This window comes from Achroia grisella, unplaced genomic scaffold (genome assembly GCF_030625045.1).
Source record: "Achroia grisella isolate CSIRO2021 unplaced genomic scaffold, CSIRO_AGI_Agris_v1 utg295, whole genome shotgun sequence".
In the NCBI taxonomy this organism is placed as follows: domain Eukaryota; kingdom Metazoa; phylum Arthropoda; class Insecta; order Lepidoptera; family Pyralidae; genus Achroia; species Achroia grisella.
The window spans coordinates 946,606-1,090,784 of record NW_026712783.1 but is presented as its reverse complement, the minus strand read 5'-3'; the positions used below and the strand labels follow the sequence as shown (position 1 = coordinate 1,090,784).

At 34.4% G+C, this 144,179-nt stretch overlaps 4 protein-coding genes and 1 non-coding gene across 5 annotated transcripts; 4 read left to right on the top strand and 1 right to left on the bottom strand.

Moving 5' to 3' along the window:
* The first annotated feature begins 10,344 nt into the window (after positions 1–10,344).
* Positions 10,345–56,852, top strand: LOC131843305 (protein enabled-like). The gene is made up of 12 exons (XM_059191927.1): positions 10,345–10,482; positions 32,164–32,754; positions 46,706–46,871; positions 49,230–49,385; positions 50,420–50,538; positions 51,618–51,744; positions 52,358–52,470; positions 53,057–53,207; positions 53,775–53,828; positions 54,166–54,345; positions 55,755–55,931; positions 56,343–56,852. The coding sequence occupies exons 2-12, from the start codon at positions 32,201–32,203 to the stop codon at positions 56,703–56,705; spliced, it is 2,160 nt and encodes a 719-aa protein (XP_059047910.1). The 5' UTR covers positions 10,345–10,482; positions 32,164–32,200; the 3' UTR covers positions 56,706–56,852.
* Positions 56,853–58,826: 1,974 nt separating this feature from the next.
* LOC131843338 (protein enabled-like) lies at positions 58,827–61,608 on the top strand (the record flags this gene model as incomplete). Its single annotated transcript, XM_059191966.1, has 4 exons — positions 58,827–59,100; positions 59,621–59,712; positions 60,094–60,217; positions 60,691–61,608. Coding segments are annotated over 4 exons (519 nt in total), but the record flags the coding sequence as incomplete, so codon positions are not given.
* A 10,301-nt stretch (positions 61,609–71,909) lies between these two features.
* LOC131843304 (uncharacterized) lies at positions 71,910–139,717 on the bottom strand. Its single transcript, XM_059191926.1, has 20 exons — positions 139,545–139,717; positions 122,145–123,057; positions 94,821–94,913; positions 91,770–91,873; positions 90,889–91,038; positions 90,371–90,497; positions 88,887–89,001; positions 87,831–87,948; positions 87,602–87,691; positions 86,901–87,024; positions 86,025–86,154; positions 85,125–85,228; positions 84,662–84,682; positions 82,939–83,127; positions 82,112–82,206; positions 81,444–81,547; positions 80,813–80,900; positions 79,687–79,887; positions 79,238–79,390; positions 71,910–72,062 (listed from the first exon to the last, which is right to left on the bottom strand). Exons 2-20 carry the CDS (start codon positions 122,769–122,771, stop codon positions 72,014–72,016), a joined length of 2,682 nt encoding a protein of 893 aa, XP_059047909.1. The 5' UTR covers positions 122,772–123,057; positions 139,545–139,717; the 3' UTR covers positions 71,910–72,013.
* On the top strand, positions 93,168–93,239 carry Trnac-gca (transfer RNA cysteine (anticodon GCA)). The gene has a single exon. It is a non-coding gene; the product is annotated as a tRNA-Cys (tRNA).
* Positions 139,718–141,219: 1,502 nt separating the features above from the next.
* LOC131843343 (DNA polymerase epsilon subunit 3) lies at positions 141,220–141,769 on the top strand. The gene has a single exon (XM_059191971.1). It carries the CDS (start codon positions 141,344–141,346, stop codon positions 141,698–141,700), a length of 357 nt encoding a protein of 118 aa, XP_059047954.1. The 5' UTR covers positions 141,220–141,343; the 3' UTR covers positions 141,701–141,769.
* Positions 141,770–144,179: the final 2,410 nt, after the last annotated feature.

The window sequence follows — 144,179 nt, the reverse complement described above, 5'->3', positions numbered from 1 at the left end:
TCGACATGCCGCCGCAGAGTTAACTGTGCCACAAGTCATAAGTTATAGCGATTTAATTAATCAGTATTATTAAGCCGTAATGGCAATTATAAAATTCGCCAATTAAGTAAGTTTTAATCCCCAGAATAGATACGAAAACAATTTTTTATTTAAGTTACTTCAATATCCGTAATTAATAAAAATTAATTCGACAATTAAAACCGACACACTTGGTAGATTGTGCGTCGCAAAACGCGCAATTAAAAAAGTATTCGATATATAAAATCGATGTAGTTGTAACTAATTCTGTATGTTGCAAACTTACGAACAGGCCGTGTCATTTGTTTAAGAATTAGTGGTTTTAAATAGTAATGATAACGAAAATCATCCTTATATTATTAACTAGTTACTACCCGCGCCTCCGTCTGTACTTCTATCCTCCTATCCTTGATACAAACTAAATTCATATTAAATTTCATAAGGAATCATTCTGTAGTTTAGAAGTGAAAAGGTAACTAGTAAACAGACATATAGAAATGAGAGGAAGAGGATTAATAGTAATTTGGACTAAATACCCCATAGCTAGCAATATCATGATAAATTCCTGAATTTGTTACGATGGTCTACCTGACCTGACTTCTTGCTCATACTTTTATCCTCCACTGGTGCCCCGCCAGCGTAAACCGTTAGCGCAGGCGGGTGCACTATTCCATTATCATCATCATTGCCTTGCCTTTATCCCATTATTTGGGGTCGGCGCAGTATGTCATTTTCTTCAATTGAAGAGATCATGGAAGAAAATGACATACAGCTATGACGGCAGATAGCTGCCGTCATATCTGGGTATACTCTCCTTTTAACATATCATCTTTCACACAATCCATCCATCTTTTTTAGGGCGTCCTCTCCCTTTCCATCCATCCACGTTCATATTATACACTTTCCTTAAGACACGATCCTCGTTCCTCCGCATAACACGCCCATTATTATTAATTAAAAAATAACATACACACTTTCACATTTAAAATGTTAGTATGGATTTAATGTGTAATGTAAATCGCCTCCGCTTATGCATTTGTGCCATAAATATACAGTTAGGGCCCCTGACCATATGACTTAATAGACTCATCCGCCCGGACGTTTTATTCATTAACCAACCGAATTTAGTTGTAAACCGGCATATAGCGTATTCAAAATTATTAGTGATGTACTAAAAATGATTGGGTTATGTTTACATTTGAGAGTGGATATTATGTATGATTTATAGACGTGAATGTAATAATGATGTGTCGTTTAGGCTTTAGTTGAAGACGAGGTGTTTTTTATGTGTAGGTATGGGCTACTTGAATGGTAAAGAAACTGACGGAAAGTTAAAAGTAAGCCCACTTGATGGAAAGTTGTTCTTGTTATAAAGTGACTGGAACAGGTGTGGGTTCTCATTCCTGAGGACTAAGGTTGTATGCTTGTGTGATAATAATCAGTGCCATATCTTCTAGAAATAGAATAATAATATCTCAGAACAATAGACACAGCGCCATCAAATCCCAAGTTAAGCACAGCTGGTGTTATGGGTACTAGACAACTGATACGAATACTTAACTGCATTCTTTTATTTTATAATATTTGTATATTTCAAGTAAAATAAATTAAAACATATACCTATACCAAATTAGTATGGACCTTGAGAGAATATTAAGAAACGTACACACATATTCAAGTTCTATATCACTATACATATGTGACAGCCTCGGTGGTCTAGGGGTTTACGTCGTTTTGCTTTGGTCGCGGGTTCGATTCATCGCATGATACAAATATTTATATTAATGAGTATGTTTGTAACGGTCTGGGTGTTTTCTATGTATATTATGCATGCAAGTATTTACAAAAAATAATGTATCTGTATCAGTTGCAGTACCCGTAACGCAAGCTCTGCTTAACTTAGAACTAGATGGAGCTGTGTCAATTGTCCTAAGATATTATTATTATTATTGCCTGTACGTCTTCCATTTGATATTTGGGAAAACGCCTAAAATTTTTCATTAGCAAAAACGCATTAATTAGTTTTACAATTGTTCATAATTACAGGCGTAGTATTTTTTGTATATGATAATGAAATGGTGCATCCGCCTGCCCTAAAGGATTACGCTGGCGACAGTGGAGGATGATAAGATGAGCACGAGGTCAGGTCAGTTAGCACATCGTGACAAATTGGAATGAATGAAGGAATGAAACACCTGGAATTTATCACGATGGTTTCCAGTAGGATTGCAGTTGTGATAAATATTTATTCTAATAAGATTGTTCTGTTCTACGAAAAAACTGACTAGGCTGATTTCAATGTTATTTGTTATATAGATTACATCCTAGATTAATTGAATCTGTATACTGAAATTTGACGTCATAAGTGGCTAAAATGTTCTACATGAATAAATGATTATGGATTTTATTAATATAGATAACAGGAGAGTATCGTCAGATATGACAACCGATAGGAATCAGTGGAAGAGCATAACCGACCCTAAATAATGAGATAAAGACAACACAATTAATGATTTCTTCTGACCTCAGTGGTCTATCGGTTTAGTACACCATTTTACTTCCGAAGGTTGCGGTTTCGATCCTCGCACGACATATTTGTATTCACGAGTATGATTGTTTGTATCAGTCTGGGTGTTTTCTATGTTAAAGTGTATGCATTAAAAAAACTATTTGTATAAGTTGTCTAGTACCCATAACACAAGCTCTGCTTAGCTTGGGACTAGATGGCGCTGTGTGAATTGTCCTGAAATATTTTTATTATTGTTTCGTAATATTTTGGCAAATTTCTGTAAAGGGTGAGAATCAAACCAGCTGGCCGCTTATAAACTTACTCTACCATGATGACAGTTGCCCCGTCATCTGATACCCATGTTCGTTCACCATATGACGGGTTAGGTTCATGCGGAAAATACAGAGCCCATAATAATGTGCTTATAACTTGTTAAGCACCATTTTGCAATCATGAGAATTTTGAGTATGATTGTTTGTATAGCTCTGGGTGTTTCCTATGTATATTATATATGTATTTACGAAACAAATTATGTAAATGCAAGTCCTCTAGTACTCATAACTGAACCTCTGCTTAATCTGGGAGTAGATGACGCTATGTGAATTGTCCTGAGATATATATTACTAGCTACTCGCCCCGGCTTCTCACGGGTGTACATGTATTATTATACATATAAACCTTCCTCTTGAATCACTCTATCTATTAAAAAAACCGCTTCAAAAACAGTTGCGTAGTTTTAAAGATTTAAGCATAGGTACATAGGGACGGCTAGACAGCGACAGCGACTTTGTTTTATACTGTGTAATGATGATTATAATTATGTTCTAAGTACTATTGAAGATCAATGAAAATAAATAAATAATATATAACCCTGGATAATTCACACCATCTAGTCCCACGGTAAGCAGAGCTTGTGTTATGGGTACTAGACAACTGATATAAATACTTAGATTTTTTTATATACATACATAATATACATAGAAAACACCCAGACCGATATAAACAATCATATTCAGGAATACAAATGATTGCACCGCGTAGGAATCGGACCTGCGACTATCGTAAGTAAACCGCTAGACCACCGAGGCCGCCTACTGATTCGTCCAATTCAGAATTTGTTTAGTTGATTATCTTTTACTACCTACCCACCCCGTCTTCGCACAGGTGTACATGTATTATAAATATAAACCTTCCTGTAGAATCACTCTATTAAAAAAAACACCTTCGAAATCCGTTGCGTAGTTTTAAAGATTTAAGCATAAATAGGGACAGACAGCGACAGCGACTTTGTTTTATACTATGAAGCTATGTAATGACTCAACTGCGATTTATTTGTTATTTTTTAACATAGTAAAAGAAAGGCCATTTTCAACCACGATACAATCTATTTGCAAATATTTTTAACATTTTATATACTTAAGAACCGTTCAGTCGTTTAATCACATTGGTATCCCGATGCTATATTATACTAATAATAACCCTGGACAACTAAGACGGCGCCATCTAGTCCAGCTGTAAGCAGAGCTTGTGTTATGGGTAATAGACAACTGATATAAATATTTTTTTTTGTAAATACATACATAATATTTTTTTGTTTTTGTTTTAATAAAAGATAGCCTATGTGTTTAAGTCAACAATAAATATAACTACTATTTATACATGGCAACAACACGGTAGCGTGTCTTGTATATATATATATATATGTAGCATCTTGTTGGACGAGATGATTCATGATTGATGATACATCACTGATTGAGTCAATCGAGTCATCGGTACGTTTACATTTCCTCCCTATCAAATCGTTTTGCACAGTAATGATGGTGTCCTCAGTGGTATAGCGGTTTTGCACAGCCTTACTTCCGATGTTCGCGGGTTCGATTTCTCGCAGAGTACTAACATTTGTATTTATGAGTACGATTGTTTGTATCGGTCTAGGTGTTTTCTATGTATATTATGTATTTACAAAAAATATATATTTAAATATTTACATCAGTTGTCTAGTAGCTGTAACACAAGGTCTGCTTACCGTGGGGCTGGGTGACGTTGAATTATCCAGAAGACCCATAACACAAGCCCTGATAAGCTTAGTACTAGATGCCGCTACGTGAATTGTCCACGAGTATTATAATTATTTATATAAGTTATCTAGTACCCATAACACAAGCTCTGCTTACCTTGGGACTAGATGACGTGTGAATTCAAGGGTATTATTATATTTTAATAATGTAGAATATTTTAAACTATCCGTCGCTTCTTTGGACACATCCTCATTTTATCTCCTCGCATTGGAGTATCTCAGACTATTATATATAAAAATCGCAAATAAAACTGATAACAGAAGCTCTGCTTACCATGGAACTCTATGACCTGTGAATTCAGGGGTATTATTATTTTTTAATAATATAGTATAGTTTAAAAAATTCGTCACTTCTTTGGAGAGACCCTCATTTTATTTTCTCGCATTCGAGTATCCCAGACTATTAAGTATGTATAAAAATCGCAATTAAAACTGATAACAGAAGCTCTGCTTACTATTGTACTCTATTACGTGTGAATTCAGGGGTATTATTATTTTTTAATAATATAGTATAGTTTAAATAATTGTCACTTCTTTGGACAGACCCTCATTTTATCTTCTCGCATTCGAGTATCCCAGACTATTAAGTATGTATAAAAATTGTATTGTAATTGTATTGTATTAGTTTTTAAATATTATATTATATGTATGTTAGTCTATAAGGTATTTATAATATGGGCCTAGTTGCCTGAAATAAATAAAATAAATAAAAAAATCGCAATTAAAACTGATAACAGAAGCTCTGCTTACTATTGTACTCTATGACGTGTGAATTCAGGGGTATTATTATTTTTTAATAATATCGCTTCTTTGGACAGACCCTCCATTTATCTTCTCGAGCTCGAGTATCTAAGATTATAAAAAATCGCAATTAATGGTGCAGTAGCCCTTAGCGTGGCGGAAATTAATCTGCACGGAGAACTGGAGCGGCCGGGACGACCCAGTTACGCCGCACTTAGTACTTCCAAAGCCGTGAATTTTAATAAATCGTCTGGAATGCACCGATATTTCAAGCGACTTCAAAATTAAATATCAGTATATCCATTCTGTATGAGTATTAATTACGGTTTTGTAAGTAAATAAATATAAATCTACACAAAAATAATATATTAAGCGATTGTTTCTAAATCAAACACAGTAAAAATAGTTTTTAACTAAATACTCGTATTTTATCATAGGAAAGTGTAGTGGTTATCACCTCACCACTGTAGCTTATATGATGTGATGAGGTGTCGCTACATAATACATTGTTTATCTATACATCTATACATATAAATAAAATTGGTGTCTGTTTGTAATATTGAAATAACCGTTTTTTACTATATGCATATTAATATATTTACATTATTGTAGTTAAAAACGGTTATTTAACGATACCTACACCAAAAAACATTTTTTACAATTTTTGTCTGTTTGTTCCGGCTAATCTCTGAAATGGCTGGACCGATTTTGACAGAACTTTTATAAATTAGAAATATTACAAATGTAGCCAAACAAAATGTAACAAAAGTATTACGGTCTTCTTTCAAAAAAATATTTCAAAATGATTTAGTCTGTTTGTCCTTACTCATTTTGAAATGCATGCATAATATACATAGGAACCAGACCAGATAATAAAACATATTCATGAATACAAATATTGCGAGGAACCGAACCCGCTACCGCGGGAGGTAATGCGACCAGATAAACCGCTAGACCACCGTGGACGCCGATAGTGAAAGTCATGATTGGTCCAGCTAAATAGCAGACGTAGACGATTTTCAACTTTTTTTAAAATATTATTGAATTTTGAAATGTGTTCTTTAAACTTTTTTTTAATAATGAACGCATATTGTTTCAGGTAAATGACCCATGCTTCACGGCTATATTATATTCACAGACATGGCAGTGGTAACCTGCTGGTAAGTGGCAAAACAACGTATGTATACTGTGAGCCGTAGCTCAGACTAATTTCTTAAGGAGCTTTAACTTTATTACCTAAAATTGTTACAGATTTTAATATGATCATATTTAGTACTAGCTGTTCTCGCGGTTCATCATCATCATCATCATCATCAACGCAGCCCGGAAGACGTCCACTGCTGGACATAGGCCTCCCCCAAAGATCTCCACGACGATCGGTCCTGCGCTGCTCGCATCCAATGCCTTCCAGCGATCTTGACCAGATCGTCGGTCCACCTTGCTGGAGGCCTTCCCACGCTGCGTCTTCCGGTCCGTGGTCGCCACTCGAGGACTTTACTGCCCCAACGGCCATCTGTCCTACGAGCTATGTGCCCTGCCCATTGCCACTTCAAAGTCGCAATTCTTCGGGCTTAAATTTCAATATATGTTATAATATAGCTTATGTGTTATTCTGTTACATAAGCTATATTACTGTAAAGTTTCATCAATATCCGTTCCGTAGTTTTTGCGTGAAAGAGTAACAAACATCCACAAACTTTCGCGTTTTCGTGGTGTACCCATAACACAAGCTTTGCTTAACTTAATACTAGATGTCGCTGTGTGAATTATCCTGGGCTATTATTATAAAAAAATAGCAAAATTAGCAAATTTATGAGCACTCAGATGAAGCCAGGCTTAGATACTAGTTGTAGGACAAAATCGCATACATGATAGCATATCGAGTTGACCCAAATACAAGTATATAGTACGTACTAAGCAATATGAACTGTATCCTTATAGCAATAGGAGTTATAATCGAATGTATTAGTTAATTAACTGCATAGACCGTACTAGACAATTTGAACCATATGTATATAGTTTTAAGTGTTAGAATTGAATGTATAAGTTGATTGACTAACGTCATCGGAGGAACAGTAATTGGTCAAACTATATCGTTGTTATTGTATTCAATGTTAATTAGTATATTGTTTGGTATGTATCGACAGGTGGTTTAGTGGTAAGGGTGGTTGAAATTCACATACTTGTATATTTTTCGGACTACTCTAATGCTGTTGGCCGTAGCTGGCCTTTACCGGATACCCGCAGAAGGACTTATAGAGTGGCTGAAGGCCAATTCCCGCCTGACGGATACGACTTTAGTCTGAGAGCACCGCTTGGGGTTCGAACGTCGGCTCTGGTCGTAATTTCGATCCCCGTTTGAATTGGACGGGGGATCGATCGGAGAGGTCACATATTTGTAGTAGGTTCAATCTACAATTTTGAGATCTGCAATCGGATTTTTGCGTTAAAATGAAATGAAATGATTTAGCACAGTCGGGTAGACCATTCCATTTTCATATTTTAAAAAAACCAAAAGCCCAAATTAAGATATAACGACGGCCTGAGCCGAGCCTCAAACCCCTAGCGGTGCTCTCACACTAAAGTTGTATCCAGGAAGGAATTGGCCGCTTCATATGACTTAGCACAAGCGGGTATTAAAAAAATCATTGCCTTGCCTTAATACCATTATTTGTGGTCGGCGCAGTATGTCCTCTTTTTCCGCTATCCCTATCGGCCGACATATCTGAGCATATTCCCCTTTTATTCATATCATGTTTCACACAATCCATCCATTTTTTTTTTGGTCGTCCTCTCCCTTTCGTTCCATCCACTTTCATATTATATATATTTTTAAGACTAAAAATAATATAATACATATATATATGTATCGTTGTCTCTATTCTTATCTTTACCTTCGCTAACTGGTGCAATTGAGACCTTTTTATGTTTAACATGATATTAAATCTCGTTTTCTTTATGGCGACATCCTTTTAACCTATGTATTATTTCTGTTAAGTGTAGTCCTAAGTTTTTTTTTATTTTTTTTATAATATATATTTTATTCTTTTCACACTAGTTATTCATATTACTTATTGTTCTGAGGTCGGAGAGTAATGAAAATTGCACTGACACAAGTAGCTTACATACCTAAGTATATTCAATATCAGCGTATAAATCTCGTACATCGGATGACTTCCTCCGACGCAGATTCATCTCAATAAACTTCGTGTCAATGTATGACAAACATACCAATGATTAGTAACTGCAGACGGGTATGAATACATTTTGTTTAATGCCTACACTGTAGTAATTATGTATGTACTATGTATGTACATTTGAAGCATGGCAGCTAGGGCGATATAGACTGCTCTTTATTACATAAGATTATGTTTTATATATTAAACATATTCGCACTATATGCGTAACTTGTAGATTTTATCATCTTTTTTAATTTCTCTCTCTGTTATATGACATTCTCGTTATTGTATGAATTTTAAAACGTTGTAACTTGTTAAGACTTACCTTTGATAATTAAATTTATTATAATACCCATACTCATAATTATTATTAATTAAACTGAGGTATATAAAAACAGCTGATATTGATTTTGTCATGAAATAATTTAATTGTCTTGTACGTGACAGCTATGAAAATTCATTTTCGCAGTTATCGTACTGCAAAATCAGTGGAACGTACATAGCCAGTTTAGCGAAACAAATTATATTAGTTAACGTCAACTGTCTAACTAGCATTGTACGTGTCAATTGCTATGAATACTTAATACTATTTAGCGTGTTACCAACTTCAAAACTTTGCTGTGGTCGTCTGCTGCCACCGTAAATAAATCATAGCTTTTGTTGCTAAAGTGTTTTAACAAACTTTGGGCACAGGGAGTATTATAGGTACGTTGTACAAAGTCATCTGCGTACCTTACTAACTTTAGTTTTAGGTTTACTCTCAGGGTACATCTGTATCACCTTTCTCAGCTGCCAGGCAGCTTACTTTTTAAGCTGGGTATTTTATAAATCTGTTTATAAGCCCTTTCCTTAAATAAAATTAAAAGGTACCTAAATATGATAGTTTATTTCGTAGTTGTTTTAGTCGGCGGCCACATGTGTATAGGTACTGTATATACAATGAGTAGCAGGGGAAATTATGTACGGGTAAATAGTATGTTATATGTAAAAAAACAATGTATTGCCTTCAAATTAGTTACTGATATTGTTTCCTTGTTTGTAATTCTGAACATTCTTTCTGTAACGCGGTCGGAGACCGATCGCCTCTCGAATGTGCAGCCGGAAAGTGAATGGCGTTGCATATTCGGCGTACGACCAATTCTTTTACTTTACCTTTGCAGTCTTTGGCCACGCCTTCTCTTCACTTGTAGTTCTTCACATTAATGAATATTTGAATGACGATATAAACATTCTTTCACAAATAGTTTCGTGTAACGTTTCATATAGCGAGAATAAGACGTCTAAATAACGCTATCTATCCACATGAGTGGTATCTATTCCACAGGAGTGGGTATGTAGAAGAGATATCACGGGCGCCATATGAGAACGGAATGCTGTTTATGTATATAGGCGACTGTCGTCATTTTACATCAGGAGGATCATCCATTTTTAGCATTCGTTTTATATTAGCATTGAAAACCCATACTATTTGACACAATATTACTTTTACTTTAAAACTAATTTTAGTTATGAAAATTGTTTAAACTTAAGATTTTATTACAAGTTTACAACTAACTGTTTGTCAGCTCTCATTCTCGTGTCGCTCAGAGACAAAAGTATGTAGTTGTTCATATTTAACCTTTAATGTTTTTTCATCTGGCGATATATAATCTATACGCATAACATAAACAGTTTCGATGCGACACAAACAAATCACTACCTATCTCGTTCTTTTGTTAGACATCCGTCCCTTGCTCGCACTATGTTTACAATTTCCTACGCTGACTCCAGTTGCATTCTCGTGCTGCGCGTGCGCACTCGTACATCTGTCATGGATCGTTGCGATCTATAGATCATTTCTCTCGTGTTATGTGTTTGTGATATAATAGCGTTGACAAAGAACTATTGAGAGCGTATGAACGTACAACAATGCGTTCTTTATGTGTTATATACGTGAATTTTTTATTGTTTTTATAACGGTTTGTTGATGGGTTCTTTGCTTTATTGTATAATTAACTATTTGTTATTGTAAATTAACGTTTTAATTACTCAAAACAATAATTTATGAAAAGCAACCAGCCAAACTATAGAATTCATGGTTTAGAATAATACCCCCTTATTGGGGAGAAGAGATTATTAGTAATAGGAACATGTAATCCAATAGCTAGCAACCTTAACAGGTTAATAATTTATTTCTTTAATGTAAAAAATGAAGCAAGCCTAGGCCTGCTTTGACTATATTAATAATTAACTGTGCCAGTGACTTCGTCCACGTGGAATTTAACTTTATTTTTCTAAAACAAAGAATTTTTCTAAAATAATAGTAGCCTAAGTTACTCCTTATTATATCAGCTACCTGCCAAAAAAAGTTCCCTAACAATCGGTCCATACATTTCAGAGATTAGCCGGAACAAATAGACAGACAGACAAAATTTGTAAAAAATGTTATTTTGGTGCATGTACTGTATTTATATTCATATGCATGTAGTAAAAAACGGTTATGTCGCTGTCCGTCCGTCCCTATGTATGCTTAAATCTTTAAAACTACGCAACGGATTTTGAATCCTTTTTTTAATAGATAGAGTAATTCAATAGGAAGCTTTATATATATAATACATGTACGCCCGTGCGAAGCCGGGGCGAGTAGCTCGTTTAAAATATTACAGATGCTTGTATGTTCACAACTGGCAGTCCCTCATCTAATTTATTAAATTCAATTCATACCTTATTACTTGCACCCTTGAGATGTCGACTTACTTGATGACAGTGTTCATACAATCTAAAGTTAATTACCTATAGGTACGTAGCACCTATCAAAAATGTTTTCTCTTATGTAAAACTAGCTGTGCCCGTGACTTTGCGTGATATTATGACCTTGATTAGATAATTAAAAAATATTAACTAATATAATAAACTAGCTACCCACCACGCCTTCACACGGGTGTACATGTATTATACATATAAACCTTCCTCTTGAATCACTCTATCTATTAAAAATCGCCTCAAAATCCGTTGCGTAGTTTTAAAGATTTAACCATACATAGGGACAGACAGTCATGGCGACTTTGTTTTAGACTATGTAATGATGATGCGAAAGTTTTTGGGTATGGATGGATGTTTGTTACTCTTTCACGCAAAAAATACTTAACTAATTTTCATGATACTTTAGAATAATATAGCTTATACATCAGAATAACACATAGGTTGTAATTTAAATGGATGTATTATGTAAATTGGGTGAAATGTAACTATAAATGTACACTAAACAACTAAATATAACAACTATATATATTATTATTTGTATATATTTATTTGCATTTCATATATATTATATAATATTAATTAGTAACCTTGTAATTGTTTTTTGACATAACTGCCCCACAACGCATTCTGTATACCTAAAGGTTAGCTGCTGGAGAATGCCATACGGCATTAAGCTCGCCTTTGTACAAGTTATATTGTGCATTAAAGAAAAATAAATATAAAATTAAAAAATAAATAAATCTCAAGTAACCTAAGTTGCGCGAAGTTGCGCGGGTCAGCTAGTATTTAATAATCTAACCCAATAAAAACCAAATAAAAAAAAATCTGATTAATTTTTTTATAAAAATGACGGATTTCCATACAAAATTCTATACAACTCAAGACTAAAAATAAGGTTCTAGCTTTTAACTTTGAAAATCATGTTACAACTATACAATCTTTCATCTCCCTCAACCCCTTACAATCTAGCTAAAAAATAAATTTCAAGTTTAAAATATTTAAAATTTTAGTAACCTTCGGATAAATAGTAGTCAACTTAAAAAAAAGGTATCATACTCAATAGATTAGTTTAGGAGACACTTCCGCAGACAGCTACACAGACGTATACAGACAGACACGTTTATTAGTTAGTTACGTTGTTTATAGAAAACATCTGTAAATATTTGTATCAGTTGTGTAGTACCCATAACAGAAGCTCAGATTAGCTTGAATCTAGATGACGCTATGTGAATTGTCTAGAGTTATTAACTGCACCGAGGAATCGAACCAGTGAACATAGGAAGTAAGGCGGTGTGCTCAACCACTGGACCACGGGGGTCGTCAATATTAGATCGGTCAATATAAAATAAACAATTTACAAATGGAATAGGTATTCAGTGACATTATTATTATCTCGAATGACCACAAAAACAATACAAATACTCTTATCATACGGTATACATGTTAAATTTAAACAATAATTAATAATATGGACTGATTTATTTACATCCAAAAGCATAAATATTTTATACGATTAAATATTTCAAATTCCTAAACTTGAATCGAGAACGTTGTGGCGTAGTGGTTAGCTACCTCGACTTGGACCGACATGTAGTGAGTTCGATTCTAGCTGACACAAAAATTATGTGAATTGATGACAGGAACAGTGTTAACAAACCAATTTAATCGAAAAGTTGGTGGTGGGCATATGAAGGCTTCAAACGCGATTTCAGATAGCGAGGCAGAATAGAAAATCCTTTATTCAAATAAACTTAAATTTAAGCTCTTTTTAATAGTCATGTTTATTTTTTAATGTACCGTTCAATTGGTAGTCAGTAGGTTCAAGCTGTCTCATCAGAAAAAAACGAGTGTGTTGCTCTTTTAAATCATTGTTGTAACTTTACATTTTTTCGTGTAAAAAGTCGTCTTCATTTTACCCCAAAAAAAAGGGTAAAGTTTTTAAATATTGAAAGATCAACTGAATCAGAGATTGCTCCGAACAAACATACAAACACACGATTTCTTAACACGACCCCATAACGGCAGTTAATATCATACATACACACGACACCGTCCTCGCCAGCGAAGACGACGACCCTAACCACACCATACCGCTCAATCAACCGGGTACCTCAACACCGGTGCCCTCAGTGTCCCCTTCGATCGATCCCCGTCCAATTCATACGAGGATGCCCTCAGTCTAAAGTCGTAACCGTCAGGCAGGACCGTTAACCGTCAACCGTCAACGGTTGGCCTTCAACCGTTCTATAAGTCCTTCCTTTGGCTTGGAGTGCCATCTGCACGCCCCCTATCGTCTGGTGAAGCTGTAAAAGCCAGCTGCAGCTAACAGCATTATATTAGTATAGTTTATTAGGTTTGTTATCCCTAAAATTAACTAAAACGTACAAATTGTGTTAGTACAAGTTTTAGATATATTAACCAGCATACGGTTGACACGGTGGCCCAGCAATGAGTTGATGTATCTTGACGCTAATACGCGTGGGTACCGGCCAGACAATGCCCCGTAATTAATACTTCCCATCCCACGGTTCATACACCCATTTCTTTCATCTTGTTAGAATTGCATTTGTATGTATTGAGGACTTATTACCTGTCATTTGTATCTGCCTGTACCGAAACGAGTAAAGGTAAATTGATTTGAATAGTGATGTAATATGAGAAAATGTTTGTTTATTATTATCAAGTCTAAGCGGAATAAAAAATTAATTTTATTTATTTAATCCGATTAGTCTAGATTTTAACTTACAATGAACACAGATGAAACTGCACAATTAACACAGCGCCATCTAGTCCCACGATAAACAGAGCTTGTGTTATGGGTACTAGACAACTGATATAAATACTTTTTTTTTGTAAGTAAATACATATATAATGTACATAGTACATGTGAATACAAATGTTTGTGCCATGCGAGGAATCGAACGCATGACCATCGGAAGTAACTGATCACTGCTGATGGAAACTTCATGGGTTATTATTATTAATCATAAAATTTTAGGAAAGGCTGCGCGTTCAGACATCCTATATAAGTAGCACCCGTTCACTAGTATGATAAATGTGCTCAGTATGCCAGCCTGTTACGGCACCATATTTTAATGATCATAGCTGAATCATGCCATCCGATCACGTCATAACTACTGTTTGCTATGTTGTGGTTACATAGTATATTAATTAGTCAGACGTTCCATAATACATAATATATATATATGTATAATAACCCTGAACAATTCACACAGTGCCACCCAGTCCCAAGATATAAGCAGAGCTTGTATTATGGGTATATATGAAACAGTAGTGTAGTAACTTTCAACCAAAAAGTCGTGAGATCAAATCTGGCCAACATAAATTTCCTGCTCAATTTGTCACCATGGGCTAACTGAACTGAACTCATTCTCCACTGGTACCAGGGCAGCGTATACCTACCATAAGTGCAGCTAGGAGTACCATTCCATTATCATCAAGTTAAAAAAATATATAATCCTGACTGACTCTCTGGTGAAGCAAACACCGACAACAAAATCAAAAATTAATCTTAGAGACGACAGGCTCCCTGGATTTAAATATATCCGAATATATAAGTGAAATAGGTACATGTCAAGTGTTGTGTTTCGAAATGACGTGGTCAATAACAGCGCCTCTGATTACACCATTTGGGATGACAGTCGTGATATATGTTGTGTATAGACCAGTGTTTCCCAAACTTTAAAATGCCTTAGCCATTCTAAATTCAAATTCAAAAATCATTTATTCATGTAGGACATTTTAGCCGCTTATGAACGTCAAGTTTTTTACATTATAATTTTTTTTCCTACCGTCCAGTTCGGTATATAGATCCAATTGAGAAGAAATTGAGAAGAACTACCCCATATAACATTAAATATTTAATTGTTCACTTGAGTAACTTAATTAATAGGGTTTTCTGCTGTTTCAAAACGCAGCTGAAATCAATATGGTAATAATAATGTCAGAGAAACATAAAGGAAAAAAATAAAATAATAGGTTTTAGGAGGAAATAACTACGAAATCGTTTTTAAATCATGTAATGGAAAATTGAACTTCACATTTCATATATTTTTAATAAAGACCATTTTCCAATGCCCATCTGTGTAGCGTGGGCCCCACGTTGGGAAACACTAGTATATACAATAGTTATACAATTAACTGACTCTCATTTGTGGTTAACAAACCACTAACATATCTGGTTGGTGCTGTCAAACTAGATAAACTAGATAAATGGTTATATTATTAATAATAGTAGGCAAATACATTATATGAAACATAATGACTATACACCCTATTTTTCGTATAACATAGTAGTGACAATGATGGTGAACGGTTACCTATACACGTTTGAAACGTTATTTAACAATAATAAAATATTTAATTAATAATTAATTAATAAATAACCCAAAAAAAACAAAGAAGCTTCTAGCTTTAGAAATGAAATACATCCATACAATACAACCTTTCATCTCTCCTTTTTTCGCATTGAAAAGTAGCCTATGTCCTTTCAGCGTCTAGACCATATTACACATATGGTCTAGACGCTAAATTAAATCGGTTTTTACCTATAGACGTTTGAAATATTATAATAAATTATATTTAACCCAAAAAGACCAAAGAAACAGATTTGGAATGTCATGTTTATTTATATTTAATCAGCAGCCTAAAAAATAAGTTTCAAGCTTCTAGCTTTAAAAATGAAATACTTCCAAACAACCTTTCATCTTCCCTTTTTTCTATTAAAAAGTAGCCTATATCCTTTCAGCGTTTAGACCATATGTGTACTAAATTAAACCGGTTTTTACCTATAGACGTTTGAAATATTATTTAACAATAATAAAATATTTAATTAATAAATAACCCAAAAAGACCAAAGAAACAGATTTGGAATGTCATGTTTATTTATATTTAATCAGCAGCCTAAAAAATAAGTTTCAAACTTCTAGCTTTAAAAATGAAATACTTCCAAACAACCTTTCAAATTCCCTTTTTTCACATTGAAAAGTAGGCTATGTCCTTTTTTAAGGTCTGGACCATATGTGTGCTAAATTTAATTCAAATCTGTTTAGTAGTTTCGGTGTGAATGCGCGACATAGCGAGTTAATTTCGCACTTATTTTATTAATATTAACTTTTTTCATAATAAAATATAGCTATATATTAATTTAAATTCATTTACGCACACTTATGTTCTACCATAAGGAATGCATGTAAAAATATATTAATTCTCTGACTACCCCTGGAATCAGGGTGAGGTTAACAACGTTCGAGAATATGAAATTACTAGTAGCTCGAGTAACAACAAATCATAGCGCGTTCTAATTTTAAGGCAGCGCCATCTAGGCGCACGGTTTGGTACTACCCAACACGTTGTCATCACATCACATTATATGTTTAGGATTTTTTCTACATTTCTCTAAAGATATTAATGGACATATTCAGATTATCAAGCAGTATATATAATTTATTATCTTTAATGATATTTTCAATCATCACGATTAAAATCTTACAATTTTATTAACGTTTCTAAGGAATAGTATTCATTTTAAATGCGAATGTTATTTTTTACTAGCTGTTACTGCGACTTCTTTCGCGTGGTATTTAACTTAATAGCTTAAGTTACTCTTTATTACATTGGCTACCTGCCAAAAAAAAAGTCCCGTCAAAATCGGTCCACCCATTTCAGAGATTAGCCGGAATAAACATACAGACAAAAATAATAAAAAATGATATTTTGGTGTATGTATCGTATTTATATTTATAAATTTAATTGCGCTGAAATAAATTTATTGAATTTAACATATAGTACTATACTATAATATTATATGAACTAGTTGTCCAATGGTAAAAATACGACCAGAATTAAATTAAGTTGTAAGTTTTAACAATATTAAGATTCTACCTGATATTTATTTATTTATTGACATCAAACTAAGTGAGCCTTACAGCTTCCCAATATTACTTAAATAACTTAGGAAAAAATGTACAAAATATGAAATATTAATAATTCCAAAAAGAATATATATATTAAAAACAATAAGAATCGACAACTTTACGTGTTATTGAGGAAATCCATTACCATTCTGCTAAAAATCAACAAGGCACATGTAAATATGTCCAGCTCAGGAAATCGATTAACGACACCGTTGAGTAGACTCAGTGCAAGAGTAATGGGAGCCTGCCGGGCCAGCTCTGTTTTTCTCCAAGGAACATCAAATCAGTGCCTTCGACGTTCTTGTACATAATTATTGGGCGCTCGTATGGATGATGATGGAGATATTGATGCTTATACCGTTTGGTTGCATTTTTCCCCTCTTAACACTTTAACTGCATACTCCATCAATGCAGTCTTACGTCTTACTTCAAGTATATCATAGCCCACCATATATGTGCTTCATTCATTCATTCATAATTTAAGAGCTACGCTCTTGTCGGTGGAGCTCTTGCCACTTTCCGCGATCTTCCATCATGCTCTTTAATTCTTGATACGACACGACTCCCATTTTGTCCTCAATTTGTTTGATGTAGCTATTCCTTGGTCTTCCCCTCCCCCTCTTTCCTTCTATTTTCCCCTCAATAATAATTTTCATGAAATCATCGTGCCGTATCAAGTGCCCTAACATTTTTCCTCGTCTATTTTCTATGGTGTTCAATATGTGTGCTATGGAGACAAAATTTCCTATTATTAACAATCCCTCCCACTGTATATTTACCGCTGCATTCTAATAATTGTATCAACAAAATGATTTTAGCACATCCAACAAATGATGACCATTTCCATATTAGAGAAGATTAACATTTATACTGTGTTACCCAACCAAGTTACACCGGGTCTTAACCTCCACCTACAATGTTTGAATATGTGGGTAGCCTCTTATACAAAATGCAATATTTAAACATGGAACGTTGCCCTAAGGTCTATACGCATTGCAACAGCGGAGAATATAACGGACGATTTTGAAAATGGAACTCTCATTCTTTAATTTCGGCTAGTTATAACGTACTGAACGGTGATTGATCGCAATCTTCTAGTTTCAAATTTATCACTAACCAGCTGTGCCCGTGGTGAAATTTATAGCCTATATGTTATTCTGATGCATAAGCTATATTCCTGTAAAGTTTCATCAAAATTCGTTCAGTAGTTTTTGCGTGAAAGAGTAATACTCACAAATTTTCGCGTTTATAATCTTATTAAGATTAAGATAAGATTATACGGAACTAGCTGTGCCTGCAGTCTCACCCGTTTGATATCAATAGCCTATGTGTTACGCTGATAATTATTCTTTATTGTTTCGGATATCTATTCAAATAACTTAGAAATTATGTTAGTAAATTAGAATATATATCCGTATCTCTCAATTCATATATATATACTAGCTGTACCGGCAAACGTTGTTTTGCCTTAAAATAAAAAAAATAAAAATTTAGGGGTGGACTACCCATAACATTTAGGTGGATGAAAAATAGATGTTGGCTGATTCTCAGACCTACTCAATATGCTCACAAAATTTCATAAGAATCGGTCAAGCCGTTTCTGAGGAGTAGGGGAACGAAAACTGTGACACGAGAATTTTATATATAAGATATATATATATTCACGACCAGATGCACTGAATCATGATGTCCAGTGCCTCTGGAGGGGTCAATCCGACTATTATAAAATACGATATTTGCTATATTAGGATGATGTTATGTGTGTTTCGGATTCACCCGTTCTCCACCCGTTGTAATTTGAACAGACCTTTAGCGTGTTGGCGGAGAAATTGGTCAGATCCTCTCTATAAATTTGATGTGAGATCTAAAATATTTATAGACAAAATATAATTTTTATGACTACTTCTTGACGGTCTCGGTGGTCTTATGGTTTAGCACCTAGCCTTACCTCGATGGTCGCGGGTTCTATTCATAAGTATGATTGTTTGTATTGGTCTGGGTGTTTTCTATGTAGAATAGGTATGTATTTACAATAAAAAAATCTAATTATCTTTGTATGTTTTTTTAAATACACCGCACCATCGCTGTGTGTATTGTAAGAAGAAATTTACAATGACATTAAATAATTATTTTTTATTTTTTCGTTTTGTCACTAGAAAAATTTTTAACATTGTCGATTTCGATCCTATATTTTTTATTTTTGCTGGTTAGTAGAAGATTGCTAGTAGCCTAATTAATTATCTTTGTATGCTTTTTTTAAAAAAAAAACACTGTCGAAGCCGATCCTAAATGTTGCGGCTGGATTCCCTTACCTTGGTTTCAATTCTTCGGGGTCACTAGAAAAAATAAAACACTAAAGCCGAATTTATATGTTGCGGCTGGACCCCCTTACCTCAGCTTCAATTCTTCCGAGTCTACGGAAGAAAACACCGTCGAAGCTAGTCCTATATGTCCTGGTCGACTTGAAATCTTTGAGCTTTTTTTAAATTTGTAAAAGAATGACAAAGGTCGCCACTGTCCTTGGCAGAGTGAGCTTGGTACTCGGCATCCGTGGGTATTATTGAACCCGGAACGTGTACACCGTAGCTAATCAGCTATGGACACCAATGACGATGGAAACAAGTTTGTGGTCCAATTCAACAGATGTTAGACAATATCTCTATTTCTACTCCTAATTGGTGGTTTGTATTCACACACTTAAACTTAAACATGTAAAGAAATAATAAAATTATTTAAAAGAGCAACACGCAAGTTTCTTGCTCGTTCTTCTTGTGATGAGTAAGCTTTCCGAATGAGCGGTAGATTAAAAAAATGTAATGACTATTCAAAAGTGCTTCATTCAAGAAAATCATTTATTCAAATAAACATACATTTATTTGAATAAATGATTTTCTATTCTTCTATTCTATTCTACTGACTACAATCAGTAGAAAGATTGTTCAGTTATTGTCTAACATCTAGTTCAGTTATTGTTTAACATTGGATGATATCCGATTCATCAGATGTTAGACAATAACTGAACTCTCTTTCTACTGACTACACTCAGTAGACAGATAGTTCTAATGACGTAAATAATATGTATAGACGACTATTCTATACATATTAAGGGGGTCGACAAATTTTGACATTTAGTACCAGGTAAAAGAAATATATTCATTTTTATCCATTTGTAGTTTTTTTTTCTATTACGTTCTTATATTTCGATATTTGTAAAAACTGTATCTATTTAAACAAATATTTTTATATTTCTTGTAATATTTTCATTGTTTATTTACCTATATCGCCATTGCTATACATTTTTTTCATTCATACATTAATTAATATAAATGAATATGTATTAAGAAAGCTTTGTTTGTTTAGAAATATGTATATTTATAATTTCCCTTACCGTTAAGTTCATATTAAAATATTGTTCATTTAAAATAGCAGTTACATTACTGAAAACTGATATATTAACACTAGTTTTTAGGCACGGTTAACCGAATACCACAAAAGTTTAATAGATCGCAGTAGTTAACTCACGTAACTTCGTTTAAATGTGTCCAAAGTTTTGTAACTTAACTATTTGGGTTAGTTGATCTGTTAAGATGTTAAACAATTAACTAAAATATTCCCATAATGTTAATTACACCTAAGTACACTGACTTGTCGTTACTGCTTATTAGTTTAACTGCAATAATTGTTGAGACGTTATCTCTATGCTCTGCTGCGTTTAAACACACAAGTTAAGGTATTTTTACTTAGGATAAAATGAGGGTAATGTTTGTCCGTATATCCGGATCTATGATGCAATATGTATAAATACATAGATACATAGACAAACAAACTAATAATACCAAAAGTAGACTAAAAAATAGAACTAAACTAAATACGTGAAGAAAACATTGTAAACCTTTTTACGAAAATTGCGCGGATGAAATTTCGCACACTTATAGTTTATATAGAGAAGCGAATGCAAATATAAAAAAAAAAGCATATACTTTACCGCCTTGCTTCCGATAGTTGCGGGTTCAATTCCTCATACGGAACAAACATTTGTATTCGTGAGTATGGTTGTTTGTATGGGTCTGGATGTTTTCTATGTATATTATGTATGTATTTTAATGAAACTAAAATGTATCTATGTATGCATATCCGTTGTTTAGTACCCGTAACACAAGTTCTGCTTAGCTTGGCCTAACATACCTAACATGGCCCTATGTGTATTGTCCTGAGATTATAATATATCTCAGGACAATTTATACAGCGCCATCCATTACTTATTATTATCCATTATTACTTACCATCAGGTGAGTCTCAAGCTTGTTTGTCCCCTATGTTATAAAAAAACGACTATCTCTAAACACTAGAACAGCAAATAAAGAATTATTTATTTGTACCACATACCAAGTTCCGCACCGCTGCATCAAACAGAAGTCTTCGGTTAGCTCGGTTACGCTACAGATGTTGCAAGAACTAAACAAGAACAAACACCCACATCTTAAGCCAATGTCACAAGATTCACTTTCGAAAATCAACCGCTAAATAAACCCTGGTATTTGTTATCTATTGTTAATCCAGCAAGGTGCTAGTCCGAACTCTTTTGAAATACACTCGATGGGATGTTTTCGTTCAATTATAGGACACTGACATTGTGAGCTGATCGAAGCCTAGTTTTTATTAATACTCTTATTGGACCAAATGCAGAAAGTAATTAAAATAGGTAATATACATTCACTGATACAAAAGGTGGTCTTATCGCTAAGCAATTTCTTCAAGACTTCTTCGACGTGGATAGAGAAAGTAAAGATAACAAAGTCAATTTTAAAGTTGATTCCCAAATTGAGGGAATTTGGAAATTGAAACTAACGGTCGTCAATCTTTTAGTAGCCATTTGGTGCTAATAAAGTGGTGGTGTTGTGGAAATAGAAGTGTTAAACTATCATAGGTTTAGTTACGATTAGCTAATTTACTTTCATTATCATCATTATAACCTTCAGTGCCTCGCTAATATATAACATTACAGTAAGTTCATCACGATTCAGAAATAATTAATCCTGGCTTTGTCACGGTCATTATAAACTACTAAGTTCTGGAAGTTCCTCTCCAACATCAAATTAACCTATCACGGGCCATCAAAATTAATGGCTCGTTAAATTTTTATGACACTAATTTCTCTGAATAAATTTCACGTCATCGAAAGTGGTCGCGCATCAGATAACAATACTTTCTTTGTTGCGGTCTATTTAACTAAATATGGGTAATTGTGGATTTAATTACGTAACGTCGGCGCAATCACGCGTTGTCTCAATGTCAGATATTTTAACGAAGCAATTGCACTTGTATAAGGAATCGGTGATTTTTTTATGGATGATGGAATGGTGCACCCGCCACTCCTGTAAACTTGGCACACGATATTAAAAATTCGAACTTTTTTTTAGAATTCTGACATCCTTTTGAATAGTTCTATAGTTCTCTATAATTATTTTAAATAGTTCTGATGTTTAATTAAAAAAAAATTGCACGAAATCACAAAAATCACAAATTTCTTCGGAGTTCTAGCTTGCTTTACAATAGTTAAAATTCGTATTTTGTATATCGTGTAGTATGTTCACAGGAGTGCACCCGCCTGCGCTAACGGTTTACACTGGCGCGGCACCAGTGGAGGATGTTAAGACGAACTGTCAGATCAGTTAGTCCATCGTAACAAATTCACCAAGAATTTATCACGATGGTTTCCAGGGTGGAAATGCGATATGCGTGGACGTCATCCTGACATGGTATTCATTGCTGCCAATGGTCTTTAGAGGGGATGCTGATTGTTAGTAATGTGTTAACATTACTACAAACACAAAAAATACTCACCTATCTTAGCCGCCAAGCAGCTAGGTGTCTGTGTATTTTTTGTGTGAATAAATGTAATTTAATTTTACAATTAAATGTGTAATTATAAAATTAAAAATGAAAAAAGCTGGTTTTGTAATCTATGGTTCACGTGAAAGGTGTAATGGGGCAGTGAAATTACAGGATAAGACGCATGATATCCCCCGAAATAGTAACTCATGAACTTTGTAAACAGTTGTTGATGTTCGTATAAATATCTATTGGTACGCATTTCGTCCCCACAAAAATGTCTGCATGTGAATAGAAAAGTCTATGTACAGCATTTTATCAACTAATCAATCTAATGAAAGGAAAGCATTCAAATGACCCACATACGGAATGAGGGAGATAGAACAGGACGAAAAGATCACTGACGTGCCCCATTGAAATACAATAGTCACCCCCATCTCCCAAGCCACCCTTAAAGTCAACAGTTTCAAATTCTTTTGTTTTAAGATCGATTACAAGAACAATGGTTTGTTAATCAACTGTAGGAAAAAGAGCATAATGTTATTCTATTTTTTTTTATACGCAGAAATTTAAAATTGTTTTTTAAGAATCCTAGATAGATAAATAAATCAGATAAATAAAAATATCTAAGTATTTATATCAGTTGTCCCTAGTTACCCATAATATAAGCTCTGCTTACAGTGGGACTAGTTGCCGCTGTGTTAATTGTCCAGGGTTATATATTTATTATTTATATTATTTACTGCTAGCTGTATCCGCGTCTTCGTCCGCGTGGAATTTAACTTTATTTTTCTCAAATAAAAGTAGCCAAGTTACTCCTTATACATCAGCTACCTGTCAATAAAAGTCCCGTCAAAATAGGTCCAGCCATTTCAGAAATTATGTAATAATTTCAAATTTTCAAAATGACAGACAGACAAAAATTGTAAAAAAATGTTATTTTGGTGTATGTACTGTATTTATACGCATGTAGTAAAAAACTGTTATTTCAATATTACAAACAGATACTTAAATTTTATTTATATGTATTCATTCATCTCGATTCGTAGTCATCTCCTTTGGCATTTACTCTCCCTTTCTTGCTACGAAATTAATGCACAATTAGCATAGAATAGTACGCTATCAACAATATTGCATTACGTGATCGTTACTTCTTAGAAATAGATCTTTTGTATTCACCGTTGAGAGGAAAAGGACAGTAACCTAGTTACAAAAGGATTGCGTCAAGATGTACTTAGACCAATCGCTAAGTGGAGCGAATCGTTGTACTCCTCGAATTTATTTTATTTATTTATTTATTACATCACACATCTCAACACAATCGTCTCGACAGCTGCATATAAATTATTATATAAAAAAACGAAATAAAAATAATTCATTAAATTAGGATGAAATCATTATATACAAAGAAAAAAATAATAATAAAAAAACCAATAATAATAATAAAGTAAAAAATGCATTTCTATCACTGCGGAGCATCGCCAACTGTGTATGATGTGTGTGTAAGGGGCCCATCTCAGCATTATGCCATGACAAAAGCCACGACGCTGATTTTCAGCGGAACCCTGAATATGTGATTCACGGACAAATGTGCATATAATATAATTAATTTAATACAATATCATATATAATCAAACATAGTTTAAAGGGTATTTATAAATAAATAGTCTGCTGTGTGGATTACTCAATTTTTTTAGTGAGTGAACGAGTAACCAAAATATTAAATGAAGAAACTGTATAATTAGAGTATGCAGGCATAAAGAAATCATTTATACAGTTACTACTATATAGGACATTAATTATATTGGATATTATTGACTATTATCAACTTGTTTAAAACTATAATTCCTGACTCAATAATATCAATTTATACTTAGTTTTAAAAGTGTACAATGTCTTAACGCATCGCACAGGGGGGGCAAGTTCAACACTTAATTTACAAAGTATACCTTGCTAGAACGTCGTCTCCTAGTGGTTATCTACCCTGATTTAGACGAAATAGTCTTGAGTTAAAATCTAGTGGACTTTGTCATGGAACTTTTCTTACATCCTCATAACAGTTTGATAATAGAATGAAGAAATGTTGCCCTTATATACCAATAGCGCAGGCAAGTGCACCAAAGTCAGTCAATATTTAATCAAATAGGTATAATCATTTATCCAGTAGTCATGATCATTTATACAGATAGGACATTTTTGTATTTCAAATTTTTTTATCGCTATGCTTACCGCCCAGTTCAGCTGCCTCCTTCAATTGACAAGGACGGGCGTGAAACTCAACTCGTTTATTTCTTTTTACTTTATTCTTTTCTCCCATATTTATTGAAGAAATTCTGTTATATCCTATGTTAATAAAGTCAGTTATAATCATTTATCAGGTACGACATTTTCGTTTTTCAAATTATTTTATTGCTATGCTTACCATCCAGTTCAGGTACCTCCTTCAGTTGACAAGAACGGGCATGAAACTCAACTCGTACATTTTTTGTTTTATTCTTTTCTCCCATATTTATTAAAGAAAATCTGCTATGTTCTTTTAAATACCATTAAACAATTGTACTGCGGATACTCGGTAGGTGGCAGGAAGTAGCCAATCACACTGCCCTCATTGGTCGATAATTAATCTGACATTGTGACTGCTATTCATCGGGATTACCGTTACCACACAGATTTTATTTGGTTACTAAGTAATTTAAGCCATATTTGTTTGTTGGTAAGCGGTCGTTGCAAAACTCGAGCGGTGTCAGTTCCGGCGACCAATTACTACTACAAAAAACTGCATTTATTGCGTCATGATTCCTTATAGAGATGGGCAAAGGATTTAATAGTTATTATTGTTAAAACGTGGTTTGTAAAAAAGCACTTTTGTTACTTGTTGACTATAATGAAAAGCGTGCTTAAAAAGTACGTTTTTCTTATAATACTTTTTTGCAGAAAAACATGGCAAATGTTCTATAAAATAGAGGCGCTTCTGCGCAAACAATTTTTCGAAATATATTACCTATAGGAATTCAGATATGGAATAGTAGGCTGATCGTATCAAAGCCAGTAAATGTGTGTTTTCAGAAAGAATAAAAAAAAAACAATCAAGTGCTCTGAAAAAAGGTAAACTCATATATAGGTATATGACTTGAGTATATTACTCGCATCCTTGACTGTGCCTAATTTAGGGACTCAATTCCATGCAGCTCTTACATATTTGACATATTTGTGATGGACAGTACTTGTTTTTGAAATAGAAATTACCTTTATTCAAATAAATTCAGTACACACAACAACAATCAAATTTCAAATAATTTCATTCAAATAAATTCTCACTACACACAATTGCTTGCAATCAATAGCACTATAAATAAATCTTATGTTGTATTATGTATTGTATATTCTTATGAACATGTTGTGTGTGATTAGTAACAAACAAATAAACGATATATCTATCTATCTATCTAAAATTAGAGTAATACAATTAGTAAAAGTATTTCATTATTACGGCCAGCTAACAAAGACAGTTATCGGTCGTGTTGCCAGTCGAGGAAATAAAAGACACTATTCAGTCTTTTGTCCTTTAAAAAAAAATATTTGAAGAACAAACTACAATTCTCTCTCGATTCAGACTCTGTTCAGTTCTCGTTCCAAAAAGTACAATCACTAGAGGAACAAATTTCAACGTTCTGTTTAACGGTTCCCGGTCCATTCCAACGAACCTCTAGCGATTTAAGCAGGAGTTCTCCTATAGCCGTTCACTACTTTTTCGGTCTACTCTAATGCTAGCCGCATTAGAGTCTTACGCCTTACAGCTTCACCGGACGATAGGGGGCGAGTGTAGATGGCACTCCAAACTTGCACGTCTTATGGAATAGAATAGAATAGAAAATCATTTATTCAAATAAACTTAATTTAAGCACTTTTGAATAGTCAACATTTTTTTAAATCTACCGCTTATTCGGAAAGCTGTCTCATCACAAGAAGAATAAGCAAGAAACTTGTGTGTTGCTCTTTTGAACAATCCTTGTAAGTTCACATTTTACAAGTCGAAACGTGTGAATACAAACTACCAACCAGTACTAATTTATTTAGGCTCAAGTATAAAAACACAATAAGATTAAATCAGTCTAGTGATAAGAGCAGACCAGTCCCTACAAGCAGCACTCGTTCGTATGGAGCGGCTGAAGGCCAATCCCCGCCTGACGGATACGATTTTAGCCTGAAAGCTGTCGTAATTTCGATCTCCGTTTAAATTGCGCGGAGGATCGATCGGAGGGAGAACACTGCCTTCTGCATTCTCTCATTTTGGTCCAATACAACGTAAAGCCAAGTTGCAGCAAACATTAGTATTGGAAAAAATGTGTCATTGTACTTTATCACCCGCCTACGTTTATCTATACTGCAACAAGCAATACTTCCGCCAGTGTGCTCCACTACCGCATTGATAAAAAAATGACTGATAGCTTCTGAAATTGCTCACAATGTAATTAAATGTATTACTGTTTACAGACTGTTTTCTAGGTATGGTAATTCTCTTATGGAGATTTTTATCTCTTTTGTATTAGCTTTTCACAATAAAACATGCGTTGACATACTTAAGGACTGTGTCATGCCTCTACCCTGTAATGTCAGTCTCGGTGGTTTAGCTCTCCGCTTTACCTCCAATGGTCGCGGGTTCGATTCCTTGCGCGGTCCAAACATTTGTATTTGGGAATGTGATTGTTCGTATCGGTCTGGGTGTTTGCTATGTATATTATATGTATACCCTGTTCTTATTTTTATTTCTCTATCCACCTAAAGGTAGTCTGGAAGAGATTGCTAGCGATAAAGCCTTTTGTATCAGTGTATATTTTCTATTTTAATTGTTTTTGTTTTTGTTCTGTAATTGGTGCTATAAAGAGTATAATAAATAAATAAATAAAATAAATATATTGATAAAAACAAATCTAAATATTTATATCAGTTGTTTAATACCCATAACAAAGCTCTGCTTAACTTGGGATTAGGTGACGTTGTGTGAATTGTCTAGGGGTTGTGTGAATTATTATTTTCATTGTCGTCTCATTAATTCGGTTTTTCCTGGATTTTTACGCTTTATGCCGTATACCATACTTATTATTATTAATATATTATTATATCTCACCCTTATTACACCCAATATTTCATAATTCAACTTGGTGTATAGTAGTCACCATCTATATAGAAATCCAAATGTCGATAATCAACAGGTAAAATATATGAATAATCAATATGTTTCTTAGTATAAAATACATTCATACTTCCCGATCAGACTTACAAGAAACCAATGATGTACTGTCGCAAAAATGTTTTAATTGTGATGATTAATAATCATTAACTAAAACGCTTTAGATAATGATGATTATTTGTGTATATTTGATTTTATAACTTCATGATGTCACGTTATTTGGTCTCTGAAAACATTTACTTACTTTCTTATTTAATTTAGTATTTTACAAGTAGTCACCTACTGGTCGAATTTCGACCATAATTAATTTAACATTTAGTAAGACTATAGACAAATAATATTAATATATTCTCGATTTGACCACAGACTCATTACATAGTATAAAACAAAGTCTTAGATTGTGTGACTCACATTCTCTATGGTTGTTAAATTTGTCTATTAAATTTTCTATGTCTAAAAGAATCCCTGGATTGTGTGACTCACATTCTCTATGGTTGTTAAATTTGTCTATTAAATTTTCTATATCTAAAAGAATCCCTGGATTGTGTGACTCACATTCTCTATGGTTGGTAGATTTGTCTATTAAATTTTCTATATCTAAAAGAATCCCTGGATTGTGTGACTCACATTCTCTATGGCTGTTAGATTTGTCTATTAAATTTTCTATATCTAAAAGAATCCCTGGATTGTGTGACTCACATTCTCTATGGTTGTTCATTATGACTCAAATTTATTGCGATCTGAACTAAATGATATTGTATTACAATTTCTATTGTGTAATGCGACGCGAAAATCTTGACCAATTAAGGACTCAGCCATTTTGGTGTCATTAAACAAATCCACGCTAATTGTTCACATTGTAAAAGCAATTAATTGTAATAAACTACTAATTATGACGATCGCTGGTCTAGTGGTTTGGCACACCGTCTTGTTCCGATGATCACGGGTTTGATTCCTCGCATGATGTAAGAATTTGTGTTCATAGGTATTTTACAAGTCTTTGTACTTGTCCGAGTGGTTTTTTTATCTTTATTATATTATAAACGCGAAAGTTTGTGAGTATGGATGGATGTTTGTTACTCTGTCATGCAAAGACTACTGATCGGATTTTGTGAAACTTTACAGTAATATAGCTTATACATCAGTATTCTGATGTTATTAGTACATATAGGCTATAAATAATTGTGATTTACTCATCTTAAATGGGGGGGACTGGGCGGAGGCCTATCCATTTTACATTGCTAGCAATCGATTCATTAGTCTATATTAGTAGCAATTCGCCTCACTCGTTCTAGTCAGTTTTTTTTTGAGGCTTGATAATGGAATGGTGCACCCGCCTGCGCTAACGGTTTACGCTGGCGGGGCACCAGTGAAGGATGATATGATGAGCATGATGTCAGGTCAGTTAGCCCATCGTGACAGATTAATCAGGAATTTATCACGATGGTTTCCAGGGGGAACCGCGAGGAGGTCAACCTGACATGGTACATTGCTAGCAATGGGGTCAACAGTCCTCATTACTAACAATCCCCTTCCCCCCTTTACCCCATCGTGGATTTATCATGATGGTTTCCAGGGGGAACTGCGTGCAGGTCTACCTGACATGATACCTTGCTACCAATGGGGTAATCTGACCACATAACTGACAATCCCCTTCCGCCGGTCTGGTCAGTTAACCTATCGTGAATTTATAACGATGGTTTCCAGGAAGAACTGGGTGGAGGTCAACCTGACATGGTATATTGCTTGCAGTGGGGTCATCAGTCCACATAACTAATAATCTCCTTCCCTCTCCACGTAGACATATTACAGATGCATCGCAATCTGTTCATTAGTCCTCATTACTAACAAACCCTTTTTCACGTAGACACTTTATAAATTCTTCCTCGGTAACGGATAATTTCAAGTTCGCTGGACGTCTCGTGGCTGCGGCGATGGTACAGTTAACCAGTATTATGTTATCTCTGACCACAGATAACATGATACTATAACTGATATGTTCATCTATAGTGATAATTTTATTTATTCAACCAGTGGTCCCGCGATTTCCTACACGTGTAAATTTATAGATCAATTCATATTTAAAATATCTTTATTCATGTAGGTCTATTACAGATTCTTATGGTATGTCAAATCTACCGTGAGAACTGATAAAAGAGAGAAGAACTGATAAAAAATTCAGTTCGTATTATTTTCAAATAAATGTAGTACAATCAAATCAAATTAATTTTATTCCTGTAGGTCTATTACAAACTCTTATGGTACATCAAAAGATAAGTCTACCTGTCTATTTTTAACCCTAGACACAGAACACAGTGCCATTTAGTCCCACGGTAAACTAGAGCTTGTATTATGGGTACTAGACAACTTATATAAACACTTAGATCTTATTTTTTGTACATACATACATAATATACATAGAAAACACCTACACCAATGCAAACGATCATACTCATGAATACAAATATTTCTATCGTGCGAAGAATCAAACCGTTCGATACAAATACATTTGTATTAGTTGTCTAGTACCTATAAAACAAGCTCTGCTTAGTTTGGGACTAGATGACGCTGTGTGATTTGTTCAGGTTTATTATTATTATACCCTGAGACTACTGTATATGCTAGTTGCTATTGCTAGCGTTAATTTTCGTCTTGTGATTTACTCATCTTACATTTGTCATAATGGTTTCCAGGGGGAACTGGGCGAAGGTCATTATATGAGACTTTATTCTTATATTTCGATTTAAATTTTTCGGTCTATCTCCATCATCCATCCTTGGTGCTAATTGGTGGTTTGTATTCACACACTTAAACTTAAAAATGTAAAGTAACAATAACATTATTTAAAAGAGCAACACGCAAGTTTCTTGCTCGTTCTTCTTGTGATGAGACAGCTTTCCGAACGAGCGGTAGATTAAAAAAAATGTAATGACTATTCAAAAGTGCTTCAATGTAAGTTTATTTGAATAAATGATTTTCTATTCTATTCTATTCTTGAGATGTAATCTTCGCGTTTAGTTTAGTCGTGACAAGGTAACAAATAAAGGCACACTTTCGAGTTTATGTATTTGTGAAACTAGTCATCATGATACATATAAGGGCAGGTGTCTTTCACCAGTGCGTCACCAGTCCACTTTTTATAGATTCAGTTACATTATTAATCTGGTCTTTGATATCTTGTTATGTAGGTCGAATGGTTGGCTAGATATTATAACTCTACCTACTATTCTTTATTATTATTCTTTAGATATTATAACCTTAAGTTATGTCACAAAATACATGTTAATCGGGTTCGAGAAAGTGTGACATTTATGACAAGTTAGTGTCACAAACTTAAGTGTCAAATTAGAGAAAGGACCTTTCTTAGAAAGAAAAGAAGGGAAAAATCTAGAAAACCCTTTCTGGGATGGTATCTTAAATTTCATATTACATTTCAAATTTACTATTAAAATTGTTAACTTTTTGACAATTATGGCCTTGATGTCCTTTCTACTCCCAAACTTACTACCCATACTAATTGTAACGAATTATAGATTATTTTTATAATAAAAATATCAAACTAATAATGCCGCTTCTTACTGTATTAATTATCAAATAATTCGAAATTGTGACCTTCCGAAAAGTATTACAATCATTAACTAACCGTTTACCTGCTTTTACTTTATGATTTCTAAGAAAAAACAAACAATACCTAATACTTAGTGAGTGTTACAAATTGCTTACATGCATTTATTACTTAACAATGTAGAGAAAAAGTGTGTTGAATAGAGGTAGCTGAGAAAAGATAATGGTAGGCGATCGATTTGGTTTAGTAGTGCCACTTTAGTTGTCGTTCAGACTTCGTCGAGGGAGGACGTGACGCGCGCTCCCTCAGTTATCAAAACGTAATTATAAAATAAGCAAAGAATCCATTAGTTAAATTGCTTTTGTCATTAAAGTGATATAGTGAAGTTTCTGTGATATAACATTCCAAACATGCGTCGCATGAAAATCAATATAGATCCGGATTTAGGTGATCTGGAGGAGATGTTAGCGAATGTACAGAGTCAACTTGAAAACGAAATAGTTTTGGAGAAAGAGTCCAAAATGCCCTCACTGACCAACGTTCAGGAGTCCCCGAAAATGGTGAAGAGGAATTCTTCATTCAACCGCGGCGAGAAAATGGAACAAAGGCGACCGCTGCCCAGACCACCTCTCGGTAGAACTTATAGCGAGGTAAACTCCGGCAGTCACTCATTGAATGGTGAATACAGGAATGGTCATTATAGGAATGGGGAAAGTGAGTACTGTGAACCTAATGTGGATTATGGCACTTTACGAGGATCGCAGAACAATCTGAAGGCAGATGAAATGGGCTCACAATCTTCGTTAAGATCGTTCAGATCAGAGCCTATGCAAAGGCACTCTGTATTGAGTTTACCAGATAATAGAGGGTCATCTGCGTCCCTCAATGGAAGGGGGAAGACTGCCACACTGCCAAGAGGATATGGATCCAACAGGGAGAAGAAATGGGAAGAATATTGGGCACAGTAAGTTTTAATTTTTAAGCATTTACAAAGGCAACCATTACAGTTTGCGTGGGCATTTCTATCTCACCTATTTCAGCAGCCAAGCAGCTTGTGTGAGCTCTATTTCAGTTGAAGAGTGGCGGTGAATTTCAATTCTCTGTAATGACAACGTCGGAGGGGCACCATTGGTTATACATGTTGATGTCCTGTCAGTGGTACTATACGCAACTATTGCCAATCAATGTTTGCCATTATTAAAAAAAAGTTATTACCTAGGGTTATAAATGTAGACTGTATGCCAGTCTTATGATTCAGAATGTGATTTATATGATGCACTTGTAAATCTAATACTCATTTTGTAGATATTGGAGTCAGATTCTTGTAACAAAATATACTTATCAGTTTTTAATTTATTTTATATACAAGTCCTATACAGAATGTGATTTTTATGATGCACTTGTAAATCTAATACTTATTTTGTAGATATTGGAGTCAAATTCTTGTAACAGAATATACTTATCAATTTTAAATTTATATATCGAATAAGAAAAGATTGATAAGTAAGGTAAAAGAGGTAGATAAGGCTGATAAGTAACGGTAGAACGATAGTATAGGTTGAAAATAAAGTCATCTCAAGAAGTGCTTAATCTGAAAACGTGACATGTATTGATTACTTGATTTATTTCCACAAAAATAACTGACTTTCAGCTTATTTATTCTCCAATAGAGATGATAGAGGAATGGTGTATCCGCCTGCGTTAACGGTTTACGCTGGCGGAGCACCAGTGGAGTATGATAAGATGAGCATGAGGTTAGGTCAGTTAGCCCATCCTATTAAAATCGCCACGAATTTATCACGAGGTTTCCAGGTCAACCTGACATGGTACATTGCTAGCAATGGGGTTGGCCCACATTACTATCAACCCCCCCCCCCCTCCCCTCCCCTCCAATGGTGTGTTTAAAGTTACTTTTTTATTCCATATAGAAATTAAGTTATTTATTCTATAAGTGTAAATTACGATTTGGTTATTATACATATATTTATAAGAGGGTATAGAACTCACTGAAATTGGTATGATTTATTTTATGGTTTGCCCCTAAGAATTCAACAATTCCAGAAGCATCTACAATAATTAATTCCAATGATACGAATAGTAACTATTATGTTTCCTCAACTCAAAGGATACGCATTCCATTCTCGACCAAGCAGCTAATGCAAATCGTCTATTAATTACCTTTGAGGAAATACAAACGGTACTGTAATTACAGCTACGTATTAATTTTTATTTGATTAAGTTACTTTACGGCACGGGTTCAGTACTCAAATTAAATAAAAATTATGTTGCAATAAATCTTATTAATATTATAAAGGCAAAAGTTCGTGAGTTTAGATATAGATGTTTGTTACTCCATCACGCAAAAAATACTGAACGTATTTTGATGAAACTTTACAGTAATATAAGCTACAGCTTACATACATACATCAGAATAACACTTAGGCTATAAATTTCACATGTGTGTGACACGTACACAGCTATTAAATATAATATTATTTTATTCTGATCACTGAGATCAATTCCCATTATGTTTTACTTAATTAGGTATGAAAAAGTTTTAAGTTACTCTTATAAGAAATCTCTCATCTCGATATTATTAGTATATGTAATTAATTTTTACGTTTATGTATGTAAAGCTTTTTTTAAATCAATTTAACATAATTAATATCAAAATTACGATTTACTTAATTTAATTATATAATTAGAAAAAAATAACAGTTACGCTCAGATCAGTTTTTAGATTATAATTTTATACTTTTAATTTTTAAAATAGATTAAGTATGTTATACATGTATGTATATAAAATATAATATTTTTTATTTCGAATATACAGCATAGAAAATAATAATACAAGTAATATTATTATAGAAGTAATAATATATATCCATTAAGTAAGGAAATGGACTTCCGCAAAGTAACACCTTATTCCATAAAAAATATGGCAAAGAAAAGATATAAATAACATATTAAGTTACATATATATAAATTACATTAGGCGGCCTTATTGCTGAAAGCAATATTTTCAAGGCAACGTTAGTAATACAGATTTAATTATTGAACACGTAGACCACCAGATACGCAGATCACCAGTTTTTTTTTGCATATCTCTCATGCAAAAAAAAAACTGGAGAGTTATAAGTTTTTATACTAAAAGAGAGTTTGGAGTTGAATATATTTAGTATCTATTTTCAATAGACACTAAATATAGTTTCTCCTGTTTAAAATTATATAATATAGATTTTATTGTACTAAACTAGAGTGTTAATAATTATTTCCATTAAAAGAGAGAGTTTTGAGTTATTCCATTGGAATCAAAATATATTTTTTCTGTCTAAAGTTATATAATTATAGATTTTATTGTACTAAACTAGAGTGTTAATAATTATTTCCATTAAAAGAGAGAGTTTTGAGTTATTCCATTGGAATCAAAATATATTTTTTCTGTCTAAAGTTATATAATTATAGATTTTATTGCACTAAACTAGAGTGTTAATAATTATTTCCATTAAAAGAGAGAGTTTTGAGTTATTCCATTGGAATCAAAATATATTTTTTCTGTCTAAAGTTATATAATTATAGATTTTATTGCACTAAACTAGAGTGTTAATAATTATTTCCATTAAAAGAGAGAGTTTTGAGTTATTCCATTGGAATCAAAATATATTTTTTCTGTCTAAAGTTATATAATTATAGATTTTATTGCACTAAACTAGAGTGTTAATAATTATTTCCATTAAAAGATAGAGTTTTGAGTTATTCCATTGGAATCAAAATATATTTTTTCTGTCTAAAGTTATATAATTATAGATTTTATTGCACTAAACTAGAGTGTTAATAATTATTTCCATTAAAAGATAGAGTTTTGAGTTATTCCATTGGAATCAAAATATATTTTTTCTGTCTAAAGTTATATAATTATAGATTTTATTGCACTAAACTAGAGTGTTAATAATTATTTCCATTAAAAGATAGAGTTTTGAGTTATTCCATTGGAATCAAAATATATTTTTTCTGTCTAAAGTTATATAATTATAGATTTTATTGTGCTAAACTAGAGTGTTAATAATTATTTCCATTAAAAGAGAGAGTTTTGAGTTATTCCATTGGAGTCAAAATATATTTTGGCAGGTAAAATATATTTTGACTCCAATGGAATAACTCAAAACTTATATAATAGATATCATTTTAAATTTTATGCTGATTATTAATTTAAGGATGTTAATAATAGTAATTAATTAAATTTATTTGCTTAAACCATTTTTAATGTTTGATTAATTAGTGAGATAATATTATATTAATTACAGAATTGTTTTAAGCTATTTGCCAAATTAAATATCTAATGAACATCCTTTTTAAATTACGATAGTTGCAAACAAGGATAGCCATCAGACCTATCTCATGGTAAACGGTTGACCTACCGAGTATACATATCAAAATACTAGCTGTTCCCTCGACTGAGTCCGCGTGGAAATTAACTTTATTATCTAAAATAAAAGTAGCCTAAGTTACTCCTTATTTCATCAGCTACCTGCCAAAAAAAGTCCCGTCAAAATGTGTCCAGCCATTTCAGAGATTAGCCGGAACAAACAGACGGACAGACAGACAGACAAAAATAATAAAAATGTTATTTTGGTATGTGTACCGTATATATATATATATATATATTTATATGCATGTAGTAAAAAAACGGTTATTTCAATATTACAAACAGACACTCCAATTTTATTTATATGTATAGATAAAATTTTGTCCAGAAAATATTTTTTCTACGGTGTGTCATATTTATCATTATGGGGTTTAACAAAAAATAGATTCTCAGACCTACCGATTATATATATAAAATTTCATAAAAATCGGTCAAGTTGTTTCGGAAGATTTTTGTTACAAAACACATAATACGAGAATTTTACATATCAGATGCGTGTTATTACTTCCGAATAAAATTATTTCTTTCTTTCCTTTCACTGCGTGCTAAGTTCTACAGAACGTGTGAACTGTGTGGTAAAGACCTATATTGACAATCCTGACCCTGACGTCCTTGGTGGTTTCGCGGTTTTATTAGCTGTCTCATCCAATGGTCGCGGTTTCGATTTCCGAACAATAAGAATGTGTATATATTAAATATTGTTGTATGAGTGTTTGTATTGTCTGGATTTTCTGTTTATGATGTATTTATTTGTCAAATAATGTATTGTTGCTTCTCGCGATATCGTCTGATTTTTGATATAAAGGTTAGCCTACATCCGTTCTCGTAATATTAGTATAATCTAATTTCACGGTAAAATTCATTAAGATTAATTTAACGGTTTAATCGCGAAAAGATTAACATACATAGAATAGAATAGAATAGAAATCATTTATTCAAATAAACTTACATTGAAGCACTTTTGAATAGTCATTACATTTTTTTAATCTACCGCTCGTTCGGAAAGCTGTCTCATCACAAGAAGAACGAGCAAGAAACTTGCGTGTTGCTCTTTTAAATAACTTTATTATTACTTTACATTTTCAAGTTTAAGTGTGTGAATACCAACCACCAATTAGCACTAATTCAAATAAATACTCAAATAAGGGGAAATATAATAATAGAGGGGATGGGGATTGATAATAATGTGGAGTAATAATCCCCATTGCTAGCAATGTACCATGTCAGGTTGACATCCACGCGGTGCTCCCTGGAAACATCGTGGTTGCCATTTGCCAAGATGAGCTAACTGACTTGACTGCATGCTATCATCATCCACTGGTGCCCCACCAGCGTAAACCGTTAACGCAGGCGGGTGCACTATTCCATTATCATCCAGAAGATATCAAAAGTCCTTAAATTAAGTTATTTTGAGTAAAGAATTTTTTATTCTATTCTGTTTAACAGAAGTGCACGTGCGTTATTAAAAATAATATATTAGTATTCTGCACTCGTTCTCTATAGAAACTATAAGTGTGCAAAATTTGTTCGCGCAATCCCTCCGTCCGCGCAATTTTCTTAAAAAGGGGTACAAAGTTTTTGCTTCATGTATTATTTTTACAAAGTATAAAGTGAAGTCGATTCCGCTGTCTGTCCGCTTAGATCTTTTAAACTACGCAATGGATTTTAATGTAACTTTCAGCAATATATAGTGATATAAGAGGTAGGTTTATATGTATAGTATGTGTACACCCGTGCGAAACCGGGGCGTGTAGCTGGTTAATATTATTTTAAAGAGTTCTAAAAACTCGAATATGGAATATCAAATATAACGTTATCATTTTTAAGCGATATCGACAAGTGAATTGCAGAACTATGGCGCCTCTGACACCAACGCGTTTAAGTTCAGGTGCCTTATAAAGCGATAAAGCGTCGAGCGGCGCTGACGCGATATTTGAACCGCACCCGATATATTTTATTATGTGGGAAAACTCAGATCAGTTATTCCATCACTAATTCACTATTAATCACGATCACGATGTTTTCCAGAGGGGATTGCGTGGAAGTCGATCGGATGTAGCGTTATTAACGCTACACTGTATAGTAAGAAATAATGAAACTACTTTTAAAGTACTAAATATTTTTACCGTTAAAAAGCAGTATAAGCCACTAAATATAGCAAAGTTAAACGTGATCTCAAGTGAATACAAATGCTCCTATATTTTGAAGCTTCAGTTTATTTCACATTCCAACGACCTACTGAATACTTATATATATTTTTTATTAATTATTTTTATTGAATCCTTCATTTGTACTAATCTCAAAGAATAATGAGTACTAACTAATAAATTACGAACCCTAGGGTCGGTTAATTCATTCAATGATCATAAAATATACTAGTTACTAAAAAATGCCCCTAAAAATAATCTGAAAAGGTATAACAATATACCCCGATAGCGGTTGGTGGGTTCTGGTTTCGAACACTCCAATGTCCATTGGTCGGAGTTTGTTTCGACAGTTATATGTACGAAATATGTTTAGACACGGGGAAGGGGATTGTTAGTAATGTGGACTCTTGAATCCATTGCTAGCAATGTACCATGTCGGGTTGACCTCCACGCGGTTCCTCCTGGAAACCATCGTGATAAATTCCTAGTGAATTTATCCCGATGGGCTAACTGATCTGACCTCATGTTCATCTCATCATCCTCCACTGGTGCCCCGCCTACGTAAACCGTTAGCGCAGGCGGGTGCACCATTTCATTATAACATAAAATATATATATATATATACATATATATATGTTTAGACAGCAGCCTTACCATTTTTTAGACCTCCAAGTGGCAATTGTCGTCGCCCACACGTGGCCCGCATCTTTCACCATGGTTTCGCAAAATGCGGATATTGTGGCGTGGGGTTTATCTATAGTGTGGGTTGGTTGTCTCTTTCTATTGCGCTATATCCGTTTCGCTCTTTTTAATAGGCCATGCATACATGGTGTGTGGGTTTTTTTATATTACAGTTTGAAGGTTTTTCTTTCAATTATACTGTATGATAGATACATTTGATTTTTTAATTGATGTAGTATAAAATTACTATACTGATAATAATAATCTCAGGACAATTCACACAGCGCTATCTACACCCAAATTGAACTAGCTAAAGCTTGTGTTATGGGTACTATAGTATAAAACAAAGTCGCTGTCGCTGTCCCTATGTATGCCTAAAATCTCCATAATTTATATTATACTCGAAATATGTAATATAAATATATTATACTCGAAATGTACATATTTCTAATATTGTTATAAATTTTTCCTTCATCGATACTGTTTGTTATTTCATTATATTCACTACAAGGAAAATAACATTCACCAACCACAAATAAATTGGTACCATTTAAATTATTGTTTGTTTCACTTGTTATCTTGACATGAGTATGATTGTTTGTATCGGTCTGAGTGTTTTCTATGTATAATATATATGTATTTACGAAAAAATAAAAATGGATATATTTGTATCAGTAGTTTCAGTAGTCTAGTACCCACAACACAAGCTCTACTTAGCTTGGGTCTAGACGGCCCTCTGTGAATTGTCCTGAAATATTATTATTATTTATAATAATATATTATATATATAATATATTAGCTGTTCCCGTGAATTCGTCCGCGTGGAATATAACTTTATTTTTCTTAAATAAAAGTAGTCTAAGTTAGTCCGTATTACATCAGCTACTTGCCAAAAAAATCCCGTCAAGATCGGTCCAACCATTTCAGAGATTAGCCGGAACAAACAGACTGACAGACAAAGATGGTAAAAAATGTTATTTTGGTGTATTTACCGTATTTATATTCATACGCGTGTAGTAAAAAACGGTTATTTTAATATTACAACCAGATACTCCTATTTTATTTATATGTATAGATGTATATATATAATACTTATCTGTGTTTATAGAAGTACGTCTTTGACAATAGAACCTTAATAATGTTCACGTGTGAGTGTCATATCTAGATAGATTTTAACTCTGCTAGACACTCACGTCCTGATAAGACATTCTAAATTGTGTTATCAATTATCAGATAACGAGGAACAATGACCGATCACCAGTTATCTAACGTTTTTTTTCACCTATGTTGTCTATAAATATACATAATCGTCAGCAGTCAGACAGTATCACAGTACACTGCTGGACATGACGTCTTCTAAGACACGATCTCCTATAAATATACGTATAAATAACCCTGGACAATGAATACAGCACTATTTAGTTCCACGGTAAGCAGTAGAAGCAGTTATGGATACTAGATAACTTATATAAATACTTGATACTTTTTCTTGTAAATACATACATAATATACATAGAAAACACCCAGACCGATACAAACAATCATAGTCATGAATACAAATGTTTACACCGTGCGAGGAATCGAAGCCGCGACCATCGGAAATAAAAGGGGTGGAATTTATCAAAATCCTTTCTCAGAGAATGCCGTCATAGTAGCTTTATGCATGCAAAGTCTCAGCCTGATCGGTTTAAAATTGACAAAGTTTCATACAAACTTTCATCCGCTTGGGGGTAGAATTACTCAAAATCCTTTCTTAGAGGATGCCTACGTCATAACATCTACCTGCATATGCATGTGCTCTGTTTTCACGATTATGATTGTTATAAAATAATATTTTGGAAATTGTTCGTGTTTCTACTGATAGCCGGACTTACCCCTTGCTGCAACTTCACGTACCCCTAGGGGTACGCGTACTACTAATTCCGGTCAAAATAACCGGTCTAGTGGTTTAACACACCACCTAGTACCCATAACATAAGGCCCCTGGGGGGTACGCGTACCACTAATTGGGAAACACTGGTCTAGTGGTGTTTTTCTAGTGGGTTTTTGTTTGGGTGTGACCCATAACATGCTCTACTTAGCTTGGGACTAGATTTCGCTGCATCAATTATCTTGGGTTATTATTATTGTGCAATATACGTGTATATCATTTAACCTCGTCTCTAAAACAAAAGTATACTACTGTAAGTAAGCCAGGCAACGAAAGCAGTTGCCTGGCTCGACCTTGCAGTCCAATAGAGCCGCGTCCGTTAAAGCCGGAGTCTATTGCATAATGGCCAAATTATGATATTGGATACATACATACATACATGTACTAATAGTAGTTTTTTAGTAATGGATGTTAATGATTTTTTTTTCTTACTCTGACCCGCGCAATTTTCTCTGCACACTTTTTGGAAACTCCAACAAAAAGTAGGTATTACAACCTCTTCAATTATTTATTTCATAATATTTAAATATAGAACGCTGTGTTTTCATTTTTACGATTGTCATTTGTTTTTAATATTTAACAAATTATTAAAAACGGCGTTACAAGATAATATGATGCCCATCCGATAATGTATACAGGTGGTAGCCCTATGGGCAATACTCGACCATAATTAAAGTTCTATTCTTAAAGAATATACTTCTATACGTGTGTGCCAACTTTATATATTTTTACGATTGTCATTTGCTTTTAATATTTAACAAAATATTAAAAACAATAGACAATCGTAAAAATATCTTATTCAATATTTTGTTACACCGGTAGTTATATCGACATTTTAATAAATATATATAATTACAATTTATTTAAGGGGTCTTCCTATGTGACGGCCTGTTTTTTAGGGATATTTTAGGATTTTTTTTCTACGACCAGTAAATATTTAGAGCTTCAAGTTTTTTATCATTTATTAACACATATTTGGACAGTATAAATATAAAATTTCGAATCTTAATTTCTAATTTAATTTGCGAATCTTACGCTGATTCGCTTTTCATCCCGTTTCTCAACATACGCTTGGGCTTCACGACCAACAGGGCATCCCATAATCGACATAACTTTTAAAATACCTTGAAAACCTTCATTAAAGATAATAACTGCTAAGTAGCTAGCAATTTCAACAACTTTGGGACCAGAATGAAGATGTTTAGGAGCGAAAGTCCAAATCAAAGAATTCAAAGATTCGTTATTGTTTTGTGTCTCTGCTCCTAAACAACGAATTAATAATTCGTCTTTCGATAAATCTTCGAAAACCGGTTTGATAGCTTCTTGGACTTGCGGAATTAGAGGTGGTTTATCGTGATGAAATTGGTCCAGTTCATTATTAGCTTCAGCCTTACGCCATTTACACCAACTGTCTTCGCCTTCTGGACAAAATTGATGCTGAGGGTTTTCATCAGAAGAACATTTGTGATAGTACGTTGCCCAAACTTCCTTTCTCATATCTTCAAGCGAATCTGGATGGCGTCGAATTGCTAATCCGTAGAATTTTGTAAAATATTATAACAATAGAAATTTCTGTTTAAGTCTGTAGAAACGTGTCTAAACTTGTATAAACAAATATATTAATAAAAGGGAGGCCAGGTATAAAGCCGACGGTACACAATAGGCCCGGTCTCTAACTGCCAACTCACCGCTCCGAACCGCTCTTTCTTTTACCTGCTGTATCTTTAAAACGACTTCGAATTTTCTAAAATCGCTTTACTACCGTATTCTAGACATGTTAAGGGAGCAATTTATGAAAAAAAAAAAATCGATTTTTTCAACCCATCACATAGGAAGACCCCCTTAACAGATTTGGTGTTTTTATAATTATTTACAACGAATATATCCACGCTCGTTGTGATTCACACAACAATTACTTGACATTTATCATTATATGTCCAATTTACATAATATCTTTTAAATTATAGCCTATTTGTTTTTTATTTATTTAACTTCAATGCACTCAATACAAAATAGTAAAGTACATTTGGCGGTCTTAACACCATGCGGCATTATCTACCCGTCACCCATAGGTGGTCTTTAATAGACCTACATGAATAAAGATATTTTTAATTTGGAAGGTACATGATAGCATGGTGTTTTGGATTACAAGACTGTGCTCTGGTGGGTGGAAGTGATTGCCGAAACCTATTCATGTTCATGGAGTTTCTTTATAACAACATTTACAGCCCACATGCGTATTAAGGTCATTTTACTTCGCCATAATCCGCAGTATGGTCGTTAAAAGTTCACAATAAATAAATGCTTTTGTAATAGTTCAAGTAGTTTAGTGGAACGCATTTTCACGTAGATGTAGCTGCTTGCGTCAAAATGAAAAATTATATTCAGGATGGTACACCGCCTCATTTCCAATGAAATTAAATTAGGACGGTAGGGAAAATAATATTGTGTAAAAAATATGACGTTCATAAGCGGCTAAAATGTCCTACATGAATAAATGATTTTTGAACTTGAATGGTTATGGGTTCGAATTATGCTATTGTATTCACGAGTCCCTTGTATCGGTAGGGCTGTTTTCTGTGTATAATGTGTGTATTAAAAAATATTTTTATCAGTTGTCTAGTAGTAACCCAGAATACAAGCTCTGCTTAGTTTGAGACAAAATGGCGCTGTGTAAATTGTAATATTATTTCTTTTATATGTCTTCCTTTGTTGGCGGATAAACTTGTCATCGCGGTGAAAATCACCAAACAATGACAACTATAAAAGAAATTATTATGATGACAAAAAATTGCGGACTATTCTACATGTGTTTAGAATATGAAGTTGTAATATCTTAAGGTTAGTGTGTAGGGATGTTGGAATGACACTCGTGGACGAGATAATAATTGGAAGAGTTTTCACTGTTTCTACCTGCCATTGTATTTTTAGTTCTATTGCCAAATCAGTATACTTCATAATTTTTTCTGTATGTGTTGATAGAAGATTATATGTGTTTGTTATTGCAATGTCTGTATATAATAATAATAATAATAATCTCAGGACAATTCACACAGAGCCATCTAGACCCAAGTTAAGCTAGCTAGAGCTTGTGTTATGGGTACTAGATAACTGATACATATACATAGATATATTTTTTTGTAAATACATACATATTATACATAGAAAACACCCAGACCGATACAAACAATCATACTCATAAATACAAATGTTTGTGCCGTGCGAGGAATCGAACCCGCGACCATCGGTCGTAAAGCGGTGTGCTTCATAGGTCGTATATTTATTAATATTATTTTGTATTCATACATTATTATTATTAAATACTGATGCTTTTGTAACAGTACAAGTAGTTTAGTGGATCATATAGTTTTCATATAGGTTGTGATACTAGTTAAAGAAAAGCGTTTATTTGTATGCACACTATGGTTTCGGTGGTCGGTTTCGTAGATGGCTTTACTACCGATGGTCGCGGTTTTGATTCCTCGCACAAATGAATATTTTTATTCATGAGTGTGATATAACTATATCACAAGCAAACATAAATAGTACCCATGGTAACTACCTTGGGTACTTTTTATACTTGCTGCTATATATATATATATACCCTTTCCGACTACCTCTGGTAAATCTAAAGTTTTCCGCGATAAATTCGCTATCCAACACTAAAATAATTTATGAAATGACAAATTATTTTAGTGTTGTGTGTTGGCCAGAAGTTCCTACAATTAGCGTTCAATCTCATATATATTCTTCAGCTAATATAGTATACATATATTAAACATGTTTGGGTTTCACAAAGGTTTATATTAACTACACAAAGGTAACGCAATCACGTCATCACTGATATTAATTGATTGTTACAATCAGGGATGCCAACCGTAAAAAAATGATCGTACATTCGAGATTTTGGTCTTTACTACGAAGACATTTTCATCCCCAGACAAGTTTGTTATATTACGGCTAGTGATTAAATTATTTTATGTTTATAAAAATGCAATAGCATGCTGTTGGTCAGTACATTCTCTCTAATCGAAACATATGCTATGTTTTTGTAATCATGTACGTTTTATTTGAAAAGAATAAGAGGTGAGTTTCTTGCTAGTTCTTCTTAGCTCGAAAGCACTCCTGATAGTACTGTAACTGATAGTACTGTTGACTTATAAGAGTCTGTAATAGACCTACATGAATAAAGATATTTTGATTTCATTTGATGACAACCTCGATGGTCTAGCGGATTAGCTTTACTTCAGATTTTTCAAATTCAAATTCAAAAATCATTTATACATGTAGGACATTTTAGCCGCTTATGACGTCAAATTTTTTATAAAAATTATAATGTTTCCTTACCTATTTGGTTTCTCGCATAGTACAAACATTTGTATTCATGAGTATGATTCTTCGTATCGGTCTGGGCGTTTTCTATCTATATTTCTATGTGGATATTTACAAAAAAAACTAAATATTTATATCACAAGCTCTGCTTTAACACACAACGCCATCTAGTCCCATGGTGCAGTGTGTATTGTCCAGGATATTACTATTATTTGACTTAAGACAGACAAAATGCAAGTTGTACGAGGTTAGGAAGCCAGATTGAGCTGAACAAAATCTTAGGAGAATTTTTATTTCTTCTGAAGATTTTAAGTGTTTCAATGTTGGCAGCCCTGGTTTCAATTTAGGAGCGAAAACTAAGTGAAGTGTCAATCATGGTTTTATGGGTGGGCGTGGAAAACGGCGTAGGACGTATGGTGTGACGCCTTTTACTTAGCGAGCATTCTTTTGATCTCCAAATTCAATAGACCTTGGTCCTGTCGCCTGCCTTTAAGGCGACATGTCCTTACCCCTTTCCATACAAGAGTGCTACTATGAAAATTGACAAAAATAACTAAACTAAACTTGATGAGATTTTGTCCTAAGATTAAGGCAATTAATATCAACCATTCATACTATATTTCGAAATAGTATCAATCAATTGAATTATTTAGAATTAAAATAAAATGTTGATAATTAATGAAATATTGACATTCTATTATAATGTTTTTAAAGTAAGAAGTAATGGTTTAAAGTAATAAGTATTTGAGTAAGAATTTATAATGACTTGATTGATTAAATATTTGTACGCTGGAAACAGCAGAATATGATGAAACATATATTATATATACTTACCACCATTGTACATACCATATTCTGACAAATAAATATATTATTTATTATTATTATTATAGTCAGATATTCTTTAGTTCTAAAATTACATAATTATAAATATATTTATTTTTAGAAATAAATACATAGAAAACACACACACAGATTAATACAAATGACTGAATACAAATGTTTGTACCATACGAGGAATCGAACCCACGATCATCGGAAGTAAGATCACCGAGATCGTCGTATATACAAACGGATAAAATTAAAGTGTCTGTTTATAAATTCAAATTAACAGGTTTTCAAAGGCAAGGCAATATGTACATGTGCATATGCATATATACGGTACTTATATAAAAAAAATATCCATTTGTTCTTGCTAAACTCTGAAACGGCTGGACCGTAATTGATGGGACTTTTACTCCCAATTAGCTAATGTTATAAGAAATAATTTAGGCTACATATATTTTATAAATTTCACTTATTTTATTTTGAAAAAAGTTTTATGAAGTGGCGAATAACAAACAGCGAGTATAAAATATGTAAGGGACGATATTCATGAAAATTATTTGTTTATTTTCAGCGAACAGTCAATAAGCAGCGCGCGCGCCTCCGTGATGGTGTACGACGACGGGCTGAAGCGGTGGGTCCCGTCGGGGTCCAGCTCGGGGCTCTCCAAGGTCCACATATACCATCACACCCAGCACAACACCTTCCGGGTAGTCGGCAGGAAACTCAACGACCACGAGGTGAGAGCATATCTTTCTTTATATAAAAAAAAGACGTGTCACGTTGTTTGTCCGCGATGGACTCCTAAACTACTGAACCGATTGCAAATTTTATTTGCACATTGTGTGCAATTTGATCCAACTTGAAAGATAGGATAGCTTACATCTCAATTTATAGTCGCAATATTGTTTTATTCAAGAACCTTAGTCACAGCAACGCGTGGCCGGATCTGGTGGTCCGCATATATGAAGTGATTATTTTTTTTATATATTTTATTAAATTATAGTCAGTATTTTTTATTGAATGATAATAGAATGTTGCACCCGCCTGCACTGTGAGTATACGCTGGCGGGGCACCAGTGGAGGACGATGAGTATGAGGTCAGGTCAGTTAGCCCATCGTGACAAATTCACCAGGAATTTACTTTAACTAGCTTTTGCCCGCGGCTTTGCTCGCGTTAATTTATACCCTTACGGGTGGAATTTATTAAAATCCTTTGATGCCTACGGCATAGTAGATTTATGCATGCAAAGTTTCAGCCCGATCGGTCTAAAATTGACAAAGTTTCATACAAACTTTCATCCCTTATTTTATCCCCTTGGGGATAAAATTAATGAAAATCCTTTCTTAGTGATACCTACATCATAACATCTACCTGATGCCAAATTTCAGCCCGATCTGTCCCGTGGTTTGGGCTGTGCGTTTTAAGATCACTATGGCAGTCACCTTTGAATTATATATATAGATGGTTTCCAGGGGGAACCGCGTGGAGGTTAACATGATGCTTTGCTGCCAATGGGGTCTACAGTCCCCATTACTAACAATCCCTTTCCCCCTTAATTATAGTCTGTTGTATTTATTGTTATATATCTCGGAGACTAAATTGACAGGTGGAAATGTCTAGTTATCATATAATGTTACCACTTGTGGAGTAGTGCTGTACCTGCGATGTTCATTTGTAGAATCTTATTTTTTTATTTCGACAATTAGTTTTAAAGCTTTATATGTAGTTTCCACAACATTTTTACAATATTTACGTACGTATACTAGTGTTTACATTACTGTCCTTGTATTAATGTTCCTTTTTTATTTTTTTTTTCACGTAAGGAAAATCCATCATGGAGAACCATTTCCTTAGGGAAGAATGGATGTATTAATGTACCTATCCTAAATAAAGGAAACCCAATCGCGATATATTTTTCGACTCAAAAAGGGATGTTGGTTTATTTATCTATAAACTAATTTATAATAGAAAATAATGAATAGATTCTCATTAATAAGACATATATAATATATATGTCATTAGTAAGACATTATGTTAATTAAACTTCAAACATTTTTTCAATATTTACACGTATACTAGTGTTTCCATTACTGTCCTTGTATTAATGTATATATATATACCAAAGTAATGGTAAACCCCGATCTGTCGATTTATTTTTATAGACTCAAAAAGGGATGTTGGTTTATTTATCTATAAACTAATTTAGGAAATAATGAATAGGTTATCATTAATAAGGCATTATATAAATATATATGTCATTAGTAAGACATTATATTAATTAAACTTCAAACAAATTAAAAGCTATCCATCAATTAATGATCCTGATTACATAAAGGACTTAGCTGCCACTTCAAGTTTAGTGATCAATAGATTGTCACGAGAGACACTAGTGGTAAGAAGTTACATGTAAATATATATATACACAAACAAATATGTATATGTTATAATATCGCCGTGTCTGTCTGTAGATGGAAATAGGTGAGACGACTTTGTATATAGTCTAACTTACTTACATCAAGACAAATTTTAAAAGTTTTTGTCTGTCTGTCTGTTTATTATAGAAATTTAATTTATTTTAATAAAAAATAGTTAAATTCCACGCTTACTAAGTTGCAGTTCAAGAGGAAGGTTTATATGTATGTAACATTTAGTTATATACATATAAATCTTTCACTCGAATCACTCTATCTATTGCTGAAAACAGCACTAAAACCTGTTGCATAATTTAAAAGATCTAAGCGTATAGACAGCAGCTGCAATTTTTTTACACTATTGTAATTATATAGACATAAACCTTCCTCTTGAACTGCAACTTAGTACGCGTGGAATTTATCATTTTTTTTTGTTAGTAAAATAAATCTAATTTCTATAAGGGGCCGTTCAAGTATTACGTATGCAGATTTTTTACAATTACTAGCTACTCGCCCGGCTTCGCACGGGTATACATGTATTATATATACAAACCATCATCTTGAATCACTCTTATCTATAAAAATAAACCGCTTCAAAATCCGTTGCGTAGTTTTAAAGATCTAAGCGTACAAACACCATCGGGTACTTTGTATTGTATTATGTATATATTTAATGGTTCCAGGTGGTTATAAACTGCGGTATAGTCCGCGGTCTCAAGTACAACCAGGCGACCGCCACGTTCCACCAGTGGAGGGACGCGCGCCACGTGTACGGACTCAACTTCTCATGTCGCGAGGATGCGGACAGCTTCGCGAGAGCCATGATGCACACGTTAGAGGTAAGATTATACTCATACATACATACATATAAACACTCATACATTCATACTTCGGTGAAATCTGCAGTCGATGTCGTTTTTGAAAAAAGACCATGCTTTGCCTGGTCGCGGTGTACTACGAACTGCTCGAGCTCTGGCCAGACCGTCGACCATTTGTATCAATGACTATGATTGTTTTGACCGCAGCTCTGCGATTAATTTATATAAAAAAAAAATCTTGCTACACGACAACGCCCCGGCTCACAGGATTTATGCGACAAAAGTTGTTCGGCTAGGAGATTCTACCCACAACACAAGACCTTGCTCCATCCGACTATCACATTTTCGCATCAATGGGCCACGCATTGTCTGAGCACCGCTTCGCGTCAAAATGGGTCGTTAATTCGTTGCCCGAGAGGTGGGAGGCTTGTGTGGCTAACGAAGGAAAATATTTCGAATAAAATCGCCCCTATACAATAATTTTTTTCAAAAATCAGTCCGGTTTCATATTTATACACCTAGTACATAGTACTTAAAACTAAATGTAATAAAAAAAACGTCTGTAGTCTCTTTATAGATCACGGTTTTTATTATTATGTTTACAATTTTATTATGTTTATGATTCCCGACAAAGTAATTACATATGACCTAAAATTATCTGGGAATGTTAATTTAATTAATTGATACCCTCAATTACTTAATTACTTTGTTTACAAGCACACAATATCTTGTTATTAATGTCACATCGTGTCAACTGTATTAAATATAATTATAGTTATATAATTAAATTAAGTCATTGCTGTCTTTATATGTATATATATATAATGATATTTTCAGGGTTTCTTTATAAAATAAACTAAAATTTGTTTCTCTGTAAACAAGAAATGTTTTATTTAATTTTAAAACGCTACAATTATTAACACGGAAATAATGAATCACACATATAACTCACCTGTAAACAAAGAAACGACATTTAAAGTTTATTACAGATTCATTTTTAATTAATTTATTCGAAAACGGTATGATCTGATAAGTGAATGTTTTATATTTAACAGATCTTAGCAAACAAACCTAGCAACAATTCTGCGCCACCGCCTCCCCAGGCACCGAATCCGCCGGGCCCGTACAACGGGCACAATAACGTTCACAACTACGACGAGGATATGGGATACAGGTAATTTTACTGATTTAATAATTTATATAGTATCTAAATATGTAATCCAAGCACGTATATGTGTATATATATATATTTTATTTATTTATATGTCGTATGTAAATATGTATGTCTAATAATATGTATTATTTTAAAGTTACTACGTAAATGTTTATGAACTATAATGCGCCGCTTACTAACTTCTCAGTTTACCTTATGGTTGACTGGTACAGAACGCCTTTAGGGGTTAAGTTCGCCATATGTATAATTATATATTGTATTTGTGCATTAAAATTTAAATAAATAATAATTATAATAAAGTTTAAAAGAACCAGCAAAAACTGAGAAAATGAGACAATAAAACACAGAACTACAGAAATCCTCAGTATTTGATACGTGCTTAATAGTTTAGAAATTTTTCAACAGTCCTTTAAATAAAAAAACCCACGGGAGAGGACTTACGGAGCGGCTGAAGGCCAGCTCCCGCCCGAGGGATACGACTTTAGGCTGAGAGCACTGCTAAGGGTTCGAACCTCGGCTCAGGCTGTCGTAATCCTCAGTATTAGCTGAATAGTTAGGAAATTTTTGAACAGTCCTTTAAATAAAAAACTTACGGAGCGGCTGAAGGCCAGCTACCCTCTTACGGATACGATTTTAGTCTAAGAGCACCCCTAAGGGTTCGAAACTCGGCTCAGGCTGTCGTAATTACGATATTTGAAGTGGATGGGAAGACCTAAGACTTTTTTTTTATATTATACTTTCCTAACTTGTAATTTATCTTACGCATCGCGTTCTTTAAGTTCTATCCACTGATAATAAAGTAACAGCAAGTACGTAGTATTTTTTTTTATATTACAATCGTGGCAAGGTAGTATACGGTCGGACGGTAAATGGTTACCATAGCCTATGGACGCTTGAAACACCCGAGGCTTCACGTGCGCGTAGTTGACCCTTAAGAAACCTTAATATACCCTTCTTGAAAAACCTCATACTGTAGTCTCTAGAGCTAAAATCTTGACAGGTATCATATGCCTGAAAGAAATATTTCAGTCTCTATCCATCCCGTCTAATATTACAATGGTGATGATATTCTTTGGTAGAACGATGACGCGGGAGGACGCCGCGATGCTGCAACAGCCACAGTACCACGCGCCACACAATCAGCAACCACAGTATCAGCATCACGCGCCCCCCAGCCAATATCACGCGCCGCATCATCACCACCAGGTATGTTTTTATATATCATCATTACATCACCATCATCACCATCACCATCATCACCATCATCATCATCATCATCACCATCATCACCATCACCATCATCACCAACACTATCATCATTATCGTTATTTCATATGTCTAATCATCATTGGATATATCCCTTTCCCAAATCCTTCCATGATGTGCGATCTTCCACCTTCCGCATCTATCCACACTGGGAGCCTTAGTTATGTGTGTATTTACAAAAAAATGTATATAAGTAATTACATCAGCTATTTGAGTACTTATAACACAGGCTCAGCTTAGCTTAGCACTAGATGGCGCTGTATGAATTGTCCTTTATTATAATTTAGGTGACTTACTGTGAATAATTTGGTACAATTTACAAGGCAGACATTTCTATCCTTATAAGCGCACCTCAATAAAAAAGTATTTATTATCTTGTATTTATATAATTGTAATATTATATTATTATACAATATATAAAGTATGTATGTATGTACGGTAAACTTCTTTTCAATCTTGATAAGATAAATAGACATACTTCCACATTTATAATGTTTGTAGGCTACTAATTCGATTTGATTTTGAATGTGCTATATTGTGTGTGTTACTATAGGCGCCGCAGCCAACTCCGCCCGCGCCACCGCCGCACGGAGCCGGACACACGCTTCCGCACGCGCACGCGGGTCATCAGCCGCATCCGCCGCCCACCCACCACCGTACCAACAGGTAACGCCAACTGTTATTATATTTTTATTACACGAATTGTTTCATTAGGACATGTTATCAGCCTGTTAACTGGGAAATTCCCTTTTTAATTATGCAAAATATAATTGGCAGGAATTGTTTCATGGACGTGTCATCACGCCCAGAGAATTTAATTGTACCCGATATCGTTCATTCATTTTGATGGATACTCATAAAAATGTATTCCTAAATAAAAATGATAAAAGAGATTGTTATTTAGCGATAAAGCTGTTCATTTTTTTTGTGAGAGGAACAATTAAAATTTTTTATTTCATTACAAGTTTACAACATTGTTACATGTTTTTTTTATCACACTTGATATTTATCATTATACTTCGGCCAATAAACATAATATAAATTATAGCCGATGTATTATTTTCATGTATAAGCTATATTATTGTAAAGTTTAATCATAATTCGTTGAGTAATTTTTGCCTGAAAGAGTAACAAACATCCATCCATTCAACTGCTATATTAGTCCATACTCTCAAGCTTTCGCGTTTATAATATTAGTAAGATGAAATGATTAATGTAGTGAAGGATATGTAACATAGTGATGTGTGTGCAGCGCGCCGATGCCGCCCAACATGTCGCTGTCTGCGGCGGGGCCCCCGGGCGCCCCGGGAGCGCCGGGCCCCGCGGGCCCCGCGGGCCCCGCCGCCCCCGCGCCGCCGCCCGTGCCCCCGCACCAGAACCTGCCGCCCGCCGCGCCCACCAACGTCAGTATACCTACCTCACACTCATCACTACCTCACACCCGCTACATTTTCCGAGTCCTTTTTTTTTATTAAAATAAATAAAAGTAGCCCAAGTTACTCCTTATAACGTAGCTAACGAGACGAACGAACTAGAAATACAGGGATAACTCAGACAAATATTTTTGAATTTATTTTTTTAATCTAAGTACGTATATAGTTGTAGTTTCATATGCGTTTAATAAAATTTGTTGATCGCCATTTATTAGTACTGTACGAACATTAACAATAGAAGCATATATCTATTGAAGAGTATCTCTTATTTGGTTAATTAATTAATTAACAAATGATGATGTATTAAATTTTTTTTACAATAATGATTATTATTCTCTTTAAGCGCATATATAAATGAAAGCTTAACAGCTTATCATGCAATCGGACTATTTTGCTTTATATCTATTTTACAATTTTTTAATATGTGTACTTGTTTATTCTTTATCTTAACCACAGTCGTATAACGTAATAGATGAAACTAATGTATGACTGACTGACTTCATTTTTTTTTCAAATCTAATAATATAAATTGTCTAGGGTCCAATGCCACCGGCGACACCGCCGGCCGCTCCTCAACCACCGCCAATGATGGTGAGTTATTAACTATATACTACCTTTTTGTGTTTTTTTAACATGTCACAATGTTTGTGACGATTCGATGAAGTGTGACATTATGTGACAATTGGTTGGAAGTTTTTTTAACAAATATTTATACTAGGTATATGATATACGTGTAACCATTACACCACTTAAAGAACCATCTAAAAATGACGTCACAATTTCGATGAAGTGTGACATTGTGTGACAACCGGTTGGAGGAGCAATAATTATAATGTCACCTTTACAAATTATATATTTTCTTAATTGCAATATTTTTTGCATAGTATAGGACGTTATTTTTTTATGATTTGCATATCGTGACAATCAGATGGCAACTGCGACTCCGCCCGCGCCGCCCCCGCCGCCGCCCCCGTCGACGGGTGGTGCCGCGGCCACGTGCTCGCCGCCGCCGCCGCCCCCGCCGCCCGCGCCCCCCGCACCCGACCCCGCCGGGCTCGCCGCGCAGCTGCAGCAGGCCCGCCTCAAGCGGACCAACACCGCGCCCAGGGTACGTGTGCAGCCTCCCCCCCGCCCCCCGCCCCCCGCCCCCACCCCGCCGGGCTCGCCGCGCAGCTGCACCAGGCCCCCCACCCCCGGACCAACCCCTCGCCCTCGGTCCGTTCTCAGGCGCCCCCCCCGCCCCCCGCCCCCACCCCGCCGGGCTATTTTTTTATTTTGATTTTATAATCTTTTTACAGCAAGCGGACCAACACCGCGCCCAGGGTACGTGTGCCGCCTCCGCCCCGCCCCCGCCCCCACCCCGCCGGGCTCGCCGCGCAGCTGCAGCAGGCCCGCCTCAAGCGGACCAACACCGCGCCCAGGGTACGTGTGCAGCCTCCCCCCCGCCCCCCGCCCCCACCCCGCCGGGCTCGCCGCGCAGCTGCAGCAGGCCCGCCTCAAGCGGACCAACACCGCGCCCAGGGTACGTGTGCAGCCTCCCCCCGCCCCCCGCCCCCACCCCGCCGGGCTCGCCGCGCAGCTGCAGCAGGCCCGCCTCAAGCGGACCAACACCGCGCCCAGGGTACGTGTGCAGCCTCCCCCCCGCCCCCCGCCCCCCGCCCCCACCCCGCCGGGCTCGCCGCGCAGCTGCAGCAGGCCCGCCTCAAGCGGACCAACACCGCGCCCAGGGTACGGTTGAGGCTCGCCCCCCCGCCCCGCCCCCACCCCGCCGGGCTCGCCGCGCAGCTGCAGCTGAGCCCGCCTCACGCGGACCAACACCGCGCCCAGGGTACGTGTGCAGCCTCCCCCCCGCCCCCCGCCCCCCGACCCCACCCCGCCGGGCTCGCCGCGCAGCTGCAGCCGGCCCGCCTCAAGCCGACCAACACCGCGCCCAGGGTACGTGTGCAGCCTCCCCCCGCCCCCCGCCCCCGCCCCCACCCCGCCGATGGAAGATTCATTTCATTATTTTGTATATATTAACACCGCGCCCAGGGTACGTGTGCAGCCTCCCCCCCGCCCCCCGCCCCCACCCCGCCGGGCTCGCCGCGCAGCTGCAGCAGGCCCGCCTCAAGCGGACCAACACCGCGCCCAGGGTACGTGTGCAGCCTAGCCCCCCGCCCCCACCCCGCCGGGCTTAGCCGCGCAGCTATAATCTAGCCTCAAGCGGACCAACACCGCGCCCAGGGTACGTGTGCAGCCTCCCCCCCGCCCCCCGCCCCCACCCCGCCGGGCTCGCCGCGCAGCTGCAGCAGGCCCGCCTCAAGCGGACCAACACCGCGCCCAGGATACGTGTCCGCGTCGAAGGACCTTCCCCGGGAAATGTCACCGGCTCAAAGAACCAGAATTATAATATGGTCTGAAAATATTATTGTCCTGATTTATATGTATTCAACTCACTGAGGATACTAATTATACATTCGGCTAAGAACTCCTACATAAATAAATGATTTTTATTTTGATTTTATAATCTTTTTACAGCAAACGGTAGTGACAGGCGAAGCGGCGTCTCCACCCGGTGGGGCCGAGCACTCAGGTTCCTCTTCATCATCAGGCGGCAGCGCAGGAGGCGGAGGACGTGCAGGCACACTGCACTGCATGATGAACGAGATGGCGCGGACCCTCGCCCGCCGTCGAGCTCACTTAGACCGGGCAGAGGTATGTACTACCACCATCTTTACTTATTGTCTGTTTTTAAATTTCGGCACGGGAATTTGAATTACCTATATAATTATTCTGTATATTCTGGGTAACTTAAATAATATAGAGTGGACTGTTGTATAAAATGTATAATTAGAAAACTGTTACAAAATAATTATTTAGTTTAAAAATTAAATCATTGAGAAACGTTAGGTAAGACAGGAAGATTAAATTAGGTCGCCGTTGCCGTGGCTTAGGCAGTAGTAATTGTATCAATGGTTAGGAGGGCCAATTCACAAGTTACGTTACACGGAACGTGATTCTGACATTTTCGATGAAGTGTGACATTGTGTGACAAAGAATGGAATAAATTATGAGTTTCGTTACATTTTAAATTTCGTGTACGTGTACGTGTACGTGTCCCGGCAGGAGTCGTCGGCGGACAGCTCCGCGCCGCACACCCCGCCGCGCGCCGAGCGGGCCGCCACCCTGCCGCACAGACTCCCCGCCTGCAACGGAGCCGCCGGTAACGAGCCCACACCACACACCACACACCACACACCACACACCACACACCACACACCGACCACACCCCGCCGCGCGCCGAGCGGGCCGCCACCCTGCCGCACAGACTCCCCGCCTGCAACGGAGCCGCCGGTAACGAGCCCACACCACACACCACACACCACACACCACACACCACACACCACACACCGACCACACCCCGCCGCGCGCCGAGCGGGCCGCCACCCTGCCGCACAGACTCCCCGCCTGCAACGGAGCCGCCGGTAACGAGCCCACACCACACACCACACACCACACACCACACACCACACACCACACACCGACCACACCCCGCCGCGCGCCGAGCGGGCCGCCACCCTGCCGCACAGACTCCCCGCCTGCAACGGAGCCGCCGGTAACGAGCCCACACCACACACCACACACCACACACCACACACCACACACCACACACCCGACCACACCCCGCCGCGCGCCGAGCGGGCCGCCACCCTGCCGCACAGACTCCCCGCCTGCAACGGAGCCGCCGGTAACGAGCCCACACCACACACCACACACCACACACCACACACCACACACCACACACCGACCACACCCCGCCGCGCGCCGAGCGGGCCGCCACCCTGCCGCACAGACTCCCCGCCTGCAACGGAGCCGCCGGTAACGAGCCCACACCACACACCACACACCACACACCACACACCACACACCACACACCGACCACACCCCGCCGCGCGCCGCGCGGGCCGCCACCCTGCCGCACAGACTCCCCGCCTGCAACGGAGCCGCCGGTAACGAGCCCACACCACACACCACACACCACACACCACACACCACACACCACACACCGACCACACCCCGCCGCGCGCCGAGCGGGCCGCCACCCTGCCGCACAGACTCCCCGCCTGCAACGGAGCCGCCGGTAACGAGCCCACACCACACACCACACACCACACACCACACACCACACACCACACACCGACCACACCCCGCCGCGCGCCGAGCGGGCCGCCACCCTGCCGCACAGACTCCCCGCCTGCAACGGAGCCGCCGGTAACGAGCCCACACCACACACCACACACCACACACCACACACCACACACCACACACCGACCACACCCCGCCGCGCGCCGAGCGGGCCGCCACCCTGCCGCACAGACTCCCCGCCTGCAACGGAGCCGCCGGTAACGAGCCCACACCACACACCACACACCACACACCACACACCACACACCACACACCGACCACACCCCGCCGCGCGCCGAGCGGGCCGCCACCCTGCCGCACAGACTCCCCGCCTGCAACGGAGCCGCCGGTAACGAGCCCACACCACACACCACACACCACACACCACACACCACACACCACACACCGACCACACCCCGCCGCGCGCCGAGCGGGCCGCCACCCTGCCGCACAGACTCCCCGCCTGCAACGGAGCCGCCGGTAACGAGCCCACACCACACACCACACACCACACACCACACACACACCACACACCACACACCGACCACACCCCGCCGCGCGCCGAGCGGGCCGCCACCCTGCCGCACAGACTCCCCGCCTGCAACGGAGCCGCCGGTAACGAGCCCACACCACACACCACACACCACACACACACCACACACCACACACCACACACCGACCACACCCCGCCGCGCGCCGAGCGGGCCGCCACCCCACACCGCACAGACTCCCCGCCTGCAACGGAGCCGCCGGTAACGAGCCCACACCACACACCACACACCACACACCACACACCACACACCACACACCGACCACACCCCGCCGCGCGCCGAGCGGGCCGCCACCCTGCCGCACAGACTCCCCGCCTGCAACGGAGCCGCCGGTAACGAGCCCACACCACACACCACACACCACACACCACACACCACACACCACACACCGACCACACCCCGCCGCGCGCCGAGCGGGCCGCCACCCTGCCGCACAGACTCCCCGCCTGCAACGGAGCCGCCGGTAACGAGCCCACACCACACACCACACACCACACACCACACACCACACACCACACACCACACACCGACCACACCCCGCCGCCCGCCGAGCGGGCCGCCACCCTGCCGCACAGACTCCCCGCCTGCAACGGAGCCGCCGGTAACGAGCCCACACCACACACCACACACCACACACCACACACCACACACCACACACCGACCACACCCCGCCGCGCGCCGAGCGGGCCGCCACCCTGCCGCACAGACTCCCCGCCTGCAACGGAGCCGCCGGTAACGAGCCCACACCACACACCACACACCACACACCACACACCACACACCACACACCACACACCGACCACACCCCGCCGCGCGCCGAGCGGGCCGCCACCCTGCCGCACAGACTCCCCGCCTGCAACGGAGCCGCCGGTAACGAGCCCACACCACCACACCCACACACCACACACCACACACCACACACCACACACCGACCACACCCCGCCGCGCGCCGAGCGGGCCGCCACCCTGCCGCACAGACTCCCCGCCTGCAACGGAGCCGCCGGTAACGAGCCCACACCACACACCACACACCACACACCACACACCACACACCACACACCACACACCACACACCGACCACACCCCGCCGCGCGCCGAGCGGGCCGCCACCCTGCCGCACAGACTCCCCGCCTGCAACGGAGCCGCCGGTAACGAGCCCACACCACACACCACACACCCACACACCGACCACACCACACACCGACCACACACCAAACCGACCACACACCTCACACGCACCGAGCACACACCGACCACACCGACCACACACCGACCACACCGAGCACACACCGACCACACACCGACCACACCGAGCACACACCGACCACACACCGATCACACACCGAGCACACACCGAGCACACACCGACCACACGCCGAGCTCTCTCTCTCTCGGCCTTTGTCTAGTCTAGTCCCTCGCCAGTGACGTATGTCCCGGGTCCAGTCTTTTATTTAAATTTTCTTTAAGTCGTTATTGATAACGGACGGCCGAGGTAGTAGGGGTCTATTTCTTCACTAATTTATATAAATCAGATTTAATGTAAATAGTCGAGAATGCAATTGTTCGTAGCTGCGAGGAATGAACCCGCGACCGTCGGAGTGTACTAAACTGCTGGACCATATAGGCCGTAAATGGATTTAATTAAACAAAAAAATGTTATGTTTGCAGTTAACTCAGAGTTGCCCGTGCAACAACAGCCACAGTCACCGCGTTCGGTCCGCAAGAGGTTCGGTTCCGCGAGCGAGGAGACTATACTCAAGGTATATTTTATATGTATATATGGCTTTACTATTATTATCCAAAATAAAATAGAATAGACTTTATTGACTCGTACACAACAATAATGATATAAAAATAAAGCTTACACATATAAAACAGAATCAATGTGGACTACGACTCGGCATAATGCTGAAAACATAGTTTAAAAACTGATTTTAAGTTGTCCATATGCTATATGCAAATAGGATATTTTAGTCATAACATATCGGCACGTGTTATTCTAATGTATAAGCTATACTACTGTAAAGTGTCATCAAAATCCGTCCAGTATTCTTTGCATGAAAGAGTAACGAAGATACCTCGATGCTAACAAACTTTCGCGTTTAAAACATTATTTAAGTCAGCAATTACTTTTTTTATAGCAAGTCAATGGTGGTGGTAATGATGGTGGCTGCGTGTCGGCCGCAGAATGGGACGCGTTCAAACAGGAGATGCTTCGAGAGATGCGCCAGCAGCTCAATCAGGCCAAGAAAGAGATTATAGACGGTAAGAGATAACTACATTCGTACTATGTCGGAGTAATTTGCTAACGGTAGAATAGACAATTCTATATTCAAACAAACTTTCATTTAAGTACCTTACCTTTGAATGGTCACTAATTGATTTTTATTTCTGCTCATTCGGAAAGAGGTCTGCCTACGCATCTATGTTCAACTTCAATTAATCAGACAATAGCGGGTAAACTACGAATGGATGAGAGGTTGTGATCAAATCGTTAAGCAGATTCGACATCATATAGTTTATTATTTCACAATTTTATACATTTTAATGTTGTAGTTTTATATACATTTTTCTAATCTTTGTAATATAAAATTCATTGAAGAGCACCCAATATTACCGTGGAACACCTGACCAAAATAAACATCGCAAAACGTATAAACTACCAACTATCACGAATTCATTTCTATTTCTATTTCTATTTCAAAAGTTAGTTAGTAATTATATTATTTCTATTTCAGCAATGAAGGCAGAGTTTGCGCGCAGATAAAATTAAAGCGCGTCACCCGAGTGAAACTAGTCCATCGCGCCGGATACCGGTGAACAATTATTTTAAATATTGGGGGTCACCGCGACCCCAACGTCTTAAATACTGGGGTACACACGACCCCCAATGTAACGAACGTTAACTCGATAATATACACGGGGTCAAATGGACCATAATTTTAATATAAATTAATATATTCAACGGCATGAGTATGACATCATATATAACGGGGGTTGTTACCCCATTTGGGCAGACAATGTATAGAGGTCTATCTATTTTACTTTTTAGTATAATTTATTATTAATTTATAATCATAAAATGCTTTTGGTCTAATAAAAACCCCCATATTCCATGAGTGATAGAAAACTATTAAAATAGTTACCACTGTTCCATAGAGATAAGTGGGACTCATTGAACAGACAACCTCGCCTATTATAATTAATATAACTGTATTATTATAATTATTGACATTTATAAAAAATACTAAACTAGCTCCAAAGCAATATCACTCTTAAGTTGCGATAACTTTAGAGTGATATTCCATTGGTTGTTTGATTACGTTATTTTGATATTATTGACATTTAAGCGTACCTAATTATTTATTAAATGTAATTAAAATGATGTTCTATGTCATTATTGCAGTAATTAAATTAGCCACTTTTTAACAATGGCTTATTTATTTAGGAGCTCCGAATATAATTCTAATGTAAAATATGCTTACAATTATAGAAATTTTAGATGATTTTTTTCCTAAATTGATAGATTTATGCGAATGCCAGCAAAAATTGTGAAACATTCAAAGCAAATGTATTACGAGTCATCTAAGTACATATTTCATTTTTGATCAACCACATATGTAAAGATTAAAGCGTTGATAAAGCTAAATGATTCTTATATACGTCTACCGGATGCGATCTCTTTTTCTCAACTATGAGACGTTCACAATTAAAGTATTCTAAATTTGCACAAAAAAAAACATAGCTTGAAAATAATATATTTACTATATTCGATTAATTTGTAGATATCTATAGTTATACCACTCTATATTTGTTCTTATTAAATATTTTTTTATTAAATAAACGAAATTTATAAATCAATTTTGGCATAACCGCGCTAATAAAACAATATCTATATCTTGTCTATTGCCATTTTTGCATCATATAAGAAGTACTAAAAACAGGTGCCGTAAGGCGTTAAGTCCGCCATATGTACTTTTACCTTGGTATTTTGTGCTTTGAATAAAAATAAATAAACTTTAGAATAACTGACAATTAACATTAATGTATCTAACAATACCGTAATTGAACCCTAAGACACTCTTGCGTAAATAAAACAGTAACTTATAATCATTAAAGGTATAAAACTAACTAAATGCGGTAATTTTATTGCTAGTAGTTTATGCGTAAGTTTTGTAATTGTATTTATTGAATTTATAATTTAATTTTGCCTCTTTAAAGGATCAAGACTGTATATTATTGAACAAAATCGCCTAACTTCTTTCTTTTTATAAAACTTTATGTAATTTTCAGACCTCTGTAAATATAGTGATTTGTATGCAACGGATAGGATGTAGATCACAGGTATATTAATGTATCCAATAGATCGTTAACACAAGTCTAGAATTATTAAATAATCAACCCTATTACTATACTGTATTACGGTATAAAATTATTTGTATTGAAATTATCGTTATTATTAAAGTTATTGAAATAAAAAAAAATCCATGAATGATTATTATTTTGAACAATGAGAAATGTGTATAATATTATTTATTCTACGGATAAGAAAATCATTGGTCAATATAGCAATCATAGATGGAGTTATGGTAACATTCAATAACCTTTACAATTGTAATTAAAGTATGATCGTTAAAAGAAATTCGGGAATATACGGTTCTAGAAATTTCTATAAGGGCCCAGTCATAAATTACGTTACACGGAAAGTGATTGTGACATTTTCGATAAAGTGTGACATGTTCGATGAAGTGTGACAAAGTGTTACAAATGTTGGTATGTTTGCAAAAACGTTTGATGTCACACTATCCCTAGTGCACAAGGCAAGGTGCTGTGACAAGCGTGATGAGGGAGGGTCATAATAATTAAAATCATGACGTCATTTATGAATGGGATCCCATACATAGAGTTCAAATTAAATAATTTAACACTAAGATACTTGTTCACCAGTATTATTAGCTCGGTACATTGTGATCAAGACGTAATAAACTAAGTTGCCGCTGTGGGCTCCGACAACGATGTGGCGACATAATATAAGTGTATCAGTGTTGCCATCTATAATCGGTCTATATGATAGTACGTTTATTCACTGATATGATGGATGCAATAAAATATTTATAATGTTTTAGTTTATTACAATTTTCAGTGAAAATGATCCGAGAATATTAGAACTTAAACGATATGTTGCATAATATTTAAAATGTTCTTATTTCTACATCAAGTAGTCGGCAAAGTCATTATTATAAAGTGCCAAATGGTTATGTGTTTATACACTCAAAGTTCCTTGTATTGCCTATTTGAAAAATTATAAAAGTACTTTTAGTTAAGTTTGTTTTGTCATCATATCAGTGCAAACGCGATCTAATATTACGGTAAGAGCTGCAAGGAATACTGTTGCGACATTCAGTTGCGACGCATTTCCGCGCATTATCGATTACGATTGACCGAAATCGATTTAAAACCTAGATTTAGCGCACGAATATCGAAGCATAAAGAAAGTTGTGTTTTTTTAATTTTATACTTAAAAAAGTATTTATTCGGAAACGTATGTACGTAGTGGATAAGGATTCGGATATTTTACATCAGATCAATATTTACTATTGGGGTTAGACTGATCACTGATGGTGAATGTTTTATTAAATAGCATAAAATTTATTTTAAATTAATTCTTTACATTTTATTTAATACTCAACTAATAGTATTATACATATTTGAGTAACCGAATTAACTTTAGTTAAATCGTAAATTAAATTACCTATAAATTTGCTCGATTAATATCGATTGGTACATATAATTTAATTTACAATGGAGTGATTCGTATTTTTTTTTTTCAATTATAAAACATCGAGATAAATTAGGCGAATATGTAGATAATGTTATGGCAAACTAGGTTTTTTTTTTTAATTTAAAACACCAATAGTAAATAATGTGGCATTAAAAAATTATATATATGTGTAATATTCATAGCGTCAAGTTATATAACTAGTATGTAACTCGATATTTATTAAACTGTTACGCGTATTTTGTACGCGACAGTATAATATAAGTCTTAACTGTTACGGGATATATTTAAATTGGAAACTATTTAAATGCAACCAAAATTAATGATAAATCAGACATTTATTGAAAATTAAATCTATTATTTTTTAATAATTTCAATTTGTATACAAACTGCCATAATATGTTTAGTTTTAACAATCAAAAAGTACTGGCTTGAAACATGATTATGTGTTCCATTTTCAAATTTTTTCATTTGATTATTCAAATATGAATATCGAATGAAGGACTTATGGCGCCATTATTTAATTTAAAAAATATATCTGTCCCTAACATAACAAAGTGGTATAATTTGATAGTTCTTATCCAATTTAATTATGTATCGTATATACTGATAATATACTTTGTAATTGAGTATATGTAATATTTTATGCGATGTATATAAAATCTTTTGCCGGGTAAAATCGAATTATGGGCACCCTACCTTTCCATACATGTCTTCCATAAAAATAAGTAGTTGAAAAGTCATCTCAATATACGTGGCAATTTTTTTATTCTGGCAACAATGATTCATTGACAGGTCTACTTTTGGTGGGAAATTATTAATTTGAATTTAGAAGTTAATTATTATCATCACTCATCAAATATTTATGGCAGTATAAAATTATTATCTTTGTTTTTTTAATTTTAAAGATGTATTATTAAGTATATTATATTATTGAAATCTGTAAATATAATCGTGCATTACATTCCAATATAAATTGGACCGATTCAATGTCTGAACAAATAACATATCTATTTTTGGTATATGCCAAGATTACGTATATTTCCCACACCTTTGTTATTACTATATTCGTTTATCAAATATTAGTAAATTAAAAAAATATATATAAATGCCTTTTGGAAAAAAAATACGATCCAAAGAACAATATTCCATATTATATTACATTGTCCATTTCATTAAAAATGTAAATACAGGATATTGTAAAATTTACTATTTATGTAATGTGGAAATGTTAATTTTATAAATAATAATTTAATTTAATTAATTTATGTTTGAAAAAAAAAAGTATTAAGTTAATATATATAACATTAAAAACTACGACCTTAACTCCCGTATCCAAGCTACAAGTTTAAAAACATCAAAATATACCATAAACATTTTTAACATATGTTACTAGGGTGTCCTTTGCACTTAGCAGAATACATAGGCCAAACTAGACGTAAGTGCTTCAGAATTCGCGGACACTCAAACGCTTTCAATACATATTTACCCGGCAATGGATATATCAATATATAATACGAAATGTATCACGTTATTATAAAAAAGTACATATATATATATATATATCGGTACATATGTTTGTTTTCCAAATTACACGAGTTTTGGCTTTAAATCTTAAAATTCGCGCCTGGATTTTTAGTTATAAGACGACGACTGATCGAGCATTCCATTCGAACATGCCTGATTTATATATGCTTATAGCAGAGTTAATTTTTTTATTGTATACATAATTCTTCCCTCAGAATGATATCTTATCTCATACCAATAGTGTTGAAATTACGATGGCCCGAACCGAGGTTCATACTTCAACTCATTGTGGTTATATGTAATAACTAAAATATATATATTAAAAAGAGCCCCTTTAGGCAAGGTTCCGAAGATACTGGCTGGCAGCGTTCCCTCGGAATATATTAATTCTGCTATAAATGATATGTGGTCTAGGATCTGTTCGAGATTGGCCTACACACAGTAATTGTACAAAATGTCGCCATTTTACAATAGATTTTGTACTCGTCACAGTTTTTTTAAAACATTTTTCATACAAAGTCCTCTTTTGGGATGCCACCGATTTTAAAAACTGCTTTTTTGTTTTTTTTTTATATATTATAAAAAAGAAAAAAGAAAACTGGTGCTCAAAGACACGTATTAATATTTCCATTTTCTTTTTCTATTATCGACTGACTGTGCATTTTTTTTATAATGTTTTTATGCGTGATTGAACAATGGCCGATTCCTTAGTATTCAGATTTAAGAAGTTGTATCTTATACATTCGCTAGAAAGTGATTAACACTTAGTGATATTTATTATAACTATTGTAATATTTAAGGGATATACTAGTATTGATAATAATAAAAAATCATTTTAATATAATAGAGAACTAACCAATTTTTAGTTGGAATTTTAATTTTATTGAACCATATTTTTATAACTGTATACGAGATTTTAATGAAGTTACCCTGTTTTATTGTACAGCGGATGAAATCGAAACAATTGGCGCGAAAGTAGAAAATATTGTAAGGTTATTAAACTCTCGTACATAGTCATAAACGTATTACTATAAAAATGAAGATAAGTTTTAAAAATTTATTATACTATTATGTATTGGTCTCAGTTATGTCAAAGAACGTATTTATTCAATTTAGAAAAATGTATTTTTTTTTTGGTGCCGAATATGTAATAGCTTTTGCTTAGTCTGTGTATTTTTTTACACTTGTGTATTTTTTTTTATTAGTAAAAATGAGTGATAATGTAAAAATAATAATTTTGTGACAAACTTGGTTAGCACTGCAGTGCGCCGCGTCCTAGTATTTTGTTTTGATGATTCTTATTTTGTTAGTTCAGTTTTTGATGGATATTGTATGGGTTCCGTTATTTTTGTAAATTATTGTCATGTTACATTAGTGTAGGTTACCACGATTTATTTGAATCTGATTAATTTTGTAGTCACTTGAAATATTGTACATATAATTTTGGTATTGAATTATATTTTTTTGTGATCCTATTTTGTTTGTTTTTCTTTTATTATTATTTCGTTACGTTGCAGGATTACCAAATTGACAAATTACACATACCTACCATTTTTAAATTGCGAGACAGTTTTTCTTACAGTTTAATTTAATAACAAATATTTGCTAAATGTTACATTTCAAGTTTTTGTTATTGAAAGTTATGCACATCGTTAATCTTACAAGACGTAAATAGATAAATTGGTAATATTACCAATTGATATTGAAACGTTTTACGAGTTATTAGGTATTCTGCAACTAAACACTAAATTTCAAACTCCACTGCCGATCCTTATGTTTATTTTCAAGATTTCAAGTTGTCACAGTATTACAATTCACTACAGTAGCGCAATGTCTTAAATCGAGTGTAGAAGGCACGTTTATATAAATACTGAAGGAGAACACTTGGTTTATTCGCCGTTGCTATGCTACTGTTACTCTATGGATTGTACTACTGTTCTTTTATACTATTAATAATGAAATATTATATGTATAGATACATAAATATACACGAGAGAGGTAGAGTAAACGCCAAGTTGTTGGTAACAATGTTGACATTAATCAACTGTTTTACATATAAGAATGTTCATAGCGACGTTTAAAACCCTTATTTAAACCTTTAAAATCATTGATTGTAGTAATGTAGTGGTGTCAAACTTTTTTTTTACGTAACTGGAAACAAGCTTTTCCACCAGCTGGTAAATAACCATCGCCTACACGTGAACAGCAATACGAATACATCATCATGTGACACGTGGTACCTTCAGGGGTTGTCATTCAGGTGGACTACGATGTCATGACTCTCATCCTGTATTTTCCTGTAAGTGCACCGTTTAAAACGAAACAGTATATACAGCAAGTTGCTTGGCTGTTAAAATAGAACAGACACAGGTACCCACGCAGATGACTGTACAAAATCTGAATTTTGTGACTGTTGTAGTGTATTTCATTAACATCCATATATATTTTTCTCTTTCTTTTTTTTGGTGTAAAATGAAATAAAAATATTTCTGATCACGGCCGATTAATTCAGCCTCTGATTTTATACGAAAAATTAAATATTGAATAAGCATTTTATATGTTTCTACTTATAATATATAACTTTATGAGAAAGAATATCTTATTATGTTATATAGTTGTTCGCATAAAACAGAAATTTAGCTTGTCGCAAATTGTACGCTCGTCCAAAATTGACAAATGTAAGGTCAATATGATATTGTTAATTGTAAGACGAGTACGGGAGGCGTTTACTAGCGTGATGGCTTTTTGTTATTGTGTACATACGCTGAGTCAATAAATTGGTACATAAGCGAATTGCTCATACTGTTTTATTTTTATAACCTTGTCCTATGTTGCTTAAATTTAGTATTTACAAGTTATTATCACTTAGTTCGTAAATAAATAAATAAATTAATAACCCTGGCTAATTCACACAGCGCCATCTAGTCCCACGGTAAGCAGAGCTTGTGTTATGAGTACTAAGTAGATCACTGATATCAAATATTTAGACTTTTTTGTAAATGCATAATATACATAGAAAACACCAGACCGATATAAACAAACATACTCATGAATATAAATGTTTGCATCGAATCCGCGACCATCGGAAATAAAGCGTGCTAAATAGCTAGACCACCGAGGCCGTAAAACTATAGTTCTCTATTCTTAGCCATACAGCGGAACCATTATAATTATGTAGACACTAAAGAAAACAACATTTATAAAAAAAGGCATTTTATTAAAAAAAAAAGAGGAAATAATAAAATTACAGGCAAAAACACATTGCGCAACATTTATAAATTAATATCATAATATTTATACGGAACCACATAAAATATTATGCGTTAACAATCTTATAAAAGAGTACAAACACATTTTGTGTTATATATTTATATGTGAATATCGCCCACGTGCATTACACGTACCTATATCATGCTACAAACATTTTGTGTAATGGCCGATAAACATACAGAAATGGATAAAATTTACGACTGTAAGTACATTTAGGACATATATTGATATCCGTTTGCATTAAACTCAAATAAAAACCATAAGGACCGATCTGTAAACAATGTCACACGCAAATTTCATGATTTTGACACCACTTTCATCATTGTGACCCCTGCCCTAGTGTGTCATACTTTAGTAGAAATTAATAAATAAACTATAGTTACAAAATTTATTGTATTTCTCACATTTGTCCCTCGATGTGTTTAACTATTTGGCATCTAGAAATTAATAAATAAATAAACTATAGATCCAAAATTTATTGTATTTCTATTTCATTATTTTATTAATTGTTTGTGTATTGTATATTTTTAAATGTCACGTCACGAAAGTCATGACTCCTCCCAATCTTAGTCACACAATGTCACAGTTCATCGATATCCTTTCCGACCTAAAGATTTACTTAAGCCTAAAAATTTAATGAACGCCTTACTTTAAAAATTGCATTGTAGTGTTGTAATTTTTACTAACCTAAAATTTTTATATATATTGTAATTATATTTAAATTACATTATATTTAGGCATCAGAAGAGGTATATAAGTTTATTGCAAACAGGTATTAATGTCTGGTACTTTATAATTATTATATTTATTATTATTTAAACAGGTTTATTAAACAGAAAAATATTTTTATATGTTGCTTTTTAAATAAAAAATCAAACAGAATATATTCATAGAGAGAGCAAGAATTCATACAAAACATTTGTAACATAAATTTTCCTTTTTTTTAATCTTGTCAATCACACGATAGGGTTGCTATCTTAAACGAATATAATGCCATGATGTAAGATATATACAAATTGCATACATAGGTCTGTATCTATTTAAAATCAAACTGTTTCTATTAGTAACTTATGTTGACCATAAATACTTCACACTTAATAACTCTTTAGCTTTTTTTATGTTTGGTTATAAAAAGAAAAAAAATCCATTCCATAAATCTCCTATTATTTATAGTACAATATCAGCAATTGTAATTTTGTTTTTTTTAATTGTTTATAAAAATACTCAACAAGGACTGATTTTTTATATGTGGCATTTCGAATATATCTCTTTGAGAATAGTTTTTTTTCTTAATAAGATTAAGAAGAATTATTTAAGATAAAAGAGCCAGTTAAGTCCATTCTAAAATGGTGTTCTTTAAACTTATCTTTAGACTCAAATAGGTAGACAAATTAGTCCTAAAAGTGTTTTTAATGTATCTTTAAAGTTGACATAACTTATAGAGATACCACCGTCTAAAATCAGTCTTAGTTATATTTTTATAAATATAATTCTTCTTCTGTATCTCTAAAATTAGAAATATTTAAAGAATTTATTCAGAATAACATTATATTCATTTAAGATAGCACCGTACAAAATTACACCCTTAATCTAAATTGGATTGACGCTATAAGATGGTCATTTAATATAGCCAATTACTTAGATCTCAAAATTATTAACATCGAAGCTCCAAGCCCTAGTACAAGTATTAACCATTGAGGCATTATTAGTAACGTATTAGATAAGACGTAGAATACAAATTACGCGAGGCTTGTTTATTATTAATGTAATGGTATAGCTGTTTGATTTTAGCGATCAGACCGCCTTTTGTAATGCATTTTTTGTATGTACTGTTTTATTGTAAACAAAATTGTACTTGTTTAATTAACAGATGAATTGGTTTTCAGTTAAATAACAATAACAAACAACTACATGTATAGTATGCTAAAAAAATACCTGTTTATTGAATAATATCTTAATGTACATTACGGCATCTTTTATACAGATTAAGGCTTTATCAAAAAAATACATCAAACGAGTAAAAATGAAGTGCGGCGTTATCACCGCAATTTATTGCTCGCGTTCTCTAGTAGTACGTTAATAATACCTCAATGAGTACAATTAAGTATTTTAGTTTAAAGTATTGCACGTTATATACGAGTAATCAGATCACAATGTGCAAAAGCACTTACACGACTAAAATAAATATAGTTATTAATCATTTAGTCCGATGTAACTCTTTAAATAATTAAGTCATAATCAACAAAATATATTAAAAAAAAATTTGTGAGGGATAAGTTGGTAACTTTTTTCTAGGTATATTGTTGTAACTTTGAATGAAATGAGGTAGAAATAAAAAAAATCCTCTGTATTTTTGCTGACTTAAGCAGACAATGTGTGGTAGAATATTTACCAAAATTCTAATATATATTAAGGGTATATTACACTGTCAAAACTGCACTCTAATAAAATACCACTGGGATTTTTAATAATAGTTTAAAAATCTGAGACAGATATATTCTATTTAAGGTCACGATATATTTCACCAAGAAACAAAGTGAGAATACTGTGACTGTATATATGACGTTTTATATTGATATATACATAGACTATATACTTTAATTGTAACATACAGTGAAGGAAAAACCTTAACAATATATTAAAGAACACATATATTTTTTAATGTATTACAAAAGACTGTAAAATATTCTTGTATGATAGTGTAATATACCCTTTATAAAATGGCTTATGTGGTGGGCTCTAGCGATATCTAAACTAACCCTAACTTCGCCAATCGGTGACAAGCGGGAAGTACCTTTCGCATTTCCGCCCAAATGGTGTTACATACAGTTTTGTTATATAGTTAAAATTTAATATTAAATTTAAAACCTATTCTGCTCTATGGTTTTTTTGTTATCTGTGACACAATTTGAGCGGGATTGCGATTTGTACAATTTTTTTTTCCAGCATCAAGATTTAGAACCTCTACGTTTTATTTCTCCTTATAAACTAGTATTAAACTTTCTATATATTAATTATTATAAATATATTCGTAGAAAAGCCTATTATATTATATATAGCGTTACAGTGTTGTACTTATAGAGTTTTTTGAATAATTAATTTAATTAAAATGGTAAAGTAGAATTGTCATGGACGTACCCAGGGGGCATGGGGGGCACCTCCTTGAAAAATAACTTTACAATGTATTATGCAGTACATTTTGAACCCAAACCTCGGGCCAAAGCAAATTTGATATTCCCCCCTCTAGGCCAGAAGCTAAACAGTACATTTTGAAAAACCGGCCTAAAAATAATCTTACATCCCCTCCCCCCTCTAGGCCAGAAGCAAAACTCACTTCTCCCCCCCGTCCACCCCTGGTTTAAAAGTTGGGTAAGCTCATTCCCATCTAGGCTAGAAGCAAACCTTGCTTCTCCTCCCCCTATTCTCCCTGCTGGGTAAGCCCATGAGTATAGCTTTGTGCATCAATAAGCGCCATTGTTTTAAAGTCACAACATTCTTATATTCTTGTCCGCATACGGTGATTGGATGTATGTCCTGTAAAAAAGATAAAATATATATATTATCTGTCCATTTTTACGTAACTGGAATGCCAATGGCATAACAAGCATGCTTAAAAATAGTCACCTGTACAGTGTACACATAAATCCTAATAATATAGATCTGATTCTTAGAGACTACAGATAACACAAATCAAATTAGAATTTAGTAAATAATTAATGTAAAACTGTAACTATATATTTTTTAATTTTATTTTATTTATATATTTGAAACAGAAACATGTTTCCAAAATACTTTAGAAAAGATGACAGTCACAGAAGTATAAAAAACTGTAAACTGAATATCGACTGTTATGATAATCCAAAATTAATTTTCGCTTTGAATGGAGCGACTTTGTCTGTCCGTTCGTTTACATAATATATGTACACTACTGAAACGAAAACGTAAATTAATTTCAATTAAATGTTCGATTTTAAGTGCATGCAGACTCCTCTCTACGACGTATTCTAATATAAACAAGCATTTGGACAGAATAAGTAGGTAATTAAGGTATAAGTTATTTTAAATCTTACTAATAAACACTCCGGCAAACACATTTTCTTAAAAAAAGCGAGTTGCATAAAATAAATAAAAATAAAAGTAGCAACTACGTTAAAAAAAATATCTATGTTAATACATACAAGTTTAAAACTTGAAGCTTAATTACGTAATGCAGATACTAAGAAATAGCATCTACGGCAACCACATTTTCTTAAAAAACAGCTAGTATTTATTAAAAAAAAAAACAATAAAGTAGCAACTACGTTCAAAAATAAAGAATATTTGTCTATGCATTCAATTTGAGGTTTAATTATGTAAAACTAACAATTCAGATTAAAAATATAAATTTTTGTAATTATGTACCAACCATTTAATAATTTGAAATTTGAACTGCACGACTTACTTCGCTTTATTAACTCTCAAATGGTTCATAGAAAATTGTAAACCCATAACTTTTAATCAGATACAGTTTACATTGTCAGTTCCATAATTAATGTTCTTACCAATTTAAATGCATTTTTTTTATTAATTAAATAAAAACCTTAAATAAATACTATGTATTGATTTTTATCTATGGCAAAACAATACATGCTGACGAGCTATAAGTTACATATATGGAACAAAAATCGCCGGAGACAAAAAAGAAAAAAGTGACATATTTAAAAAAAAAGAATACGCATGCGTCAAATCGTAAAGCCAAACGAAACAAAATGGCGACTACAAACTTTAATATTTATAAAGAACCTTGAAATAGCTTGTTATATTTTTTATTATTATTTTCTTGCAGTCTTCTCGATTAACTTGACTATTCACTTAACACTGGGAGCATGGATCTAGAAGAACAATGAATAATTACATATAAATTTCATTCAACAGAAGCCTAGATACTTCTCATGTCTAATTACATATATTAAAATATATAATGACTTTTATAGATAAATATGAGTGAATGGGGATGATTGGGAGCCCTGCATAAATCATTTTACACGAGAAAGGGTTGAGGGGCGGATTTTGACACAATATGACATTGCACAACACCTTGGATTGTAGAAATTGGACACTTCATGAAAAAAGCCGTTAAATTCAGACCCTATGCCACTCCTGGGAGAATCTTAGATATCATCAGGGACTAAGCTTAGGTGATCTAGGCTGTCATTATTAAAACTACTAGACGTAAATTATGTGTCATTTGAGAAAATAGGCCCGAAATAATAATCCATGTATTCCCTAGCGCCCTCTTTAGTGTTAGTCCGCCACTGTGTATTGTGACGTCACACAAAATATTAACTATTAAAATGTTACCAGCTGTAAAAATAAATTGGTGTCTTAATTTATGGATAGTGGGCCCCATGACATATATTATCGACTGAGATAACGGTATACGCTGGAGTGGCAGCAGTAGAAGATGATAAGATGAGCACGAAGTTCAGTTAGGTCTTACTGGCGAATTCACTTTCCACCACGATTTTTGGGGTACATGGAAGTCCAATTGACGTGGTACGTTACTAACAATAGACCGAATATTCCAACATAGGGGGAGGGAATTGTTAGTGATGGCGATTAATAACCCTATTGTTAGCAATATACTATGTTAGGTCGATCGTGATTGCTCTTAGAAACCAGAGTGGTAAATCGCCATTTGCCAAGATGCCAAGGGCTAACTGACTGGACTTCATGTTCATCTTTTCACTCTCCACTGGTGCCACGCCAGTGTAAACCGACAGCGCTGGAAGATCCACCAATCCATCCATAAAAAAATAACCCAAGATATAGAGATGAAAATGAACATATAGGATTATGTACATTCAATACTTATTTAGAATGATAAATTTTAGACTAATGCAATCGAAAGCGAGCTTACCGCTGTCTCTCGGATTAATTTAGTTTGTTATCGGTGTATTCTATCATAGGGAAGTTAGACGGAAATGAATAGACATACGAAATGAGATAATGACTTAGATTAAAATAATTTAGTTTACAATATGACATATAGTATAATGACTTAAATATATAATTATACGCAAAATATATATACTCTATAGGTACATAAAAGGTTAGTGAAAACAGCTTTTTGGCGGGCGATGTTTTTGATGACTTATTCATATACAGACAATTTGGTCTGGTGCGTAGAAAGATTTTATTGACGAATCTACATAATTATTATTTAAAATATTTATTGTGAATATAAGCACATATGTCTTTAGAAATATTAATTAATTCGAAACAATTATCAGATTAATCATGTGACGCAGTTGCTAACAATTCCCGTCTGTAACAGATAATTTCTACAGTTTTACGATTATGTATGTATGAATTGTAACAATAATAACCCTGGACAATCCATACAGCGTCATCTAGTCCCAAGTTAGATGAGTGTGGGTGTTTGACAATGATGTAAATACTTAAATACCTTTTTTGTAAATACATACGTAATAAACATAGAAAACACCCAGACCAATACAAACAATCATACTCATGAATACGAATGTTTGCACCGTGCGAGGAATTGAACCCGTGAGTATCGGAAGAGAAGCGGTGTAAGCCAAACCGCTACACCACAGAGGCTGTCGATAGATAATTTATTTATAGTCTTATATATAGTTTATAGTGTCCAGAGTTATTTTATATTTATCTAAAGATTCATTGGGACGGTAGTGAAAAAATACTTCATATTTAGGTATATTATTAACCGGATCTTATCACGAGCTGACATCAGCCAGTTCATATCCAAGGCTAGTGCAACTTAGTCGAAACGTTGAGAGAGGTAAATACCTTTATTTGCCATAACATAATTCGTGTTAAGACCCGGTTAATAATATAAATAATGTATATTAAACACGAAAGTTTAAAAATAACTAAAACATATAATACAATATTTTTTACATTATTATTATTTATAATAATTATATAAATGAATTTTGATATTGATTTTCATTTAGTCTGAATTTTTATCTAGGTTGTAATTGCAGCTCTAACATGATTTATGTAATCGCAAACCTATCAATTTTAACCTGTTGCAATTGAAGATTGTTAGTAACAGCGTTACGTAATTAGCAGCTAGGTTATTACAAGCATGAGAGTAAATAAGTATAGCCGTGTTTGAAACATGTAGGTGCGGCAAGGGTAGAAGCAATAGGGGAAGGTTTGATAAGATGGGAATCCAAAAGGAACTACTGCCATTAACTTTTTAAAAAAAATTAATTGACAATCTGTAAGAATAGTTCTTTTTCAAAATTAGAATTTAATATAAGACAGACAGTTTTTTTAAATATAAGTTCATATATCGTTTAATTAAAAAAAACTAGTATTTTTTGTGAAATATGTTAACTCCCCGTGTTACCCTACCTTCCCCTACTGAAGTCTCAATCTATGGTATAATAACTATAAAACAATTATATAAAAAACTAAGTACCTTCCATTTCCAAAGCTATGGGAATGGGACCTTGGCAGCGTTGGAAATAAACATACATATAAGCGTATAGCATAAAATGAGGATCTATCTCAAAAAGTTTACAAGATTAAAAAAAAAAACATTAAAAAAGTAAATTTATCTCGTAAACTTTTCTTTGTTGTCCAGTGGCGTAACTATATGAATGGCGTGGCAAAATCATAGGATGCAACTTTCTTGTTCTAAGAAAAAGTTTAACTTTTGTCTTTTTTTCTTAAATTGCTTAAACACTTTTTATGTAATTGGCAAACAAGCTGAACTGCCCTCTAATTACAAGCGACAAATATCACCTATATGTATGAAGAGAATTTTGGACATCACGTAACACTTGTGGTCATCATATCATACATCTTATTCTGAAATTTTATTGCCTAATTTGAATTTTACAACCGAAATACAGCTTACAAAACAAGCTGCTTGGTAGCTAAATAGGTTATACTGAGGTTAAACATGCAGACGATTATTTAAAAAATCTATTAAATTATGTTATAAAATATATACATATACATCAGGCTTGGGGACCCTGGTATTTTGCCCACTGCCACCATATGGTTACGCCATAATTATGGTTTTATTTATGTCTTTATCATATGAAATGTAGTTATTATAGATAATTTGTATTTAATACAGAACAAGAGTAAACCATAAAAACCGAACTAAAAACTAAAGTAACTAATCATTCATTTTTATATAACCTCAAATTTAGTTCGGTGTCTATGCTTTTGCTGCTGTTTTTAAAAAATATATAAATGCTTCTTCAAAGTTTTTTGACAAATCATTTCATTTTGAAGATACTGTATATATATTTTTTCTAATGGGCCTAATATAATTATATATGAAGATAGCTGAAATATAAATAAAAAATGCATTAGTACATTGAATATAATATAAAAAGGTGTAAGCATTATACTATTATATTTTACTATTGAATAGAAAGCAGATTAGATCGTAAAATGGAAATAGCGTATTAGATTATCCAGCATGATTTTTTATCTTACTTTTCTCCATATTTTTTGTTTGTTTTGGGCCTTGAAGTTGTTTTAGAACATATTATTAGCAACTTTTCCGACATTTATTCTTATCTAGGGAAAAGAGACAGGTACTACAGCCAAAACCTCAATAAAAAAAAACAATAAAACAATTAAAAGTTCAAATATAAAGCTGTACTTAAATCAAGGTCTAATCTTATAGCATAGCGTTATTTTTCAATATACGATTTCTATTGGTTTCCTTTACATAGAAAATGTGTCAAAAATTATAAGTTTTTATCTATTTTTTAAGATTATATTTTAGGTATTAAATAAACTGTATAATTAGCATGGTTAAATTATAAAGAAAATAATAAAAATCTTTATGTTTCTTTTTAATTAATTATGACTTTTTTTATTAAATTATTATTTGCACATTTTAACCCACACAACACTTCCTGTGCCCCGCTATATTGTTTTGACTGGCTTTAAAAAAAAGAAATACAGTTGATTTTCTTGCCAGTTCTTTTCAATTGAATCTTTAAGGACGGTAGAGAAAAAATATTGATACAAAAACTTATGCATTAATACTTTTTTCTTATAAATGATATATATATATATATATATATATATTCTTTATTGCACTTTTATTGCAGTTCTAAACTTAAACATATACAGAGTGAGCAAAGGTGGACTTATCTCTAAGAGATCTCTACCAGTCAACCCAACAGTGTGGCATAGCTAGTGGTGAGTAGGTAGGTAGGTTTGATTGATCGAATGATTTTCTTCTTACAAATAATTTTTTATTTCATTTGCTTTAATGTACTTATTTAAGTAATTTATTCAAAGTGCAATAAACAATATAATTAAGTTATTTTATAGTAGCTTTCTTTATTATTTTATATAGTGTTTCCGCATGGACAGGGTCTAGTACAAAGTGAGATATTTATTTAAGCAAGCTGTAGCATGCAAGCATATCATGATGAGATCAGTTACAAGTTCGTCTCAGACTGGGCTCACATTATAAAGTTCTGAACAGAAGCCGGAACCAGAAATGCACGGGAAGTTTACACGACACTCTTTTTCATATATTATTTGTTTTATTGTCTACTAGTCAACCCGTCGCGGCTTCACACGGATGCATTACAAATCTTTGAATTTCTTGGCTTGTTCTATATTATAACACGCATGTATTATATATATAAATATGCCTCTTGAATCACTCTATCTATTGCTGAAAACTGCATAAAAATCCGTGGCGTAATTTAAAAGATATAAGCGAACAGATTGCGGCGGCGTAGTTTTATACTTTGTAAAGATTAAAATATTTCAATTTTGTACTGGATAAAAGAATAACTAATATGTAATATATATGTCATTCTCTGATATAAAAATATATTTTTGATAATATTTAATATATGTAGGTATGTTACATATTAACAAAATGCCATTCTTCTTGCGTAAATCAAACGACTTCGTCGGCACGGACCGTTGGGTTTAAACTTGAAAATGTGAGCCCATTCTTAAGTAAAGAGGATAGTTATAAGTCCTTTTTAATTTCATAAATTAATTATAGAACCGATATGTTTGTGGTACACGATCTCTTAAATACAGAGTATATTATAGTAATCCATCAATTAAAAAATAATATAACCGTATAAGTTGATGCTTGAATATTAATCGGGTAAAAAGAAAAAATAAATATACAATAATTTATAAAAGTTGAGGTAAGAAATGTCTGTTGTACACGTTATACAAACGAGTTATTTATAATAATTTATAATTTGTCATGATAATACGTACTATACGGGTCAATCGACCTTAGGACATTTGTAAATATATTTGAATAATGACTTGTAATTGTAATTAGGTTCAAAGATAGGCATCAATAAAAATGGAAAAGTAAAATATTTCATACATTCACGTTGAAGTCTAAATTTAGAATCTTTTATTTTCTAATATTGAAAGATGACAAGGAACATAAAATTTCTTCCTTTACTTAAATTTATTCATTTATTAAAATTTATATTTTCCTTACTTCGAACTTCCAAAGAGTTCCTAATAACCAGCGTCGAAATATCTGGAGTTCTTAAATAACATCATGGTAAATATAAAAGATATAAAATATAAAAATAAAAGATATATCTATCTATCTATCTAAATATCCCGTGTACAACGCGTACAATTGTGGTCAAAGTTTAAACTAAGAAGTAATTCCGTAAAGTATCAAATAACATTGGTCGGTGTATACTCACAGCTCCATATTGTGCACGGTAGAGCGCGGACAAGTTCCTGGCACTTTGATGTGGCAGTGTTTGTGGCATTTGAGCTGACAGTCGCGGCACTCGTAGCCTTGCTTGCCGAGCCGCCGCGCTATCGTCTTGTTGCATACCTCGCATACTGTTCCACTATAATTATAAATTTATTTTTCTAAATTCATAGTGCTGATATAGTTTTTATTATACTTAGTATAGGGATTAAACAAGCTTGCGGCACACCTGATGGCAAGCGATTTCTTCTTTCTTTTGTATAATAATGTAATACGAGGAAAGAGAAGAAAGAGAAGACTTGGTATTCGCTTCTATAGCTACAAAATTACAATTTCTTATTTGTAATATGGTTCACATTTTGTAAAATGTGTTAGTACTAAAAGTATTGTAGTGTATTCTGAGGTACTTATTAAGTAAATTTAATATATGCTTACCCGCTAAGATGTCTAGCGATAAACGTATGCTCATTATAAATATGGAGTTTAACGCCCTTCCGTCTCCACCTGGAGCGCTGGGCGACAGTCAGAGGCACTAGGTAGTGCTTCTTGATGCCTGCTTCGATGGTCTCGAGGACTAGAGTAGACGCTTCATGGATGAACGTCCTTGCTGATGCTGTGCTGAATCCGGATACCTCACTGAGAGAGGATCTTTGTTTTTAATTTTGTTTTTCAAATTGTATGGTATTGAAAAGTGGATAGTTAAAAGATTTTTATAATTTAAGTAGTTAAAAGCGAGTGAGTAATTAGTTTATGGAGAAATTATGAAATAAAAACCGTGGAGAAGACGGAAGTAAATAAAAATATAAAAAGCCATGCAAGATGTTAGACAAAATACAATATATAAAATAGAAAATAAGCATGCAAATGTTTTCACGAAAAATATCCATTAAATTATATGTATATTGATGATTTAAATCATTAGTATGAAAAACCAGTGTTACCAGATTGCAGAGTGCGTTACCCCCAGCGGATGTGAGTGTTGGCAGATGGAAAAAGAAAGAAAATGTACAATTTAATGGTTGTTCCACAAATTTGTACATATAAATATAATATATATTCCAAAAATGAGGAATATAGTCAAAATCATTATTATAAGCAAGTTAGTTTATTTTCTATACTTAGTTGCTGTATTACTTTAAAACATAATATTCTTAATATTCTTATATAGTGCAAATTCTTAATAAACTTTTGGTGTGACCATTAGCGAAATTAGTATTTTATGTGCGCTTTATTAAAAACTATACAAATTATCATAGCATCCTAAAAATCAATTTCAACTTCCTTTTTTACAACTTGCTGCACCCATCAGGATCCGTAACGATCTAATATTATTATTACTGAACACCTACAGTGACAATTTGGAATGCAAATAAACTGAAAAATTCACAATTACACAACTTATAGGTATAGGTCACATTGATTACAGTCCAATTTACATTTTCAAATCACATGCTATATTTAATTTTAATATTAAGAATGTAATTTGTTGCTCACGTACACAACTAAGTGGATTCGAATTTAATATCTACGTTGTAAATCATTACTTGTAATTTTGACATACCTTCTAGAAGTCCTAGACTCATCGCCAGACTGCGCGGGTGACGCTCCGGCAGAGTATACATTTCTATTCGGGAGGGTTAGAGCTTTATCTGGAAATAGTATTATGATGCATTATATAGGGAGAAAGAATACTCATGACTGTATATATCATTAGGTCAATATTGTTATATTGTTGTTAACGCAAACAACAACATTGTAGAAAATATTATTAAGCAAACAGAACCGGTTAAAAATATTAGACTTAGCCCATAATCTGCCGAGCACAATTCAAATGTGTCGAAGACTGAACCTACCGACGATCGACAATACACACGAAAAAAGAAATTTAAACTTTCTAATGTCTAGTAACTTAAATAGGTTGATAAAAAATATTCAACCGTAAGTTATGAAAAATAACAATAAAAAACAAATTAATATATTGAGTAACAGTTATAAAATGAGCCGTATTTGTTACACAAAATAATACTTTTTTTTGCTATACTGTACGTCAAATTTTTTACATAAAGTATACAAAAAATATTATGTGTTGAGTAGGTCCAGTTTAAGTCTGGTGGTGATCAAATCTAGTTTATCGTGATTGAAAATTAGGCCGGTATTAAAAAATCGTTAACTAACGTCTATTAACGACTTACCGTGGCTATTTCTTTCCGCGCTGACGCTACGAATATGGTTAGGATTGTCGACCTCCGAATCTGGGAGATCTAAAGATTGTCCACGGGTACGTGACCGGCCGAGCCTGTAAAAAAATTAGCATACCATTAATTATCTGCCGTTAAAAAAAAAATGGAAAAATAAGCAAGTTAAAGAATGATGACTCGAGATATTACGCATGCCAATGAAAATATTAAAAAGTAATGATGAAAAACAAAACGTTAAGATCGAATCTAAGTAAAATATACAACACCTGGATTTAGAATGTTGTTACTTATGTTATCCACAGATCTTCTCTGTAAGATATTATTATTTAATTATATGTACTAATCAAAGATCAAATAATAAAGCGACGTAAATAAAATTCAATAAAATAAAAAAGATTTTATTTCCAATTAAAACAAATTTAACAAGAGCGTTTTAAAATATATTGTAACAAAAAAAATGTATTTATTTTAATACACGTAGGGTTCCTAATGACAAATTATTGTTCTTTTTAAGTTAGGAAACAATTATGAAAACAAATTTTTACAACACAAACTTGACATTAGCGTCACAAATATAATAAAATAAAATATAATACAAATAAAGACATCTAAAGACTTCTAATATTTACACGAATATAATGTAACTTTTGATCTGTGTTTACCTTCTCTTGATTGTTCCGAAAAAGTCTCGACGTCTCTTGCGCGGTGCGGGCTCTGGAGGGACATTTTCATTGGGATTGTTCACGTAATCGCCTTGCTGTAAAAATATAAAATAACTGAATTAATAAGAGACCAATGATGGAATTTCTGGCTCCTATTTTCTTAATTTATCTATCTTTACTAATTGTGTTCAGATTTACATTACTATTCCTATTATATTGCATTCCAATTTTGGAAATGTTAAAATTTGGATTTATATTGACTCTTTGCCTTGAAGGCCTCGGTGATCTAGCAATTTAGCACACCTCTTTATTTCCGATGGTAGCAGGTTCGATTGCTCGCATGATACAAATCTTTGTATGTATTTATGAGTATGGTTGTTTGTATCAGTCTGGTCTAAATATTTATATCAGTTGTCACCCATGACACAAGACCTGTTTAGCTTGGGACTAGATGGTATTATGTGAATTGTCCAGGGACAATGTTATTATCAATCCTACAACATTCTATAGTCTCCTACAACGTTGATAGTTCGTTAACATCTAATATAATTTTAGTAGGTGCATTCATTTCAACTGTGCTACTATCACCAGTTAATAAATTTCAATTCTTCACAAAATAATAGAACTTTTATCAAATATAATAGACTATACAAAAATTAACATTTACAGCGTATGTGTGTTAAACTGATATTTTTCCTTCTACTAAATATTTCTCTCTTTCTGCAATACACACATAAGACTAAAGATCCTATATTAAATGAATCTAAACATTCAATATCGTGCAACACAAAAATATTATTATGTTAGTAAAAAAACAAATCCCTTACCGCATCCTTATTTCCATTAACTTTAGAACCGTTTTCTTTGATCCTAACACTTTTAGCCGGTGACATGTTTGGACTAGCCGGCAGTGATTTATCTATGTCACTCTCTGTATTATCTGTGGTATCGGGCGCCGTAGTCTGCGAGTCGTCGCGTTCCACTTCGATGAATTTTCCCGAATCAGTTAGTTCGACCTTTAGAGGTAAAGTTAGTATCACAACAAGGCACTACAAACTATTTTGAATGTCATTTCGTGGCCTGCAGTAATTTTATTATCGGCTATCTGCTTTTTTATTAATATAAATATAAACAAATTAAACACACTTGGGCGTGACACTACAGTCCACTTTTGTGTTTAAATCAAATATTCATAGTAGAATTATTGAGTCAAATAATATCCCATATAGGCTAAATGACATTCAAAATGTAAAACAAAAAACTATTTAGTCATTTTCAATTCACAACATGCTGTGTCACTTTCTAACTGTACAACAAGATATTATAATTTTATATGTATATATTTGATATTACTACTTCTTAAAAGTGTATTATAGTTCATTAAGTTCGTGCATAATATTACATTCCGAAGATTATGCAGAGGAAGGTAAAGCCACAAATTTACTGTATGGACGTCGTCCAGATAAAAATTCTACACTCTTTTTTGGAAATTGGGAACAAAATATTTTATTTTTTTAGAGTATATGTTGATACTAATTCCATTTATAGTTGAATAAATAACTATACCGTTATAATTATACAGAAAAGAGAAATAACTTAATAGTCAATTCAAAACCGAATACGTTAATATTCTCCATACTTGTCTACACTTAGAATTACCAACAGTGCGTATGCTCACGCTATTACATGGTCATGAGATTAATTTTCATTTAATATTATTGTTATTGTATGAACTTCTTTTTTTTTAATATTAATAAATGTTTTATATAGTATACTTAGGTAACAAATTTTTAAAATTTCATGGAATCACCTTCAAGGTACACTCAACTAAAAATGTATACAATCATAACAATCGGACCGTTCTAAAATCTTAGAGTGGTTGATTTCAACAACTCATAAGATTTTATAACGGTCTGTAATAGAAGGGCAGGAAGTGTGTCATTGCGCAGACTCCCGCTACTTTATAAAATGTGTTCTCTTCGACATGTGTACTTGATAATAATATTATGCGCGATCTTCATGAACTATAAGAGCCATGATCGGAGACCGAGATGGATATGCCGTAACTATTTCAGTATATGTATATATTAAAAACTGGCCCTATGTTTTCTACTGTATTTTCTTTTATTTTAGACTTCAAAACTACAGACGAAATATATATATATATATACTATGAGTGTATGTATAAATTTATGGTTACATTAAACTTTTAAACCATATGACATCTTTTTAAGCTAAACAGCGCTATCAACTTGGCAGCGGTAAAGTCATAGGCGTCTTATAAAAGTAACAAATGCAGAAATTGGAGACTGCGAATTTATAATCATTTACAATGGTTAAGCGTTAACGAATTTTCATATAATTAAGACCAACTTGTTCGTATTTAGAATATAAACTTTTACATTTACTTTGATAATGGGGGGAGGAAAATTAATTAGTAAACTACATCTACGGCATGTACAAAAAGTCTGTGATCCGGCGCCTGGAAGTAGTTTAAAACAATTATATTTCGGATATAATCCTTTACGTACTATGTTTGTGTAGACTTACCTTTATAGACTTCTTTGGCTCCTGAAATTTCGTTTTCATGAAAACAAGCGTCACGGCACACGCAGGCGTTGGAAAGGAAATCAAAATCAATTGTTAAGCATGTTATAGTCAACTGAATCTGTTACATAAGGATAAGGTTGAGCAAATAAATCCAGACTAACTGCATCTATATTGGACATGACATTGTCACTATTTTGTTTATCTTTTGTTGTTTTTAATATTTTTTTAACAAAATAAAGTTTTTATTTATTGGTTTTTCTATGCATCTTTTACTTATTTATTGCTTATTGTACTTCTTTAAAATCAATGTGTAAGAAAAAAAGTGGTCCAATAATCAAACCCAGTGGAACAACTCACTAAATGGATCAAACTTTATACTTCATAATGGGTATATAGAATATAAAAAAAACTCTTGTTAGTCAAAAAAGAAACTCCAAAAGACAAAATTATAGATTGTGTTTACCCTTTGTACTGAGTGGATGATCAAAGTAGACTTGTTGGCGGCGTTGGCTGGACTCAGTTCTAATTCTCTTAAAGCTGACTCTGTGAGTTGAGAATTTTCATGACCTATAAATATAAATAATACAGATTTAGAATCTTATGTTTTGAAGAATTAATACATGTTAAACTCGACTTGAATAGAAATATATACGAAGTCAAGTGCAGACCTGACATATTTTATTATAACAACATATAAAACTACTCTTGTATAAAAGATTATAATAAGTTACAACAATGTTCTAAAAGTTGTAAAAACAATCATTAATAAAAAATATAAAATAGTTCGTTTAAGTCGCTTGAATAAAACATCAAGTATATTATTATAAATTCTTACTAATGTTATAAATGCGAAAGTAACTCTGTCTGTCTGTCTCGCTTACACGTCAAAACTACTTGAACCGATTTAAATGAAATTTAGTACGTAGATATTCTAGATCCTGACAAAGGACATAGGCTACTTTTTAATGCGAAAAAAGGGTTGCAAGGGGTTGAAAGGGGAGATGAAAGGTTACATGGAACTATCGACATTTTTAGCGGATGAAATCGCGGGCGCAGCTAGTGATGAAATATTTACTTGATTGACGTTCCTTGTGTAGAAGATACAACTCTTTACAATAATGCCTCTTAATTCTTACTTCTTTTTAAATTTATTATGTACTAGTTACCCTCGGTCCGGCTTCGCACGGTTGTACATGTGTTATACATATAAACCTTCCTCTTGAATCACTCTATCTATTGCTAAAATTCGTTGCATAGTTTAAAATAACTAAGTGAACAGACAGCACAAAATACTCCATTTTAGACTACGTAAATGTTATCTATTGGAGGAATAAGGGAGTAAGCTGTAAAATCTGTTAAGTACCATTTTGTTTGAATATGGTCTTGGTGGTAGTGGTGAGGTGGCCTTGCGGCGAGACGGTGCGGAGACTTTCCTTGATCTTCACAGGCCTCGAGCCCAAATCCGGAATGTCAGCGCCTTCAATGAACAGGAACTGTAAAAAAAGTAAATAATTAGGACTACAATATTTCTAGATAGCCCTTAAAAATAAATATTTAGACAGCAAAATTTTTGACATAGCTTCGACGGCCTCGATGGTCGCGAGTTCGATTAGGCATGGTACAAACATTTGTATTTATGTATTCATAATTATAATCGTTTATATCGTTCTGGGTGTTTTCTATGTATATAATGTATGTATTTACAAAAAAAGTGTTTGTATCAGTTGTCTAGTACCCATAACACAACCTCTTCTTACCTTGGGACTAGATGACTTTATGTGAATTTTCCAGGGCTATCATATTGCTTTTAGTCACATCTACAGGGCCGTCTTTTACCTATTAGAAGCCCCGGGCACATTTGGATAATGGGGCCCCTATGACCATCGTAATAAATCACTATTTTGTTAGAATAGTCAAAATCATTTTGTACATGACTCTTTAGAGATGTATATGGGGACGCCCTAAAATAAAAAAAACCAGGCAAAATAATTTAAAAACGTATGTGATGAGGGGTTCAAATTATTGCTAGATATTTATAAAATAATAATAAAAACTGGATGGAGTAGCGATTAGACTAGACTAGGGCGCCCCGCGATATATTGGAGGCCCCCTAGTCTAGTCTATCCAATCCATCGCGGGACCCTGGGCACAAGTCCAGTGTGCCCAGTGGGGAAGAGGGGCACATCTAGTCGTAGAGTACTAGGGTACTAAATCACAGTTTTAATCCCATAGAACATACCTCAACCGTGAGTGTGCCAGAGATATCATGTTCTTCCATGGGCCTGGTCTGCAACGCTATCTGCTGGCGTTGTGACGGTGCTGCCAACAGCTCATCGATGCCCACCAAACCTAAACCTAGGAACCTGGGAATAATGGTACTTATTTAAAAGTTAATAAGGTACAATATTTAATGGACTATAGGCTTCATATTTTTGAAAAATAATTTAGGAAGTGAATACAAGATCAAACTCAAACTAAAAATCATTTATTGACATAGGACCTTTTGTCCTTTTGTACACGTACTATTTTTTATCACTATTTTATAAAAAAGTTTCTTGCTAGTTTTTTTTATTTGAAATATATATTCCAGTTGAGAAGAACTGGCAAGAAACTCTTTTTTGTTATTGTTAAATGTTTAGTCAGTTTCAATCTTCAATTATTACAAATTTTATTACGCCCCTAAGGCTCAATTTTTTACAGACTTTGAATGTCATATTTTTTTATATTTAATAAACAGCCCACAAAATAATTTTCTAGCTTTAAAAATGACGATACTTCCATACAACCTTTCAACTCCTTATATTCTATTTTTCACAATTATTCCTTTCCTATTCAGGGATTCTAGACTGTCTGTGTACCAAATTTCGTGAAATTTTTGCATGAAAGCGCGACAGAGTTATTTTCGAATTTACAATTTTAGTAAGGATTGTATGTACATACCTGTGTTGTGCAGAGCCGCCACCTGGAGAAGGTGGTCCGGTACGATCGTACACTTCGAACAGAAGCTCTGCAGTTTGTGAAGAGAGATCACTGTAAACAAATACATCTAAATGTTGAAATGACTACTAATATCTACCGCCAACACTATTATGACCCGAATAATATATTTAAGGAATTAGGAATTTGGGAGAAAAAAAAGGTAACTTAAGTAATAGAAAAATAAACTCACAATAGGAAATGTTCCTCCCACTGAGGACTGGTGGTATCCTTCTTGAACGCCGTCTGATTTTTCTGTGGTGGTTCGTCCATCTCCACCACGCAATATGGTGCGATGCATCCGGATTTACCTGAGAAGCAGATACTTCTTAATACATAACACCTAAAATAAACAATCGTGCTCCTTAATACGAGTGTTTGTATCGAACGTGGAATAGAAACCGTGATCAATGAAAGTAAAATGAAGCTAAAAACTAAACCGCTAGATATCGACGCTGTCAAATAGTATCTTCACTAAAAGATAACATAGACAGACCATGGCATATATCACCGTAGACAATCAGTACAGTACAATTCTTCAGAACACACATGCAGTGTGGTTTCAGAAGAACTTTTTTAAGTTATTATTTTGAAATTAAATTAAATAAAATTGCAGAGGATACATAGGATGTAAGGAAAATATAGGCTCTATATACAAAAACTACTGACATGATTGTGATGAAACTTTGCAGTAATATAGCTTATACACCAGAATAACGCATAGGCTATAATTTTAGAAGATATGTAAATTGGGCGAAATATAATGATAAATGTCAAGTAAGTGTGATGCAGACGAAGATGCGCGGGTCATATAATCGAAATATATATAACTCAAAGGTGACTGACGTAGTGATCTATCAACGCACAGCCCAAACCACTGGACGGATCGGGCTAAAATTTGGCATGCAGGTAGATGTTATGACGTAGCCATCCGCTAAGAAAGGTTGATTAATTCTACCCCCAAAGGGATAAAACAGGGGATGAAAGTTTATATGAAACTTTGTCAATTTTAAACCAATCGGGCTGAGACTTTGCATGCATAAAGCTACTATGACGTAGGAATCTCCTAAGCAAGGATTTTGATAAATTCCACCCCTAAGGGGATAAATTAACGCGAGTGAAGCCGCGGGCAAAAGCTGGTTACCTATATATGGAAATGTTGGATAGGAAAAAAAATATCGCGATTATCAAACAAGAGGTATCAAATAAGAAAAAACCTGATATTACAATATCAGTTTAAATAGCTCACCTCCCAAATCTTTAGCGTTGACGACCTTCACAAGCAGCCGTTTGTCTCCTAAGAGCTGAACGCAGCCGGCCGTCGAGTTAGGTGTTGATGTGTACATATGACGGTCATGTTGCAGCTGAAATATGCAATGTTTTTTAAATAAATCACTTTGGACAATTAACACAGTGCCATGTAGTCTCACGGTAAGCAGATTCGAGCCGCGATCATTGGAAGTAAGGCTGTATGCTAAGCCACTTACGTTTATTGGAATGGCAAACAAGCTGAAATTCCACCTGATGGTAAGTGGAAACCGTCGCGTATATACATGAACTAATAATACATATATGAACATCATATTATCATGTGTAAAAATGATACGCATACGCTGCCACTCAAGAGGTCCAAGATGTCATAACTCTTATCCTGTAATCTCACTGCCTAATCGCACAAGAACCGAAACATCATCTTGGCGGCTGAAATAGGTGAGACTAAGGCACCCACGCAGATGACTTTTTACTATCTAGCTCTGGTAATCACTTAGGGGTGAAAGGGACAGACGTTTTTTTAACATTATTGTCACGTCTTTCATTAGGGGAACTCCACTTTAGGATCTAACTAATTTTGCACAGTGTAGTTCCAGAACATTCAGGTTATGGAAGAAATTTCTTGCTAAGAGGTTTTGGTAAGAGTCTACAGCATAAGGTTCCTCAAAAAGGTCTGGAAAGGTTTCTAAAATTCAATTTCTAGAACAAAGGTATTGTGTTTCCAGTCTGGAACTAGGAATGCTGTGCACACAGTGTGATTCTTGAACACTAAGGTTATGGAACAAACATTCAGCTAAGGTTTTGCTATGAGTCTACAGCATGATATGCTTCTAAAAAGGTCTGAAAGGTTTCTAAAATTAAATTTCTAGAACAAAGTATTGTGTTTCCAGTCTGAAACTGGGAATGCTGTGCACACAGTGTGATTCTTGAACACTAAGGTTATGGAACAAACATTCAGCTAAGGTTTTGCTATGAGTCTACAGCATGATATGCTTCTAAAAAGGTCAGAAAAGTTTCTAAAATTCAATTTCTAAAACAAAACAAAGTTTCCTGCTGAAACTGGGAAATCTTTTTTATAGCATAGGAGCAAACGAGCTTACGGCACATCTGATGGTAAGTGATTACCGCACCAGGAGAAGTGCAGGCTAGTTGCCGGGTTTTTTAAGGAAGGTTAGATAGGGGAGGGAATTAATTAGCATAGGGAGGAGGATGGGTCTCCAAAACCGGTATATCACCATGCGTGATTACACTTAATGCCGGTATTTTGAAGAGGTATGGTATCTACCGGTTCGAGCGTTATTAGTGCTGATATACGCGTGTTTGTACAGCGTGCTCTACTACTTAAAATATGTATTGTTGATAAGAATTTTAGTGCTGCACAATCACGCGTGTATATACAGCGTGTTCCACTATGAAGTTAACTACATTATCGATTATTGTTGTTAAGAAATAAGTACTTACCATAGAGTCATAATGAAGAGGCAGGCGTGGAGCGGTGTCCACATACCTCCTGAGTCTCGGACATGTCGGGTATTGGGCCAAATTGAACTCTAACTGTATGTTGCGTAGAGCACTCACTACTATGTCGCTGTGGAGTTAAAAAAAATAAGATTAATTATGACGCTCTCGGAGGTCTAGCGGGTCAGCACACCGCTTTACGTCCGATGGTCGCAGGTACGATTCCTTGCACAGCACAAACATTTCTATTCATGAGTTTGTTTGTATCGGTCTGGCTGTTTTCTATGTATAATATGTACCTATTTACAAAATATCTATTTATTTGTATCAGTTATCTAGTACCCATAACACAAGCTTTAGCTAGCTTAACTTGGGTCTAGATGGCGCTGTGTGAATTGTCCTGAGATTATTATACTTATTGTTATTTATAATAGCCCGATATTACTGCATGTGAAAGTAACAAAAGAAATATAATAGAAGAGAATATCCCAGACTTACATAATAAAAAAGGGTTGCCTCACCTGACTAGCTGTTGTAGGTTGCTTTCTGTAGCGTTGGGTCTTAGAGGTCCCACCGGAGCCAACGCAACTTTCACTTCTGGCCACCCGTCGCATTTCAGTTCGCCTGTCAGTTTGTCTGTCACGCACACAACATTCAGGCGGGCGCGGAATCTGTAAAATGAATTTAGATATATTTAGCATATTTCTTATTTTACAATTCATCCATAGGTACATAAGAAAGGTCAGAGAGGCCATATGTATGACCAAAAGCTATATTTTGCCTCTGAGAAAACGATCTGATGGTCTAGTCAAGACAATATCAGCATTGCATACACGTTTACATAGTATATAATATTAAGGATTTCTGATTCCTGGGACACAAGCCTTGAGCTTAGTGCAGGGATTGCTGTTAATTGTTAATAAATACCACATATCAACAAATACTTAATGATCCGACAATCAAATTGTAAGTACAGTCTCTGTAAAACAGTAAATAGGAATGAAACTGTGTAAAAAAACATATCATTATTACATAGTATAAAACAAAGTCGCTGTCGCTGTCTCTCGGTCCCTATGTATGCTTAAATCTTTAAAGTTACGCAACGGATTTTGAGCCGGTTTCACTTTTAATAGACAGAGTGATTCAAGAGGACGGTTTATATATATGATACATGTACACCCGCGCGAAGCCGGGGCAAGTAGCTAGTAGTCATATAAGAGGTGAAAACTGTGTAAGTGTTTTAAAGAAAAGGAAATTAATTAGAATGAATTCATTGTCTAAGCACCCTACAACCGTAATAGCTTACGAGGCAAGCTGCTTGCCGGCTGAAATAGGTGAGACAGAGGTACTTTGACGAATTGCATAAGGTGTACCAAGATAAATCGTGCGTCTGTTTACTTACTTGTTAACGTTGACTCTGTAATGCGAGACTTCAACTTTCTCTCCACGTTGACTGAACGCTTTCAGCTGAAACGCCGGCGTCGCCTCACAATCGCACGTGATAGTCTGTAATAAAAAAACAAAAGAAATATTTATTGACTATTTAAGGATTATTAATTAGTAGTTTTTTTTTCATCATACAAATATTATACACATTGGACGCCGCACTAGGCGAACCTGTATCGCGGGAGTCCACAAAAGAGTTGCCAGGTGATTATTAACTATTACAGATCAGCGGGTAGAGTAGATTTGACATATAAGATGAATGAAGATATTATTAGTTTGATTTCATAAAACATTCCAGATCAATTGTAGATTATATAAAATAAAATAAAGTAAAAAAAGAGAAATTTATAAGAGAATAATTTGTATTATTTTTAAAAATTGTAAAAAAGGGTCTGGTTGTTTGCCTGTGCAGACACCAGGAGTCTGCCGTTTTGGGAGGAGCTTGGCTGGCTACTTTAGTTTTGGCTCTACATGCACAACGGCCCAAATGAGAGAAGGCCCTAATAGGGGAGAATAGAGTCCACATTGCCCTACATTTGGGTCCAATTAAAATCTAGCACCGCTCAGGAGCATGTCGGCATATGCTGAACTTCTTCCTTCTGTCCTGTTGCCGCCATTAATTAAGTATCTTTAAATATATTTTATGTAATTTGATTGGCAGCAATAAATTATTCTTATTCTATGACTAGTACAGTACAGATAGAGATCAGTTTGTCTTTTATCTTTATTTTGTACTAGCTGCACATACGACTTCGTCCGCGTGGAATTGATCTTTATTTTTCTACCTGCCAATAAAAGTCCCGTCAAAATCGATCCAGCCAATTTACCAATGGGTCCATTGGTACCAATTGTCAGGTTTACTAATATGTATTGGTATAGCGTCTCAATTCCGATGGTCGCGGGTTCAATTCCTCACACAGTACAATTTATATTCATGACTATTATATGTCAGCAGTCAGTCTAGTACACATAACACAAGCTCTGTTTAGTTTCGGACTGCGTGAATTGTCCTCAGATTTGGTAAACCGTTAGATTCGACCGATTGGCCGTATTTTATTTAGGTAAATAATCTTTTTAATTACTGGAATAGATCGAAGACGGGGCGCGTCACTAGTATTTCAAACAGGCATGTATAGTACCACAAAAATAACAAAATCCATTCGATTATGACAAGTTCACGGCCCATCATCCAATTTAAGTTGACCCCATCCCACATGTGTTCTTATAAAGAATACAATGACCAAAATATTGATATAAATATTGACGGGACCATTTTATACTGGTCTTTCATATCATGCCTACGCTTTTTTGTTTTATACGGAATATTATACGAGTTTTAGGAAATATAACAACAGGGGATATAGCTCAGTGGCAGAGCAATCGACTGCAGATCGATAGGTCCCCGGTTCAAGTCCGGGTGTCCCCTATTCTTCAATAGACTTTATTTTTATTGAACAAAAAAGGTCTGAACTTACTTTATTCGAGTTAATACATATATGTATGCTGAGCTCTACATGACGTGGAGTGTAAATATCTCTACAGTATTTTCAAGTTTCGTTTGATTATAATTGTTTAATAACTCCATTGGTTTGCTTTTTTCTTCGAACTATTCTAGCATTAGGATAGTTCGAAGAAGGTAGGCCGCAGCTGGCTTTTACAGCTTCACCGGACGATAGGGGGCGAGTGCAGATGAAACTCCAAACCAAAGAAAGAACTTATGGAGGGACTGAAGGCCAACCTGCCTGACTAGTACAGTCAGGCAGGTTGGCTTAGGCTGTCGTAATTTTTTCGTAAAGCGGATAAAAAAACTTTTGTTCCGAAATTAGATAAAAAAATTTTATTCATCCGTAAGACAGAAGATAGTCTTGATCCTTTCTTTCATAACTCCGCGGATCTGCACTAGACCAGTCCAGTGAAGCTGTAAAGGCTGTTTGGTGAAGCTGTAAAAGCAACGGCCAACAGCTTTAAATAGTTAAAAAAAAACTGGTTCATAACATGTCAACGTGTTAGCCGTTACACAATTTAACTGTCGCATCAGGAAGCAGTTAATCGCTGTTACAGTAAACGTATTGCGTTAATATTATGATTGACTACATCGCCGTATTGGGATGCATTTATATAATAGTTTATTGAATGATTGATATCACTGTCCGTTCTTATATATTTATTCCATAGATATATAAGAATAAGAAATTATGGGGACTGGTCTGTTCGGGATAGGAACACTGATTAGACTATTTGCTTTTGCAATAGCATATGCTGGTGGTCACTCTATTCTCCCAAATTTTAATTTAAAAATGAATCTGTATTATTTTAAACATGGTCAATTTATTTGAAAAGAATACGAGCTGAGTTTCTTGTCAGTTCTTCTCATCTTGAAATCATTCCGAACTAACGGAAGATTTGACATATCATAAGAGTTTGTAATAGAACTACCTACATGAATAAAGATATTTTGAATTTGAATTTTGATTCTCCCAAACTAATTTTAATAATGAATCCGTATTTTTGTAATCATGTACAAGCTCATTTAAAAATAATACAATCTGAGTTTCTTGTCAGTTCTTATCTCGAAAACACTCCGAATTGACAGTAGATTTGACATACTCGAAGGGTCTGCAACGCGCACGTGACACCCCTGATGATTCAGGCGTTTATAGGCTACGGTAACCGTTTACCAGATGGGTTGTAGGTACGATTGACATCAACATAGTATATATAAAATTAAGAGTCTGTAATAGACTTACATGAATAAAGTATATATAAAGATATTTTGATTTGATCGTTTGGAGTTGGATCCGACATAGCTAACTAGTGAGTCTCTAGTCCATTTAAATTCAAATTGATATTCAAAAATCATTTATTCTTGTAGGACATATTAGCCACTTATGAACGTCAAATTTTTTAAATTATAATTTTATTTTTTCGCTACCATCCAGTTATTATTAGACTTCTCATCTCTTATCTAAATGTTTGAAAGATGCCGAGATAGATAGATAGTACTTACAACATCATCCCTGGAGTCACATTCGCAGAACACGTTGGAGATGGTTGGCGGGTGGGTGTCGAGAGCGCGCACCAATTCCACTCCGATGCCTTGCTGAAACAACAATAACATATGGTTCATATTTATTGTCATCATAATAATATTGTAGTCAGGAATTAAGACAATATTTTTTTTTATGTATATATATATAATAATAATAATAATAATTCACAATGCGTCATCTAGACCCAAGTTAAGCTAGCTAAAGCTTGTGTTATGGGTACTAGATAACTGATACAAATACATAAATATTTTTTTGTAAATACATGCATAATATACTTAGAAAACACCCAGACCGACACAAACAATCATACTCATGAATGCAAATGTTTGTGCCATGCGAGGAATCGAATCCGCGACCATCGGACGTAAAGCGGTGTGCTAGACCGCTAGACCACCGAGGTCGTAAATTTTAAGGAAGATATTACATATAAATGTAGAAATAGAAATAATCTTTATTCAAATAAACTCATTACAAGCACTTTTGAATAGTCATATTTTGATTCTACCACTCATTCGGAATGCAGATTCATCACAAGAAGAATGAGCAATAAACTTGTATGATGCTCTTTTTAATAGATGTTTTTTTATATAAATAATTACAGTATAACAAGTAAGAGGCATGCGATAATCAACATAGAAATCGCTACGCACTCATTATTAGTGTAACCAGATAATATTGTCAGTCCTATGGATTTAAAGTTTTTCTATAAAAACATTATTATCGTTAACGAATTCTTCAATTTTTAGACGCTTATAAGAGCAGAGGAAGACCGAAAAAGAGATGGATGGATCATGTGAATGATGATATGGTAAGAAATAACGAGACGATTGCGAAAAGGGATGAATGAAAGTGAAAATATATTTTTTTTAGTGGATGATAATGGAATGGTGTACCCGCCTGCGCTGGTTTACGCTGGCGGGGCACCAGTGGAGGATGATAAGATGAACATGAAGTCATCAGTTTGTCCAACGTGACAAATTCACCGGGAATTTATCACGATGGTTTCCAGGGGAAACCGCGTGGAGATCGACCTGACATGGTACATTGCTAGCAATGGGGTCATTAGTCCTCGCTACTAATAATCCCCACCCCCCTTAGCGCTGACCACATAAATGGGATAAGGAAGAAGTAGATGATAATCATCATAATGATATTGTAGTATATATTGTCTCTGGTTTATCTGTAACGCTTGTATTCGATGTTTATAACATACTCTGTGCACTTCTACAGAAGCAGATTCTGTATCGTGAAAATGGTGGGAACGGCCAAATTAAAAGAGTACCGCGAATTCGATTTTTAAATACTGTACGTATATATATACATATACGTACGTACGTATATATTGTCATATGGCATTAGGCTCGCCAAATTGTAGGCTTAACAATTTTTAAAAGTGCAATAAAGAATAAATAAATAAAAAATAAAATATAGCTGCAGTGTATATACGAGTGCACTAGCTGAATTAGGAAACTTTGCTCCAATAATGGTGGGCCACATCATGAAGTCAGATCATTTTGCCCAGGGTGACCAATTCAACAGGAATTTAACAATGGTTTCATGGGGCACCTCGGGGGGCCAACTTGCTACACATTTTTAGCAATGAGGCTGCACGACTTACTCTGTATCGTGGATTCACCTCATATGTGACAGACCGACGATCAAAATCGGCTTAGCGAACGACAGTTTAATTATTTAATTATCTGGGATTTCTACATATAGGTATTACGTATTTACAAAAAAAACCACATAGGTTTTTTTTTCGTATCAGTTTTTGTATTTTTTTTTTGTATCAGTTGTCTAGTATCCCTAACACAAGCTCTACTTGGCATTATTGGCTTACCTAACTCTAGCTTGGGACTAGATGGCGCTGTGTGAATTGTTTTGAAATATTAGACATTATTAATATTTTTTTATTTACACACCCGGGTGCATAACTGTAAACGACACTGGTGATTCACCCCAGCAGTATGCCCGGATAGGGGCTTTTGCTTGAGATCCTTAGCGACCCAGCGCCAGTAATAAGGGCCAGGGGAAAATTAGAAGCGAAGCCTAGCACCTTTCCCAACTATCCCCACCACCACTTTTCTAAATCGATTAAAATTCTACATTATTTATGAAGTTACATGTTACCGGTAATGCGAACCGGTACGATCGATACCGTAGATTGATACATTGTAAGTAAAGCGATTAACGTAAAACTTACTTCAAGGTTTTACGGTTCAGTTTCAAAGACATAATCACCCTTCAAACTAGAGTAGGGGTTGATAGAAAATATTAAGTTCAAGGTTATATACATTGTACATACATATAGTTTTAAAGACTTCTTTGAGGTTTTGGACTATAGTTAGGTGCTAAGACCTGTAGCACTGCGACTGGAACCTGCATAGATCTATTGTGCTCGCCCATTTTCAAAGTTCGCTACTTAGACCCGTCAGGGACAAGAATTGAAGGATATTCTTAGGAGAGATTATTTTTATCTCCTCAGGATAGAGAGTATACTTTCCAAAGGAGATATTTAGTTTAGACGTGAGTGGGCTACAACCACATAAGATGTGTAGTGGCGTTTCCTCTTTAGTTTGGCAAAATCTGCTAATTGTTGTTGAGTTTGTAACTTAAAAAGCTTTAAAGACTTACCCTCTTTATAGGGGTTGATCAAAAATATTAAATCGAACACGTGACGACGCGATTTTTATGATAAAAAGATATATTATAATTTGTTCAATATTAGCAAAAAAAAACAGGTGAAACTCAATGTTTGTGGGGGAAGGGGAAGAAAGACTAAGACTATCACTAGCATTGTGCCATGTGTGGTCGACCTCCACATGGTTACTCCTGGAAACCATAATGATAAATTCCTTGTCATTTTGTCACGATGGGCATACTCTATATCATACTCCACTGGTACCTCGCCGGCGTATACTGTTAGCGCAGGCGGGAGCAGCATTTCAGTATCACCCATAAATATACATATGTAAATGCATACATAATCTACATAAAAAACTCCCAACACACATTTATATACATAAGTGTGATTATATATCATACCGTGCGAGGAATCGAACCCACAACTATCGCAGGTAGGCGGTGTGCTAAAGCACTAGACCAGCGAGACCGTCATATATATATATAAACTTCTTATCAACAAATATAGAAACTTGTCAAGTATTTAGAAGACGTGACAGTGATAGAGTACTGAAGTCTTGTATATTATATGTGTGTCCTTATTACTCATATGAATGTAAGTATTTTTGTCGCGTCTGCCAATAACCTCACAAAGGTTGGTTGGCACAAAATCTTTTAGTCTCAGGGATAGAGTCCATTATAAAAAGTATAAAAAAGGCATTATTAATATCTCCAATCGGGTCTTTGACACGAATAATTTTATGGTAAAGTAAAGTAAAGAAAAATATTTAACACATGCAACCCATCTACTCTTTCAACCCCTTACAGACCTTTTATCGCCTTAAAAAGTAGCCTATGTCCTTTCTCAGGATCTAAACCATCTGTATACTAAATTTCATTTAATCGGTTCAATAGTTTGGCGTGAAAGCGAGACAGACAGACAGACGAAGTGACTATTGCATTTATAATGTTAATAAGTATAAAGGTCTGTCCAGTAATGGACGTCTTCCAGGCTGTGATGATGATGACGATGAAGTATAAACCTCTCTCGACGTTTTGACTAGGTAGCACTAACCGTGGTCACGAACTGACTGGAGTACAGCGATGTCAATGTCGGTAAGTGCCAGCAGTGGTCAACTACCGTTAGTAGTATGTTACTAATATATATCTAAATTCAAAAGAGTAAAAATACATAGGTGTAGGGGTCCAATGTGCAGTGGTAATAAATATAGCGAAATATAAAACTAAAATATGTATAGTATATAATACTAGCTGTCCCGGCAAACGTTGTTTTGCCTTAAAATAAAAAAAAAAATTAGGAGTGGACTACCCCTAACATTTAGGGGGATGAAAAATAGATGTTGGCAAATTCTCAGACCTACTCAATACGCTCACAAAATTTCTTGAGAATCGGTCAAGTCGTTTCGGAGGAGTATGGGAACGAAAACTGTAACACGTGAATTTTATATATAAGATTTAGGAAAAATAAAAGGCTCAAAACAATATCTCAATAGAAAAATTTGCGAACAATAGTAGACACATCTAAATATAAAATTCAAGTTGTCTACTATCAATAACAGCCAGATATAAATTTAACAAAATTCTAATAATAAGTACAAAAAGGAGTGTTGTGTAAAATTTCCACTGCTAATTTTTGTTTATGTGTGTAATATTGTGATTTGGGACTTCCTCAAATTATTAATTCCTACAATGTAAGTTATTGTTAGCAATGGGCTAATGGAAACAGTTTATAACTTTAATATTACGTATGAAGATAATTTTATAATAACATAATCTAATTTTAAACAAAATTCTATAACCATTTAATGTATATTATTTTGTATAATTCCGCTACAATTAGCTTGTGAGAGACCACAAATATTCAGTGCGGAAAATAGACTACCGCTACTGGAAGCATCACAACCTTCTCTATTGGTGATCAAATTCTGACCATTATTGTATGCACCCATATTATCACACGGGTTTCACTTCTGAATGAGGCATCATCAGACATTGAATAAAGTTCGGATATAGCTTGGAAGCCTAGTGTTGACCGCTCGGCGACGAAACCGCGACTCCTCGCAAAACTCTATCTGGTCTATGGACTAATCACGGTTTAGAGATAAACTTCGTTTTGTAATAATATATACTTTGGTCAATGACTAGTGCTAAACCAGGTTTTCTTTTTTATTGATGATAATGAAATGGTGCACCCGCCTGCGATAACGGTTTACGCTGGCGGGACACCAGTGGCAGATGATATGATGAGCATGAGGTCAGTTAGCCCATCGTGATATATTCACCAAGAATTTATCACGATGGTTTCCAGGGGGAACCGCGTGGAGGTCAACCTGACATGGTACTTTGCTAGCAATAAGACCATCAGTCCACATTACTAACAATCCCCTTTCCCCCTGCTAAACCAGGTTTATCTTTTTGTAATAAGACAGTATATAAAATTATTCGTGTTAAAACACGGTTAATAATATAAATAATGTATATTAAACAGGAAAGTTTAAAAATAACTAAGACAGTAGGTATAAGTTTTAAACTATCAGAATTAACAATTACTAATAACGTGTGTAATAATTCAGTAATTCTTGTGTATGTAATCACTATACAAATATTTGTATACTTGAGTATACAAATAGTCACATATTTGTATTAGTCTGGGTGTTATGTATGTAATTACTTAAAAAATGTACGAGTATTTCTATCAAGTGTTTTATAAGCTTCACTACTCTAGACCAGATGACGATGTATGATATATTTAGAATTATTTACTCATTCATAAAATGTTTATTTACATTAGATAAATAAACTACACCTTATCTCCGATACTATGCATACTAATATTTATAAATTCGAAAGAGTCTCCGTCATTCTGTCGGTCTGTCTGTCGCACTTACCTACTACTTCATGACTAAACGGATCTTAAGGGGTAGAAACTATCTTTTATAAAGAAAAAAGCAGATAGCGACAAAAGATATATTCACACGCGACATTATAATGCATCGACTAAACGGTTGGTATGGCCACAGATAAGATAATATTTAACTATATTTTAGTGAAGTTAGATAGACGACCAAAAAAATTTATAAATACTTTTGGAGAATTCTATAAGATCTTAAAATGCTTGAACCGTAAGTAAAAAAATCGATAAAATACATCTTTATTAAAAAAAATACATTACTGATGTTTACATTTAGTGTCACTCCGGACCACGTCCCCGATAGATTCCAAAACACGTGTAGAAAAGGAAAACAAAATTGTGAAGTTCGTTAAAATTACCAATGGTTAACGTTTAAAAAATAGATCATTTTTGTTTACATCTGCTACTGGTTTTTTACTCTAGACTATGTCCCCAGTAACACTTCCAAAGACATGAAAAAAGAAAAACAAAAAATTTTCAATTTTCGAATACCATATTTTTTTATATTATTACAACATTTAACAACACATTACTGTTGTTTACAGTTGTTATCACTCCGCACCACATCCCTTATACTATACAGTACTGGCGAACTGCCAATTGCCAGGCTCGTATTGTTGTGCCCAATGTATGTATATATGTATACATACATCACTGAAAACGTGTACGAATGTATGTTGCAGATAAATCAGCTGCGATGAGAATTTTTAGGAGCTTTTTAACTATTCTAATGTTAAGATAAAAATGCGGGTGAGTGCAGAAGGTACTCCAAACCCGCGAAAGAACTTACGAAGATAAAGATCAACTCGTTTTTTCTGACTACTCTAATGCTGTTGGCCACAGCTGTCCTTTACAGCTTCACCGGACGATAGACTCGTCCCGAGTGCGGATGGCACTCTACACCCGCGAAAGAACTTACGAAGATAAAGATCAACTCGTTTTTTCTGACTACTCTAATGCTGTTGGCCACAGCTGTCCTTTACAGCTTCACCGGACTATAGACTCGCCCCAAGTGCGGATGGCACTCTACACCCGCGAAAGAACTTACGAAGATAAAGATCAACTCGTTTTTTCTGACTACTCTAATGCTGTTGGCCACAGCTGTCCTTTACAGCTTCACCGGACTATAGACTCGCCCCAAGTGCGGATGGCACTCTACACCCGCGAAAGAACTTACGAAGATAAAGATCAACTCGTTTTTTCTGACTACTCTAATGCTGTTGGCCACAGCTGTCCTTTACAGCTTCACCGGACGATAGACTCGTCCCGAGTGCGGATGGCACTCTACACCCGCGAAAGAACTTACGAAGCGGCTGAATGCCAACTCCCGCCTGACGGATACGACTTTAGTCTGAGGGCACCGCTAGGGGTTCGAACCTTTTTTTTGTTTTATAACACAACCTTTTCTTGAAGGTTTCAATATCGTATCGGTTCGGAAATACCATTGCTGGAAGGTGATTCCACAATGTGGTTGTGCGAGGCAAAAAGTTTCTAGAAAACCGTACTGTGGAAGACCGCCATTCATCCAGATGATCAGGATGGTATTTCAGTTTCTGGCGGGTGGTACGGTGGTGAAACTCAGCAGCTGGTATTATCCTCAGAACACTCCCCGTGATATATGCGGTAGAAAATGCACAGAGATGCAATATCTCGCCGCAAAGCCAATGGGTCGAGTCTGTCACATAGACGTTGATTACCAATGATTCTGGCTGCTCGGTTCTGAATGCGGTCAAATAGAAGTAGCTGATATTGTGGTGCTCCGGCCCAGAAATGAGAACAGTATTCCATATGCGGCCGGATCTGCGCCTTGTATAATTGCAAGCGATGGGCCGCCGTGAAATACCGTCTCACTCTACTGAGCACACCAAACTTCTTTGAGGCTATTTTAGCCTTGTCCTCCAAATGACCGCAAAACTGAACGTCACTTGATATATCAACGCCAAGGACCTCGAGATTTGGCTTCACATCAAGGAGAGTGTCTTGAAACCGAGGAGATACGATAAATGGATTCTTTTTAGCGGTAAATGCGCAAACTTGTGTCTTCAAAGGTTAGTCCGTCATAATTTCGACCCGTTTGAATTGGACGAGGGATCTATCGGATGAGTGAAATGAGCAACAGAACCTTTTATGAATAGGTGCGTTCGGATGCTGTGACGGCCTCGATGGACAGTTATCTAGGACCCATAACACAAGCTTTAGCTAACTTAACTTGGGTCTAGATGGCGCTGTGTGAATTATCCTGAGATTATTATTATTATTGTACTGTGGGATTTTTAATTACTAAACAAACAGGTATGTGTTATTGAACAAGAAAGAAATCGACGTTTCCTGTATTGGTGACTTCAGCAACACTGGTTCGCGAGGCGAGGCATGCCAGCGAGGCAATCTATCTGTCTATCTATCTAATCAATCGGTTATAAATAATTCAATTCTTCTGTACGGACCACCGGACTATAATAATCATATACTTATAAATTATCACTTACGTGGCATATATCATCTTGCTATACACCTATACATATAAATAAAATTGGAGTATCTGTTTGTAATAGTGAAATAACCATTTTTTACTACATGCATATGAATATAAATACGGTACATACACCAAAAAAGACTGTTTACAATTTTTGTCTGTCTGTCAGTCTGTTCCGGCTAATCTCTGAAATGGCAGGGCCGATTTTGACGGGAATTTCTTTGGCAGGTAGCTGATGTAATAAGGAGTAACTCAGGCTGCTTTTTATTTTAGAAAAAAAATTTTATTTTAGAAAATTTAAGTTGAATTCCACGCGGACGAAGTCGCGGGAATAGCTAGTATCCAATAAATTTGTGTGTAACATCAAGCATTCACCACGGGACGTATCTTTTATTTATCATCCCCATAGATTATTCAAAACCATTATCATTATCATTATCAATTATCAATTATCAATATCAACAAGTGTAGCAGCAACCCCTACATTTCCATTTTATAATAAACTAGCTGTTCCCGCGACTTCATCCGCGTGTCGAAAGATTTTTTCTAAAATAAAAGTAGCTTATGTTACTCGTTATTACATCAGCTAGCTACCAAAAAAAGTCCCGTCAAAATCGGTCCAGCCATTTCAGAGATTAGCCGGAACAAACAGACAGACAGACAAACATTGTAAAAAATATTATTTTAGTGTATGTACCGTATTTATATTTATATGGATGTAGTAAAAAATGGTTATTTCAATATTACAAACAGACACTCCAATTTTATTTATATGTATAGATAAATATATTAATATCGCCGAATATCAGAACGAAGCCATATGAAAGTCTAGTGTAGTTAATAGACTAATTAGCACTAATTCATTATTGTAAACACATAAAGTTATTTCACATAATGTCATGACATAGGTCAAGTTGATTTATTCAAAGCCATTTAGTCATACTCGTAGATAACGAAATAAATAACAAATCTCTAATAATAATTAATGTGAATTTATCATTTTTTTTCGCAGCCTAAAGAAAGTGATCTCAATATCATAAGTCTAATTTTGTTTCTCCATAGTAAAGAAAATACTTCTTTATTCGAAAAAGTTTTTTTTTATTATATAAGCTGTGGACTGGGTTGCTATTTTCAGTTTTAGGTATGAGGCTATAAAAAAGGTATTTTGTTTCTATTAACTCAAAAAAAGTTATACTACTATTTTTGAGTTAATAGAAACAAAATACCTTTTTTATAGCCTCATACAAATGTCGTGATAGAAGACTGTTTTATCAAAACTAGTATTTATTGCTTTAGAAGATTTTGCCCAGGCTCAATTATACAAAATCAATTTTCGTAAAAAAAATTACAAACAAAATCTTTTCTATTTAGAACTATTATAGATTCAAATCTAGGTATATCTCTATCTCTCTCTATCTCTAACATTTTTCAAAATGGCGGCGCCAACTCTTATATTACGTAGTGTTATGACTCTGATATTCGAATTTAGAACATCAACCTTTACGAAATCAATTTAAAAAAATAAGAGAATAGAATAAAATTACGATGAGGCAAAGGAAACACTTTTATATAGTAATTTATTTTTTAATGTCAAGGCTTACAGGTAAATGTACTTATACAATATTATAGTAAACAAACATTAAATGTTAGTACACAATAATATGAATAAGCAAACACTTTTCATTGTTTTGTGTGAAGAAACTCAAGGTATCCTTGAAACGTGTAGGTTACCATTTGTATGTGAGAACTTACACGTAGGTATCTGTAGTTAACTAAGAAAATATTGACGTGAATACAAATTACCTCAATAATTATGTTTTTATTTGACTTAAACGGAAATTGAGTAATTAATATTTAAAATAAATTATTATTCAGTTAACCTACTCTTTTATTACATAACGTTACTAACAATTCTCGATTGTCACAGGTTATAGTCCTATTTTTTATAATCGATCGATTGTTTATGAATCTTTTATGAGTAGTAGTTACACGCTAGTTCAATTTATTACGGCCCCGGTGGTCTAGCGGTTTCGCACACCGCTTTACTTCCGATGGTCGCGGGTTCGATTCTTCGCGCGATACAGATTTGTAATCATGAGTTACTATAATATAGTTTGTATCGGTATTATGTATGTATTTACAAAAAAAATCTAAGTATTTGTATCAGTTATCTAGTACCTACTCATAACACAAGCTCATCAGCTTGTTTGCCATTGCCATAACATAAAAAGCTAATTCACAATTGCAACTGTGAAACATAATCGCAAAACTGTAGATTTGTCTGTTCTCAAAACGAATCATTAATATACATCGGATTTTGATCAATTAACACAAAAACATCTTCAAACAATATAATAAAATAGTTTTTTTTTATTTCACAAGTGAGTCATATATTTCTAGAAATGTTCACGGTAACTAAATATTGGGCAAAGATAATCTTCAATTACGAAGAAATAATAAAACGGAGACAGAAATGAAACTAACGGATGTTACATAGTGCTAACATACTCTTAACTATTATAATTAAACGTAATGATCTACTAATACCATTCCAATATTCTGAAACAGGGCCCTCTAATCATTTTACAGTTAATAACAAAAACAAATAACCGTTGTTTGCATTAAATTAACAAGTTAAAATGTTGCTAACCATTACAACTTGTTAATGTAATAACAAAACGTAGCCAGAAAACGAATTAAAAAGATCCGCGTTCTAAATTTAAAATGCGCGCCAATCGACCTACATTCCTGGCTTCCCGCTTTTTCCGTAAGTAATTCTGGTAATTCTGTTTTATGTTGGTAAGTGCAATGATATCTACAAATAAAATTATTTAGAATAGAACACGTTAGCGCAAGATACTAGTTCAGGATCACCATCGTGGCGAAATGATTAGAAATTAACAACGATGAACCGCATAAATTGAATTATCAGTTCTAAAATGACAACATTAAAGTTTATTTTCCAATATCTATAATTTTTAGCACTTTGTCAATAACCGTGCGATATATTTTTATTCGGATTCTAATAACTGTTCGTCGAAGCTGGCCTTTACAGCTTCACCGGACGATAGGGGGCGAGTGCAGGTGGCACTCCAAACCAGCAGAAAGACTTTGGAGCGGCTGAAGGCCCTTCTGACAAATATGACTTTAGTTGAGTTTAGTCTTTAGTTCGAACCTCAGCTCAGGCAGTTGAAATTTCGATCCCCGTTTGAATTGGACGTGGGATACATTTAGACGAAACATAAAAAAATAGAATTGACATTTCAATATAACAGTGATAGAATCATAGGTTTTAGTAATTAAATGAGATTTAAAAAAAAAAAAATTACTAAGTTTGCATTCTTACTTTAATAAATGATAGAAGCTTGTTATATAGTTGTGGAGCCATTACATAAATAAATGCTTTTTCCAAACAAAGCGGTTTTTTGGCTGGGGATACATATATTACATGTCTCTGACTAATTAGATATAATATAGCAATAATTCGATTAGCAAAGTTACAATCTTACAAGTTACATTTATGTAACAAATAAAAAAGTCTAACACATTTCGCAATTGTAAATAAAATTATACAAATCGAGTTATAATTGCAACTCTAAATTAAATTCATGCAAATTTCCAATCCCATAAATTTTGCGGCCGTTACATTGTAAGGCAGCGTTTCCATAGTTCACAAACTATATCCAAGTTGCCTGTGAATTGTAAAAAAGTTAAACTGCAACAAGAACGGTTTTTCTTTTTTAAACATAACGTACGATTCCGCAATGCGGTTAAATACGTTAGACGCATCACTAGTTGATAAAAAAATATGTGTTATACTAAATTTATGTTTATTTTTAATTTGCTAAGATGCCAGTGCAGTTTTAGCAGTATAGGATAAGTTTTCTCCCAACAGTTAGTTACAACCGTTAGTACCTAAGTTTTTTTTATATGTAGTACAAAATAAATTTATTATGTATTGTAGATATTACGAAGTGACCATTAAAGGACCTTTGATCATATTCTAAATGGTTTCCGTTTTCAAAGTTTTATTACTCAAAGTCAAGTCAGTCATATAAATATACGAACCGGAAAACTTTTGTTAAAATATACTTCGACCGTAAAACAAGCAGTAAATGCTATTTAGTAATAAAACAAATAGTAAGTAAACTGAGTAAGTTACTTAGTTGTAGAGCCTAGTAGCTAGGTTTTCTGAATCATGGCAAAAAATGTTAAACGTAATATTATAACGTAATGTATAGAAATTTAATGAAATTGTTGAATATACATATAAATAAAATTGGAGAGTTTGTAATATTCAAAAACCGTTTTTTACTACATGCATATTAATATAAATATGGTACATACACCAAAATAACATTTTTTACAATTTTTGTCTGTTTGTTCCGATTACTCTCTGAAATGGCTGGACCGATTTTGATGAAACTTTTATTGGCAGGTAGCTAATGTACTAAGGCCTAACTCGGGCTACTTTTATTTTAGAAAAATAAAGTTAAATTCCACGCGGACGAAGTCGCAGATATTAGCTAGTAAATAAATAAAAATAACTCAATATTCAGTATGTGGTACTAGTACAATACTTGTTTATTGAGATTAACTTTACAATTTTAGAATTAATCTAATCTTAACATATGAAACGGTAGAGATACGCAGCATCTGTTACACAGATAACTGGGTCGCGGTACGCAGATGTGGATTTGTGAAGTTTATATTGGATATAGAGTTATCTTTGTAGATATATATGTATATCTACCTATATACCTACTAATCTACCTATATGTGTATATATATATACTGTCTGACCCGCGCATCTTCGTCAGCATCACACTTACATGACATTTATCATTATATTTCCCCCATTTTACATAATATCTTATAAAATTAATAGCCTATATGTTATTCTGATGTATAAGCTATATTACTGTAAAGTTTCATCGCAATCCGTTCAGTAGTTTTTGCGTGAAAGAGTAAACAAAACATCCATCTATAATGACAAACTTTCGCGTTTATAATATTATTAAGATAAGATACTCTAGCTGTCCCGGCAAACGTTGTTTTGCCAATAATATCGCTATTAAAAACAGGGTTTGATAGCAGAAGGGTGAAAATTTTGGTCTGGATTGTAATGCCACATTATAAAAAAAATAAAACAATTTGTCTAAAAAAAAAGTTTAAAGACTTTTTTGGATTTTCTAATATAAATTAGTGTATATTTTAATGTCATATCGAAAAAAATAAAAATATTGTCTAAAATAAATAAAAAAATCATATTCATATGCCATCCTTCAAATACAAAAAAAAAAATAAAGAAATGTGAACCAACCCTTATATAAGGTGTGGCATTGTGTACACACCCTTAAATTACTCCTTTTAATTTCATGTACATAACCAACCTCGTCCGTACGATCACGTCATGTTACTAAAATATATTAAATATACGTAATGGTATGGTATTATCAAAATGAACATTACAAACTTAGTTTTATAGGACACAATGTATTCAATGACGTCATAGTTTATGACGTACTGGCGACCCGTCCCGGCTTCGCACAGATGCATTACAAATCTTTGAAATTCTCGGCTTGTTTTATACTATAACACGCATGTGTTATATATATATACCTTCCTCTTGAATCACTCTATCTACTGCTGAAAACTGCATTGAAATCCGTTGCGTAATTTAGAAGATATAAGAGACCAGATAATTTTTTTTCGGACTACTCTACTGCTAATGCTGATGCCGCAGCTGGTCTTTACAGCTTCACCGGAGGATAGGGGACGAGTGCAGATGACACTCCAAACCAAAAAGGACTTAGGAAGCGGCTGAAGGCCAACTTCCGCCTGACGGATACGACTTTAGTCTGAAGGAACCTCGGCTCAGGCCGTCGTAATTTCGATCCCCGTTTGAATTGGACAGAGGATCGATCGATCGAACTTTGTTTTATCATTACATAGTATAAAATAAAGTCGCTGTCGCTGTCTGTCCCTATGTATGCTTAAATCTTTAAAACTACGCAACGGTTTTTTAATAGACAGAGTGATTCAAGTGGAATGTTTATATGTATAATATATATACACCCGTGTGAAGCCGGGGCGAGTAGCTAGTACTATATAAAGATGACGTAATAACGATCTAATCATGGCGTCACTATTTAATATATTAGCGGTCGGCCAGTGGTTGAATTTCGACCATAATTTCAAATACAATAATATCATTGAACCAGCAATAACAATTAAACAAAAGAGTATATGCGTGTGTGTCAAATATATGGTAATGATTGTAATCGTATATGCAGAATTAAAAAAAAAAATATTAGCATTCTGCACTCCTTCTCTATGTTATTAATTATTATAATATTATAAATGCAAAAGTTTGTAAGTATGGATGAATGTTTGTTACTCTTTCACGCAGAAACTACTGACTGATTTTGATGAAAGTTTACTGTAATATAACTTATACATCAGAATAACATATAGGCTATAAATTACTTGCGGGTGAAACCGCGGGCACAGCTAGTAAACTATAAATGTGCAAAATTTCATACTCTTCCGTACCCGCAATTTTCGTAAAAACGTGTAGAAAGTTTTTGCTTCACGTATTAATATAATAAAAAAAAACACTTTAAACTTAATTTTAAACAATATGACGTATCCAATGACGTCATTTATATCGTATGACGTAATAACGAGCCAACCGTGACGTCACTATTGAATATATAATTTGATTATTGTTGTTTTAAAATTCGTCTAATTTGGACAGGCGAAGAGCATTGCCCATACGGCCTAGTCAGTAGATATATAAGTTCAATTAATTTTGTGCTATTCTCTATTTTTTTAAACCTGTGAATTGAATGAGGTAGAGTATTGGCGGTTATAGTGACTATTGGCCCATAGCTACCAATGCATCTTGGCAGGCTGACTTCCACGCGGTCCATTTGGAAACTATCGCAGTTAAGTTTTTAGTAATTCACCACGACGGTTACTACCTAATCATACATACAAAAAAGCTTTTTATACACTTATTATAAAAAATGAAAATATAATACATATTTTAATTATGGAACATTTTGTACTTTTCATTGCTGTTACATTTTTTTAATAAAACATCAAAATCTCGCACCTCTACGCAAAGGTTGTCACAAATTGTTACAAAAAATGAGCTATAAAAACTCCTTTTGTACAGACTTCATAGTCTGTAAGAAATAATTGATTGCAGATTCATACAAACGTTGTTTTATTCTAAGTAACACAAAGCTACTCTGTATTGCATTTTGACGTTTACTGCACTGTTTATTGACCTTGAGTTAATATTCAAATATAGAATGCAAGAATCAACGAATGCGTAATCAAGTCAATATGATTGTTTGCTGGAGGGATATTGCTATGTTTATATTATTATAATAATTAAATAAAAAATGGTTAGAACTTATTGTACACTGAATTTAATAGTGGCGGCACGGAATGTTCGAGAAGAAGTGAAAAATGTTTAAAAAGTAAAACAAAACAATAGGGATGTTCAATGCGTAACATTCCAAATTTGATTTTTATAATTTTAAATGTATTATATGGCTATTTGCGATCGCAACTAATGATCTTACCATAAAATACTAGACGTAAATACTGGACGATAGGGGAGAAGGAAATTGTTAGTCATGTGGACTAGTAAACCCATTGCTAGCAATGTACCATGTCAGGTTAACCTCCACGTGGTTCACCCTGGAAACCATCGTGATAAATTGCTGAAGAATTTACCACTATGGGCTAACTGACTAATTAAATAAATATAATTGAATAAAAAAAAGGCTGTGAAAAAGCTTTTTAGTTCGCAGCTACTGAATTAGTTAACTCTAGTTCGCTTTTTTAGTTCATTAGCTCCCATTTGTAGTTAAAGATAGGCAGATAGTTTGCACGCAAACTTTGGTTTGTCTGATCTATTTTATATTACTTTTTACTATCTATTTTACCTTACATATATGTAAAATAAAAAGTATTGTAATATATTATAAGTATTATATTAAAATACTAAAAAAACGAGAAATCTTGTTTAGATAAATATATATATATAATTCTACTAACTTTTCACCTATGATCCTTTACTATATTGTAATGTATTATTATATAATATAATACACACATAATATCTATGTATATTATGTATGTATTATATTATATAATAATACATAAAACACCCAGTCCGATAAACAATCATACTCATGAATATAATGTTTGTACCGTGCGAGAAATCGAACTTAAGACTATCGGAAGTAAGGCGGTGTACTAAACCAGTAGACGAATCTGACCGTCAATATTAAATCTTAATATTAAGTCTATATAATCAGGAGTATACAACTCGGAAAGAACTAAATATATTGTTCAGTAAATCATTTTCAAGTTCATCTGTGCAAATCAGCTATTCGGTCCGTGAAAAGTGACAGTTATGTCATAATGAGTCAGTCTGACTCAGTCTCGCTCTTGTCCCACTCGCCTCTCATGTCTGGCATACAATGTGCTATGCTGTGTTTATTTTTAATTTACTAAGATGCCAGTACCGTTTAATTGGTATAGCAGTATAGAATAATTTCCTGTGCATGTAAAATTGGATTGTGCATTTTTCGTAACGATTCCAAATTCAAAAATCATTTATTCATGTACGACGTTTTAATCTCTTATGTCAGACTTCGAAACTAGGAATTAAATATTTTTTTAATTAATCTGTGTAACAATACTCTTTTTAACACACTTAATCGTAAAGTGGATATAATTGCACCGGTTTTCGATATAGAAATCAGCTTATAAAACACGGGTGCGTTATAAACGCAAATAGTGATGTTATATTCATCACTAAAACCGCCTTATTTGCTATTTTTCAAATATCGAACAACCGCCGCGCGACGCCAGCCAATAGGCAGCGCGTTGATTATAAAAAGTAAAAAGGCGGGAAAGTGCCGAAATTAACAAAATTATATGTAATATATAATATATATATCATCACTTTTTATTGTTTTTTCGCAAGTGTATTGAAAAAAACTTTGTTTAAACATGCGTATTCAATACACTCGGCTCTATTACGCTTTCACCTTCGACTCTGGCCGAATATCCGCCTCGTGTGTTATAAGCATCATAACGCTCTTACATCGTAATTCTGCACGCTATATTTTCAAATTATTTGAATCAGTTAAGTCTGCTTAGTTGGTATTACCATTATATGAAAAAAACATTATAAAATCATGATTTTATAGACAAATTCTTAAACTTCATGGCGCTGACAATATTATCTGATCGCACAAAGTTTGAGTGCGTAACGGTTTCTACGTTGAGTATCGCATCCCTATTCCTTAATTTATTTATTTAATTTTATTTATTCATTTATTTCAGGCAACTAGGCCCATATTATAAATACCTTATAGACTAACATACATATAATATAATATTTAAAAACTAATACAATAATATTGTCTGTGTGATCACGGCACTGAAGACGGCAATCTGCCACGGTAGCGCCGATACACCACACCTTTCGGCCAGTAGTCCTCTTTCATGAAGGTGGGCAGCAAGTCGGTGGGGACCAGGGCCACAAACGCTTTGAAACTCGCGTTGTGACTCGACTTCAGCTGCGTTAATGTCAGGTTACTCTTGGTACGAATATAATCGACAATGTCCTGCTCCTTAGTGGCGTAATGTAGACAGGACAGGTACATTGTCGTGGTCGGTGTAGCAGCACGCAGCAGAAAGTTGGGCCCAGTTTTAATAATGTTAATATACATAAAACAACATTTATTTAAAAGAGCAACACGCAAGTTTCTTCCTCGTTCTTCTTATGATGAGTCTGCATTCCGAATGAGTGGTAGAATAAAAAATGTAACTATTCAATAGCGGTTTATTTGAATAAAAATTATTTATATTTCTTTACATCATACAATGTAATTGAACATCTTAGGAGTAATTATGTTAAATTAAAAACACTTACCTGTTGGTAAGTACAGCGTGTTAATTGACAACAATTTGTCCTACAATAACACTCCAATTATGATAATCAATACTGGAGCTTAAACAACTTGACCCACTTCTTATGAAACGTAGCACTTTTAATAACAACATAATATATATATATATATATATATATATATATATATATATATTCATAGTAGTACCTACTTTACACATATTATTATAACTTGCTTTTTCCCGCGGCTTCGCCGGCGTTAATTTATCCCCTTACGGGATGAATTTATCAAAATCCTTTCTTAGCGAATACCTACGTCATAGTAGTTTTTACTTTATGCACGCAAAGTCTCAGCCCGATCAGTTTAAAATTGACAAAGTTTCATACAAACTTTCATCCCCTATTTTATCCCTTTGAGGATAGAATTAATCAAAATCCTTTCTTAGTGGATGCCTACGACATAACATCTACCTGCATGCTAAATTTCAGCCCGATCCGTCCAGTGGTTTGGGCTGTGCGTTGATAGATCACTATGTCAGTCACCTTTGAGTTATATTTAGATATATATTATTAAAAACCTCCATAATTAATTAAAAAACATAAATATTCAATTCATTTTTATTCTGTAAAAGATTTTATAAATAACTCTAAATTAATGAGAATTTAATATATTTATCTAATATCTATTATTCTAATTAAATTAAATTCTATAAAAAAATCATAATATTATTTAAACCACTATAATATATAATATAGTAAATGTATTATATATTATAGTGATTTAAATAATATTATGGTTTTATGTGTAAGATAATTTACACGCCTTGAATGGTATATATTGGTGAACTATATTAATTATTACGTAAGACTCTTCTGTGCAATTACCAGTATTTTGTAAATAAACATTCATCATTCATCATCATCATCATCATCATCATCACCTATACCTATGTGTGTTTTGCTCAATTACTATTTTGTAAATGCACATTCATCATTCATCATCATCATCATCATCATCTACAAACAAAACAGTTGCCACTGATCGTAAAGCGTGAGCTTGAGCTGTTCGTGAGTGTTCGTGAGCTTGTTCAGCATTTCTCTTACATAACGATAACATATTGTATGTGTAAGTGTGTATATTACATTGAAACGCTTGAAATCACGCTGTCGGAACGCTGACGCATATCCTGTGCCCATTTTATCTACACAACGATCTTAGCTGTATGGCTCAGAGAGCTTCTTACTTCGCATAAATCAAGTATTACAGGCTCACATCTTAAATAGATGCTTTGCAATCACGTTTTCCGCCATTTTATTGTTCAATATAGACCACAAGAATATCTGTTAAGTTGAATGGCTATATTATAAAGGATTTACTGGAATTATCATGTATTAAGACGGTAGAGAAAAAATTATAATATAATATTTTTGACGTTCATAAGCGGCTAAAATGTCCTACATGAATAAATGATTTTTGAACTTGAATTTGAAAATACCTTGATTTAAAACTTGTTAAATCATATTTATTGAGCAAAGAATATTACTCTCTAAAAGATTACTGATCAATATATGTATATAAAAACGTATATAATTTTACAATAAGATACCAAAGGAACCTAGTTACTGAAATTACCTTTAAATGAATTTAGAACATTTGTTAAATCATATTTATTAAGCAATGACTTTTAAAAGATTAAACTAGTACTCACTAAACGATTACTAATATATATATAAAGGTATATAATTTTACAATAAAATACCAAAATAAATTACCAAATGGTTTAAAAAAAAAAGAAATTCAGTTGAGTTTCTTACCAGTTCTTTTCAATTGGATCTCTATGCAGAACTAGACGATAGAGAAACATATTAATACGAATAGAGAGGTCAAGATTTTTATATATTTATGTAGTATATTATTGTATCTCTTAGGTATATATTGAATTTTTCATTCTGTTTATATTTTGTTGCATTTTCTTTATCATTTATTATATTTGCACCGCCAACAATTATTCTCTGCACCACCTATGGTTGTCTGGTAGAAAATGCCGCATGGTGTTATTGAATGGTGTTGTATTGAAGTTAAATAAATTATGACGGTAAAATATTAGTTTTCAGGTTATTTATTGGTTCTATAATAATTACTCAAATAATGCGTAAAGCCTCTTCCAAAACTAGGAAAACCATTCAATTACGCACTTCATTCATTGTATTCACTGCTTCCATAAATAGTGTTTAAGAACGCTGAAATATAAGATTAATAATCGATATCAGTACTATATATCGATTTTTATTTTACAGTTGTGGTGGGCTATTTCATGCTCATCTTATCATCCTCCACTGGTGCCCCGGCAGCGTAGACGTTTTTTTAGTTTTTTGAGCATGAGGTCAGGTCACTTATGATAATTTCACCGGGAAATTGGCACGTGCATGGCAATAATAGTTCATGCACGGGATTTTCATTTAATGTTAGACAGACTAATAAAAAAAAGGAAATTCAGTTGAGGTTCTTTCCAGTTCTTCTCAATTGAATCTGTATACTAAATCGGCAGGGAAAAATATTAATGCAAAAAATTTTACGTTCTTGAGCGGCTAAAAATTGTCCTACATGATTAAATGATTTGATTTCATTTGACCAAAGCGGCTAAAATATCCGTATATTCCTACATGAATAAATGATTTTAGATTTGATTTCATTTGACCAAAGCGGCTAAAATGTCCGTATATTCCTACATGAATAAATTATTTTAGATTTGATTTCATTTGACCAAAGCGGCTAAAATATCCGTATATTCCTACATGAATAAATGATTTTAGATTTGATTTGATTTGACCAAAGCGGCTAAAATGTCCGTATATTCCTACATGAATAAATTATTTTAGATTTGATTTGATTTGACCAAAGCGGCTAAAATGTCCGTATATTCCTACATGAATAAATTATTTTAGATTTGATTTAATTTGACCAAAGCGGCTAAAATGTGCATATATTCCTACATGAATAAATTATGTTAGATTTGATTTCATTTGACCAATGCGGCTAAAATATCCGTATATTCCTACATGAATAAATGATTTTAGATTTGATTTCATTTGACCAAAGCGGCTAAAATATGCGTATATTCCTACATGAATAAATGATTTTAGATTTGATTTCATTTGACCAATGCGGCTAAAATATCCGTATATTCTTACATGAATAAATGATTTTAGATTTGATTTAATTTGACCACCACGACCGTTAGAAAGCAGGATTTATGTGAGATGAGTGTACTGCAGTTATGGCGGGGATATTATGTAATGGATTTGTAAAGGTATGTAATGAATTTAACACTACCGCAAGTTTGTGGTCATTCTTAATTCGTAGCGTCGTTTCACGGTCGAGGGCCGTTCCATGTGGTTGGTCATAGACTCGTGCCAGATATATTAACGTTTCTACAACCGTTACGCAAAGGAACTTCGCCAGTCTGCCAAATCGGTTTTATTGTTTATGCCTTATTATTGAGTTTTATGACTTTGTTTGGGGATAACTCGGTTTTCATGACAGTGAATTAGGTTATTGTTTATCTTGTTTGGCGATAACTAATACTACAAATGTGTGTAACCGCGTATTTTGTATAAAGATTTGTTTTTATACCACGTAGTTGGTAAACAAGTATACGGCCCATCTGATGGTAAACGGTTAACCAAAAACCCCGTAGTTCTTTCCCCGTAATAATTGACAGCTCTCGAAACACCAGGGTGTTACATTATATATATTATTTATTACAATTTTGTGTTCATTATTGTCGCTCCAGTGGTATCAAATATAACCTTAATGATTTAATAATTAATAATTTTATGACGTCACCGTTAAATACAGTTTTAGTTTTCTTATTAATTAAGTATTTCAGCAGCATAGGGTATATATTAATTATACTTATTTATTTGAGTTGGCACCAATGCATTGTTCATATATACCAAAACCTACTATGAACTTTAGATTGGAGTAAACAGACGTGAGGAAATACACTCGAGGCCGTCAATCTTACATGTTACATCATTGCTAGTAGGTTTCCTACACTAATGGCCTGCCCAGATTTCGCCTATTGTTTATTAGTTAAATACTTTGCTGTATTAGGCTGTCTATCAGCCTGGTATACCCTCTTTACGACAACTCGACTTTATTGTATACTATATAATGATACGTGTGAAACGTATCATAAGTCGCTGTCGCTGTCTGTCCGTCCCTATGTACGAGTATGCTTAAATCTTTAAAACTACGCAACGGATTTGGAAGAGGTTTTTTTAATAGATAGAGTGATTAGAAGAAGTTTTATATATATATGCGAAGCCAGGGCGAGTAGCTAGTAAGTAAAGTTGGAGAGCGAATTTTGGTACATCTTTAAACTCAGCCACTGCACCGATTTGAGAAATTTCTTCAATGTTTTAAAGTTACAGTATTCCAAATTGACGTCTTTATACATATATAAAAAAATATGTGTCACGTTGTTTGTCCGCGATGGACTCCTAAACTACTGAACCGACTGCAAATTTGATTTGCACATCGTGTGCAATTTGATCCAACTTGAAAGATACGATAGCTTACATCTCAATTTATAGTTGCAATATTATTTTATTCAAGAACCTTAGTGCTGTGGCTAAGGTTCTGATATAATAAATTGCAACGGTTGGATCTTCTGCTAGAAGACATATCAAAATCAATTTGCAAACCAAGTTGGAGCGTGTAACCCACACGTGGCCCACTCCCCCCTAGATCCGGGATTAAGTCATTTAGAATCTACAGCACTCGGAAAATTGTCTCATCCCAATGAGAACGAGCAAGAAACTTGCGTGTTGCTCTATTAAATAAATGTTGCCAGTTTACATTTTCAAGTTAATTAAATTCATTAAGTACAATGAAAAGTTAATTCTTCGGACATGGTTTTACTTTGATTATTTTTATGTGAGCTGGTATTCAATAGTGTAGTCATGCAATAATGAGTCATGCGGAAAGGTCACAGAAAGACTAATTAAATTTAGCACAGATATCACCGCTGAGAGATTTGACTTCTATTCACAAAGGTCACAAGTTTAATACCAATTAGTCTAGACAAATCGTTCGGATGTTTTCTTAATGATCGTGAATATTGAGTCTGGTTTACACATGCGACATTGTTGATCGAGATGTATACAATATCCGTCCTATAACATGGTAGATTGTTTCCGCGTTATAGGAGTTTTTTTTTTATGGATGATAATGGAATATCCGTCCTATAACGCTGGCGGGGCACCAGTGGAGGGTGATAAGATGAATGAGGTCAGGTCAGTTATCCCATAGTGACGAAATCACCGAGAGTTAATCGCAATGGTTTCGAGGGGCAACCGCGTCGATATATGGAGGTATGCCGTGCCGTGTTATACGTGGGATTGCAATCCGCGAAATATGAAAATGCATTATAAGAGTACCGTGTTATAGAGAGGATCACTGTAATATGTACTTACAAAAAAAAAATATCTACATCAGTTGTCTAGTACCCATCACATAAACTCTTAGCTTGGGACTAGATGTCGCAGTGTGAATCGTCTTGAGATATTATAATTACACTAGCTGTGCCCGCGATTTCACACGCTTGAAATTTATAGCCTATAAGTTATTCTAATATAGATAGCTAAAATATATTATTGTAAAGTTTCATCAAAATCCGTTCAATAGTTTTTGCGTGAAAGAGTAACAAACATCCATCCATACTCACAAACTTTCGTGTTTATAATAATAATAAGATTTACACATATATTATAGAAATACTAGTCGAGAAGATATTATTATTGTTTAACTATACAGCTGGATCATTGCTTAAAATAATTTAACCCATCTGACAGTTAACCTTTACAAGTACCGGGATCTCAAAGATAACCCATTTGTTGTTAAGTTGCGGCGAGACTGCGTAAGAGAATCTGTAGTAACATCTTATAATAGAAACACTAATATAATCTTATATATAAAATTCTCGTGTCACAGATTTCGTTCCCATAGTCCTCCGAAACGGCTTGACCGATTCTCATGAAATTTTGTGAGCGTATTGAGTAGGTCTGAGAATCGGCCAACATCTATTTTTCATCCCCCTAAATGTTAGGGGTAGTCCACCCCTAAATTTTATTTTTTAGACAAAATTTTTAGTTTCTATTTTTTTATGATACAACATACAAAAATACATACAAACCTAAATTTTCACCCTTCTATCATCAACCCCTATTTTTTTATAGCGTTATTAATTTATATGGCAAAACAACGTTTGCCGGGACAGCTAGTATAATATAATACAAAAAGCGTTATCTTGTATTTTGCCTCGGAGGTGTACCAGTTTAGCACACTGCCTTACCTCTAATGGTCACGGCTTCGCTTCCTCGCAGTACAAACATTTGTATTCATTAGTATAATTGTTTGTATCGGTCTGGGTGTTTTCTATGTATATTATTATATATTACAAATAAAAAAATATCTTAAGTGTTTATATCAGTTGTCTAGTACCCATAACACGAGCTCTGCTTACCGTGGGAATAGATGGCGCTCTGATAATTGTCCAGGGTTATTTATTTCAGTTCGGATAGTCAGAGGTATGGTTAACTGACGACGTTGTACTGAACGCCCAATTGACATTTTTTTTATACTACGATGGTGGCAAAAAAGTATACGGCCCATCTGATGGTAAACGTTTACCGGAGCCTATGGACGCCTGAAACACCAGGAGTGTCACGTGCGCTTTGCCGACCCTTAAGAAACCTTAATATACCCTTCAACCTTTTCGCTCTGTATATTTGAGTGCAACGTGACAGAAACCGCTTTCAGTCGTATTACTTTGGTTTGTTATCAGGGCTTCGATAATCGGAGAGTTAGTCAGAAACATAAATTGAGACACACATTTTTTACCTTTGTTAATATATTGTTGTACAGTCACGTGATGAATTTATAGCAGTTGGAACAGATCTTTTTTTTTTTAATTCCTATTGTGTTATTTTTGAATATGGTACAAATTCATGACAATTTATGATTTTACGGTTAATTCTGTATAAATAAAATTTGAGTGTCTGTTTGTAATTTCAAATTAACAGCTTTCACGAAATGCATATGATAATACGAGCACATATGGAGTAAGATACAAAATTTTTGTCTGTATATCTGTTTGTCTGTTTGTTTTTGCTACCCACTGAAACAGTTGACTGACTTTACACATTACTATGCTTTAACATTAGTTATCTACTAGTGAAATTTAATTAGCAGTTAGCTAATGTTATTAGGAGTAACTTAGGTTACTTTTATTTTAGAAAGTTTATTTATATCAACAAAAATAAAATGAAAATTAAACACGGACGAAGTCGCAGATAACAGCTAGTAAGAACATAGAATAGAATACATAAAATGTTATAGACAAACAGAATCATATAGAAATGTTAAAAAGTTTTGTAAAACGTATAGATCTGTATTTGCAAAATCCTCAAATATTAATGATTCTAATTGTTTCAAGTTGAATTCCATTCCCATCCCATCTGTACATCAGCGGCCATTATTGAGAATCGTTCTTGAGCTAGATTTTTATTTGCACTGACCTATTAATTTAAATACTGAATCAAAAGTTCTATTCCTATCAAACACCGTGATTTTAACTTACACGTGTTGTAATAAGGCTTAAATTAGCATTGACTCTAATTAACATAGCTGCATCTGTGTTTTGGTATTCGCGGGAAATGATCCTGTTAAACGAAATTGAACTGAAAACGTATTACGTTAAGGTACATATTAATTTTGAGATTCGTTGAAAAAGGAACTTGATCGTATGATAATAAATAACGTAACGAAACTAGCTGCTATTTTTAACGTTGTTTTTTCAATGTTATTTTTAAAATGCATAACTTTAGAATCCTTTTCGTTTGAAATGGTTTTGTTTTCGTTAAAAAACTGTATTCTACTTGTTTCTAATACTTCACTGCTATATATGAGACAGTACTTATATACTTTGAACAAAGTGTCAATAAACAGCCACATGACTCGTGTGATAGATAAAACCGTCAAGGATAAAAAACAATAAGATTTTTATTCAAACTAGCTGACCTGCACAACTTCGTCTGAGTCACAGCTACTTGACATTTATCATTATATTTGGCGAAATTTATAGAATATCTTTTTAATTTATAGCCTATGTGTTATTAAGGTATATAAGCTATATTACTGTAAAATTTCATCTAAATCTGTTCATTCGTTTTCGCATGAAAAAGTAACAAATATCCATTCATTAATACATACTTAGAAAACTAAATAATAATACATTTATATTATCTATATTAATATTATTAACAGGTAAATGTGTAATGTTTGTAAGGGATAATCTCTGGATCTATTGAACCGATTTTGAAATTTTTTTACTGTTGGATAGTCCATTTATAGAGGTTGGATAGACCATTGGATAGGCTATATAACATCACACTGTACACAATAAGAGCAGAGCTGCAATAAAAAAAATTGCTAATATGACGAAAATAAGTAACGAATTTGCGGGTCAGCTAGTTTTTAATAAAAATAATTACTATTAGAGGCTTATTATTATTAGAGAGAGTCAATTTGTTACTTTTATTTTAATAAACAAACTTAAAATATGAACTATTTTAAAATAGAAACTTTCATCTGTGCTTTCAATTACAGAAAGCCTTATCAGACCTCATCAGAGTATAATGGCATGTATTACAACCAGGCAATGCCACGGGTCTATAACGAGTAAAGGGTAAACTAAAAAAAACGATTTTAAAAAGAATAGTGGTACACTTATTGAGATGACGTATTTCCGCCGACGAGCAGCTTGTTATAAGCTGTGTTTCGCTTAAAGGTTGATATAACCTGAAATTAAAGTCCATTGCAAGTAAGGACATTATATTGACTAAATTCTTCATGCTTATATTACCTAAATGCTGCGTAACCGCCAAGCAGCTAACTTTATAAGATGGTGGTAGAGAGAGAGAAATGGTATTTCCAGGTGAAGGAATCTAAGACTGTAAAATTACAGAATAATAGGCATGACATCTTAATGATAACGCATGAGCGATTCATACGTTACTATTCCGGAGGACTAAGATATCACGTGCGTGATGTGATAACGTGTTGTTCAAATGGGCGTTTATCACTTACCATCAAGCAGGCCGTCAGCTAATTTGCCATTCGGATTACATAAAAAAAATCATTAGTATAGAGTCCGTTTTACTCGCTGACATTATCATTGAGTCATTTATTTCACGCGGGCGACGTCACAGTATTCAACCTAGCTACTAATTAATAATAGACTTACCTCTTCGACGGACTTCTTCGAGAACTCGTTCATGGAGACAATCCATTGCTGCACTAGTTCATTCACAATAACCAGATCGTTATATAACCACGTTAATAGTTCATTCACCCATTGCACACTCGGCGGGTCGGGGCCCGTGCACGTCGGTACTATGATACTCTGATGTTTTTTTAAATTCAACTGCTCAGGCCCCGGGGACATACGGCCCAACCGTTTCTTATTCGGCGGCGTGGCTGGCACGAAACCACTCGGCTTGCTAGGTTTGAAAGCACCACTTTTAACTTTAGCACTAGTTGCTAACACGCTATCCGCACTATTTATTATTTCGTTCGCTGTTGATTTCTTCTCGTCGATCGTTTTCTGCGGTTTCGCTTCTACCTCCACTGGTTTCTTGCTGAACCTGCCGTACGCCCATTTCGCTATACCCAGCAGTACGATGGAGAATAACACCCATATAAATATTAACATCACTAAATTATCCATGGCTGTGTCCATATAATCGAAGCTGCATATAAGGTCGTCAACCGCTTCGGCTAGGTCAGCCATGGCTTTCCATGGTGTCTGCCACCATCGAGCGGCGTTGCCTCCCGCCGCCTCGTCGTCCCTCACTGATCCCGAGCTCGGCATTTTTTCTCTATTTTCGAACGCACTATTTCGGGAACGTAGCTCTGTCTCACTCTAAACTGTTACGTTTTAAACATAACGTTATTTATTAGCAAATAAACGATAAGCGTTTTAACGAAATAACGTTAAAGTATTAGACCGTTAGTTATATTTAATATCAGATGAACACATTATAACATTAGGCGCCGTTTTCTAATAAGGAATTCGTTCGTTCGTATTCAGTCGTGATTTCTATTGCTGAAAAGTCTTCCGCACTTCATTGCTTATAATGGCGTGCGTATTCGTGATCCTGAAACAGAGGAAATGTTTCGTTACACAAATAATTAATATTACCTTTCTTTTGTAACTGAAATTGTAAACAAACTGACAGTCAATCTAATGACAAGTGGTAACTAATAATAATAACCCTGGACAATTCACACAGCGCCATCTAGTCCCAAACTAATCAAAACTTGTATTATGGGTACTAGACAACTGATGATATAAACACTCAAATATTTTTTGTAAATACATAAATATTATATACTAGCTGAGCCCGCGGTTTCGCCCGTGTTAAATTTTAATATATAAATTTCAATAAAAAAATATAGCCAATATATTATTCTGATGCATAAGCTATATTACTGTAAAGTTTCATCAAAATCCGTTCAGAAGGTTTTGCGTGAAAGAGTAACATCCATACTTACAAACTTTCTAACAACTACTTTTTTATAATATTATTAATTTATTATTATTAAATTAATTAATATAGAAATCACCTAGAACAATATAAACAATGATACTCATGAATACAAATATTTGTACCCAGAAGGAATCCCGTATCTCTACCACGTACATTGGAAGTAAATCACTATGCTTATATATATCTAATATCATCATCATCATCATCATCTCCACTGAAGACGTCCACTGCTGAACAAAGTTACATAATCTAATATAGTAAGGACTTTATAAAACGTCATCTGCGTTAGTACCACAGTCTCACCTATTTCAGCCGCTAAGCAGCTGTGTTTCAGTTGATGAGTGTGATAAGGCAGTGAAATTACAGGATAAGAGGCATGACATCTTAGTACTCTGGAATGGCAACGAATGATATCACGTGTGTAAGCATATTTGCCATAAGGTACAATTTACAAGGCACAACAAACAAACATCAGAATATTTTTATTAGATATAAAGACGAGTCAGCGACTCATCGATTTTGAAACTAGTCTCACGTTCTAGACTAGACGTGGCGACCTCTACACGCACAGATTACGTAATTTTACAAATATGTAGTATTTTTTTAATATTACTAGCAGTTGATGGTAAAAATCTTAATTTTTTTTTAGTTCTGATATCCTTGTAGGAAAGGCAAAGAGCGATTACGTAATGATTAGTTGTTTCTTTTTCGATATTAAAAAATATTAAAAAAAAAGAGTTTAGACATGACAGCCACTGGCTGTTGTTGATATAAATATTTTTTTTAGTTGTGTTCCTTCAAAGGAAAGTCAAAGGGAATTGTGTCCATACAGCTATGTCTGCTTGTTAGTTCATTAATTGTTTGTGATACAAGGGCAACATAGGCTAAAATGTGTTTCATTTTTGGGTGGATGGGTAAAGAGAACTGTACTATACAGCCATGTCTACTTATTGTTATTTCATTGTTTGTGAGATACAAAAGTAACATAGTCTGTATATATTATAAATATTTACAAAACTTCCAAAGTTACGAGCATCCAGAAGAGTCCACTACTATTTTTATGAAAGGCAAAATTTAATATAATAATTGCAAAATAACCTTAAACATTATATTAAAAACTGTTTTATTATTTTTACCTGTAGCTGCGTAGCCATTAAAAACATAACCTCAAAAATACAAGGATAAAAGTTTAAATAAACAATTTTTGTTTCGCGCCATTCCAATGCCTCTTTTATTGTTTTACGGCGTTGGATACCTACACATTATTATTTTTATTACACACGATTGGCAATCATGAAACGGTAGCAAAACAACAAAACCATAGCAACTAGTGCTCGTATTGCAGGCTGATAGACCCGACTCGACCTTGCCTGGTGACATCATCCACTAGGTTAACGATAACAGAATTTTAATTACATTAAACTGAGCTTAATAAATGTGTAGACCATAGACACGTTGCATTATTTATATATATATTTTACGTAACTGGAATAACAAACAAGCTATTGGGCCACCTGTAAAGCAACTGGTGCCTTTATGTCATAGTATAAATTATTAATAGAAATATTTTTTATTAAAATAATAATACCCTTCGACAATTCACACAACGCCATCTAGTCCCCAGATCAGCAGAGATTGTGTTATGGGTAATAGACAACTGATATATATTTTTTTTGTAAATACATTTATAATTTACATAGAAGGGGGAAGGGTATTGTCAGTAATTTGGATTAATAACCCCATTCTTAGTAATATGCTATGTCAGGTTGACCTCCACGCGGTTCCATCAGGAAACCTTCCAGTGAAATTCCTGGTGAATTTCCCAGGATAGGCTAACTGCCCTGACCTCATGTTCATCTTATCATCCTCCACTGGTGCCCCGCCAGCGTATACCGTTAGCGCAGTCGAGTGCAACATTCCATTATTATTCCAAAACAAAATATGCATAAAAAACACTCAGACCGATACAAACAATCGTACTTATGAATACAAAAGTTAGCACCGTGTGAAGAATCGAACCCGCGACCAGCGGACAAAAGCGGTATAGGCAACTGCTAGACCACTGTGGCCACCAAGTAGAGATATCGTCAAACTGAGCTGCCTGTTGGGTCTCTCTCAGATATTTATGCATCTAAACAGCTTGTTTTGTAAGCTGTGTTTAGTTTGGTGAGATTTGGCAGTAAAAGTACAGGATATGGAGCTGACATGGCTCAATCTTAGTACTCCAAAATGGCAACGCAAGATGACGTCGCTGTCCGTGTTGTTCTTATTTATTTTTGTCGACAGCCTGTGGTCTAGTGGTTTAGCACACCGCTTTATCTCCGATGGTCGCGAGTTCGACTCCTCGCACGGTGCAAACATTTATATTTATGACTATGATTGTTTGTATCGGGCTGGGTATTTTCTATGTATATTATGTATATATTTACAAAAAAAGTATCTAAGTATTTATATCAGTTGTCTCGTACCCATGTATGTACAGGGTTATTTATTTATTTTATTTATTCATATAAACATAAAATTATTTACATTGCAGATTTAACGTTTCTTCATGTATAAAAGCGACCGTTACCACTTACCATCATTTTGGCCGTCAACTTGTTTTCAAACCCTGATATTTATTAAAAAAAAACAGTCCATATGATGTCACGAACACAATCTATACATCTATAATTAGGTCATTACCACATTACCCACTGATTTCGTGCTAGTGGTATATTCATAAGGTCAAGAATTCGTATCCACTTTATCGGACTGAATTGTAGAAGGGGCCGTTTTAAATTACAAATTATTATTGCTCGCTGAACCGCCACACTCAATCAGGTCTCGATCAATGAGGTTAAGCTACGTTTAGTGCGACCAATTCTTGGATGGGTGACCGCCACGATATAGAACTGTGGAACTTTGTAAGACACTATAGCTTTAACTTTGAAATTTGGAATACTATTTGGATTACGAAATTTTTAAACAAGCTTTTTGAACACCCTAGTGTTAGGAACACGTGTGTTGTTCAAAGGACCTAATTTTTATATATGTTCCCACCAAAATACCTTTATTATGCGACTGGCCGGTTGTCTGTTTGTTAGAATCCTATATGTCTGTTATTTTAGAACTATCTAACGCTGTTGGGCGCAGCTGGCCTGTACAGCTTCACCGGACGCCAAGGGGTGCGTGCAGATGGCACTCCAAACCCGCGGAAGGTCTTATGAAGCGGCTGAAGGCCAACTCCTGCCTGAATAGACATACAAGTGGTCTCTCAGTGGTCGAAATACAATCGAAATGTGTTTAACATTTAATTTTGAAGATTATATTCTGACATTTACATACTATCGTGAGTAAAAAATATGAAAGTGTGGAAATGTATTCTTATTATGATATATTATATGAAAATAAAAGTGGCCTAAGTTACTCCTTATTACACTGATGTAACTGTAGGTAGCTGACTACCTGCCAAAAAAGTCCCGTCAAAATCGGTGCAGCCATTTCAGAAATTAGCCGGAACAAACAGACCGACAGATATACAGACAAAAATGATAAAAAATGTTATTTTGGTATACTTATGTACCGTATATTCATGTGCATGTAATAAAAAACTGTTATTTCAATATTACAAACAGACATTTTATTTATATGTATGGATTTTAATTTCATAATAAATACATTTATTAAGAATTTTTATTAATAAAAAATTAAAAGTACAATCTTTTTCCAGTTATTTTCGGTATAATCTTTAACTGTGCCCAATTTATTTAAATTCTTACTAGTGTTATAAATGCGAAACAAAGTCTGTCTGTCTGTCTGTCTCGCTTTCACGCCTAAACCACTAAACCGATTTAAATGAATTTTGGTACACAGATAGTCTAGACCCTGAGTAAGGACATAGGCTACTTTTTAATGTGAAAAAAGGGTTGCAAGGGGTTGAAAGGGAATATGGAAGGTTCTATGGAAGTATCGTCATTTTACGCGGACGAAGTCGCAGGCGCAGCTAGGCTAGTATATATAATTTTCGTAACATGGAATACAAACTTTTTGCATCACACTCTATACCAATATAACTTACTATATTAAACGCGAAAGTTTGTGAGTATGGATGTATGTTTGTTACTCTTTCACAGAAAAACTACTGCACGGATTTTGATGAAACTTTACAATAATATAGTTTACACATCAGAATAACATATATGGTATAATTTAAGAAGATAGTATGATAATTGGGCTAAATATAATGATACATATCAATGCAGACGAAGTTGCGCGGGTCAGCTCCTTAAGAAACCCAGTCGTTAATAACTTTATGCTGTAATTTCACTGACAAACCACATTTTCAAAATCAAAACACAAAATTTTCTCACAAGACTTCAGTAATGGATTTTTCAAGAAGGGTGTATTATGTTTCTTAAGGGTCTACAACGTGCACGCAACACCCCTGCTGTTTTTAACTACGGTAACCGTTTACCATGGGCCAAATACCTGTTTGCCACGACCGTAATAAAAAAAAAACGAAACTTAAAAAAACTTACGATTCTTGTTATAAAGAATAAACTCACAATACACATATCACCACGACTGTATTCAACAGTGCGTAAGTCAAGACTGACCGCCGTGTAACATGTACCTACGCGATAAACATACGTATTGGTCATTTTTGTACAATGTTATTTGACACACCAATACAATCTTTATCGCTGCATAATAAAACATAAATAATCGAAGGTTCTCGATAAATAACTCTATATCGACATACACATATAAAAAAGATGTGTTTCGCTTGTAGGCACCGCCTAGGCTGGGGCCCTTGGCAGTGAGATTACAGCATCAGAGGCTTGAGATCTTAGTCTTCTGGCAATTCATGAGTATCACAGGCGTCACATGGTAACGTGATATCTATAGTGCTATTCATGTATATGCGAGGAATCGATCCCACGTCAATCGAAAGTAAGGCAGTGTGCTAAACTGAAGTCATCTCGTTTTGGGCCGAAATTAATGGTTTCTATACGTTTTAGTTCTGAACCCTAAAAATAACACGCAAGTTTATTGCTCCAATATAATAACATAGGTTGTTAAAGGTTATAAATTGTGTCCACAGATAATTCAAATCATAATCCAACAGATTATAACCTTTTAAACTAAATTTAAAAAGAAAAAGATACGCAATTCCTGTTTAAATCAATAAAATAAGCGAAACAAAAATAATCCATTTTAAATCTTTAAATCAAGTTGTGTGGAGACGTAAATAAATGGAAGGGTGCCGACTGTCGACAGAAAAATAGAACTGTACAGTGGTTCTCAAGCAAACATGCTTGAGAGACTCCTGTGTTACGTTTACAGTAATAAAAATGTTTGACAATCACTGCCCAAATTTCAGTATTAACCACAGAGTAATGAAACACATTTTAGAACCACTGTCCAAATTCCAGTATTAGCCAACATAATAATGAAAAATATTTGAGAACCACTGCCCAAATTCCAGTATTAGCCACACAGAAATGAAACATACTGAAGAACCACTGTCCAAATTACAATATTAGGCACATAGTAATCAAACATATTTGAGAACCACTGCCTTTCCAGTAAACCAAATTTAAAAATTTGAAAACCACTGATACCAAATTCCTGTTTAAATCAATAAAATAAGCGAAACAAAAAATAATCAAACATTTTAAATCTTTAAATTCCAGTATTAGCCAACATAAATCAAACATATTTGAGAACCACTGCCTAAATTCCAGTATTAGCCAACATAGTAATCAAACATATTTGGGAACCACTGCCCAAATTCCAGTATTAGCCAACATAGTAATCAAACATATTTGAGAACCACTGCCCAAATTCCAGTATTAGCCAACATAGTAATCAAACATATTTGAGAACCACTGCCCAAATTCCAGCATTAGCCAACATACTAATCAAACATATTTGAGAACCACTGCCCAAATTCCAGTATTAGCCAACATACTAATCAAACATATTTGAGAACCACTGCCCAAATTCGTAATGAGTCCCGTCGACTTCGTTTTCCCACATCTGTGGTACTAATGATGTCAAGCTCGATAATGATTCACAAACTCCAAGGTTCCGTACACATTATGGCCGATAAGAGGTTCAACCTTGCTCTTGTATGAGTGAATAGTTAAATTTAACTGTTTACTTTATTCATTGTTATAATTATCATATTGTTAATTCATTTACACGCCTATTAAAGGCCTCATACCTTAACAATTAACAACTTAAACATTAATTTCAGATACCTTGATCAGTTTTGTATTTAATTATATTTTATCGAACTAGCTGTACTTGCAATCTCGCCTACGTGGAAATTAACTTTTTTTTTTTAAATAAAAGTTTTTTTTAATAAAATTAGCCTAAGTTACTCCTTATTATATCAGCTGTCTACCAAAAACAGTCCCGTTTCAGAGATTAGCTGGAACAAACAGACAGACACAAAAATTGTAAAAAATGACATTTAGTGTATGTACCGTATTTGTATTCATAAGCATGTAGTAAAAAACTGTTATTTCAATATTACAAACAGATACTCAAATTTAATACGTATATATGACATGGGGAGTAGGGGAATCTAGATGATGATTACATCATCGGTAGTTATGTAGTTACTTCTTTACGAATGGTTGGTAGTTTGTATTCACACATTTTCGACTTGTAAATAATAATAATAATAATAATCTCAGGACAATTCACACAGCGCCATCTAGACCCGAGTTAAGCTAGCTAAAGCTTGTGTTACGGGTACTAGATAATTGATACAAGTACATAGATAATTTTTTTTTTCGTAAATACATACATAATATACATAGAAAATACCCAGACCGATACAAACAATCATACTCATGAATACAAATGTTTGTGCCGTGCGAGGAATCGAACCCGCGACCATCGGACGTAAAGCGGTATGCTAGACCGCTAGACCACCGAGGTCGTCAGTGCAACCCTCACATTGTCTTTGCTAAAAACAATAACATTAATAGAAAAATGTTTACGTATGGGAAGGGGGGGGGGGGGGGGGGTAAATAATTGTAATAGAAATAGAAATAATCTTTATTCAAGTAAACTTACTACACTACACTAAGCACACAGTTTTTTTATTCTACCGCTTATTCGGAATGCTGATTCATCACAAGAAGAATAAGCAAGAAACTTCTTCTGTGTTGCTCTTTTAAATAAATATTGATTTACTTATATTTTATTTACAACAAGGATTAGGCATGCGACAATCAACATAGAAACCGCTACGCACTTAATCTATGTTCGATTGTAATAAATCTCCTAAATAATTGTAATACTTGAATGCCCCCTTACATGTTATTTTGCGGAAGTCTATTTCACTACATTAGTGTAATGTTCATCGAACAGTCAACACTAGACTTCCGATTCCAAGCTATATCCGAACTCTATATAGGTATTCAATGCCTGATGCCTCGTAACGGTAGTCAAGTTTCCACACTGAATATTTGTGTTCTCACTCATGCTAATTGTTAAATATCCCACGATTTATAAATTAATAAATAAATATTATCATCAGTAAGATTGTATGAAGATTTTATATTACCAATATAGCTGTATAGGATGTTCCGTAGTATGCATAAATCCATAATAAAAAGTAATAATATTTCGGCGCCAAAATGTGAAAGCTATTTTTTTTAATATAATTATACAGAGATTTAATAGAACAAGAGAGAAATTCTTACTAATGTTACTTAATACCTAAATACGAAAGTAACTCTGTTTGTCTGTCTCGCTTTCTTGCAAAAACTATTGAACCGATCATCATGAAATTTTGTAGGTACGCATGTCCTTGGCGGTATTAGAATGAAAATAGGATAGTTTGTATTTAAATAAAACAAATATTTTTGAATCATTACGAGCGAAGTCTCGGGTAAAAGCTAGTAATAATATAATCCTTTGAAAACTCGAATAATAGCTAAATATAATGAGTTTATTATACAAAAAAATATATGGCACTGCATTGAATTGAAGGTAGAAGATATTACGTAATCAGTCGTGACATCATGGCGTATCTATAGGAAAAGGCTCGCAGACCAGTGGTGACGTCACGACGCAAAACCGCGGGTCGGTGACCTTTGATTTAGTAATAAAAAACGTATTTGTCTATGATGTTATTTTGTTACTCTGTAACTCAATTTACCTTTAAATTGAATTATATATATTTATTACCCTATTGGATAGATATTTTTCTACGCAATGCGGAATTTAGTGAAATCGTATAGGACGAAGTAAGGATGTTGGATACACAGATAGGAAGAGAGAGAGAGTATAGGCCGAAGTAATATGTATGTAAGTTTGGTGTATCACAATTTTTTGGAACAATAAAATATATTTAGTTTCCATTGATTCTAAAAAAGAAGTACAACCTACGAACTGTACTAAGAAAACCTAAAAGTTTCTCAATCTAACAGTATTTTTGCTTTTCTGTGTTACAAAATGTATTTAGTCTGTTACAGTTCGTCGTAACTATCATTTATTGCATTATTTTCCTGATTTTGTCATACAGGAAGTCGTAGAATAACTACTAGTATAGTGCCCATGGCTCCACTGATAAGAGACTATTACGTAATACCACAAATATATGACCTTCGTAAAATAAAATAACAAATATTATAATATATATAGAGAGAGAAAGAATAGAAAATCATTTATTCAAATAAACTTAATTTAAGCACTTTTGAATAGTCATAACAATTTGTTTTTTATCTACCACTCGTTCGGATTGTTAGTAAGTTTACATTTACAAGTCGAAACGTGTGAATACAAACTACCAACAAGTGGACATGCAATAAGATTAAATCAGTCGTAGTGATAAGAGCAGACCAGTCCCTACAAGCAGCACTCGTTTCATGAGTATGACGGATGAGCCAGCCATCACTGCGCTCGACCATGTTTTAGGGAGCCCACCACGCCGCCACATGTCTGGACATTTTAGTGAGCATGACTACTCATTCCACACGACCACGTCACAGCTACAAAAATTACTATATGGTAGTTACAGTATTCGCACTTTACATAAGGATGCATGCGGCAATCAATACAAAAGATAATATATCATTCTTGATGATATATTGTCATCTATAAATTCATCTATCTTATAATAGGCTTTTTTTACATAACATTTGTTTAATATAAGATTTGAATTGCGATTTTTATATACAGAGAGAAAGGGGATTGTTAGGTTAACTGACCTGACCCCATGCTCATCTTATCATCCTCCACTGGTGCCCCGCCAGCGCATACCGTTAGCGTAGGCAACGCACCAGGAGCAACATTCTATTATCAACCATAAAAAAAAGAAAAATATATTTTACAATTTAAAATAGTATATAAAACCTAAGAGTTTTGTTTGTAGATATGTGACAATCTGTACGAATGTAATTGATTTATTATATTGAATAATAATCGTATTTTTCCATAATCGACTACATTTATAAAAAAAATTGTAACCCATTTTATACTCTTACTTTACTTATACCTTTTTTTTTCATCACCACTCAGACTAGATTTTAAAATTACTAAGATCTATGATTAAGAAATTGTTTGTAAATTAAAGCAATTATTTATTATTTGATTTTTAGAATTTAGAAATCTATTAAAAATTGTTTTAATATTGAAAATAATCGATTGCTTTTGCACATCCCTATTTGTTTAAATTTCAGTCAGCTTTTAAACACTCTTTTTACATTTTGTAGTTCTTTACTTGGGGAGGATTATAGCATAGGTAATATCACTTTAAAACCTCGAAATCGAGGATATGTAAAAACGTTTGTAGAAATACTAACATTTGAAAATCAAGTTATAGCATAAATATGTATTAAAATTGTTAATGCATATTTATACTATAACTTAAAGACATTCGAAGTTTAAAAAAAATAGATTTAACTACCGGTATCATGTTAAAGTGTAATTAAAAAGTAAAAATATACTAATGTTGGCAACGCCAAAAATAAATGTCATGAACTCTTATCACGTTAACAATTTTCAACTAATTTTATTCCACGCAATCGCTACAGCAATAAACTACAGCCGCTGAGAGGGGGTCTAGTAAAAACCTGTATTTCTCGTTTCTTTTGCTTACTAGTCTTGGTCGATTAAGAACGATAGACGAACTGCGCGATCTAGTTCGTAGTTCTTCCGCTCTTTAGTTTATTTGATAAAATATCACTTATGGTATTTTATCAAGTAAACCCTTAGAATAGATGTTTTAAATCTCGTCATGTTTTTTTATTGGATGATAATAAAATGGTGCTACCGCCTGTTTTCCGCTGGCGGGGCGACAGTGGAGGATGATAAAATGAGCATGAAGTCGGGTCAGTCAGCCCACCTTGACAAATGTACATTACTAGCAAAAGGGGTTATTAGTCCATATTACTATCAAACCTCTATAATAATGTATCTATTAATACACAAAATTTGAACTATTCAAGAAGAATCTAGTCTAATCAAGAAGTGATAACTTATGGACGGTAATGGATGGATATGGAGATGAATACATACGTTAAGAGTTAGACGAATTACTTTTTACACCCCCCCCCCCCTCCAGTCCTTGCCATATTTGATCACATTTAACAGCTTCCCCTCTGTACTAGTAAAAAAACAATAGGCAACAAAAATATAATACTCAAAATAACTATAAAACATTATTTTTCACCCTAAGAAAAAAACTAAGACTTTAGTATGGTAAGTAACGAACGAACTAGTTGATAGTAGATGCGAACTAAATTTAACTCACCGAGTCGCGAACTATTATGCACAAGACTATTGTTCACATTTCACGATCCTTGGTTTCAAGGTGATGACTTTTTTAAATGATTTCGACAATTATGTCACGTTTTATATATACCATATACAATGACATATTAACCTTATAACCTTAATTTACGTTAACTTAATAAAATTGTATATACTTAACTATTTTAAATTTCCCATTGTAAATTCTTTACTGATTTCAAAAAGGAATATTGCTTGTATGTTTTTTTTAATATTACTTGGCTTGATAAACAGGATGGAATGTTCTTTTTTTAAAGGACGTTCTAAATTCAACTGTATTTCTTTTAAATGTTTATGTTTTATTTTTGTTTCAATTATTAGTTTTTCACTAAATATATATCGACAATTCACACCATCATTTAGTCCCATGGCACGCAGAACTTGTGTTATGGGTAATAGTCGACTGTTATAAATGCTTTGATATTTTCTTTTGTAAATGCATACATAATAGATAACATCGAGACGAAACAATCATACTCATAAATATAAATATGTGGTACCGTGCGAGGAATCGAACTCGTGACTAACATTAAAGCGGTGTGCTATACCGCTAGACCACCGAGGCCATCAAAAATTCTAGATAAACGTATCTGTATATATGAATAGTATCACGGAAATCACAAAATATACTAAACACCCGTGGGTTATCAAGCGTTGCCATCATGGATGAATAAGCTTATGTAAGTATACTTGTATATAGTATACAGTATACTATATAAAGTAATTTAACTGCAATATATCACCATTCAGAAATAGAAATAATCTTCATTCAAATAAACTTAATATAAGCACTTTTGAATAGTCACACTTTTGAATTTTTTTATTCTACCATTCATTCGGTATGCAGATTCATCTCAAGAATATTGAGTAAACTTCCGTGTTGCTCGTTTAAATAAATGTTGTTCAGAATTACAATTTTACATTTCACAGAGACATATGTGCTTTACGAAGTTCTTTTGAAAAAAAAATAGAACTTTACCAACTGTGAACAGATTTTATAGATTATTTTTATTTTTTATTTAATTTTGTTAGGTTTAGAAGAATTATTCGTTGTGGAATAATTCACAAATATAATTATCATGTAATTTAGTCATAAGGATTATATCAGTAATTAGTACCCGCGCCGGCTTCGCACGGGTGTACATGTATTAAACATATAGACCTTCCTCTTCAATCACTCTACCTATTGCTAGAAAATCCGTTGTGTAGTTTAAAATCTAAGCGAACAGACAGCTGAAACGACTTCGTTTTATACTGTGTCAAAATCAACAAAGTTTCTACGAAACCTTTTTATAGGTTATGTACAATTCGCGGCAAAACATCATAAACAAGACCATAGACAAAAACTTATGGATTAAACACTTTTGTATCTAATAATATAACTTTGCAGGTGACGTGGATTAAAAGTAATCAAGTTGTTTTTACACTAGGATGGTGGCAATCAAGCGTGCGGTCTATCTGATGGTAAACGGTAACCATAGACTATGCTGACTATGGACGCCTGAAACACCAGGGGTGTTACGGTCGTGTTACCGACCCTTAAGAAATCTTAATATAAACTTTTTGAACTACTTCTTGCTGTAATCTCTTAACAAAATCTCGGCAGGTAGGTAGTTCATTCTACAATCTAAGTGTACGCGGAAGGAAGCTTTTCTGAAACCGCAATGTCCAAAACTACTTAACTTCCAGATGAATTCCCTTTCGAAGGCGAGCGGTGCAATAGTAAAAGGTAGCCGTGGGCATCACGTCGAACAATCCTTCAGAACACAACCCGTTCTATATGACCGTCTGTTAACGGCCTTGGTGGTCTAGTAGTTTAGCACTCCGCCTTACTTCCGATAGTCGCGGGTTCGATTCCTCGCACGACACAAACATATATATTTATGAGTATGATATGATTGTTTGTATCGGTCTGGGTGTTTTCTATGTATAATATGTATGCATTTACGAAAAAAATATATATCTATGTATTTGTATCATAGTTACCTAGTACCCATAACACAAGCATCAGCTGGCTTAACTTGTGTCTAGATGGCGCTGTGTGAATTGTCCTAAGATTATTATTATATTCGGTAAAACACACAAAGTGATGCAAAGTCTCGCCTCAACTCAAGTGGTCAATATTCAATTAATATTTACACTTATATAAACATTCCTTTTATATCGGATTTGGAAGAAACTCATTTGTCAATGGCATAAACAATTCAGTCGCTGTCTGTGGCCTCGATTACGCCAAAAACAATAGACTACATGTCTAATAAATATATAGGACGAGGACGTACAGACAGTGTTATAAATACGTATCGTCACGCCTGCCTCCCATTGGGGTAGACAGAGACAATAGCCCACCAAATAAAGCTCAATGACATTAGACAGTTTAAATGTACTTTGAAACAATATTTTTTAGAAAAGAATTTTTTTAGCATATATTTCTGGATCACCAAGATTAGTTATTAATATAATCCAACAATTTTAATCTTAATAATATTATAAACTCGAAAGTTTGTGAGTATGGATGTTTGTTACTCTTTCACGCAAATAGAACGGATTTTGATTAATCTTTACAGTAATATAGCTTATGCATCAGACTATCTATTTTATTGAAATTTAAATAATATATTAATATTTAACGGGGGCGAAACCACGGGCACAGCTAGTAATATATATATATCTTTTCTTTCTTTCATATATATATATATATATATATATTGTTTTCAATCATATTTGACGGCCTCGGTGGTCTAGCGGTGTAGCATACCGTCTTACTTTCAATAGTCGCGGGTTCGATTCCTCGCAAGGCACAAACATTTGTATTCTTTTTATTGAGTATGATTGTTTGTGTCGGTCTGGGAGTTTTCTATGTATAATATGTATGTATTTACGAAAAAAAAATATATCAATGTATTTGGATCAGTCCGCAAAATAACAGCTAATTCGATTAAATAAATTTGTATCAATTGTCTTGTACCCATAACACAAGTTTTACCTAGTTTAACTTGGGTCTAGATGTCACTATGTGAATTGTCTTGAGATTATTGTTATTACGTTCATAGAATGAAGAGGACGCGCTACCAGAAGGCGTGACATCAGTAAACGGCACACTCCTGGTTTCGGAAGCAGCTCGTCGCCACAGCGGCAACTACACGTGTCGAGCTGTCGACAGCAACAGTACCATCAGGGCGACCATTAGTTTGGATATTGTTAGTAAGATAGTTTTTTTATAATATTAATGCATACGGCCAACCTGATGGTTAGCGACCGTAGTAGTCGTAGCACATATAATACAAACAAAGACACATATATTTATTTTAATCACTAGATCGTTCCGTTACATTAATAATATCCCCCAAAAATTATTTGTACGCGTAATTGCAGAAGACAGTGAAACTTAGTATTTATTTCTTAAGACCTTTAAAAATGTTGTATATTTGTTTTGCTTCAAAGGAAGCAAAAAGTTTTTGAATGGAACATATCAATGTAAAGACATTCATCAGTCTATTCATACGAGATCCCTGATTACTTGGCGCTTTTTCACCTCCCTATTTAGTTGACGTCACGTCCGCTTAAGACGGAACTATTAAAATTTCTTTCATAATTCTTCTTTCATTCATGACTATTATAACACCTATTTCATTTTTAGGGAAGGGGAGCGAATTACTACCCTCCTAATATTGTATAACATTTACATGGATGATGTTTTGTGATTTTCTGTTTGAGGTCTTCTCTCTCTGTCTCACCTATTCTTGTAAATGTTAGGATGTTGCTTTGTTATATTCTGTATGAAATCTTGTATCCCTGTCTTTCTTATTTCTACTACTTTGCGTGTCCCGCATGCAACTTATGTTCCAGTTCGAATGTTGAGACATGGCAGTGACACTGAGCATGTTGGAGGGGAAAGGGATTGTTAGTAATGTGTACTAATAATACCATTGTTAAGAATGACATCCAAGCGATTAATCTTCTGGAAATCATCGTGGTAAATTGCCATTGCCAAGATGGCAATTTGAGGATTGATAAAATGAGCATGAGGTCAGGTCAGTTAGCCCATCGTGACAAATTCACCAATAATTTATCACGGTGGTTTCCAGGGAGAACCGCTTGGAGATCAAGCTGACATGGTATATTTCAAGCAATAAGATCATTAATCCACATTACTAACAATCCCCCTCAATATCAGCTGTCAGCTGGGACCAGGGTCCCGAGATAAAGACATCAACAGTTACGATTTAGATCCGAAATTTCGCTAACGATAAATAACGCGTTACTTATTTACACGCACAATTGTAATTATTTTAATATATTACCGATTTTTTTTATAAATGTATTTAAAAAACAATAATACTTCTATGACTGTCATTGCGCAAAAAGAGCTATGTTATTCTTTATTGGAGCCTTCCATAGCTGAAAAAATGTATACCTAATACTTTTTAAGTCAACTTTATAAGATTACAAACAAAAAAAAAACAAACTTTCCTCTTTGTAATGTTAAGAGTATTCAAAATTATTAAATGTAAGTTTATTTGAATAAAGATAATTCTATTTATATTCCTATTAAAGTTAATAAATATATTTTCCTGTGATGATGTAATAAAGGATAGGCAGACATAAATTTTATTTCCTGTTTTAATATAATATTGGACTTGGCAAAACATTATTAAGTACAAAGTATATTATTGGAGAAAAAAAAACATTATTATTTATGGGCTGCCGCTGTACGCTTCGGATCTACAATTTATATTTCACCCCATACCAACCCTGTTGTCACCGTTTTGTTGCCATGGATTGGGTATTTACTTAATCAAATTAATTTTCCTGAGAGCTCAATAAGACAATGACATATTTACCCGGAAAATTAATGTTTAGCACAGATTATTTTTTCAGCTATGGCATTATTTTCTTTTCAGCAAATGGATATAGTTTCAAAAATTAACCATTGTTTAGTCTAGATGTGTACTTTGAAAACTTTACCTTTGCATTAAGATTTAAAAAATAAACATTTTAAACTACTAATCAGGCGTACAAACAGTTTCTCCGATTTTTTTACTCTTGGATTAAATTAATTATTAAAATGTGGGTATATAGATTATATTAGCATAATATTCTTAATTACCGCAATTAAAAACAATATAAATTAATGCAAACTATAAAAACAATTGTAAAATTTATAATTGAAGATTCACAACAATAAGCATTGTATTTCTCGAACCATAATTTAAAATATGCATTGAGTGCAATAAAAAAAATATAGCAACTATGAAGTCATAAATAATCGATTATTTACATTAGCTGCATCTCACCTCATTTTTAAAACAGCAACACTGCACTTAACATAAATAATCACGAAATCACGACAATACGCGAACCTTGTTACGGCTGTATATGTGTTATGTTTTTGTTATTTTATAAAAAAAAACATCACAATTACGTGCGTTTATGTACTGTATGAGGTACACGTCTGTCTCATATTACTGCCGGTGCCGCACTATTCACTAACCTAAGTTCAAAATGGCGTTCGAGTTTGCGCAATAACGATTGATTGTATCATAATTCAATTCGTAAGGATATGTTTTCAGCATAAAAAATTAAGGCAATTCCAATTCGATTGTAAGTTGATAAATTTATATAAATTAAAACTCATAAATAACTCTTCTAGAGAAGCTACAATGTTATCAATGAACATTTTCTTTCATTTACTTTCAAGGTTACATTTTACTTACTGACGTTATATATTGTAATGATGGATTTCGGCACGTGTTCCATTATACCACTTATCTATTTTGATAATGGATGATGATGGAATGATGTTTCCATCTACGTTATTGAGGTAGACTATACAATACGAAATTGCCTACCTCAAATTCACCTGTTTCAGCCGGCAAGTAGCTTCCTTTATAAAATGTGTTGCAGTTGAGATGAGGCAGTGAAATTACAGGATACTCTTTAGTAAATGCAATGTCCGTGGTGCTGTTATGTATAAATATAGGAGACGGTTACCATTATTACCTAGTTTCCGATCAAACAGGGATAGAGGATTACGGCTCGAACCAAGGTTCGAACCCCTAGCGGTTGCTTCAGACTAAAGTCGTATCCGTCAGGTGGAAATTGGCCTTCAGTCGCTCCATAAGTTCTTCCTCAGGTTTGGAGTGCCATCTGCACTCGCCTCCTATCGTTAAGCTGTAAAGTGTGAAGCTGTAAAGGCCAGCTGCGGCCAACAGCATATAAAAACCGTTATCAGGTAGGCCGTTGTCTTATAAGCCATTCCAATTATAAATAAATGCTAACGAAAGATTGTGAATATGGGGATGAAACCAGTCAAGTTAGTAATATTGCTGGATTAATTTACTTCTTCTTCTATTTGTAACAAATATCAAACTCATTTACCAAAACCATTGGAATGGATTTTCGTTTGATTCGTTCGTCGACATTTTATAAACTAATGGAAACAAAAAGTTAATTGTCAATAGTTAATTACGTTGTCACGGATTCGATTATGTGGCAAAACAACGACAATCTTTGCACATGGAAGAAATTTTTACTTATTATACTCATGAGTAATGCTAATGACTGATTCATAATTACCATGTCTGATGGAGGATATTATATTATTATATGTTTATTTGTCGGTTCTTTAAATACAGAAAGCTATTGCTACTACTCGTAAAAATTATATGGTCTATTTTCCTATGACATAATATCACCTAATTACATACATGTTTTTTTATTATAAAAAAATTGATTTTAAGTGGCCAGTAAGATACCATTGAGTCCACAACATCATGTATTATTTTTTAATACATTTCCATTTTTTAACACTTATTGCAATTAATGTACACAGGAACGATGTGACGTTACTTAAAATATGATGTAGAAAAGACAAATTCAATGTACGAGATCATTATTTCGTTTGTGCGAGCAAGGCGAAAAGTCTTAAGGTTGGCAACCCTGCTAATGTAACAACTGGTTTGACATTGACGTAATACTGTCATAATATTATTTCGGTGTTTTTGGCGGTCACTGTGATTGTTGTGGATATAACCTGTTAAAAGTCCACCAAATAGTACAAATTTCACAATAAAATCCTGAAAAGAGTAGTAATATGGCTGAAAAATTAGAAGACCTGAATCTCCCCTTGACTGTCGTAACTCGAATAGTAAAAGAAGCGCTACCCGAAGGCGCCACAATATCAAAAGAAGCTCGCACAGGTTTAGCGAAAGCTGCCTCAGTTTTCGTATTATATGTCACTTCTGCCGCCACAAATATAGTTAAAAACAAGAAGAGAAAAGCTTTAACCGGCCAAGACGTATTAGATGCTATGAAAGATATAGAATTCGACAGGTTTATTGAGCCATTAGGTGAATCGTTTGAACAATATAAATTAGCAGTTTCCGCGAGAAAGTCAGGCGCCGGCAAGAAAAAGGACGAAGAGGAAGTGGAAACGATAGAAGACGAGTAGTGAAATTGTAATATAATTAATGTTTAGTTTATTGTTAAGTATTTTGTTTGTGAAGTGAATAAAATTTAATTTGATACTTTTCATTTTATATTTGTTAAACATTTCTCTGTGAAATTTTAATTAATTGTAAGTCATTGATGAAATGATAAAAACCGGGCCCTCGAGTATATTTTTTATATATTTGTATACTTACTTTTATAAATCGGAGCAATTACTAAAAGTATAAACCCATGTCCATACGTAACATTGGGAAGTAACCATAACATAAACAATGACATCAATTGATTGTCATTAATAGTAATTTTTATTTTTGTAATTCCATTGTATATCTTGCTGTTATGGGGCCTTAACTAACTAAATATTATCAGCGCTAGTACACTAGACAAATTCTAGGATTGCATTATTAAAATATTAGATACAGATTCTATATTTTGTCTATATATAGTAAGTGACAGTAAACTGCTCTACATGTCAGCAAGATATGTTTTTATTGTCAGAACAAAAACTGGATGTATTTTTGCAATGTGCTCAACTTTAGACCATAGGAAAAAAATGGTACATTGTCCAAACTTTTTGTAATAAGGCTAAGTGATTGAAGTCTTAAATACTGTAGTACCATCAGTGACCACCTGTAGCAAGCATCCTTGCTTCTCTATGCAACTATACTTATTTCCAACCATGTGAGTTCTAAAACTTGAATTAAAGGACATATTTAACAAATAAGCAATAAAATTCAAAGTTAATTTATCATCAATTTATTCAGGAATAGAATCTGTTCAGAAATTTGGAATATTAACATTTAATTTCTTTGTCATACCTATATCTATGTACTAACTATATCTTATGTACATCACTATGACACCCCTACCCTCTCTGTTATAACGAAAATAAATATCAATATAATCTAATTTATTCTAAAAGCTAATTTATATTTTCTCTTTTAATTATATTTCATTTAATTTTATTGTTACCTTATTAAATACTACTTCAAAATTCATAATTAGAGAAAATTGGAAAGACTTATTGTAATAAAAAAATTATAGAATATTTTTAATGACTCTGAGTAGGCATGAAATGAGTACCTTAACTTAAACATTTTTAGCAGATTAAAAGAAAACAAAAGACAAGTAATTATATTCTAGAATGTGGTCTGTACTTATAGTATTCAAATAGAGAACTATGAGAATGCATTTAATGCTATTTTAAACGTCTAATTTATAATTTTAAACTTTTAATAGACTTTAATGCCAGACTTTAAGTAATTAATTTTTACATCTAAGGGTAGGTACCATATTGTACATTATTTGTTTTGACAATCGCTCATAAATGTCCAACGTCCATATTTTATTTATTATTAATAGTTAATAATATTGTATAGTTTTACAATATATGTTTTGTCGGATATATATATTTTTGAGCAATTGACAAAATTTATTAACAGTTTTGTACTGTTAGGTAAGTGCTTAATCCACAAAACTGCATTTATTTTAGTATTCTTATTATCTGCCTCATCTGGACAACACCTATCTATAAACATTCCGGAACCCTGTTCTGTTTCTGTAGTGATGGTGCTTTTTGTAATATAAAGTAACAATCAATATTGTGTCAATCAAGCGGTCTGCCAATCTGATGGAAGAATTTGTATTCATTATTTGAAATTTAGACAGATTACAGTATATTGCCAAGTAGTAGTAGAATAACTAAACCTAAACCTAATATATTTTTAACACAATTCTCATATTACAGATATACTCTTTATACAGACAGTACAGATTTTTTTTACCTTCTAAAATAATTATGTATAATATATCACAACTAATTATGCATTGAAATCTATCTGTAAATAGCAATTGCTAAGGCAGACTCACTGACGTGCCTTCATTCTCATCCTGTCATCCTGTCATACTGATACCCCGTCAGCGTAATTAAATAATTCCATTATCCATTCATAAGGTAAACCTTATCCGTGTGCCACCTGCTACACCTTTTACGTCATTAACCAATATTTTAATAATCTAAATAAAAATTTAAGATATTTTTAACATAGATTTCCTTTATTAACACTGTTCTTAGCTTTTGTTAGGGATGTTTGTGATAAAAAGAGAGATTGTGCTTTTGTAAGCGAAGCCACCGTAAACAGATAGTATAACAATTGACTACATATATTAGTAATAACTGCAGTTTTGTGGTTTAGATACTTTCTTGGTGTTATACTTCACATTACTAGCCGAACTCTTTTATGCCTAAGATTTCAAAATGTATAACTCTAAAAAATATCTCTAAAACACTAAATTCCGGATTTAAGATAATTTTTTATCCTATTCAGGTATTTATAAACAGCCTTCCTCAGTCCGCCATTGAATTTCTCCTTAAGTTCTATCCAAACCAACGTTTACCTGTACTCACTCATTAGTTTCTATAGAACTCTATATAGATATTTGGCAAGCCCTCAAATTTTACAATTACATGATAAATCATT

Bases quoted from the DNA above. Each gene is read 5' to 3' on its own strand.
- LOC131843305 (XM_059191927.1), top strand. From the start codon at position 32,201: ATGCGTCGCATGAAAATCAATATAGATCCGGATTTAGGTGATCTGGAG. The intron at 50,539-51,617 runs GTAATTTTACTG...ATTCTTTGGTAG, and splicing joins GACGAGGATATGGGATACAG to AACGATGACGCGGGAGGACG. The intron at 51,745-52,357 runs GTATGTTTTTAT...GTGTTACTATAG, and splicing joins CGCCGCATCATCACCACCAG to GCGCCGCAGCCAACTCCGCC.
- LOC131843343 (XM_059191971.1), top strand. From the start codon at position 141,344: ATGGCTGAAAAATTAGAAGACCTGAATCTCCCCTTGACTGTCGTAACT.
- LOC131843304 (XM_059191926.1), bottom strand. From the start codon at position 122,771: ATGCCGAGCTCGGGATCAGTGAGGGACGACGAGGCGGCGGGAGGCAAC. The intron at 85,229-86,024 runs GTACTTAACAGA...TTATATTTATAG, and splicing joins GACCATATTCAAACAAAATG to GTCATGAAAATTCTCAACTC. The intron at 80,901-81,443 runs GTAAGTCGTTAA...TACTATTTCCAG, and splicing joins CGCGGAAAGAAATAGCCACG to ATAAAGCTCTAACCCTCCCG.